Genomic DNA, 141,445 nt, shown 5'->3' with positions numbered 1-141,445 from the left:
TGGCTATGAATTATGATTGGCCTCTTTTTCAGCTTGACATAAAAAATACATTCTTATATGGTGATCTTCATGAAAAAGTATACATAAAGCAACCTCCAGGATATGTTGCTCAGGGGGAGGACAGTGTTCGTGTTTGCAGGCTTCATAATGCGATTTATGGACTCAAACAATCTCCACGGGCTTGGTTTGAGAAATTTAGCAAGACTGTGGAGTCTTTTGGTTTTGTACAGTGTTATTCTGATCACTCTATGTTTGTTAGACGGCAGGGTGATTCTATTGTCATTATGGCAGTTTATGTTGATGATATTGTCCTTTCAGGCAATGATGTTGATGCAATCCATACAGTTAAGGCACAGTTACAAAAATCTTTCCAAACCAAAGATTTAGGTGATCTACAATATTTCTTGGGGATTGAAGTGATCCGCAGTAAAAAAGGAGTAAGTTTGTCACAAAGAAAGTGTGTGTTAGATCTTTTGACTGAGAGTGGCATGCTTGCTTCTAAACCTAGTGACATTCCCATGGATCCTCAGTTGAAGTTAGGACGTGATGATGGTGACTTGTTAGATGATGTCCATCGTTACAGGAGTCTTCTTGGGAAACTTATTTATCTTACTGTTACTCATCCTGATATTTCTTATTCTGTTGGTGTGTTGAGTCAGTTTATGCAGTCTCTTAGGAAGGCTCATTGGGATGCCGCGATGAGAGTGCTTCGGTACCTCAAGAGTGCGCCCGGAAAAGGGCTCATCTATCGACCAAATCGGAGTATGGACTTGGTTGCCTTTTCTGATGCAGATTGGGCTAGATCCGTCATTGATAGCCGGTCAACCACAGGTTATATTACTTTTCTTGGTGGAAATCTTGTTACTTGGAAGAGTAAGAAACAGTCCACCATTGCTCGATCTAGTGCTAAAGCTGAGTATAGGGCTATGGGCCACACCACTACTGAATTGATATGGCTTCGTTCATTGTTAGAGGAAATAGGATTTCCAGTTTCTGCCCCTATGAAAATGTTTTGTGATAATCAGGCAGCCACTTACATTGCTAGTAATCCAGTGTTCCATGAGAGAACGAAGCATATAGAGGTAGATTGTCATTTTGTGCGTGATGCAATGAAGAAGAAGCTTATGGCAACTCCTTTTGTGAGCTCTACTGACCAACTAGCTGATTTGTTCACCAAAGCTCTGTTCAGACTAAGTTTTTAGTCTATCTGTTGCAAGCTGGGCATTGGAGATTTGTATGCTCCAGCTTGAGGGAAAGTGTTAAAGTATACGTAAATTTGGAGTTTACCGTTCACGTTACTGTTCACGTGAACAGTAAAAAAGAAAATATAATCAAAACAACAGCAAAATACTGTTCACGTGAGCAGTAAAAACACCTGTGGGAATCTTGCTACATAAGTTTTGGGAGTTTTTTAGAAAGCATAGTTTCTATTTTGGTGGTAGTTTCTATTTTCAGAACTTTCTATTTTAGGAGTTAGGAAGTTACTAAAGCTGTAATATTTTTGTTTTCTTCTTCTAGAGGACAATTACTTGTCTCTCAAGTTGTAATAGATTCATTAGAAGCTATAAATAAAAGTGCTATGTGATTCTAGACTCTTTAGCTAAGAATCACAGGTCTTTTTTACTAGTTCTTCATCTCTCTTCTCTTCTTCTTCTTCTCTCTTTTCTTTGGCTTGTTTTCTAACAGAAGTCATTGCTTTCAGGAGGCGTCCAAACCAGCATCTAGGAGACTGTTTTAACCCATAAATTGACCTCTTCAACCGACAAACTTTCCCTGCAGTATTGTCATCAGAGAAACCATGTGGGATTTCCATATAGACTTCTTTTGTTAACTCCCTATGTAAGAAGGCATTCTTTACGTCTAATTGGTGCAAGTTCCAGTCTTTGTTCACAGCTACAAACAACAAAACTCTGAGTCTTTAGTTTCACAACAGGGGCAAAGGTCTCTTAATAATCAATCCCATAGGTCTGGGTAAACCCCTTCGCAACTAGTCTAGCTTTCAACTTGTTGACTGATCCATCCATATTTTGTTTAACCACAAATACCCATTTGCAACCCACTGGTTTTTTTCCTAGAGGAAGTGTAGCCAGCTCCCAAGTGTCATTTTTCTTCATTGCCTGCATTTCCTCTACCATAGATGCCTTCCATCTCTTATCAGCATAGGCTTCCTGCGAACTTTTAGGAACAGATACAGATGACAGAGAGGATATAAAAGCACGGTAGGAGTTAGACAAAGAGTTATAAGAAACATATTTAGCTATGGGATGTTGAGTACAAGATGTGACCCCTTTTCTAACAGCAATAGGAAGATCAGAAGAAGATACCATAAGGGGAACGGTAGAATCTGATTCTGGAGTAGGAGACTGAAGTGGTAACGTATCACCTTTCTCCACCTGCTTTAACCGGTTGTAATTCTTCCTCTGATAAGTCTGCACCTCCTTATTCTGGTCAATCTGGTTTTGATAGACCCCAACAGTGTGTCTCACAGGAGTGGTCTCCCCCTGGCTAGGTTCTTCACATGGTTCAAAAAACGAAGGGGGAGGATTAGAGTCCTCGGTTATAATGGCCGAAGTCTCCCCTTGGTCAGGAAACTCTTCTAGCACTCTTAAGTTGTGTTGGTGTGTGATAGGAAGATCTAGAGTCGGAAAGAACACCTCTCCTCTAGGACTCTCCCCCTAAAGAGGTGTATAGTAAGGGCAAGACTCATTAAAAATTACATCCATGGATACAATGGTTTTCCTGGAAGGAGGATGATAACATTTGTACCCTTTCTGAGTAGTAGAATACCCCAAAAATATGCAGCATAGACCGCGGGGAGCCAGCTTACTCTGGTGGGCTGTGATTCTGGCATAACACACGCATCCAAAAACTTTTGGAGGAATAAGAAAAGAAAAAGCTCCCTGGAGAATCTCATTAGGACATTTAAAACCAAGTATCCTACTGGGCATCCTATTCATAAGGTAAGCAGCAGTGAGTAGGAAGCAAATCGCAAGAAGCAGTGGGAAGCAGTGGCGGTAGCAGCGGCTATGGTGGTTTTTCTTCTCTTCTTCTTTCCCTTTTTTTTCCTTCTCTAGTCTTCAAGGTGGAACTGAAACGATAGTGCAGCGGTGCGATGGGTTTGAAAAGGAAAAAATTTCTGCCAAACGATGGTTGCAGAATTATGGTTTGAAGAATTGATTTCTGCGATGGTTGCAGAATTAGGTTGTAGAAGAACAAGAAAAAACTGCAAAGGGTTTTAGAGAAAAAAGATAATCTGTTGTGGGTTTATGGGTTTGAAGAAAGAAAAAAATTGAAGAACATCCTAATCGAACTTAGGCTCTGATGCCATGTTGAAAGAAACGATTGTAGTAGAATGGCTTATGGATCAATGATCTCAAGCCCTCTATTTATAATTAAGTGGAAAGTACACTATTACAAGGAATAGAATTCTACATGAATACAAACTCTAATTTAACTCCTATCCAACAGATTCATTCTCAACTTTGGAGATTATAGAAGAGGTGTTTGCACGGATGCAATAACTTCTTCATAATCCTAGTACAGAGATTAGATCATGGCAAGAGTAAATTCAATAGCAAGTTAAGAGATTACTAACCTTGATTGATGAACAAGAGATGAAAACTTAAGTACTTGCAAGTAGGTCTTCCACAACACCAAGAGAGGCTTTGAGAGGGGTTCTCCACATTCTCTAGGGGTTTTAGAAACATAGAGGCTAAGAAACTTGAAGTTCTATTATATAGAGCACCAAAAGACCTAAACAGAGGATCTTCACAGATTTTGTCCCTGTTGGTCGATTGGTTGGTCAACTGGCCCAGTCGACCTAGCATGACAACAAAGCCAAAACAGGGACTTCCAAGGCCCAAACCTCTTCCAAATCCAATGGGCTTCTCCCAACTCAACATATGACTTACCTAGCATAAAGGAATGCCTTCAAATTATGTCCAACTAGGCTTTAGGTCCATCAACTAGACTCTTCTTCATTAAGGTGCAGTTTCATTTCTAAATCTGATAAAGCTTCCAAGTATGGAACACCATCATCAACTTCCATGGGTTCTGGGTCAAACACCATGTCTTCCATTGAGATGGCCAATAGTTGACTTCTTCCTTCACTTCGGGTCTTCGGACCTACAAACAACAGGGTTCCCGGGTCAAGGTTAGGGCTGGATTTCACACCAAGGAACAGGCTCTTGGTTCTACTTTTAGGTCTTCTACTTAAAGACCTTGTATTCCTTCTTTTTCTTTAATATAATTATTTATTCATCAAAAAAAAAAAAAAAACTCAAACTAGAATAGAGTGAATTGGGATTTAGAATAGATGAATAGGCCATTATAGTAGCATAAGACCTTCCTCACAATCACAATAACGGGTAAAATCAGAAAAGAGAATGGATCTAGAGAGAATGAGAGGAATTGCTAACCTTGAAGAAGAAGATTCGACGGAGGAACTCTTACAGATGCTTACGTCGAGGAGCAGTGGGCACATGTTGGCTGATGGCTCCAGTCTTCTCGGAAGAAGCGCGAGTGACCTCCTCCCCAGCTTGTTGGTTTAGGTCAATTTGAGTTTTCATCTTTGACTCTTGAGGCACCTTCGCTACTAGCCTGGGAAAAATGCTTGGATCGTCTGGAGGACCTGTTCACTTCCCCATGGTCTTGTCACGTTCATCGCAAGCAGCTGCTTGTGCTGCCAAATAAGATTAGGACATAGCCTGATTATCAATCATTACAGGACCTGCAAAAGAACACAACAGTTATAAATGGTTCTCATAAATTAGAAATAAGGAACAAGTTTGAAGGCATGGGGGCTCACCATCCATGATTCCCCATATCATCAAAGGGACAACGAAATTCATCTCTCTGCCATGAACAAGAACCCCCTCGCACATGACAAACTTCCGGTAGATAACCTCTTCCTCAACAGATAGAGTGGGCTTGAAATTTATCTTCCTTAACCTACTCTTGGTATAAGTGGGTCGATCAGCCATTGCACAGTCCTAAAGAGGAAGACATGCTACATATCTATCCTCTTCGAACACCATGATTTTAATTGTGGCGGTTCCTCTCCTACTAAAGCTATACCAGCCTTCATGTTGTGACAGTAGCCAATGAACCCAATAAGACTTCTCCAACCATTTGAAACAAACATTCCTAAATCAAGGTTAAAGTGATACAGAACTTGCGTCACAACCGGGTGGAATGGCACTTGCATTCCTCCCAGCATGGAATCAAAATAAAGAGGGAACTCTTTTCCCTAAACAAAACACCTTCTCAAATGGCCCAGGGATCCTAAGTTGAAAGTCAGAGTGAATTCGGAAAGCAGTCCTCATCAATTGAAGATGCTGAGGCTGAAGAAGACTTGGGAAAAACTGTAGGCCAGACCTATAAGTATAGTTGGAGTGCCTCTTGTCATATGGGGTTTGAAAATCTTCTAAGAAGGACGTACCCAACTTAACGATGCCCTCTGAGGAAATGTCTTCACGCACATGGTCACCTTGCTCACTACCAAAGGCAGAGGCAGGTTCAGAGGATTGGGATGGGAAGTTGCCCTCGAAAGCTCCCCTGATCCCTACATCCTTTAAGGGCTCTTTGGGAACATTGAGTTTCCCTTGGGTGTCATATTTCCTAATCAGCTTCCTACCAATGATCTTAAAAAATCACGAACTTACAAAAGGGTAAAAGAGTTGTAGAGAACTACGGAGAAGTTTGTTGGCAAATAGAAGAGGTTCAGAAATCACAGTCGCAGGAAAAAGAAGAAAAACGGAGGAAGGTGAAGATGGGGGATTTATAGCCAGATAATTTTCAAATGGATGATCCAGATCATTTTGGATCAATGGTTATTAAAGATGTAACGTTTCCCCTTCCTAATAATGTTAGGTTGTTGGGAGAACGTGGCAACGTGGGGTGCGCCTTAAGTTACGCACATGTCGCCTCATTTACTGACATAACTGTCAAAGCATTAACTTAATATATTCAAAAAGTAATTTTGACGATTCAAGTTCTCATCTACAAAGGTTGGATCAAAGGAGCGCCCGAGAAGTTACTTTTTGAATTGGATTCTTGCATTCCAAATCCAAAAACTAGGGGGCTTATGTTAGATCAATTTTGGTATAGACCACCGAACCGGTGTGATATTGGGACATCTAGGTAATTACATTATGGAGCCCACTTTTCGAGGAAAAGATTCGTCTTTGGGACATCCTTAGGGGATTGCCACGTGGAAGTTGTGACATACCGAAATAGATGTTCAATGGATGTTTGAGATGTTACTTCTCGGCAAAAGTGGTGACTTGATGGGAAACAACCTATCTATATCTTTATAATGTCAGAGCATTAAATTCGACATTTAATGTTTTGTTCTTATGCATTAAATGCACGGTGCTTATAAGGAGAACGCCATATCATTCTAATCTTCTTGGGCATTGTTTCCTTACAATTTGTCTGGAGTTCAAGAGGGAATACATCACATTTAATACCCACGTAAGTCAGGATTATTGACAAGTCTGGGAGGAGGTGTATTAAGCCTTTATCTTCTCTAGCAAGATTGGGAACTTGGCTTCCCCAATAAGGTTGATGCCACATCCAATCCTAGCACTTTGTCCCAATTGAAGAGATCCAGTGGTCAATGTTTGTCTCCTCCAGAAAGAACATGAAATTTATCTATAAGAGCAAAAACTAGAAAAAGAAGAAGAAAAGGTTTGTGAGTCTGACGAAAACTCTCCTGCAACAATCCAAGAGAACAACAACTCTTTAGGCATTAACTCGTCTCTACGAGTATTTGTGTTGTCTAAAGATCTGACTTTATGATTAGAGGTGGCTTCCTATCCACTGAGGCGACCCACTTTCATTGCTTTTCTTGTCTGCGGGTGTCATCTTTAAACCAAGCCAGGGGCTAACAGATTTTGTAGCAACATACATAGTTTGAGATGAAGATGAATCAATGATGAGAATGAGTTTGGGATGTATGAAATAATTATCCTAAAAGCAGATAAATGATATAACTGGTTTTAATTGCTCTAGCTCGAATAGTCATATTTGCTCAAAAAGAAACCTTAGGCGAGATCTGGGGTACCAATGAGCTCCTTGCCACTACATCACCAAGTCATTCTCCAGTCTTAGAGACCTGGTTTTCGGTGAAATCAGTCAATCAGTCCCCTGACCCTGTATTTAACATCCCACCAGAGTCTTACTCTTCTGTCGCCATGTGCCTATCCCTCCTTGCACCCTTTGTTGGAATTATTCCAAGCAAGCTACCTTTTCTTGCCCTTTCAACTCACCCTTTGGAGGAAAACTTTAAAATTTATCTGGTCCTTCTGTAGGAGAGTGTTAGTTTTTTATCGGGAGCGGCTATGGTTGACTAGGAATTTTTCAAGCAATTCTACTGTGATTCAATGAGCTAATTTGTGGGTTATGGCAAGTTGATGTAGAGATCGTGTTAAGTTCTAATGGTGAGTAGCAGGGTAGGATGAAGTTGAAAATGTAGGAAGTTAAGGTTTATGATGGGAATCGAAGTAGGCTTTCGATCTAGTTCTCACTACGGTGAGAGTGAAATTTGATCCAATTATGAATGCTTTCCAACGGCTGGTTAGGCCTAGGCAGGTCTCTCTTTTTTAACTACATTTCTTTAGACAAGAGCAAACAGACTTGGGAATTCATGGAGTTATAATTTATAAAATTAAGTGTTTGGTTGTGGAAGAAATGAATTTATCCTAAAAATTTATTGATCGACGATTGTGAATGTACAATTGTATAGCTTAATTTGAATCTCCGGATCCCAGAAACTGATTCACCTTTCAATAAACGGAATTTTCTTTATGATTTTTCAACCACGGGTATAACCGACACGCCGAGATTGAATCTCAGATCATGAACCAAAGAGCTTAGGAGGTTGTTCGGAACTCACAAAATTGTTGTCTAAAGATATTAAATTTAGAAGCAGCAATAGCTTAATTATCGGCAAGTGTATTTGCTGATGTATTTACATAATAAAACCCACGAAATTTGAAGAAAGAACTGAAAATCAAATTTTCTTTATGATTTTCCTAGCTACCGAGTAAAGCAGGAGTTGGGGAGGTTGTTCAGACCTGCAGTTGCTTGAAGACAATCAGAGAAGACAGCTACGTTTTCAAGTCCAAAGAAGAGGCCAATTGAATACCTTCTTGGATTGCCTCAAGCAAGGAAGAAATTTCGGTCGAAATTTCCCAGGTTTCGGTCGAAAAACTAGACACTTTTTATCTGACTCTTGAAAAGTCAATTTTGACCCTCAAATTCACTCAAATTGATTTGGATTCTTGCATACTACCTATTTCAAGCATAATAAACACTATAGAACTACTAGTTTACTAAAAAAAACTACTGAAAATGTAACATCCAACTATCCAAGTATATAGTACATCAGAGAAGAAGCGAGAATGTTATTACTTAATACTTAATTACTTACAAGTCTATTCTATTCAAGCCTCAAGGTCTCCCTCTTCCATCTGCACCCCATACAAATGACAATACAACTCCTATGATGTTCGCCCCATATAGTTTTGGACGTAGTCAACAACTGCATCTCTGTACGTGGCCTCATCCACATGCATAAGATTTCCTGACGATGGCAAGTTGTGAATCTCCAAAGAAGGAACTGGTGGTGGTGGGCCTTGTGGCTATGGAATAGTGTGGAAGATTTGCTCAACAAATGAAAGAGCACCCTGGCTCTCAGGAGTCAGGAGAAGGATAAGGTCCATATTGATAAGGTCTCAGTGGCTGACTCCGATAGGTGACAGTGGGAGGGACACCATAAGCTTCATAGGTTGCTCCATAACCATAAGGCTCCACTAATGGCTGATTGGCCTGACCCTGAATCTGATAGCCAGGAGGGACACCATATGGTCCATAACCATAAGTCGACTTGGTAGAACCAATACTCTCCACAGCAGTATCATATGAGGACTCTGCAGGCCTATGCCATCCGGATCCCTTGGAGGTGGAGGAGTCTCTAGCATCATCAATGCTCATCGATCTCATAGATCCCACCAAGCTCTTGGCATCGGCTGGAAGATAGAATCAATACTCTCCACAGCAGTATAATTAGTTTTTTTTAATATTTAAATATTTTTTTAATTATTTAAATATATATATTAAATACAGTAAAAAAACATAATTAAAAAAATTAATTCAACACCATCACAGCAATATGGTGTCTCAATTCTCACATACATTAATTTGAAGCTTATACATGTACTATACATATACATTTTTAGCAATATACATAATTTAGTAAATAATTTTTAATAACAAAAAAATAAAAAAATAGTAGGAAGAATCAAAAAATAATTTTGACACTACAAATTCATAAATCAACACTCTAAAGTAAACATACATAAATTTGGAAGCAATCTAAGATGATTTAAGGCACAAATGAAATTAAAAAAAAAAATGAGGAAGTTGGTTACTCACCTTGCAAGATTTGAGAAAATGCACAAATGGAGGAGCAAATCAAGTGTTTGAAGGAAATGGAGTTGTAGAAATTAGGTGTAAAAGGGGATGAAATTAAGAGAAATCACAAAAAAATTCAAAAAGAGGTCGAAATGCAAAGGGCAATATCGCTCGAAATGACGAAATGTGCTCGGTAGGTCAAAACTATGTCGATTTTGGGTATTTTATAAGCTACTCAGGTGTCATTTCAGTCGATACGAAACGATATCTGACATTTCGTGTGCCTGTACATGCATTTCGTTTCAATTTCAGATTTTGCAGACATTTCGAGCGATATTTTGACCATATCGCTCGAATTTTTTTCCATGGCCTCAAGCTCCTTCGGCTCAGCAGAGATGGAGGAATCTGTGGAGCACTTGGCTGCAAAAGAACTTTCAGCAGGGTCCCAAATAATATAGCTCTTAAGAACCCCCTTTTTGTAGCACACACCCATACAGCATCTGCATAAAGCTTGTAAGTTTTCTCTCTCTCTCTCTCTCTCTCTCTCTCTCTCTCTCTCTTTTCTTTTTCCTTTTCTTTTTTTTTTTTTTTTTTTTTTTTTGGGGGGGGGGTGGGTAGGGGGCAGGGGGGAACTGGCTCAGCAAGAGGTGGAGATGTGTGGCTGGATTTCTGGCCTTCCAAATTTGCCTTAATATGATGCTAAGAATGGTGTTGAGTTCTTCCTTAGTAGCTGCTGCTTTATACTTAAAAGAGGGTATGAAGAGAAGCCATTCTTGAATATTACTCCCTTGTAAGTCATCCACATCTAACCTCAGAGGAGAAACCTTCTAATACATCCTTGAATGAGTGGGTTAAACAGATATTTCCTGTGTGAAGCATAACGCATTGAGGAGAGGGTAATTTGTCTTGAAAATAAAACTTTTTTCGGCATTAAAGTTTCATGCCCACATTTCAAAAGGAAGCACTAGAGTTTTCGTTCTTTCTTAAAGTAGATGAGGATGGGGAGCCAGCTGTGTTAGTTTAGTTCTGCAATGCTGTGTCGTAAGCCGATCTTTGCTGTGAACTTCCTTGATTGGGGGAGCCCATAACTAAGTATCCTCTGTCTCAGTAGACAATATAGGCAGGCTGAATATTGCCTCTGTATCTTCCTTATTATAGGACTGTCTGATGATGTCTAATTTCCACCTGTTAAAATGCCAGTCAATAAGATCACATACTATCTGTAGGGTATCCAGCAAGGTGGGATGATTAGAGAAACCAGTTGGAAGAGAAAGGGTGCACGGCTCCCATGAGGTCGAAGTACTTTGACAGTTTCCCACTCATTTCCTCTTGCCATTTTTTGATTAGTTCTCGACCACGTAAAATACTTCTCTATCTGCTTGAGGTTGTTTTGTTGTGCATCTAGTAAATCACAATCTTTAAACGAAGTAGCTGCATTTATTGAGGTCTGCAATGGTGTGGCAAGTCTTGGGTGTGTGGGGTTGATGATCAGAGATAGAGGGGAAGCTAAGTTTTGAATGTTTAGAGGTTCTTGAGCTGGGAAGTAGACGTTTGTTTATGCGTACTATGATATGTCAAAAAAGCAAAACTGCCACCCAAAATGGAGGCCTTAAAGCAGTGACACTCCACTTTGTGTTTAAAAAGCACAGAGACCCCAAAATTGGATTTTTATTGGATATATTTTTTCAATTTGTCACTAAAAACATTTCAGACACTGTTTATTATAGGAATATTTTTTTAAATAAACAGTTATTTAACTGTTTTCAGTCATAAATTTGACAAATATATCCAATGAAAATCCAATTTGGGGTCTTTGTTCTTTTTAAACATAAAGTGGGGTGTTAGTGCTTTAAGGCCTCCATTTTGGGGTGCCAGTGCAATTTGCTCTATGTCAAAAAGGTATCTTGAGTCCAGCTACTACCGTTGCTCTATGTGCCAGTGACATGTTTGTTTTTGATTACTCACCCTGTTTTTTTAGTGCTGCAGTTCAAGATGATACTGATGTTTGAGGAGATGTGCGGGGAATATGGAAGAGAGTTCTAACCATTATTTGCAGATGCATGTATTTTAGTTATGAAAATAATGACCCAGGTGATTCCACCCTGATAAGAAGGTTGATGGAACAAATAAATTCTGAATGAGTACTATATACTTGATGCTGTGTGAGTTTTATTTTGTAGTGTGCTGAACAATCATCTCATGGCGATTTCTGTTTCTCTACTTGCAATGATGTGGTGGCTTCTGGCTTCATGTTTCCATGAAATAAGCCAAATGAAATTGCTCAGAGGTTGTACTAGATATTATGAAAGCCCAGATCTGGATCGGCCAAATTATGAATCACATATTATACAAATTGCCAGACTACTCAAACGGGTGTGCATCAGAAGAAAACCTTAGACAATAATCATGGCTTCATCAAGTGAATTTCAGTTGGTTACTTATGGCAAGTCAATCTGTCTTTCTATCCCTGGGTTTCTTTTTATCATGTTGAAACGCATGCTAAAGCACGCATGGGTGGACACAATGATACCCTCTGGTCCTGTTAGTCTTGTGAACAACCCACTCTAAGGAGCTAGCTGTTGGTGATGTTAGTTGTATTGTCTGTAATGAACAAAAGCATCAAGAAAAAACAGAGAGGGAAGGTGAGAGTTGGCATTGGCTTTCAGGTTGTGTCATCCATTGGGCCAAAGGGACCACTAAATATCACTTATATGTGGAAAATGCAAATAATTTCATTAGAGAAGGTATAGTAGAGTAACTAATGTAAATAATTAACCTTTTCTTGGTTAATTACCATTTGCAGTAGAGGGAAAACTAAATTTTCAATATACTGAGCAATCTCATCTGAAGGAATAAAAGGTCCTTAAGTTATATATCATCAACTCCACAGATCCATATTGTTTGAGATCATGCAAAATATTTAAGAATTTCCCATAAAGACACTTGGCTTGCCATCCATGCTAGGTGAAGGATAGTGAAGACATCCATAGCTGAAGAGCAATTTGAGTCTCATTGCTACTATTGCGCAATCATGGGCACCATATAAGGGATTATGTTAATCTATTAATATATCATATAGAAGTTGTTTTTCATCAAAATATTTGATATCCATATCAACAGATTATTTTTCATTTATTGATTGATAAAAACTTTGTATTTATAATTTTGTTAAAATTTGGGTAGAAAACATATCAAAACCAACGTTACTTAAATGTACTTGGAAGTCAAAGTCTTCATTTTACTTAATCTTTTTCTGGTAAGCCTCCTTTACTCAATAATAATGATGAATGAGTCAGGCATTTATAGTTATTATAAATGAATATTTGACACTGGCATTTTCCACAATTGGAATGTTGACTGAAATAGTTGCTTCAAGTTTCACCAAATTTCAACCAGAAAAAAAAATGGATTTTGAGATGATGAAAAACTCATCCAACAGGAGATAGGTTTTCTTTACCATTGCATTCAATAAGATACAACAACTTATAGAGTAAATAATATTTTCATCTATCATGAATTTACATTTATAGAAAAAATAAATATTTCCAAATTTTTATATATGATGAAAAGGTATAAGAGAATCAATCATAGTATGACAAACAAAAATCAAGAGGGAACCAAAATTCCATGAAGATGTTAGGTGGAGGTGGGTCCAAATGAAAATTTGGTCCACCACTGTGAAATCGAAGAAGAGTTAAATTACATAAAGTAAAGTGTAGTTACACCAAAATTGTAAGCAATCAATGAAAGATCAAATGCCTTGTGAGTTGTGACTCATTAAATGGAAAATCACATCCCTATTGTGAGTTCCGAGTTTTTATAATGGGCCCACGTCTGATGGGTTTTAGCTATCTAATATCGGGTCAAGATCCGGATCCAGATTTGTGTTATCCAACACGTGGCAGTGATTCAAAATAAAGTGTCCTGGGTGAGTCAGGATTAGGGGTGCAAGTTTGACCTAAAGACCCTAACCCGCCCTAAGCCTAGCCCTGAACCCGAATAGGGCTTGGGCTCAAGATTTTGGCTTTGAGGGCGAGTTAGGACCAAAATATTCTAGCTCTGACTAGGGCCAAGGGTGAGTCTGAAATTACTCTTTGACCCGCTAGGCATGTCCCGACCCGTCCCTGATTTTAAACCATAACCCTAGCTCTGGTTTTGGCCATATTTTTGTCCCTAACACTTGATCTCAATAAATTAGGAACAAAAACAAGGATAGGGCCAATCAAGGTCAGGGTTAGGGCTAGGGACAAGTCTAGAGACAAGGCTTAGTAAATGGTCAATCAAGGCCAGGGCTAATCAAAACTAGGGATAGGGCCAATCAAAGCCAAGGACACAACCAATAGATTAGAATATATAGGGATGGGCTTGGGATTGCAAAAGTCCGACCTAGCCTAGTCTGGATCACCTCCCTGGGTGAACAATGTGCTTCACCTGATGCTTTTGAACCACACATAGTTGTGGACCGATCTATATCTATAGATATGGGGGGGGGGGGGGAATAGAAGTTTAAAACTTAGTAGGGGTCTCGTGGGCATATTGTGTTCCTTGATGGGAAGTTGATCCAAACTCCTAGATCACCTCCTCGCCAAGGGAAAGAATGTGATTCCCCTAACTCTTTTGAACCACACATAGTGGTGGACCCATAAATATCTATAGATATTGGAAAAAAAATTAAAAACTTAATGAATCTCATGTGGGTCCTACTCCTTACTATGTGGTATTGTGGTTCAAGTGCTTCAAGGGAGCACATTGTGCTCCCCTAATGAAGAGTTGATCTGGACTCCATATCTAATGTATCAGATGGGAGCATCGGATTTCAAAGATCCTTTAGTGTGGATTTTATGATTTTATGAGACTGAAATCAACCATACTGGCTAGACCTGATACCAATGGAAAATCAAATGGACTTATTGAACAAAGAAAAAGTTCCAATGAGTTGTAAGGCCAAATTCCCTTAAAGTTACCATGTACAAAATTTCATTTACTTTATAAGTATCTAGTGTATGTTTTGAAACATATTAAAACCCTAACCAACTTCTAGTAATAGAGGAGAACTTTTTTCAAAGCAATACATACAGGTTAAAGATTATGAATAAAGGGATGAAATTTTGAAATTTTGTTCTTCATATTTTTTTTTCGAGGTTGTATGGTTTTCTCCGGTCTTGTAATGTGAGTTTGGATTTCCTCATAAAAATGGTTATGGAAAGAATATCAAATTATCTTGTGCATGTTTCTAGTACAATGGAAGTAGTCTCCTTTTAAAAAAAAAAAAAAAAACAGCAGTTTCTTCCTATATAGAGATAGCAAGACTTAGATGGTCTCAAATTTAAACCTCATGCCACCACACCATCCCAGGCATATGAGTGACAAATAAAATATCAATCAGAATTAGATCTGCGTTTTTTTTTGGAGGGGAAGGTCAAAGATAGGATTTTTTTTTTTTTTTTTTTTTTTTGGGAAAAAGAGGATCTGCATGTCTCACCATTAACTAATTGAAAACTGTCACAATATATTATTTTTATACAGAGTCCAAGACCAGAGCCTCACTGTCACTGGTAAACTACCACAAAGAACCACATTAATTCCTCAAAACTCAATTAATCCCATAATTTAATTGTTCTTCTTCGAAATCTGTAACTGCAGATTTCATATTTTCACCTTCTCTTTCTGTTCAGATTGACAGAATGTAACTGAAACAGGATAATACCGTACGAGATTTACTCAACAAAGCAAAAAAAAACAAAAGAAAAAAAATAACAGAAAAGACGGAAGAAATGGTCCTCTTTTCTTGAACTGTGCTTGAGTGTAACGTGGCAATGCTAACGCTACCATTAAAGCGGGATTAAGAAATTTTAGAATCAAAACTTTCTTTTTTGTTTGGTTTCTTTATCTTTGTCTTCGTTTAGTAATGCAGAGTCGTGGAAGTGGGTAGCGATGGTAGGGTCAGTTTGATCGTCACGAGAAAAATCTCATCTTCCCGCCTTGGCGCTCTTGTTGAATCTGAAACAGTAGAAAGTGAGAGGGAGAGAAAAGAGAGGGAAAGTGAAGAACACTGGTAGAGTGTGAAAATGGAAATGTAGAAGAGCTCGGGGCTCTTCATATTTTCTCTGTTTTTCTCACTCTCTTTTTGAAACATGGATACGCCGGAGAGAAACATGATCGGCACTCCAATTTCTAAATTTGAGGTAAGTTCGTCTTCCCTTTTTGTACCCATTTCTCTCTCTATTTTGTTGGAGAAAAAGGAAGCATTTTTCTTTCTGGGTTTCGCTTCAAGTTCTTCTGTTTTTGTAGTTACTTCATTTTTTGAAGTTTTTTCCTGGATGGTTTTGGGTCAATTTGGTGTTTACATGTCGTTTCGTAAAACGACGACTATCAATGGCAGATTGGCAGTTTGATCTATCTGTGGGCTGCATCTTGTGGAGTTTGACTTCATTTTTTTGGATCTGTCTGTGTTTTCTTAAAGTTCATCACTTTCTCTTATCTGGAGGTTCTAAGTGGGATTAGGGTTTGGCGTTCGTTGCTTGAAATGCTCCCCGATTCCACAACCCATTACATTTCTCAGTGTTTTGTTTCTTTGAATTCGCTACATTTGAAGATTTTTTGTGTCCTGTGCTTTCCACTATGTTAGGTTTGTGTGTTTTTTCTCACTTTCTCCTTCGCCATTTTCTCCCTTAAACTTCGGGAAATACAGATCTGGTGGTAGTTCTTGGCAAATTTCCCCTTTTTTCTTTTGGGTATTAGAGAAGTTGGTGTGTTTTTGGTTCGATGATGGTCTTATTTCTGTTAAGGTCTGTTGGTTATGCCATAAGATTGTTTATGTTCACTTGCAGGACTCTCCGGTGTTTAATTATATCAACAGCCTTTCCCCTATAAAGCCGGTTAAGTCTGTGCCCATTGCTCAAACATTCAATTCACTCACTTTTGCATCCCTGCCATCTGTGTTTACTTCTCCACATGCCATTTCACACAAGGAATCTCGATTTTTAAGAAGGTAACTCTGGCGGTCTTCATTTTTATGTAACCTAATTATGTGTATTCAGTGTTCCCTAACTTCTAGCTTTTGCTTTCAGGCATCATGTATCAGATCTGTCAAAGCCTGATTTTTCTGGGAATGGAAATGAAGGCAGTACTAGCGTGGGGGGTTTGGATGCTGTTCAAATCCCTGATTGCTCTGCTCCACAGGAAAGTTTTGACCCAGAGAGTTCTATTAAAGAGGTTACTGAGTCAGCAAATCTTGCTATTGAGTTGCCAAGGAAAATGAAGTATGATTGTGGCAGTCCTGACTGTATCCCAATGCCTTCTGATGAAATTAAAGGGGACCCTTTACCAGAAATTACTCCAACACCGGCATCACTTGTTCGTTTTGTTCAAGAGGTCTCAGAAGAAAGGCGGCATTCATGTGAAACTAAACTAGAATTACATGAGATTCGTCAGGATGACCATACTAGAGATGAAGGGAATGAATGTGATTGGGAAAATTTGATTTCTGATGCTGCTGATCTCTTAATGCTTGACTCTTCTGTTGACACAGCAGCACCAAAGAAGCAGAGTCTGGAATTAGTGCATCATGAAACTGGTTCTTTTGCTTCTCTTGTGTCAAGTCTCCCTGAATTTAGTACTGAAGACATGCAGAAAACAGAGACTGCAGGTGTCATCAGGTCTTGTGAAAACCATGAAGTGAAGGATCCTGAATCTCATCAAGAGGAAGTTAGAAAGCAGAAGGAAATGGATAAGTCACTGCAGGTTTCATCCAGTACTTTTTCAAGTGAGCAAGAGATTTGTGGTCCAAGTCAGGGCATAGATGAGAAAGTTGAAAAATGCATTTCAGTTGGTGGCAAGGTAAATGTTGATTTTTTTTTTTTTTTATTTTCCTCCTTCCCAACATCTTACATACATGCCTCTAAATTCACAATTTACTTTTACTTCTGATGATTGTCATTTCAAGTTTCAGCTAAGTTATGAAGTTAAATATTTCAGTGTTGTTAATCTGTTTTGAATTAGCTAGCATGTGGGTGGATTGTTCAGGCTTATTTGATTATCCATTTCTATGAGTGTATGAATTGGAAGAACGAAACAATAATCTGGGAATTAAGATCTGTTGCTTTTGCAATGATTGCTGGATGCATGTTCTGTGTATTCTAGTTTCATTCGTTTTTGGGTGTGAAGTTTCATGCTGATATTTCATTACTTCCGTGGCTTCTCTTCTAGTAATAACTTCCTACATGGTTTCCTTGGGCTTCATTGAGCCTATGGAGTTTCTGTCTTCTGAAGTCTAAAATACATCATATACAGAATCAATCAGTACATTTAAGGCAATCTAAATTTTTTTTTATTAAAAAGGGTACAGTAAGTCATGAAACAGGTATAGTCTATGATAAGTCTGGAAGAGGTGGTCTGTATGCTACCTGATGTTTCCTGTACTGTGCACACACAACCCCACACTCAGAAAAAAAGAAAGTCATCTGTAAATCAGAGCTGATAGCAATGATATATTACTTGATTAAATCTTTTCTGTTTAGGCTGACCTACAGCATCAACGTGGGATGAGAAGGCGCTGTCTGGTTTTCGAGATGGCAGGAACACAAAAAAAGAACTTGGTTGATGATTCTAAAAGCAGCTCTTCCGTCTCTTCTCTTTCTGATGTAAACGATTCTGATGATAAACAATTGGTTCATTTTAAACCTGGAAATATTTCTCCACCGTGCATGCTTACGGGTATTGGGTTGCACTTGAATGCCCTTGCAACTACCTCGAAGGATTGTAGAGTTGTCAAGCATGAAACTTTGTCCTCTGGGAGGCAACTAATAAGCATGAGAAGTTCCATTACTTCTTTCCACTGTGTCACTTCTAGTCAGATAACTGTCACTACTTCCTTGGCTATGAATCCTGAGGAAAAAGAAATAGGTCCAGCTGACAATGGAAATTTGGTTTTGGAAGAGTCCTCCCAGGCATCTGGATTTGGAGCTAGCGAAGAATTCAACCTGAGTAGCCCCAAAAAGAAGAGGTATTGGTAGAAGTGCTGTTTCATAATGCCTTTTTACTATTGCATTCAATTCTGTTTTGTTTTATAACATTTGAAGTCTGATATCATACAGGCGCAAGTTGGAAAATGTTGGAGAAAGTGAGGCTTGCAAGCGTTGCAATTGTAAGAAGTCAAAATGCTTGAAGCTGTAAGATTCAAACGATTCAGAGAATTGCTTACTAAATCATGTTTGTCTAATTATCAGTGTAGTGTATAAATGAGTTCTGCTAGTAATGAGATCATGTGAACATTTCCATTTTGAAGTTAGATGCTGTCGTCACATTCTGGCTTTCCACTGTTGTTCCATAGAATTTAGTTCCCCCATCCCTTTCCCAGGTTGTGCTTATGGTTAAATTTGGAAAATCATCTGTGCAGTTACTGTGAATGCTTTGCTGCCGGTGTATATTGTGTGGAGCCTTGTTCCTGTCAAGAATGCTTTAACAAGCCTATCCATGAAGATACTGTTCTAGCAACTCGCAAACAGATTGAGTCCCGAAATCCACTTGCATTTGCACCCAAAGTGATCAGAAGCTCGGAGCCTGTTGTTGAAGTTGGGGTTAGAAAATAAATCTAAACCTTTTTACTTTTGTTTCTAAAAAAAATTCCGGATAAGAAAAGTTGAATTGACCTATGACCATTGAGGAATTGTTTTTACCTTTGCAGGATGATTCTAATAAAACCCCAGCTTCTGCCAGGCATAAAAGAGGATGCAACTGCAAGAAATCAAGTTGCCTAAAGAAATATTGTGAATGCTTCCAGGTTGTGTGCCATCAACTGAATCTGTTTGATTTCACTTTTGTACATCCTCTGATTCAGATTTTGTTCATTTGTATTTCAGGGAGGTGTTGGATGTTCAATCAATTGTAGATGTGAAGGATGCAAGAATACCTTTGGCAGAAAGGATGGTGGGTGTTCTTTGGTGCATCACACTTAACTTCAAACATAAAATAGGGAATTCCAGAAGCCACCCTCTACCCTACACCATTAAGCTCGTAGATTATACCATTCCAATGTTTCTCCTATTGTGCATCGCATGTGGTTTTTTCTTTAGTTTATTCATTCCTTCTGTTTTGTATTTCCCTTCTTTGAAATGCAGGATCTGCTCTAGTAGGAACAGAAGAAGCTGAACCAGAAGAGGAAGAAACAGAAACCTGTGAAAAGAATGGGGCAGATGGAAGTGCACAGAATAATGAAGTCCAGAAGGAGGAAGACCAGTATTCTGATTGTGTTCTGCCCATTACCCCATATGTTCAGATTTGCAGGTTTGGTATTTTCATCATTGTTGGTTGTATTGTTTTGGTTTTGTTATTGCTAAATGCTGAATTCTATCTTGTATTTCCAGATCATCATTTCCACCTCCTCGTTCTTCTAGTGGGAAACCACCCCGAACTTTGCTTGGCACATCTCAGCTACATTCCAGCCAGAGACTTGGAAAACCAATTTTCGCACAGCCGCTATCCAAGTTCGATGGCCGTTTCGAAACCAGTCATGACACTCCTGAAATCCTAAGAGGCGATTGTTCACCCATCAGTGGCATCAAGATTACCTCTCCTAATCGTAAAAGGGTATCTCCTCCTCACAATGAGTTTGGGATATCTCCCGGTCGGCGGAGTGGGCGTAAGCTGATACTTCAATCCATTCCTTCATTCCCATCTCTCACTCCTCACCATGAAAACAACTGAGTTTTCCATCAAGGTTCAGATGAAATGTGACATCTTATTCATGGAGAATGGTATTTGTTTTAGTATTACTTGTAGTTTGCTTTGTGTTATGTGTATAATAACTTCATACATTTCCAGTATGCATTGTAATATCCAGCTTCCTGTGTAAAAGTATCAGTTATTATCCAAGTAACAGATATCAGCAAGTTTTCCACCCAAAGAAAATACATATTAGCAAAGCCAGAGACTAGTTTGCTCTGTTGTTATATTTTCAAGTCTCTTCATTCTCTGACCGATGGGCCTGGGCTTTTCGACCCATGGGCTTGTTTGTAGGTTTAAGCCACCGAAGGAGCCTCGGTCCAACAGAACCCAGCATTAGACCTAATTGGGCTTGGTTAGGTTCAACAAACAAACCCAGTGCTCATGTCGGTATTGATATCGATACAAATCGGACCGATATGGGGTGCTAAAGAGAGTCCTTCGCGTAAAGCCGAAATTGCTTTGAATAGGTAAATCAATCATTTGTCCTTGAATTGAGAAATGGACAAATGCTAGACAGTGAAAGCACGAGAAATGGGAATGAGCATGGAGGTCTTAAGCGTGAGGGTCCAGTTATGGACCCAGTTCTAGTTGGGCCAGTTACGGCCCATATCCAGCTCAGTCTGACTCTTACTTTTCAAGATTTGGAATTGGCTTCTGAGAAGCCTGAGCCCACCAAGGCAATGGTCATATGGGCCCAAGCCCCTCTGGTCATTTCTTTAATCATAGAAATGATTTCTAGTAGGTATCAATTATCATCACCCACCTGAAGCTACTACTGATTATCAACCACAAGAATCCCCTTTGTTCCTCGGTTTCTGGCATTGGGTAGTTGTGTGCTATTTGGTCTGGTCATGAGATTATACCAACTTATGTGGACTAGACTAGGCATCTGGTGGGGCTACGTTGATGGGGCCAATACTTGTGCTGGTAGTTCACAGGATTAATACTTGCACTGGTCGAACTTGAAAGTCCAAACACTGTGTAGCAGGGGCCGCAAGGTCGTCACTATTGCATCTTCTTTTTTGTTTACCCCCAAATAAAAAATCAACCATAAGAAATTATTGTCGTTATCTTATTAGTATTATTGGTGTTGATCTTTCCACTACACCTGTGTAAAACCGAAACTGCACGCCTTACTCATTGAAATGTCTTAAATACCCTCATTGAACTAGTTTTCTTCCTCTACCCCTAATATATTATTGGGGAAGAAGAAAAATATTTCTAGTGGATATAGCTTGTACACGATGTACAATATAGAAAATTAATACCCAAAATCAAAACTATACCGTATCATTTTTGTATCTACACTTACAAATCAAAGAGTCATGAAAGGATATGCAAGAGTATTTGACTACTGAATTTTTCATCTTGCAAAGGGTTATAATGGTCATTTTCAGGGTGTTTCTACTAGGAGCAAATTTCAGGATTATCATCATTTCTTAGGGTAAGATAGTCATTTTCCTCCTTCTATGTTTTGATCATGCTATTACACTTTCGACAGACAACTCTGTTTCTTTTTGCTCACTTATTTTCTAAAAGGCTGAAATGGACTTGAGATCTTGCAAACTTTATAGCTTCAACTGTAAAACAAAGCAAGCAAGCACAGCTTTGTGAAAGTAAACCTGAAACAGATGACCCACCAAGAAGAACATAACTATTAGGTTTCTCAGAACCTGTCTCTTATTTGCTGCATTTTATTTGTCCATTAATAGACTAATCTACACTTGGTTGTGAATCTCTATCAAAGCAAATTCATGAAAATTTCTTAATCTAGACAATGAACAGCATGAGAATATCCATTCCTAAAATCCATTTGGAGAAATTTTCTGCAAATCATAACAACAAAAGGGATGATGAGATGGTAGAGGAAGAGATTTCACATGCTTTCTTCTGAAGAAAGTCTAAATATGAGTTCTTTTCAGAATACTTAAAAGTGGTAGGTCAGTGGGGACTGGAGAATCTCCTTCCACATTGCTTACTGTTAAACCCAACAAAATAAGTGTAGAAAAAGGACTAAATTTTGGAATTTTATGGTCATGAGATTTGGATCTGATCTTCTACAGGGTCCATATGATTCTTTTTTCTCCAAGGGCCCATTTCTTGGTAGAAAAATAAAAATGAGGGTAAGAATTTAAGAGATTTAGTATTGGTGGAGGGTTGGAATTAATTGGGTCATGGCCCTATAGTAATAGTAGTGTCTTTTGATGCTTTTATGAGGTAGATGGGCATGCACTGTTAATAGTTTACAGGTTACCTACTTTGGTCGGTTATTAAGTATATATTTTGAATCTTCTTGGCATCAGGGGCAAAGTCTTTATACATTTTGATACATCGTCTTACTATATATATTTAAATTAATATAGAGCAAATTGTATCGGCACCTCAAAATAGAGGCCTTAAAACACTGACACCCCAAATTAAATTTTCATCAGACATATTAGTTAGACCTGTAAATGGATAGCCGAAATCCGCCTCCGAATTTGCATTCGTATTCGTTTAAGGGTATCTGTATCCGAAAATTTTCTTACCGAAAAATATCTGTATCCGTCCGTTAAGCAATTGGATTCGGATCGGATAATTGCTTATCGGATCGGATAATATCCGGATAGAGTAAAGTATTTAACATTTTTTCTTTAAAAATAGATGATAATCGGATTTGGATACCGGTAATCGGATTCGGATAGTGGTATTCGGTAATCGGAAATTAGAAATTTATAATAAAAAAATGTAAAAAAGTGACAATTATCACTCAATAATCGGATATTTTATCGGATCGGATTATTATCGAATATCCAATAAAGTTTCGGATTCTGATTCGGATGCCATCTCTAAATTTTTGCCGGATTCGGATTCGGATTCGGATATGGTGTATTCGAGCCGAATCCGGTCCGTTTACAGGCCTAATATTAGTCTAATTTGTCAATGAAAACCATTTAATCACTGTTTATTTTCTTTCAATTCTAAAAATATCCCTATCAAAATATGGAGAAGAAAAAAATCCCAGTAATCTAACGGTTTTCAATTACAAATTGGACTAATGTATTTTCAGTGAAAATCCAACTTTTGAGGTGTTTGTATTTTTCAAATACAAAATGAGGTGTCAGTGTTTTAAGGCCTTAAGACTTCCAATTTGGGGTGCCAATGCAATTTACTCATTAATATATAAAGGTTAGTTGAAGTTATAATTTAGGTGTGCATAAGCTAGTATAGAAGAACCTCAAACCTAAAAAATTAAATAAAAAAAAATTTTAACACCCTCTATAATTTTGAGCATTAAGAAAATATGCAAGTGTTCTACTAAAATCATAGTTTTGAAAATGGTATTGAATAATGGGGACCAACCAGTACTGCATTAATTTTTTTTTAAAATTTCCTTTGCTTGACATTTATGGTCTAGGTGGTATTGATTCACTGTGATTAATAATACGTATGGTAGAAGTGGTTATATTGATACAATAATGACTCAAATAAATGACTACAAAGCATCAAATATTGATACCTAAAACCATGGCCATCCATTAGAGAGAGCTTTCATTTCATGTGTACTCTCTCATCTTTCGATGATTCCAATACAAAATGAAATCATATTAGAGCAATTATAATGGCATCTAATGAGGATGAAGTTCTTCATTTCACGAAGGGTAATGGTGGTTATTTTTCCTGTTGTTGCAAAATCCTGCTTGGCTTGGTCGAACTCACTAACCTGCAAAAACAAACTTGACTGTGTTGGTCAAGTTTCGTCTCCAACAAACTTTCAATCATGAACCTCCAAGTATTTATATGTTTAAGGTTTAATATTCTTCATTCTCTCAAGTACTAGAGTCTGGATGGAACTCTTGTGATTGATACTAATCTCTATTAGTATCTTCTTTAGGTTATAATTTTTGAAATTCTATAATGATGGTAACTGATACAGGAAGTTTGCACCCAATTGGGGCTAAGTTAGCCTCTCAGTCGGGATATTACCCAGACACATCCAATCGAAGGCTCCACTCACGCTAGACCTATAGGGTAACATCACCTTGAATGGAAGGTCAATTATGAAGATGATCAGACGGGATAACGGACGAGGAAACTTGGCCGGGGCAGATTAGGCGGCCATCGTCAAGGAAGCCTGCCTGCATTCAGAAAAGTAACCCAAACACTATTTAAACAAGGATTCACCCATCCGGTAAGCAACCAACTTATTCTGAGAAAACTCCTGTGTAGCTTTAGCACGGGATCTTAACCTGATCATTGTCTGACATAGCCATCAGAGGTGGTTGCCCGGCATCCTAGCCTAGCCCGCGTCTAACCTTTCTTGCAGGACTCATTGTCTCTAACTACAGGAAGACACACGGGAGCTTGTGCGGCTTAGTCGGAATTACGATCAGAACTGAGACACTTCAGTAACTCTAGCATAGATATCTCTCCATCTATTAGGATAGACATCTTATCTTTATATTGGAGGAATTGTAGGATCGCTCCTCCCTTATCCTTTATTGGAGTAGTTGATCAATACAATCATCTTCGAGTTGACCTTGGTCGAACCGTGAGATCGACCCATGGTAGATCCTCAAGGTTGAACCTCGGTCACAAGTGCTATGAACCGTTTCTTCATAACCTTTCCCATTTTTTGGGAAGAGAATTATGTTTGGAAACCTGGTTTTGCAGACAAATAATGAAGGAAATCATAAAAAATGACAACTTCACCCTTATAAAAGGTAGAAATTATCAAACCAAAGGCTTACAAATACATTTCTATTGGTACTTCCAATATTGACAAAAGATCCCTTCTCTTTTTTCTTATAGTAAGGTTTGAAAACAACCAAATAAGAGAGACAGATGAAGATGTCCAAAGATTTATTTGATTGCTTGCCTTTTACTAGACCAAGTGACCCCATTAGAATTTGAAGAGACTCCTCAAATGTAATGTGAACCATACAATCAAAAGCCACCCACCCTTCTTTGCCCAAGCAACCCAATTCCCTTTGAAAAAAAAAAAACACATGAAATTTTTATAATCTCATCAATTATAAATTGGAGGAACAGGGTGAGAGGAGTCTATCTCTACCAACCTTCCTTACCCAAGAAACCCCTGTTAGCTAACAAGTCAAGATTTTGATGTAAACTAACCATACCCAAAAAAAAGTATTAATGGTGGGTCATTGTATTTAGGCTTCAAACCTTAGATTTAATTCGAAAATAGATCAACTTTAGAATATTTGAGTGAGCTTGAAAACAACGTTTTGGTAAAACAAGGAGTAAGCTTTTTCAAGTCCAATCATAGTCTTGAATGCTCATAGTTAAGCGTATTTTCCCTATAACTCTGATTTAGAGCCTGAGATTCTTGTTCTTGACCTTAAACCCTGATGGGCTAAGCTTGTTTCTGTCCTGCTCTGATTGCCCATGATCAGGTTAGGATGAGACAAGTTGGTTCTGTCCCTAACTCTAATTAGCCCTATTCCTATCCTAAATTGACCTTGTTCCTATTTTTAATTAGCCCTATCCCTAACATTGCTCCCACTTCATGATCCTTGCAGGTCTGATCGTTCGCAACGTATGGGTTTCTGTCACCACTTTATATAGAGAATCCTTATCTTTATTGTCATCTAGTAATTCATCAATCATGTACATCTCACTATATAGAGAGAATCCTTTATCTTTATTGTCATCTGACATGGAAGCTTTGGTGATATCGAAGAGGAAAAGAGATTAATCATAGTCCATGCTCATCAAATTTTTTTCTTAATTTATAGTTGATAGTCTTTTCAATTTCTTTTTCTTAATTTATAATAGAGAGTTTTACAGGCAATTAGTCTAGACTCCTAATTAAACAAATCAATAATGATGATTATTGGATACTTTGAGTCATTTGGATTCCTTTTCCAACATGGGAGTGAAGGAGAATTCAATTCATTTATTATTTATCAAATTTGAATTTATCATAAATTATCATAATCCCATGCATTAATCTTACTTAATGGATATGACAATAATAAATTAAACTAAATAAAATATAACATTAAAGTATTGTTGGGTTGGGGGTTTTGGTAAAAAATATTGAAAAATATTGAAATTAAAATGGTGACTTGAGAGTTTTAATAGAATTAAAGTGAACTTTTTTTTTGTCACTTAGAAGCTAGTGGTCCAACCAATTCCATCAGCAGATTTGACATGACTATCTACACAATCCAAGACTTGTTTCTCATGTGATGGAAAAGGTAGTGCCAGCTTGATAAGCATTATTTTGATAAGTTGATTCACCATACCCAATGGTCGGCAAAGATGAATTATCATAATCTTATAATTTGATCATATGCATCAAATTGCCAACTCTTGGCTCTTATATATGTTGATTAATTCTTTTTAGTATTAGTTTTAAGGGTTGGATCAGTTGGTAAAGATCAACGTCTCATAAAGTGTAGTAAATAGTTTCAATCTCTCACATTATGAAGAATGTGATATGAGAGAGTTCTTACTACACTAACAATTGTTTTTTTGATGTAATTGTTTCACGCCAAACATTTTTATCGTAGGAAATAAAATATTATGCAGCAATAGTGAAAATTTCTTTCTCTTACACGCATGGATCATGTGAATTGCTTTATTAATGAACCTTTTGTTATATTTTGATTGGTATGAGTTCAGACGTTTTTTCTAATGGCTTGTTTGGCTATTTGAGTTTGGAGATTTCAAAAATCTAGAGATTTCAAATTTATAAATTTCAAATATGGAGTCATGGTTCATAAAATTAACTGTTTGGTTAGCCTAGATCTTTGAAATAAAATCTATAGATTTATCCTTAAAAAACATTTATGGAGACATGATTCAAATGTTTAGCGTTTTTATTTTAAGGATGAAATCTCTAGATTTCACCTCATACCCATAAATCTGCAGATTCACGTTTTTAGTGTAAAAATGTGAATCTCTAGATTTCATGAATCTAGATATTCACGCAACCAAACAGGATATAAATCTCCCATTTGTGAATTCAGAGATTTGATTCATGAAACCAAACATGCCCTAAACTAGTTGCATTGATAAACCCTGGTCTTTCTAGGATACGTATGATAATATTCTTGGAGAACAATTATCATGTTCCTTTGTTTATGGAGAACAAAGAATGGTTGGTAAGGGTTTGCTAAGGTGGTTCATTCTTTTTTTTTCTTTTAAATCAAAGGGTTCATTATTGTATTCTTGAAAGATGAATTGATGAAAGAAATGATGTAAAGAATAGTTAATATGTTATGAGAGGAGAACATACACTTCATATGTGAGTTTCTCAAGACCACCCCTACTACTTCCTCAACCAACAAACCCCTTTGCCTTACTCTCCCACCCCTTGTTATTGTTCGAAAACTAGAATTTTCGTAACATAGAATAGTTTTTTTTGAAAAGTATCATAGGATAAATTGGAAATATATCAAATGAGTTTGTAAAACATTTATTTCTAAACAAAGAGTGATCTTTAATATGAAAATATGTAAAACCAGTTCTATGCAAAAAACAATCTTCAGAGATGAAAACATTCTCAAACGCATACATTCACAGATTTTTGTGTCAAAAATCAAAATTTGTTTTTTAGGAGTCGAGGTTCATCCGGAGTAGCTTACGCACACCTCGACTACATTCTCATGGGAGACGTATCGCATCGACGAAAGTCGATCCCATAGCCTTTGTGGGCTGGAAGCCTGAAACCCAAAAGTCACAATTCACCCCCAAAAAAAATTTAAAAGTCAAAAGAATTTATTTCAAGGTATGAACAGAAAGTGGAAGACTGGAAGCTGGGAACCAGAAAATACAAGAAAGATGAATTTTGGGAAATCCAACCAAGGCTACTTTGGAGATTTCCACTCTTGAATATTCTCATTTCTCAACCAGAAATCTATTTATTTATTTATTTTTTAGTTAAATAAGGACAGACCCATGTTCCTCATTGGGTCGAGGACAAAAGACAGCAAAAGCAGCAGAGAAATGATGAATACATGCACATGCTTATTATTAAATTCAATCCTGACTGTCTGATTGAAATATGTGCCTCTTTCTGATAAAAAATTCCAATCTGACGTCTGAGATCCATTTCCTACACATGCTATCTAAAATCATTGTGGTTTCTCGAGCCAAACGGAAACATGTAATTATAAGTTATAAGTTTATAACCGTAATCCGACCAGTAAATTAATCTTAATTTGGATTAATTATAGGTAATCATTTAATACAATAACAAAACCGTCTCTCTAAACAAACGGTCATATCCGTACTTGATTCTAATCCGACGGTCTACAGTTGAAGATCATATCCGGAAAAAAAAAAGTAAAAACTGAAAAAGCAACGCTCGACCAGAGCACGGATTGGACTTTATGGTGGGCCCAGTTTCAGTGTTCCGTCTTTCATACAAGGTGTGGGTCCCACAAGGACATTTGTAAAACTCGTGTCATTTTTGGGCGTTGAACTTGTACTGTCTTTCTTACGAAATTGGAATTATTAGAATTATTAATTAAAAAAGAAAAAAGAAAAATAGGAAATTTTACTTTATTTTAATGGTTATAAGATTTTCTTTGTAGTGTGTACTCTGTTCTTCGCTACTGTTTTTTTTTCTTCTCTGCTACTGTTCTTCTCATACAAGACTTCAACTGTCCCTTCACAAAGAATCCAGAGACCAAAGAGATTGGGAGAGCAAGAGAGACAGATTTCTTGTACAATGGGGTGAGAGGGAGAAAGCAGCTGTGAGACACAGCTGCGTGAAGTTACTCCGAGACCAATTATTGATTTCATGGTGAGATCTTCGTCTTTCTGTTCATACAGATTTGATTTCGATCCATCTGTGTGTAATAGGCCGTTTTTGTGTTAATTGTGTGGAAGTTGTTGTTCATTTTTTTTCTCTGATCTCAGTTTTTTGATACATTTGGCTTGGTTATTTTAATCGGGTGGTTTCAATGCTGTAGAGGTTACTCTGGTCTTAAGATTCGTTTGTTTTGTGGTTTTAGTGAGTTGAGGGAGCGTGAGTTGACTTTTATACTGGTTCGTGGTTTTAGTATGATGATTTGATTTCCATATTGTTTTGATTCTGGCAGTTTGCAATTTTTAAGGCTGTTGTATCTTTCATGATTCTGAATTCCAAGCTTTTCTTTTTTTGGATCTGGTTGTTGATCAGGTGGTTTGGACGAGGCTGAAATAGAGGACGGAGTTAATGTGGTGATTTCAGGAGTTGTTTCTCGGTTGATCAGGTCGTTTGCATGCTATGTAAGAAGTTGCAGTCTATGTAGCAGGGATTTACATTAAAGGCTTATTTTATTTTGTTCTTGGTTCTGATACTGATATTTTTTAGTTCGAACGTCTGAAGAAAGCTTTCACGATTGAAGGAACTTCTTCCGTTGTTATATTTATAAATCACTGTGTTATATAGTCATGATACTCATGATTACATACAAACTCTGGATAACGGTGTAATCGAAAATATAGTAGTCCAGATCTGGTTTGTTTGGTATAGTTTGGATTTTGAAAGGTTGTTACAGCATTCGAACTTTGAAAAATCCGGAGATAACCTTATCCTTAGCAGAACTTACGTACTAACTCTTCTTTTCTTTTTGTTCTTTTTACTTGTTAGCAGGCACATGTACAGAGGGATTAAAGCTTCAAATTTCTCGTCGCTGTCATTTCTAGTGTTTTGAGTCCAATTAGGTTTGATTCTGGCTTGGATCTCTTACTTCGTTTCTTTTAACTGGTTCAAAGATCGGCCGAAACAGATTGGGTTGGTTGTCTTTGTTGCAGTCATGGCAACCTTGTTACAGTCTGAGTCGAGACGCTTGTACTCCTGGTGGTGGGATAGTCATATAAGCCCAAAGAATTCCAAATGGCTTCAGGAGAATCTTACAGGTATTGGTACCCCTTCGCGTTTGGATGATGGGTGTGTGTGTGTGTTTGACGTGCTGTCTGTTTTCCAAAATCCCTTCTGTGTAGTTTTCTTAAGAGCAAAGCATCAGTTAGTGATTTGTTATAGGAAGCATTATAAGTATTATTTCCATTTGGAGCATAGTTTGTAGAGTTTGATGAAACACATGCATTGGGTTGGCTCTCAAATGATAAAATGGAACCTGAGGACTGAAATGAAATTTAATTTGGAATCTCCTGGTGTTGCATCCTTAGAATATTCTGAACTGCAGTTTAGCTGTTGCCCTGTAAGAGAATGACTAAAAAAATCTTACAGGCCATGTGCATAAATTTTTCTTGTCAGTTAAGCCCTCTCTTTTTTGGTACTTAAGACCATCTATGGAGGGAAACAACTCCAAATGTGGTAAAATGTGATCCTTCAAGATGCTTTGACTTTCATGGGAGCCTTATCACTTACCCAACCAACCTCCCAAAAACGGTTCTGACTATATTGTACCATAAGTTTGTGCTGATTCAATTCATTTACCATGTTGCGATAACCCTCTTTTACCTTTGACTTTTATATCAATGGGAAGTAGTGCTGCTTAATTATATAGCGAATCTACATTAATAAGAGCCAAGTGAAGGCCTTGTTCAATCTATGAAATTTTATGTGTCAAATCTGTCAAACTATAGGGAAGACTTTATGTAGCTCCAAAGGGTGAAGCCCTAAAAGGCTGTAGTTTGGTTTGATAGGAAACTTATGGCTGGATGTTACCTTAGCTGGCATGAAATTGTGTGGCAATATATGCAGTGCTGACCAGAATGAGTGGATGGAGTTGTGTCGAGGTGGACTGAGCTTGATATTTTTCTCTACTGATGAGAGATTCAAGCCAGATATATATATATATATATATATATATATATATATATATATATATATATATATATATATATATTGGAAAATAAACTATCATCGCTGCAAAACCCAAAGGTGAAAGAGAGAATATACAAGAGCAAAAGGGGGGGAGGGGGTTTGGGGGGGACGCCCAGCATTCAAGCCAAACATTGCCATTTTCATAAGTGACAATGTCATTTTCTTTTCTTGACATCCTATTATGTACTTGTCTTCTACATCAGTTCTTGATAAAGGACTTACGCATTAAAGAAAGTATGCTTCTCCTTGAGATGCGTGCAGCTCAAAATCGGTTTAGCTGTGATTCTTAGCCAATTGAATATGCAAGATGGGAATGTCCTTTATTTTATTTTATTTATTATTATCTTTTTTTTTTCTTTCTTTTTTTCTTCTTTTTTTGTGAGGAAATTTAGTTTGTGACATGAATTGATCCTTCCTGAAGAGCATGTGAGTCCTACAGGTTAGAATTGATTTTGGAGAAGGACAGCTGGAATTCTGGAAAGAGGTAAAAATGGAAAAAGGAAGGGGGGGGGGGTTGTTCCGTTGTTGTGAGTGGTGATGTGTTAAGCTTCCAAATCCCAGCTTAACAGTGGTTATACATCACACTCTTCACTCAGCAATCACCACACATATACACACCAAAAGAGAGCAATAGCAGAGATAAAGCAGAGGAAATAGCTTCATTAACATTCCATTAGGATAGATCAGTGGCTAAACAATAGTTCAGCAACAAGGTTTCATTAATTCAGCCACCTAGCTCTTCTCCTACAAGCTACCCGAGAGCATCAGCTTTCCCCCTGCAAGACTACCTTGCAAATTCCCTTAAAATGACCAGTATACCCCCCTCTTCCTCTCTTCCTTCAATATAATGGTTTTTCCCCATAACATACTCTCCCAGCTCTCCAATACTAGTGGGCCAGCTATCCTACATTCTCTGCCTCAACTCTGGTCTTCCTCTTTCGTATGGGTGTGGCTGTCCCCCAATCAACAAGTGCTAAACGTCCCTTTGGCTGCTGGCTGGATGCCCATGTAACAAGTGATCTCCTGCTTCCCCTCTTATACTTACAGGTATACACCTGCAATACTAGGGGCCTATCATGATGCAAAACCACTCCTTGTTGCCTCCAAAGGGGCAGGACATCTGCTATTTCAACTTTGTCTTCATCTAAAGAACCAGATTTTGGAGGAAAAGAAAGGGGGGGGGGGGACAGAAGTAAGATAACACACACATTTACCCATTACTGCCTTCTCCAACATCACCACCTAGAGGAGTTACCTTTTGAAACACTTCTGCGAGCGCAAAAGTAGAACAGACCACTAAAAAGAAGGCCTAAAAAGGGAAATATGAATGGAGTTGAGGAGAAGAAAATGGTTGGAGCAAACAAGAGGGTTTACTGCTGGTTGTGTTTTGGACTAAGAGTTGACCTGTCATTTTTTCAGTTACATGTAACATTGCAATATTGTGGCTAGATCTTCAATGTACGAATGAGTATTAGCACCAGAAGATGGAATATTTATGTCTTTTTATTTGTTGTCATCCTTCTTATGTGAAGACATCTGAGATTTGGTTTCTTCTTCTAGATCCATATTCAGTGCCACAATTGATTGTGATTCTTTTGTTTTTTAGATCCATCTTTTCTTCTAATACAATTGTTTGGCCACTAATTAAAGATGTAATGTTTCCCTGGACAGATATGGATGCCAAGGTCAAAGCAATGATCAAGCTCATTGAAGAAGATGCAGATTCATTTGCAAGGAGAGCAGAGATGTACTACAGGAAGCGTCCAGAGCTTATGAAATTGGTTGAGGAGTTCTATCGAGCATATCGTGCTCTGGCAGAAAGATATGACCATGCAACTGGGGCACTTCGTCAAGCCCATCGTACTATGGCTGAGGCATTTCCTGACCAAGTCGCCTTTGCAATGGCTGATGACACACCCACTGGCTCTTCCACCACCGAGGGTGAGCCTCACACTCCTGAAATGTCACACCCTATACGAGCACTGTATGAACCTGATGACTTGCATAAGGATGCTTTGGGGCTTTCCTCATCACCAATGCATACAATGAAGAAGAATGGAGGCCATTCTGAAGAATCTGACGCTGAAATAAGCAAAAGGGGGTTGAAACAGCTCAATGATATGTTTGGGTCGGTTGAAGTGTTGCTGAATCATGCAAAGTTTGCAGAAGGTAGGGTGAGAAAAGGTTTGAATTTCCAGGAGGCAGATGGGCAAGAACAAAGGTTGAATGATGGGATGTCTCATTTATCAACTGAGAATCAGAATCTCAAGAAGCAAATCACATCGGAATCTGAGCGAGCAAGCAAAGCTGAGTCAGAGGTTCAAACGCTTAAAGAAGCTCTCGCCAAATTGGAAGTTGAAAAGGAGGCAGGTCTTCATCAGTATCAGCAAAGCTTGGGAAAGATATCCAATTTAGAGACTGAATTATTAAGTGCCCAAGAAAATGCCAGGGGCCTCCATGTACAAGCAAGCAAAGCAGAAACAGAAGTTCAAGTATTGAAAGAAAAGCTTTCTAAGATGGAATCTGAAAAGGAAGCTGAGCTTCTTCAATACCATCAGTGTTTGCAGAGGATATCTAGCTTGGAGGCCAAAATTGCAAATGCAGAAGAGGGAGCCATACATCTTCATGAACGAGCAGGTAAAGCTGAAACTGAAGCTGAAAGTTTAAAGGAAGCCCTTTCCAGATTGGAAAATGAGAAAGAAGCTGCTCTTCTTCAATATAAGGAGTGTTTAGAGATGATATCTAATTTGGAGATCAAAATCTCATGTGCCAAGGGGGAAGCCAAAGAGCTTAATGAACGAGCTGAAAGGGCTGAAACTGAAGTCCAGGCCTTAAAGCAAGCCCTTGCTAAATTAGAGGAAGAGAATGAAGCAGCTGCTCTTCAGTATAAGCAGTGCTTGGATAGAATATCTAGCCTGGAGAGGGAAGCATTACGCGCACAAGAGGAGGCCACTAGACTTAATGCTGAGATAGAAACAGGGGTTGCAAAATTACACAGTTCTGAAGAACATCGTCTTCTATTGGAGTGCATAAATCAAAATTTGCGGTCAGAGCTGGAAGCTTTGGTAAGGAAAGTGGGAATGCAAACTCAGGAACTTAGAGAGAAGCACGAAGAGTTACAGAGACTTCACACTCGCATACAAGAAGAGAATTTGCACTTCCTGCAGGCAGAAGTTGGGCTAAAAACAATGCAGAGTTTGCACTGCCAGTCTGAGGAAGAGAAGAGAACTCTCGAAGTGGAGCTCCAAAAGGCCATTCAAGTGTTGAAGGATGTGGAACTTCAGAAGCAGGGTTTGGAGAACCAAGTCCAACAAATCAAGGAGGACAACATGATCCTGAAGGAGCAGAACTTATCTTCAGCCAGATCAATGGGGAGTCTGCAAGACGAGATCTTCGGCTTGAAGGAGACAAAAGGAAAGCTCGAAGCAGAAGTTGAACTCCGCTTGGATCAGAGAAATGCTCTTCAACAAGAAATTTACTGTCTGAAAGAGGAAATTAATGACTTGAGTAGGCGACTGATGGCTATGATGGAGCAAATTGAGTCAGTGGGTTTGAACCCTGAGTGCCTTGGTTCAGCGGTGAAGAACTTGCAGGATGAGAACCTCAAGCTGAAAGAAATCTGTGTGAATGACAGAGATGAAAAAAAGGTTCTTGTGGAGAAGTTGGAAAACATTGATAAAATTCTGGAGAAAAATGCTCTCTTGGAAAATTCCCTCTCTGATGCAACTGCTGAATTGGAAGGATTGAGAGAAAAGGTGAAACTTCTAGATGGATCTTGCCAGTCTCTTTGTGAAGAAAAATCTGCTCTTGTTACTGAGAAGGCTAGCCTGGTGTCCCAGTTAGAGATTATGACTGACAAGGTGCTGAAGCTCTTAGAGAAGAACACAGTACTCGAGAACTCCCTTTCTGATGTGGTTGCTGAACTTGAAGGGTCAAAGACAAAAGCTGAGAACTTAGGAGAATCCTGCCAGTCTCTCAAAAGTGAGAAGGCTGCCCTTCTTTCTGAAAAAGAATCTATGGTCTCTCAGCTACAAATTATTCAGCAAAGACTTGAGGAGTTAGAGAGCAAATGTACACGATTAGAAGATAAGTACTTGGGCCTGGAGAAGGAGAGAGAAAACACACTTTGCCAGGTTACAGAGTTACGTGTCTCCTTGGACCTAGAAAAACAAGAACGTGAAAATTTTGCAGAGTCAAGTGAAGCCAGGCTAGCAGTTCTCGAAAAGCATATCCATGTTTTGCAAGAACAAAGTCATTGGAGGAAGCAAGAATTTGAGGAAGAACTTGACAGGTCCATAAATGCTCAAGTTGAGATCTTCATCCTGCAGAGATTCATTCAAGATATGGAAGAAAAGAATTTCTCTCTGTTGATTGAGTGTCAGAAACACTTTGAGGCATCTAATTTGTCAGAGATGTTGATTTCTGAGCTGGAACAAGAGAATCACCAACTCCATGTAGATTCCAAATTCGTGTCTGACAAAATTGCATATTTGAGAACAGGAATCAGTGAGATCTTGAATTCCCTTGAAGTTGATCAGGATTACTGGAGTCATGCTACGATTACAGATGATCAAGCACAGCTGAAGAATATTTTGAGGAAAATTGAAGATAGAGAATGTTCTTTCTTGAATGCTCAGGATGAGAAGCAACAGCTGTCACTTCAGAACTTGGTGCTGGTTACTCTGCTAGAACAAATGAGACTACAGACAGAAAATCTTGAGCATGAACGGAACAGCCTAGATGAGGAGTATAAAGTTCGAATGGAGGAGCTATTGATGCTGCAAAATGAGAAAGATGAACTTCTGAAAATGAATGTGCAGCTGCAATCAGAAATAAGGATGAGAGAGCAGAGTGAGGAGGTCCTAAAAGCTGAAATGGAGAAGCTACAGGGCAAATTCTCAGATTTGCAGAAAGCTCACCTCTTATCACAGAATGAAAATTCAAAATTGCTTGAAGAAAAGGGTGTTTTGAGCAACGAATTGTCCAACATGAAGCAGGAGAGAGACATGCTGGAAGAGGAAAATGGTGTTCTTCTTGGTGAAGCATTTGCTTTGGAAAATCTCTCCTTGATTTTTGAGAGCTACAATAGTGAGAAAGATGTGAAAATGGAAGGATTTATTCAAGATATGGATTGTATGTGCGAAGTTAACAGTGGCCTCCAGAAGGAGTTCAGAGTCATGGAGGAAAACTTGGTAACGGTAGAGACGGAAAAGCTGCATCTCAAGGAGTCTGTTGGTGAATTGGAGAGTGAGATAGATCGCTTAAGGAATGTAAATGACCAGCTGAATCATCAATTTACTGCAGGAAAGGATCTGCTTTCTCAGAAGGAAGTGGAGCTTTTAGATGCAGAACTGAAGCTCAAAATTGCACAAAGTGAAAACAACACATTATGCAGAGATGCTGAGGATCTGAGGAAAGAACTGAATGAGTCTGAGGTGACAAGATGGGAGTTAGAGAAGCATATCCTTGAATTGTCAGAGGATAAAAACCGTCTGACAGTGGAGATTGGTCACCTTAATGAAGCAAACTGGAAGTTTGAATCTGAACTGCATAAATTACGTGAAGAAACAATAGAACTTAGAAGTGCAGAGGAGAAATTGAGTTATGAATTGCAAGGGAGCAGAGATGAAGTCATAATCCTTGAGGCTGATGCTGAAAAATTCTATGGGGGCCTGCAGACAGCCAGTGTTTGTGAAGCTGTACTTGAGCAGAAGGTTTGCGAGCTTATTGCAGAAGTGAAGAGCCTTAAAGGTGAAAGTGCTTCAAAAACTGTAGAGATTGAACAGCTGAATGGAAAACTGTGTGCTTTGGAAGGTGAACATGGAGGACTCAAAGCTGAAGTGGCTGCATATCTGCCTGTCATAGTTTCTTTAAGGGATAGTATCTCATCTCTTGAAAGCCATTCTCTTGTTCAGACAAAGGCGGAACCACTGGTATGCTACTTTCTCTGCTAGTAGGATAGTCTTGCTCACTATTCAGAAACTCCTCCTTTGGCTCACGCTATAATGAAGTTTCAAATTGGGGTTTTATATATCTTTTAAGCTTTAATAGTAAAAATTGAACGCTTCCTTTGACTGATTGATCTTATTACAGCCAACTGATGTTCAGCTTTATCTCATTGTTTCTGATTTGGCTAAATTGAATTTCAATCTGGACCCACCCTACTTTTCAATCTGGACAGGTTATTTTTGTTTAGACTTGGGTTAACCAAGTTAGACAATCAATTATACATGTCAGTCAAAAAAATTTCACTTCCAATCGTGGCCAACTAGGTTTCGTAGCAGTTGGCTTTAGGTTCCAGATGATCAGGAAGTCAGTAAGCCAATTAACGTAATGGTTCCATAGAAATTTTTTTCATCATGTCATATCATCAGGGTAATGATACAGTAACCTGGATGATACAACTGATGCTAGTTCATTTTATGAGAAACAAACAGGATAATTTTTCCTGGAAGCAGAAAAACTAATTGAACTCCATGAAACCCTCAGAAGGATTTATCTACAAAGAATGGGAAAGCCCTTACAAGTTGTATCCCGGAGACAAATTCCGAGGCATAATTTGTTTGTATTTGATCAAGATTTCCCAATTGAATGACTAAAAGATCCATGGATGATACAAAAGTTTATTTCTTAATTATAACTAGATTTTCCATTTTTGCGTTTGTGGAGATGAGATTGATGCCAGACAGCTAGTACACAATGAATTTTGTTTACTAGAGCTATCAACATTCAATTAATCTGAGAACTGGGGAACCATTCTTCCTTTGATTTCTTCATTTTTCTGTTTTCCTCATCCACATTACCTTAAGTATTCAATATAACTGTCAAATTAATGGCATGATATCAGTGTTCTTTGTTCATGGTTTTAGTGTGTTTCTGTTTTCCTCTTTCTAAGATAATTAGTTTGGTTATTATTTTTTAAAGTTTATTGGTCAGGTCAGACTGTTTGGGATATATTTAGTCCTTTCGATTCTTTGAATGGCTTAAAATATATATTTGTGTCTTCATTGTCATGATTTTAACAGCATCATATAACTTCATGTGCATGTTTCCAGGATGTGGAATTGGAAAATCAACATCGTGAAAAGAGCCATGGACTGATGTCTGGAGATCACAGTGCTACGTTGCCAAACGGTGCTTCTGAATTGCAGGAATTGTTGAATAGGGTTAAAGCCATTGAGAAAACACTGATGGAGAAGGAGAGGCTTGCTGTGCTGGAAAGCTTAGACAAAGCCAAACGACTGGCTGCAATGAAAGAGATTAAAGAGTCAAAATCTAGGAGCAGCTCTCTCAGAGAACAAGAATTTCAAGCAAGCAGTAATATCATTTTGCAATTAGAAGGCAAAGAACTAGGGGATGAGTCAAGCTTTGATCATCTGCCGAAGACAGAAGCTGAAATATCAAAAGTTAGAAATGGACTTTTGATGAAAGATATTCCGCTTGATCAGGTTTCTGAACAGTCATTCCATGATCATGGAGCTGGACAATATGGTCTCAACAAGAAAAGAAATGTTAGTACAGATGAGATGCTTGAGATATGGGAAACTGTTGAACAGGAATACAGCCTAGATCTCAAAGCCAACAAGGGACAGAAGCTGCCATGTGCACCTCCCAAGGGGGAGTCTGAAGCAGAAGAGCAGATGAGTGACTATCCATCTTCAGAGTCGCAATTTGAGAAGGAGTTGAGTGTTGACAAACTAGAAGTATCTAGGAGGGTTAAAGAGCCACAGCAGCAGGGAAACAATAAAAAAATCCTGACAAGACTTGCTTCCGATGCTCAGAAGTTGACAAACCTTCAGATAACACTGGAAGAATTGAAAAAGAAGGTGGAATTGTCAGGGAAGAGCAAAAATTCCAAGGATATTGAGTATAGTAGTGCAAAAGGTCAGTTACAGGAATTAGAAGAGGCCATCGTGGAGTTGTCCGATGTTAATAGCAAATTGATGAAGAGTGCTGAGGAGAATCTCTTATCCTCTAATGAAAAGTCTGTGTTGGAAGTGGAAGAGACTGGGAATGTCCGAAGGAAGAGAATCTCAGATCAAGCACGACGAGTGTCTGAAAAGATTGGACGGCTGCAAGTTTTGCTACAGAAAATCCAGTTTGATTTGTTAAAGCTTGATGAACATAGAAGCAAAGGAAAAACAAAAGTCACAGACAGAAGATTGAAAATTCTGTTGAAGGACTATTTGTATGACAGCAGCAAAAGCACCAGCACCAGCAGCCCCCGGCGAAAGAAGACTCCGTTCTGTGCATGTGTCAGACCTCCAACTAAGAACTAATAAGGATAGAGTGGTAAAACATCCTTAGGCAACCTTATTTATGATAAATTTCTGTGAACAAGACTTTCATTCCAGTAGATGGCATTTACATGTAGAGATCTTCCCCTTCCCTTTTTTCAGGATTTAGCTTGTAGCTGGGTCTTCTCTAGTTTATAGAACTGTACATGTGAGACCTGATAATCAAAAGAAGCTGCTCTTAGAGCTTGTTTCCCTGAAGGTTTGTGCGATCTTTTGCCCAATGCGTTTTGACTTTCTGGCAAATCCATCTGTGCACTGTTTATGTAGTTAACTGGGTGTCCTCTTGGTAATGGAGGATAAAGGTGCCAGGACTTCTACACACTCGAAACTGTAAGGAGAGGGAAGCTCATAACCACTTTATAACCAGTTTTATTTGAAGATATGCTCAAACAGATGATGTTCTAGTTGTCTACCACAGAGAGTAGTGAACTTATTTTATTTCAAGTTTCTCTACAAGTTAGAGTCAGAAGCAAAAGCAGATTTGTACAACCATGGAATCAGTTCAATAATACTGCAAGAAGTTCCTCATCTCAGATTATCTATAGTCGGAATGATTTCTTCAAACATAACCCAACAGCCACAAGAGTGAAATCACAAATGTCAATATGTATAACTGGTTCTGGTGTATATACTCCATTGGACCTCCTCCAGCAAATGAACACACCAGGATTTCTTCCTCTAATAGGTGGCATTAAAAGGATATCAGACTTAGTTTTAGTTGAAGCATCTGATCATAAATCTCATCTAGCATAGCTTCTGTGTGCTTCACAAACATGGGAACAAATAAGTCATTAGTCTCCTTATAATCATCATCCACATCAATGATAGTACTATTTTTGGGTGAAGTAGATAGGAGTGGCCTAGTTCTTCTGCTTGTGGAAGACATTCAGTACTTGGCCAATAGTTTTTTGGGTTTTTCTTTGAAATATGTTCCTAGAGGATCCAACGTAGTTGTGGGTCATCTCTCTTAGACGGTTATCTCGGTTTCGGGCACGAGATATTGGCCGACTTCCTCTAAGTGGTTGTTTGAGCTTTGCTCGGCTCCTCTCAAAAAACAGATACGAGTGACCTAGTTTCATGTTATAGATTGTTCAAAATGTATCAAACATTATCAAAAACATTTTTTTTTTTTGTCATTTTATTAAATTAAGAATGAAAAAAATAACACAAGAAAAAGGGGGAAAATTAAAAAACATCAACAAAAAATTATATTTGCAGAGCATAATTCTTTTCTTGTATCTCACACCCTGATATCATTCTTGACAGGACAACATTTTCTCTATAAAATAAAAAAGTATTTATTTATAAAACAATAGGTAACAAATACTATACTATGACGAGTCCGGATCATCTCCCCCGACAGCTGTTGACCATGAATTATAAGGGGGCCCACAAGGTTAGGGTGATGGAGTTTATTTTTTTAATAAATTTTTCTTTTTTTACTTGTGGGCCCTACATAATTTGTGGTTGTAATGCTGTCAAGGGAGCACAGAGTGCTTTCCATCAGGGAAAAATAATCCACACTCTATTATGATAGCCCAAGAACTTGGGAAAAAATCATTTTTTATGCACAACACTGCACATATATGCCAAATACCTGATTGAGAAAGCAAAAAAACTACAAGGCTATTTTAGACTTTTTAAATTTAAAATTCAAGCTTTAAATCTCTGTCTGTTATTTGGTATAAAAAGTACATTGCTGTGCACAGTAAAAGAGATTTTTTTTCCCCCGAGAACCTAGACTTTGGTTGGTACAAGGGTGAAACCATTGTTGATCCCAGGAGCCAACCCTCTTTTTCTCGTGGGACTCCATTGACGTAGAATTTGCTTATAGCATAGTGATAGAAGTCTCCTTTATAAAGATAGTAAGTTCATAGAAGCCATGGCTTGTAAGCACCAGTCACCCTGACTAGTTTTGATGATGCTATAAAAAACTAAAAATAAAAAGCCCCAAGTCACTATAGGCTTAATTTTTTTTTCTTGGTAAATCAATCACTACGGACTTAATAGTTACTACATCTACATAGGCATTGCAAAACTTGGCATTTCGACCATTGAGAGGGGTGTGGTGGTCATTGGCACAGAGGTACTCCTTCTGTATGAGGTCATTTTCGTCTTCTTGAATTGTGAATGATAAATTATAAATCATAAATCATAAATAAAACACAACATCTCATAAATAAACAAAACGTAACATAATTTCCCGGTTTGGTTCCGGTTCTTACTTATCAGTGGAAGGCCGTGTTGCCGTGGAGAAGCGATACCTCTCTGCGTTTCTCCGTTACGAATTTCAACCCTATTGAAGATCTGGTTTAACTATTGAAGTCATTTTCATCTCGTTTCGTTTAATCCTTGATTTAACAGAACCCCACAGTCCTTCCCGTGTCTCTCTCAACCAATAGATCCAGAGAGCTGGGAGAGCTAGGAAGCGTGGGTAGTGGGTGACTGAGCCAGCGAGCGAAGATATCAATTCCTTCGTCTTTTGCATTGGCTTCTTCAGACGAATCTTGTTGACTTCAGTGGTGCTGTTACTGTGAATTTTGCGAAGATGGTGGGGGCGGCGGAGGAGAAACAATTGAACAGGCTTGAAAACCAGGTTGACAATGGTGGAGGAGGTGCTTGGGAGTACCTTTCTCTCGTTCGAAAGCTTAAGGTTCGTCGTTCGGAAAAGGTTTTGAAGCACGGTTTGTCTGTTTTGAATGATCCAAAGAAGCGATCCAAGCTCGGCGGAGAAGGTGAGTTTTGTTCAATTTCATAGTCCTTAACTTCAGGTTTGATCTTGTCTACAATAATAGTACCTTACCGTTACGTTTCTAAATCTTTGAAATCTGTAATTGGCCATCAAATTAAACATGAATAATGAAAGGGTTGAAAATTTTGGATCTCTATCACTAATGGTCGTGCCGATATGGTTATTAACCGAAAATTTGCAAATTGCATTAGTTCTTCCCCCTTGTGAATACTTGAATCTAGGGAATTTCATTTTTCTACATGTCCTGCTACTCAACAGCGATTCCACGTTCCTTGTTATCTGGACTTATTGTACACCACAGCAAACATCAGTGAATCACTGGAGAGGACAGGATATATCCTTAATCAGCCGTGGGAGATTAATACTGTATCTTAGCTATTTTCTACTTTCGGGGTTATAGGTGAAGGATTCTCATCCTTCCTACCAAAGAGGAAATTGGTTTTATATTTAACCTGGTATGGCAGATTGTAAAGAGAAAGCTTGTGGAGAGGTTATTTCTTTATTTTTAGATGAGAGATGCTTGAACTAAATAGTTGAGAGTCTTATGAAGTTCAATAATCCAACTTATGCGTATGAGCAAAAGAATTAACAGATAAAATGACCGACGATAATACTGTATGCTTCTACGTTGTGAGTTATTGCAATTAACACCTATAAGCCTCCCCAGTGGTTAAGGTCCATTTTATGGTATATAAAACACATTTTGGTCCTAATTTATAAATCTAGTATACTGGAATAATGCCTTCTAATTTGTTTGCAACAATAGGACTAAAAAACTCTTATGATTTGGTAAACAGGCCACTGGTCATCATCCAAGATTTCAGTGCTCTCTCAATCTCACCATACCATTACCCACCCAAGCTCCTTTCTTTATTTTTCTTTTTTTCTTTTGGGGTGTTTCAATGTTGTATTCTTGTAGCATAGAGATGGCATAAGGTTTCTGTTTTCCGGAATTTACTTTTCTTATCAAGTTCTCAAATTCTTGTCAGTTGGGTTTGTTAATCTAAATAGTTCTCTTGTTTCTCTTGAATTGTAGAATTGTTATGTAAATGAATGTATAGTTAAGTGAGTGCAAGTGGTGATAGTGCATAAACAATTATTTTCTCCAAATTTGATGTGTACATGATTTCACACTAATTTCACGTCTTCTCTTATAACCCACATTTGTTTTCCTTAATAAATGTAGAGTGGACTCTTTATGAGCAGGTGGCTGTTGCTGCCATGGATTGCCAATGCCTCAATGTTGCAGAGGTAAATATCTATGTAGTTTTTATTTTCCTTATATGGATCAATCTCTCCAGTTGGATATCATATCTGAATTTGGTTTCAAATGCTTAATGAATGGTGGAATTTTCATCCCAATGGTTTCGAAGCACTCACACACTCTCTCTCTCTCTCTCTTACACAGTTGACATTCGGCGTGCATTGGTTTTATTATATGAATTTTGGTTTATGAGGCTACCTAGTCTCACTGGTTATAAGCTGCTGATTTATATGATTCTCCTTTTGTGACATGCTTTTTCACATTCAGTCAGATTTATTTGGTCGTTAGGTTACAGAGGAGTCATTTGGTACATTCAGTATTTGAGATATCTCCTGGTGGAGTAGCTTTTCGTATGAGTTGAGATATCTCCTGATGGAGTAGTCACTACTTACTAGCAAATTTTATGGAATGAGTTGTGATTGAGTTGCAGTAGTGTGCAGCCGATGTTATTGTTATCTTTCTTTGTCTCATGTCTCCTTTCCATCGTGCACTTCTTATGTTTTCTTTTCTTTATTTATCGATATATTTTTACTGGATCATGGTGTTCTGGGTGGTAGTTTACAGCCCAAAAAATCAGTTGATCCACTTCATCCTGTTTTCTCTCTTTTTAAGGGCTGAGGTGGGAGTGCCACTTGCCTAGGCTAGCCCATGGTTGCTGGCTGCAGAAGCACTTCCAGTTGAGAGTTCTTTACCTCAACTCCAATCATGATCACTTTCTTATTGGAGTTCCTTTGGCTTGGATTCAATAAAGTTGGATATTATGAGGCTATTCACAATTTTTCTTTGTTAGGGAGCTGTGGCTAGGACTGTTAGGTGGCTGGATCAGTTGCAAGGAATCTGGTTTACTGTCTTTAGTTCTTTCACTGCAAGGAATAAGGCAGCCTTGTTTCTACTCAGAGAACTGAGCATATTTTGAACTTTTCTTGAGCTGATTATAATTAAGAACGAGCACCCATTTAAAGTGTTCTAATTCCTACCTTTCTTCAAAATTCGAGTTTAAGTTTTTTCTTCAACACTGTAGGAATTGATGCATTGGATTGAATCCATTTAAATGCCCAGACTGAGAATCAGGTCCAAATATGTACTGGGTCAAGTGGGATATTTAGGCATTGAGTTCAGTTGATATTGTAATATTTTATTTTAATTGGGTGGATAAATTGCATAGGAATTAACTATTAGCGTCCTCATTTGTCCCCCCCCCAGTTAGAGTAGTTTTCCATATTGAGTTAGGTTTCTTAGTTTATACGTGACATAAGCACTTGTGATGGAGTAGCGATTGGAATGGAATGAATAGTAACTGAATTGCAGTGGGTGTGCAAGTGTGGTCTTTTGGACGACGATATCTTCCCTCTCTCTGTCTATTATCTCTACTGAAGTGCTACCTCTTCTTTTGCTTCCTTCCTCATAGTTCTTTTCTTTATTTATTGATATTATTCTTTGCCAGTTTGTGTTGTCTGGGCATTAGTTTGCAGCCCAAAAGAATCAAATTGATTTTCTTCATGCCATTTCTTTCTTACTGAGGATTTGAATGGGAGTTTCTCTAACCTAAGCAATGCTAAACCTAGGTTGCTGGTTGCAGAACCCCTTCCAGTTGAGAATTCCTCAATTGAACTCCAATCATGATCTACGACCACCGTTACTCCCAATTTCTGAATTTATTGTTCAATTATCAATTGCTTTTTGTAGTTCGTTCATCTTGGATTCAAGACGTTGGAGATGACAAACTTGCTTACAAATTTTTCTGAGATTTGAAGCCTCCAACAGGTGCTGGATCAATTCCAAGGAATCTGATTTACCGCCGAACGTTTCTCTGTAATGAAGAAGAAGACCGTGACTCTTTTTTAATTTGACACTATTTTTGTCCTCTTCCGAATGTATCTTTCCTTTATCTCAAACTCTGTTTCTATCCTTATTTCTTTTTAATTCCAGAATTCTCCATATTTACAAGTCCACCTCCACCTACATACAGTACATAACTAGTTCCTTTCTGTTGTTAATTTGAATTTCATTTAATTGCAAAGTGCAGCCTATTTTCATCTGAGCTGTGTAGTATCCAGGTGGGCCCATAATGAACCCCAACAGGATTTGGACCCAGGATTGTACTTCTCCTTTGTATTGTTGAGGCCCGAGGGGCGTAATATTGCCTCAGTGTAGGCTATGAATTAAACTGAAAGAAGATGCTGTGTTCCTTGACTTCAAGTGTACAAGAATTACCAATTAGTAGTTAACTGTTGTTAGATCTTGTATTGATTTCTTTGAAATTAATATAAAAGAGTGCAGGTGGATGAAACTCTGTCATTCACCAGTTACTGGGTAAAAATCTGTCATGTACCAGTTACCACCACACCTATGTTGATCCTCTGTAACAAGGTATAGTTGATCCTGTATGATAAGGACATGCCAATAGGAACTCCTATATGCATAGCAGTATTATGTGAGCCTCTCTCTCTCTCACGGATGACAGTTCTTTATATCCTGTTGCAGTTTAATTTTGGGTGAAGTCAGGTTAAAGTTAAATTAGTGCTGGTTCAAGTGAAACCAACCTGAGCTAGGTTTACCTCGTTGCCATTCCTTATGGTATCTCTTAAAAAGTAATAAACAAAGAATGATCTTTTATTGGTTATAGGAATGTCGTACAACCAACTATGATGTATGGTACAGAAACTTCATATAGATAAACTCAGTATAGCAGAAATGTGGATGTTAAGATGAATGAGTGGCAAAACTAAGAATGATAAGGTAAGGAATGATCAAATTAAAGTTGGTCTGGGAGTGGCTCCGAAAAATGGTAAGCTATGAGAAAGTTGATCGAGCTGGCGTGGCCATGTTTAACGGAGGCCCTTAAATGTCCCTATATGGAGAAGTAATTTAATTTAGATTGAAGGAATTAGAAGAACTATGCATAGACCTAAAATAACCTTTAGAGAAGTGGTGAGGAAGGGTATGGCTTTGGCCTTGTATCTAGTATGACTTCAAATAAAGCCAATTGGAAGGCAAACATCCATGTAACTGTTCCCATTTAGCTGGGACAAGGCTTGTAGTTGTTGTTGTTGATCTTTGTTAGTTATATTAATCATATAATGTTAGTCTGGCCTTAGTTTATTTAACCGTTGTATGGGAAACCTTTTACTTACCTTTTGATTTCCATGTTAATTTAATCTCACATAGTCATTCTTCAAGCTGTACTTATTCAACCATTGTATCAACTATCAAGTTTGGGTTGATTAGGTATTACCTTTATGACTAGCTTTATCAACATTTATATTGTTTTAATGTTTGAAGTGACAATCATTTTTGATAAACAGTGTCATCCAATAGATTGGTTTTGTTGGAAAGTACTGCCTGATTTAATTCGGCTGTGATGTAAATTGAAATCTCTTGGCATTCCAAGTTGCAATGTGTTTATTGTTCTGTTAATGTGGGATGGGTATCCCTTCCCTTTGTGTAAGGCTGTGTGCTTTTGATTGTGGAATCACAAAGGGGATAATATGGCTTAGTGCAAAACATACTGCTACCCTAAAATTCTGCTATCTGGCCACAGTTTGGAATGTTCTCTTTGTAGTTAGAGAGTTATGATGGATCCTTCCCTGGACCCTGATGTTAGGGGAGCCAGAACCATGCCACTGGGATGAATGTTAGATTTGTTACAGAGCACCATGTCAAGAATTGCTTCCCCAGCTGCACTTCAACCTCCTGAGTTCTTTTAAGTTTCTAGTCTACCTCATGAAAATGAGGATACTCTCTATGTTGGAGGTTTTTTTCTTTTTCTTTCCCTGTTAAACTCTTAATGTAGTCAGTAAATGGTGCCTCAGCTAGGCTGTGGTCAAGAATGTCACTGCATCATAACCTCAAAGTTTTTGATAGAGCTAAACCACCTCACGGAAGCAAGTATCACATCAATATTGTAATTTTTGCACTGAAACTAGTCCTCTTTCTGCTCACAGCTTATTTCTTAGTCCTGGAGCTGTTTTTTATTCAGCTGTTATGTTGATTCTCAACACTTTGGATAATCTTTTGCAGGATTGTGTAAAGGTTCTTCAGAAGAAATTTCCCAACAGTACAAGAGTTGGTGGGTTTACCAAATCTGTGTTTTGCGTGTGTGTGTGGGTATGCGTGTGTTATTTTGGCCCTAGTAAATGGGGGCATGACAGGAGTTGGTACGAGTGTGAATCTTTGTGTTGATGTATGGTTCTTGCTTTTCTGTAAACACAGGTAGGTTAGAAGGGATGTTGCTGGAAGCAAAAGAATCATGGTCAGATGCTGAGCAAGTTTACTCAAGCCTTCTAGAGGACAACCCACTTGATCAAGTAAATCATTAGCAGGATGTTCCTGAAATGATATATGTTTAGTAGTGTTGAATGTTATTGGTATCTCTTTTTTTTTTCCTCTCTGGAAAATGTGACGAGTAGAAACCTGAACTTTTTTTAAAAACTATTTTTTAGGTGATCCACAAGAGGAGAATTGCCATGGCAAAGGGACAGGGAAATATTTCTGTTGCCATTGAGTGGCTTAATAAATATCTTGAAATGTAAGTTCTTTGAATTTGTCTCGCCATATTCATACGAGATCAATCTACTTCAAACAATGCTAGAATGTACAAATGTGGCTGATATCTTGCTGTTTTTTTTTTGTTAGATTTATGGCAGACCATGATGCCTGGAGAGAACTTGCTGAAATATATGTTTCTCTACAGATGTAAGACATGTAAATCCTATGTCATCATAGAACACATAGCCCGTAACAATCATACTAAATTGTCTGCACCCACTGGTTACAAATGTTGTTGACCACAAAAATTGTGGATTTTGAACCTTAGATTGCTATTGCTGACAAGCTTGAAGGATGGCTTGTGGCAATTGCAACTGTGGTCCACTTTTAAAGTGGTGATGGTCACAACCAAATGAAACCTCTTGGTCCTCTCTTAGTGTGGTTTTTGAATCTTAGTCTTTTTTGTTCAAATGGAACTTTTTTAGTTTCTCATACTTATGTGTACTGAACAATATGAAACAATAGCACATCATTATTTTCTTTTCTTAATCAGGTATAAGCAAGCAGCTTTCTGTTATGAGGAGTTAATATTATGTCAATCAACTGTTCCCTTGTATCACTTGGCCTATGCTGATGTAAGTATTTTTATTTTCAATCATACAAATGACTTTTTATGGTGAGGGCTAATCATGGCATTGCTCTTTTTCTAGTCTCAAATATGAAAGTGTATTGGTAAGTTTGAAAAGATGGAACTCAACTTAGCTCTCTTCGGTGCGTTTTATATTTGTAATTGTGATTTATTATGAGAATCATTTAGGATGATAAAATTATAGAATATCAATAATGCTCACAGGTTACCATTTTTATGACGTTTTATATAATGAGAAAAAGGTTTGGTATGCTTATGATATAACCCTGAAATTTTTGTGGAAATCTATAGCTAATTTGAACAAAGATTCAAGACCATCCTCATCTCCAACCCCTACTCCCACTACTTTTGGACCATTTACGAACACGCATCATGGATTAGAATGATGAATAGCTTAAGTCACTACCTTGACAACCTTGTGACGGGTCATGTGAATGGGTTAATAGTTATACACATCACAATTTGAATAGGAAAACCATCACTTGGTTTGTAGATTGTATCATTGTAAATTGATTGCATGATGGATGCCTTGAATGGTATAGGTCTTACATGTCTGCAAAACCTGAAATGGGTTGGACATGTTTTACTGGAGCAACACCTGATAGTAACACACACCTACACATGGTAGCCAAGTGGAGAGCGCCCTAATATTTCTTAATTTTGTATAACCCCGGAACTTTGGTATTAATAATGTCATAGAAAGTTATATGAAAGATAAAAACAAACACAAGTTTATCAAAGAAGTCTCTAACAAAACTATACCAAACAGTTTATTGGAAGTTAAAAAAAAATGTACAATATGGTTCCCATTGTTGCTTCTGTACCGTGCACCAGATCTATTTTCATCATCTATCTTGATAGCTATCTCCAATCTTATCTGCTAATTTGTCTTCAATATGCTCCCCGTTGTTGCTTCTGTGCCATGCACCACATCTGCAAAATTCTCGATCCCATCATCGTCACTGTCTCAATTGATCTCTTCACATTAATCATTTAATCTTTCTCCTTAGCTTTTTCAAAAATCCACTCTGATGCCGCTTGCTTTTTAGTGAAGTTGTGGATGGCTCCAGACACAATCACAATCAAGACTTGTGTCCTGAAATCATACGTAGGCATCACCTTCAAAATGGGGAAACATTTCTTCAGCATGCCTGATGGCTTTTCAATTATGATTTTTAAGGACGAGTTTATTAAGTTGAATAGTTCTCTATGCCTTGTGGATGTCTACACTTAGAATCATGTTGATGATATCAGATATTCCTGAAAGGCGCCATATGTATCTACCACAGTCAACAGTGTAGTATTTCCCTACAAAGATTAATATTAAAATTTTTCAGCAGTTTCACTTGCAATAATTAGAATATAATACTAAAAGCACACCTAGTGGCAAATGGAGGAACCTCAAGCAAGGAGTACAAATAGCATGTCGTGATCATAGTTGGTAATCAAGTTTTTCACTTGGACTTAGTCTTCATTTAGAGTTGGAGAAAATGAAACCTAGTCGGGAGTCTACGAAAACTCATCCAGTTTTAAGAAATGACCTGACTAAGTCTGATTTTTATTGTCTTAGTACTTATTTCTAGTAATAAAATATTGGAAAGAACATCAGTTGGGTGTCATTCTCTTGCCATCATATAGGGTATTTCTGTTAAAATTAATGATCCCTTAATAAGCACCATTTGATGAATTTTTTAAATTCTTTGGTCCATGTTTTCGACTTGCAAGTTGGAGAGCTGACATGAGATATGGCCTCTTCAAGGTCATCAAGTACTTCTGTAAATATAGTAAAGATATTGATGTTTGTTTGGGAAATAAAAATCTCTCAGATGGTAAAATACAATGAAATATTAGGAGGAAAAGAAAGAATGAAAACATAAGTAAAATGAAAACCAGAACAGATATATGTTGAAACGTTGAATCCAGATCAAAGCATCTGGACCTGTTAATGTGCAGAAGATGACAAAAAGTCAGGGGGGAACAACTCAAATTTTTTCCCCTAAAATAAATGAAAGTTAGTCCATGTCCATGCTTTTGCTTCAGGATTAGTAGGGCAAACTAGATATTGAAGTTTGTCCATGTTAATGCTCTCCATGGTGATATATATTATAAACAGCTATAAATTTTGCACATCTGCGTATATTGATACTCCCATACGAAGAATTGCATAAGCTCTTCCTGGTACTTCAGTGGTGCTGGTTAGGATAATTCAAACAAGGAGATCAACTTAAACTCAGAGTCAAACTTGAAGGCTTGATTGAGATTTCAGATTCTTCTCTCCCACTGTTTAGTTGGTATGTACATTTGAGACTGGTAGTCTTAATTATGCAAGTCCAGTAATCCTCTCCAATATACAGACAGTTTAAATGCTCATATTGATCCCTGGATGCAGAAGGACTGTGAGGAAGCCTTGATGGCTTCAAGTTCTCATAACAGATGTATCCTGTTCAAAATATTTTCAGTTATTAACATAGGACTGATCTTATATGGCCAAACTCTGGTGAAGTGGTCTGGCACTAGGGCAGAATATGCAAGTCAAGTTTGATTGACATCCGACAACCAGATTCAAGGTTATGAAGTTCTTCATTTGTTATTGGGAGACAAAAGTCCATTCAGAATTTCTGAAATTGCTAGCTAGGTTTATAGTGTTTGGAACAGAATGGGTGAACCAATTTAATGATCAAGCAATATTCTGAATCCTTGCAATCAAAACCAAAAAACTGAGATTTATAGAATTGTACTTTAAACGGGAAACCAGAAATAAATCTGTTGAATGGTTTTAAAGCAGAATGAAACTAGAATTTCCAGGGGCTTCAAACAAAATCAAAAGAAGTGATAGAGAGAGCTATATCTGATTTTGATTTATTTTAGTTTATTGTAACTGTGAATTAGTTTTATAACATATAATATAAATCTGCCAAACAAAAACAAACACAATTTCCTTTGGTCATTGACTGAATCTGGAGCCCAAAAGTAAACTCCAATACATGTAAGTTATGTGATTTTTGCACTTTCACAACACACATTCCGTTAGATATTTAAGATGAATGGAAAATGGTATAAGCTTCAGAGATGGCCGCTTTATGACTCCAACCTGTGCACACTTGTGAAAGTTGTATTACAGCAGAAGGCACAGAGCAGTGGAAACTGGTATGATGCAGTTAAATCAATATTTCCACAATCTTTTAGCTTAGGTAAAAGAGAAAAAGAGCACCCTAATGCAGGAGGTTCCTGCTACTACAGTGCTGGGAAAGGCAAACTTATGCATCCTAATGCGATAAAGCATACGGATATGTTTGATTAATACTTACTGCCCCATCTGCCCATGGCATTCAGATTAACTGAATTCCTAAAATTTTTTTTTTTTCCTTGGAAATGTCCTCTAGAGTGAATCTGTTCAGTGTATGTGCCATTTTCAGTTCCCTTTTCAAGTCTCTAGTCATCCAGAAAGGCATACGAGCATCTGCTTTGAGTTATATGTTTACTTGTTTTTCAAGAATGCAATTGGATTTAGCCCCCCCCCCCCCCTTTTTTTTTTGGTTTTAACTGTTATCTTTTTAATTTTTGATTGAAGGTACTATACACACTTGGTGGGCTAGAAAATCTACAGACAGCTAAGAAATACTATGCCTCCACCGTAGATTTGACTGGGGGTAAGAACACCAGGGCACTTTATGGCATATGCTTGGTAAGACAACTCTCTTTTACACTTCCTGCCTGTCTTCCTCTCCCTAGTGCCCAATTGAGATAGCTCTTACCTGAAAGCGAAAGCACATCAAGTAGCTGTTGCTATTATTTAAGGAAATAGGCTATATGCTGATGTTGGATTTGCTCAATCATTAACACTTTTTGCTTCGCTTGTCGTCAATTTTGTTATGATTCCCGTTCATCAATAAAAAAAGCAATGGCTAAAAGTTGTTGGTTCAATTATTCAGTGTAGTGTTGCAATAGCTCAGTTGACTAAAGGGAGGAACAAGGAAGACAAAGAGGGCTCAGAGCTGCAATCTCTGGCTGCAACGGCCTTGGCGAAACATTACAAGGAAAAGGCTCCTGGGAAGCTACCTCTGCTTACTGCCACTCTTATAAACTTAAAGCTTTAATGCTGATTCATAGATTGGGAAATGCAGCAACATCAAAAAGAATCATGTTCTAGTTTACTAATTGAAGTGAATTGCTAGAAAGTTTAGTGTTTTTTCAAGTTTTGGTTTTGATGCCCCCTTCCCTTTCCCTGTTTAATTTTGTTTTGATCTTTATTAGCCTTTCCCAATACTTAGATGTTGGTTTCTTTTTCACGCAAAACATAAAAATCTGCATTGGTAATATATGTATGTGAATTCTTTTTCCGAGACAGTTCTGAGTTTGTGTTTTGTTGGGTTTCTCTCTCTGTCTCTCTCTGTTGTCTATGTCTGACCTTTTGTTGTACGCTCATTGCATCCTAAATGCTGTAAAATGGTTTTTGATTTCTTTTGGGAAAAATATGGAAATGATCAGGGTTCGCCTTGTGTTGCACAATCTTCTCCTACATTTTTAATATTAATTGATAATGGTCGATACAAAGATTTCAAAATTTTATTTCCATTTTGAGAAAAAATACTGGCACCCAACCGTGGTAACACAGGCATATTTTAAAAAAGGGAAATTAAGGCAAAGTTTTGCATCAGTTGCAGAAAATTGCTTTGCCATGGTAACATTTCATATTGACCCTTAATGAACTTGAAACTACTCATATGCAAGGTTTAAAGTATCGGTATCGAGTGTCGTATCGGTCAGGTGATTTGAAGAGATGTATCGCTCTGGTTAATGTATTTTAGTGTAATTTAATAGAGAAACGTATCGAGATGTATCATATTGGTTAGTGTAATTACACTTTAAATTCTTTTACTCATATGCCCGTTCATGACAAATAAATTGTTTTTTTTTTTGGCAAATAAATAAATTGTTCTTTCACCTTCTTTTATAATGGCAAAGGTGAAATTCAGCATCTGATTTAATTTGCTAGTTAAAACAACTCATGGTTGCAACCATTTTTATGATCTTTATATGGGTAACATTCTTTTATTTAATTTTTTTTCGGGGGGGGGGTGGTTTAAGATTTTAGGTGTAACATTCTTGTTCTTGAAGTTATTTTTCTTGATTTTGGATGAATAAACTATCAATATCAAAAATCGTAAGGGGATGAGAGGATTTCATCAAAAAACATCAAAGCAAAAGGATTTCAAGTCTAGTCCAAGTACCTAAAGTTGTAGGTCTGTTTCGTAAGGTTGTTTCCACCAAAAGTGGTAGATGGTATCTCCAGAAACCAAGTTGCCAACGAGGTCACAAAAAGAATTAAAGAAGCTCAAAATCCACAACTAATCCTAGCTAAGCCCATATGATCGTCTAGTATGGGGCCCAAATGGAAGACATGGTTTTTTTTCTATAGGAAATTAGGAATTAGAATAATGAGCAAGTGAAGAAAATGTGATATGTGTATTTTGAACTCCTACAATAGAGGATGTAGGTGGAGTTGGCAAGGACGTAATAAGGAAAGATTGAGTAGGAAGATAATTGTTAAGGATTTTCTATGGAGTGAAAGAATAGTAGGGAATATAGCATTTGAACCAAATCAAGGAATATCAGGAGATAATTTGGCTAGTGATCCGATAGAGGTTCTAGGCAAAGTAAGTTGTGACGGTACCTGAAGAGGTTTGAAGTCATATAGTACAATCATAGGAGATGGGGTGGAGGGTGGACTGACGTTGTTCGTGATTTAAAGGAGGAAGGGAAAAATGGGGGGGGGGGGGAGGCCAAGAAACATTACAAAAGAAAGTTGAGAAGGGGGGTGGGGATTCATAAGTTATAGACTAAGCGAGAATCATCATTGATTGTAAAGAATACCCAAAGGATGACAAGGATCAAGTCAAAAGTGACGAAGGAACTATTAGAGATCAAGAATTCAAGGCCGTAATTACAGAGAAACTACGGGGTTAGGGTTTGAGGAAGAGAAGCTTCCTACCAACTTTATAGAGATTCCAGGGGAGAGAGACCATGCAAATGGATTTAGTTAACTGTTAACCAAGAGAGAGTCTTGTTTGTAGAATATTTTCAGATTAACTTCAACAAGCTCACAGACAAATTACCATGAAGAAGTGATTAAATATAAAATTCAGATGTTGTATATTGAATGCAAATTTAGTTAAAAATCACAACTATCTCTAGTACAAGATCACAGCCATCAGATCGAAATTTTATAAAGTGGGCCCCCCAACTATGGTTATCATAGACTGTCCGCTAGGGTGATTTCCTTTGATGGGCATTTTTGTACTTTTACGAATGGATCCTTATATATATATCGTTTAACGAGTTTTTGCGATATTAGGGTGAGAGAGAGAGATTAGGGTTTTTCTAGGCCAACGGAGTCGACTGCGCACTCTGCTTGCGAAGGGGCCCTTTCTGAATCTCATCTTCGTCGACAATGGCGGTTGGGTACGTAGCTCGTTCTCTCTTTCTATACATGCTTCTCTTCTGTGATGTTTGTTCAGGGTTACTGATTTTGTTTTTATGCGGATTCTACAGGAAGAACAAGAGAATATCGAAGGGAAAGAAAGGAAGCAAGAAGAAGGCGTGAGTTGATTTTGCTTGAAACCTTTTAGAACGATGAATTGAGATCCTATTGTGATGGTTTTACATGCTGATTCTCATAAGTTTGTGATTCGTGTATTTCAGGGTTGATCCCTTCTCTAAGAAAGACTGGTATGATATCAAGGCACCATCGATCTTCAGCACTAGGAATGTTGGGAAGACCCTTGTTTCAAGGACGCAGGGTACCAAGGTCATGATTTTCTCCTCCTTTGTATCTTTTTAGTGATTGAGTAATTTACCATGCACTTTTTATAAAGTAATTTGAGTTTGGGTACCAGAAGTTGAACATAGATATCCACCATCATGGAGCTTACGTTACTGAATTTATGTACACGTTCATCGAAAGTCTAGCTACTATAAATCTTTAGATCCTATAATTAGTTACAGATACGAGCTTGTAATGAAGGAAATTTATGCAACTTACGGATTCCTTTCCTCTCTTGGGTCTTGCTGGAGAAAGGTGATTGATTCAAACCGTAGAAAGTCAGATTTGAATTAATATCTTTTTATTCTATGTAAAACCTGTTAATATATTGGACTTGCTGATACTTGGCTCAGGGTGCAGTTTGCTGATTTATTTTGGATCTATGATAAAAAAAAATTATTTTAAATTTTTTGGGGGTAAAGGAAGGTTTTTTTGTTTTGTTTTGGGGGGTGGGGGGTGGGGGTGGGTTTGTATTAGTAGCACCCTGCAACAGCTGATACTTACCTCATTTTCTGGGGATTCAATCTGTAACAGCTGAAGAACTCTGTTGGTATTTGATACTGTGGGAGGAGAAACCCACCCACTGTCCAGCATTTTGCTGTCCATAATTTCAGACTTGGATTAATTAAAAGAAGTGTCAACTACTTATTACCCCCAATAAATCTGTCATTTTGTTGGTTATGTTTACATTTTCTTCTGATCGATATTTTATGAAGAAAATAGCCAAACTCCTACTTGTCCATATGAAAATGTTTAATGTAAGTGTTTTTTTTTGATCGATCATAGCATTAAATTGATTTTGCTGTCTCACAGATTGCATCTGAAGGACTAAAACACAGAGTTTTTGAGGTCTGCCTTGCTGATCTTCAAGCTGACGAGGATCAGTCCTACCGAAAGATCCGACTGAGAGCTGAGGATGTGCAGGGGAAAAATGTCCTCACTAATTTTTGGGTAATTACTGGACGCTTTAAAATTTTCAAACTAAGTGTTCACCACTTATCCAAGTAGTTTTCGGAAAGTAATACACAAAGGTACTAATTTAGTTGAGATTGTTTAGGGAATGGATTTCACCACAGACAAGTTGAGGTCTCTAGTCCGTAAGTGGCAGACTTTGATTGAGGCGCATGTAGATGTGAAGACTACGGACAACTACACTTTGAGAATGTTTTGCATTGGATTTACCAAGAGGCGTCCAAACCAGGTCAAAAGGACGTGTTATGCTCAAACAAGCCAAATCCGTCAGGTTAAATTGATCCTTACTATTATTTTTCTCATTTTTTTTGGGTGTTCTGTTACATGTGTTATTATGGATTTTGTATTTTACATGTATTTACTGCATTGTAGCCTCTTTCTTGTGCTTATGCAATGCAAAGCAAAGGGTTTTCAAAGTTGATGTGGGTCGAACAAAGTACAGGTTGCACATCTGTAATGGTGACTTAACTTTTGGCCTTTTTGTTTCAGATTCGTCGTAAGATGAGAGAAATCATGGTAAACCAGGCCACCTCATGTGACTTGAAGGAATTGGTACAGAAGTTTATCCCAGAGATGATTGGGAAGGAGATTGAGAAGGCCACTTCCAGCATTTACCCTCTGCAGAATGTCTTTATCCGGAAAGTCAAAGATTCTGAAGGCCCCAAAGTTTGATCTTGGCAAGTTGATGGAGGCAAGGCTCCCATCCTTTTGAACTTATATTTTGCAAAAAGTTTGGCGAGACAGTAATGTTATTTTAAAATTTTTTTTTTGGGTTGTTTTTGATGATGGAAATCCCAACTCTGCTCCTAAAGGGCCTAATAGACTTACTCAGGAACGCATAGGGTTTAGTGCTTTATGCAACTGGATCAATGAACTTAGGGAGATGATTAAGGGATCACTTGGTGTTTGGTATGATAATGTATTGCTTTGAAATTGTGCTCAGTTATTGATTCCATTTGGGCTTCTGGTTTCAGGTTCATGGGGATTACTCGGAAGATGTTGGTATGAAGATTGACAGGCCGGCTGAGGAACCAGTAGTAGAGGAAACCGAAGTAGTTGGAGCATAGATGAAGGTTCAGCATATTTTTGCCTTGGTTTATCATCTTTAGTGAAATTTTAGTGGGTGTAATGTAATACATTTTCTATTTAGATACTTATTCAGGTAAAAGAATTTTGGTTTGGCTTAATGTAGACGGTGAAGGTAGATTGACTTTGAGAAAGATGAACATGTTTTCTTCCCCCTTAATACATTATCAATCGTTACAATCATTTCACCCTATTATGATATTATCCTTTTCGAGGTGATGGTTTTTGTGTTTTTGTTGGTTCTGTAACCTGGTTTATTGTGTAATACTAATTTATAAGATCTATAAATATATTGGGAATTTTGCAAACTGGTCATTTTGATTTGTACATCCGTGGTGTTATTCCAATTGGGAAAGCGGTTTTCCCATGGAGGAAGGAACATTGACAATTCTAGCAGAATTAGAAAGCTGGAGGAGAGGGGAATTAATACTTTTGTTACTCCTTTGGTGCCTTAAGTATTTCGTTTTCACATAATCTTTCCATAAATTTGTAAGTTTCTATCAAAATTTTATTCCAATTGGGTCGTTGCAACAGAAAAACCAACTCAGACCTTTCTCATCTCTAGCTGTTAGCACCAGTGCAACTTTATAGAGAAAGGGAACCACCCCCCCACTGCAACCCTGTGGCGACATGGTGATCAACTTTACTAGTAATAGGATTTTTTTCAAGGATCCCCTTGGGCTATTGAAAAATTAAACCATGGAAGAGAGAAAATCCTTCACCGGAAAGAAGAATGACCCTTTTAACTTGAAATGGTTCATGTCTCTGTTTGAATGAAAGCAAAGAAAGCTAAAGCTACATTGTTCATGATGTTGTTGGAGTTTTAGAGCTGGAGGGAGTAAAGAACGTAAAGGAATCCTTTTAACTTGAAATGGTTCATGTCTCTGTTTGAATGAAAGCAAAGAAAGCTAAAGCTACATTGTTCATGATGTTGTTGGAGTTTTAGAGCTGGAGGGAGTAAAGAACGTAAAGGAATCGAAGCAGCCATAGCTAAGGATTTGGAGGTTTCATGTTTAATGGAGTAAATACTCTACTCTTTTGATTTTCATTGTTGGATTTTGTTGTGGTAGAATTTGTATCGAACTGGGTTCACCTTCGGTTCAGTCTTTGACCTCAGTCAGGTTCGAACATTTGGTCGGGGTTCGGACGGTCGGGTCATTATACCATGATGAGGAAGAAACTCTGTGGTTCCAAAGATGAGCACGACCCCGAGAAATTCAGGATACGTGATTGAGTTATATACGGTTACTGCTATTATGAGTGGACCCCGAGAAATTCAGGATACGTGATTGAGTTATATACGGTTACTGCTATTATGAGTGGAAGATCGTGTTAACATGGAAACTGCTTCCACCCTGAGAAAGGGGGCGAAACCCTATAATCGGACGGTCACCAATGAAGATCATAAACACATCTTACGATTGAGAATCAAAGGTAACACCTATATAAACATGTAGCCTACGCCCAAACGAGGTATCTGAATCGTTTCCTTTACAATTACATTCAATTTCTACTTTGCAACTAGCCAGAGTTTTGTGATCAGTTCCTTAACTGACTTAACCTTCAGAGGTGGCCTCCCGACCCCGAGGTCAGGCCACCTCTAACACTGTTTTGCAGGTTTATCCTCAAAGATCTAAGGGCTGAGCCGATTTTGGATGCATCAGATCTAATTGTGAAGTTGTAATGCAAATCTTACCGTAAAATAGATGTGAGGTTATTTTAGTTATAAAAATCACATTTTGTCTTTTATTTATCTTATTGGATACCTCAGGGGAGGCAGATGCAAAGCGTCCATTTATTTGGGCTAAAAAATGTCATGGACTAAACCTCAGGGGGTCCAGATGAAAATTACCCAGAGCTTTTTATATTTGAGGATGAGAATGATAATATTAATGCCGCTAAATGGGTCGAGCCCAAGACCTCCCCATGGGACGTTGAGCCGTCTGAGTTTTGATTCTATTTTACTTTACATGTTTAGTCACCATAAGAGGTGAGGATGACCGGACAAGAAGGAATATTTATTTTAGTATTCCAACTATTAAATATTCTTGCCGCTCAGAACCTGCAACTTGTAAGCTTTGTGATTGAGGGTTAGAAGAACTAGGGTTTCAATGGGTCGTCGAAGAAGAGAAGTGAGGAGTACTGTTGCAATGGTCATCGGAGAAGAGAAGTGAGAAGCACTGTTGATGTAAGTGAAATGGGAACCTGACTTCTCAGTGGAGAGGTCATGGGTTCAACTCCTACAGATAGCATCATAGCATATGTAATATCCCTATCCCTATATATAAAAAGCGCCTTTGTCCCCAAAAAAAAGGGATTTTGCTTGGGAGCAGTGCCTACGTGACACTGCTCCAAGCAGTGAACGGTCAGATATCAATCTTGAAACTTAGATTAGATATTTACCGTTGATTTATCAGTATGTGTAATAAAAATTATTTTAAGTGATTCTGACTCGGTTTAAGTGGCTTTAACTCGGACCGTAAGGTCGGTTCATTCTGAACCAAACGAATCATACGCTTGCCTAGGAGACCGCCGACAAGAGCACCCATTAATCAAATGGGTAAAGTTTTGATTGCCGACTTTGGGACACCATCGCTCCAGCGCTTTGCCGGAACACACCTCCCCCCCCGTCGCCCCGCGGTTTATTGGGTGGAAGCGCATCCGGACGGGATAAAGTTTGCCATTCAATATATTGCGAGAACAAACGCTGATATGTTGAAGTCTAGTCACTTTCTCCAACCGGGTTAGTTCGCCCACACCGCTCCCATTGAAAATTAACCTATGACCCTAGATGTCATCTTGAACATAACCATGTTCATCCGATGTTGTAATAGATTGTCCTGCGATCGGACTACAAAAAAATTATTAGTGTGAACCCGTGAGCTAATTGTAAGAAGATCCGAAGCCTAACATGTTTTCTCTTCGCTTCCCTCGGTGAAATGCTCAAACAAGAAGTGAAAGAAATCACAGAACTACAAACCTCCATGTTCGATTATCAGACGCACCTTGTTGTTCATCGTCAATTTAATCGAGACGATCGACATCCCGAGCAACCAATCCCGAGTCGAATTTATTAAATTGGGGGTATCGTGGGTGAAATTTCGCCAAGGAGGAAGGCCCCCATTTGCAGCGGTAACACCCTTGGCGATTAGGTTTCACCCGAAACCCTCTCTAATAGGCTCCCATTCTATAGAGGAACAAGTTTCGAGGCAAAGTTTGAAGAATTTGCGATCGTCATCCCAAGAAGGAAGGGAACGTTGGAGGCGGTGAGGTATTTGCCATAGCGGCTCTTGAGACGGATCCAGCTTGGATCTTCAGGAACTCCACCGCCACTTGCATTCGGAGATGCACCGTTGTTCTCGGCACACCGATTCCTTGTCTTCATCCGCAAGCAAGTATTCATGGTAGCTCCGAAGACGAACGGCCTTGGCGGTGAAACCGAAGATCGCTCGAGCTTAAGCCTCAAAAACATTAAAACTTAGAAGAGAATCGAGACCAAAAACAAAAGGTTTATGGGTTACTTAAATTGCCTATATTAAGTTATTGACCTTCTTAGATAAAGAAAACTTAGAACAGAAGTTGGATGCTATTAATTTAAAGTTTCATCAATCCGGCTTGTCAGCATAATTAAGAGCCATAATCTTTGGTGCGTGCTAGCAGGATTTCTTTGGTTAACGTGTTCTTCAAAGGGTGAGTTGCTCGCAAGACGCAACACATCGCGAAAGCTCGATAGTTTCACCGCCATTTAGGTTGGGTGATCCGGACGCTTAAGATATATTTGCTTGTATACCCGATAACGATGGGAAGGATGGCGAGGAGTTGCACGGTACCGCCGGAAAAGTTCCATTCACTCAGATATCCATAAATTATAAACAGCCAAGAGGACAAACCGAGGAGGCGGCGCAACCGCAGGGGAGGTGTGTTCCGGCAAAATAGGTCGATCGCGTCAGTGACGGCTCCTAGGCAAGCGAATGATTCGTTTGGTTCAGAATGAACCGACCTTACGGTCCGAGTTAAAGCCACTTAAACCGAGTCAGAATCACTTAAAATAATTTTTATTATACATGCTGATAATTAACGGTGAATATCTAATCTAAGTTTCAAGATTGATATCTGACCGTTCACTGCTTGGAGCAGTGCCACGTAGGCACTGCTCCCAAGCAAAATCCAAAAAAAAGTGAGATAGGATAATTACGTAATTTCTTTACTCAAGGATATTTCCGTATTTAACTAATTTAAATACAGTGCGTGCCACGTAATATTACTTTTTTTTTGCTTCTGGAATCTGGTAGCCCTATACACTGTACAGCATCGAAGTGGCCAGAAAAACAAAAGCCCCAGGGAGGTTTTGAAGATCAACTTACACTTCGGATCCTATCGTCGCCAGTCGTCCAGAATAATACAGACCTGCAAATTTCCTAGGTTCGAATCCATTACAGCGACGAAGTGATTAGAAAAACACATCATAACCCTAGAATACGGTGTGAAAGGGTAATGGCGGAAGCATTGAAAACCTCATCAGCAACAGGAGGAGCAGCGAAAGCTGAGGTTTCTCTGAAAGATCAGGGTAACGATTTCTTCAAAGCTGGAAACTATCTCAAAGCTGCTGCTCTTTATACACAGGCCATTAAGAAAGATCCCTCTAACCCTACCATTTACAGGTACTTCTTATTCTTTTCTCATTTTTACTTTCTACTGGATTTCGTTTTGGACCTTCAACTCAACCCTGAAACTTTGTTGAAAACTCATGCCAAAAAATGAAAATTTTACTTTGAATATTGGCTTGCTGCAGTTGGGAATGTACTAGGTATGTGTAAAGGTCCTTTTTTTCCCACTTTTTATTGACGATTATGAAGTGAAGCTGCAAAAAAAAAAAATCATTTGTTCTAAGTTTCATATGGAGTCCAGAAACTCAGAGTCTTATAGGAAAAGCATTGGAGGCTGAAGCTCTGGTAACCATGGCTGTGTGTATGATGACTCTTAGGCTTGACAGAGTGTATACGGAATGTTCTTACCCTTTTATCCAAAACTTAGAATTGAAGTTTCAACTTTCAGTATGTTTCGTTCGAACTTAGACAAGTCAATGCTTCTCAGGGAGTCAGGGTGACCCCCGAGTCAGTCTTTGGCATGAGTCTTTGGCATGAGCTTCCGTTAATGACGCTGCAAGTAATTGGTTTTAGGAACATTTTGCCAATTTGCTGGCAGAGCAAAACAGGCACGTAAGACCTGAGCATTTCGAGTATAATTACTTGGAAAGATGCAATTACTTTTTTGGTGGTGTTTATGGGTGAGTGCTAAGTTGTCCAATGGTACTCAAGTTTTGCAAGTTCTTGGTAAATTTGATGTTAAAGTTGAGGCACAACAAAGACTGCATTAAATTCCTGGCCACCTTTACAAGTTTTCAAGGAAAAGAATGCAAATAGTGTAATGCTTCTGAACCATTGTAATGATCATCCGTCCTGTTGTTGAGTGTGGGTGCTTTTATTTGTATACATTTTCTTTTCCTTCTCTGTTGGTGGGGGGATTGGGGTGTCGAGGTGGTTGAGGGTTAAAACCTCTAATGTAGGATAAAAAGGTAGAAAATCTGATACTAGGAACATGTTTATCATTGTTTTTATGTTTTGAAATAACAAAAGTGCATTACCTTGTTGACTTACTAACTCTTAACATATGCAGCTCAGACACAGACACAAACACACACACCTGTTCACCAAAAGAGCATGTTTGGGGGACATGTAACCTTGAACCTCTTTAGCAAAGGATGTTGAAGCACATCCATCTAAACTTCCTCTAACTTGCAGAGAGTAACTTTTTTTAGAACTTGGTGCCTAGATTCGCATATAAATAGGTCTTAGAACCCCTCTGACTAGTTCACAGACTTAAAGCATAAATTTGGTTTAAAAGGTGAGATACAAGTGAGTCTGTTTTCATTTTTAACTTGTCTTGGTCAAGCTGTATACACTGACCTGATTAATTTAATAGTTGCTTGCTTATTACTGCTTGTGGTGCTTTTATTTATCTTCCCCAGATCAACGAAGAGATGTGTGATAGAATGCAAATTGGAATCACTAAAAGACAAGAGGAAGGTTAATGTAGAAGCTTTGGGAAGAGATGAATCATGATAGTTTGTAATCCTATAGGCTTCATTTCATTGCAAGGGGAATTAGATGGAAGGGAAATAAAGTTTTATACTTAAAAAAGAAACTTCTATAACCACTACTGTAGATGACTATATGACTAACTCAAATCATTCTATATTTGGTTATTAAGTTTTACTTTACTTTGCATTCAGTTACCTTTTATGTTAAGAAGTACATGAAAAATCACATGTATAATGTATCATTACTAAATCTAGTATGAATTTTTAAGTTGTACAATCATATGGGATGATAATGATTTAAAAAAGTTTTGTTTAGGTTTTATAACTTTCACTTCCCTTGCAACCATACATAGTGATAATTCTGTGTTGGTTTATATTGCAAGAAAGATTCTTTTTATCTCTCTCTACTATATAAGAATGCAGTCTAGATAATCTGGAGAATGAAGAAAGGGGAATCCCAGTTGGGGGCCAAATTCAAATACAATTAGCTCTCTATCTCTCTTGATATTGTCTTTCCAATAAGCTGAAGATCCCCATCTTATGCTTTGATCTAACTTTTTATTATTGCTTCTACTGCTTGCAGCAATCGTGCTGCTGCATTTCTGCATCTAGTGAAGCTTAACAAAGCACTAGCGGATGCTGAGACAACAATCACATTGAATCCTCAGTGGGAAAAGGTATGCTTTGTTTATATATGATATCGAGTTCTTTATACTCCTCACTAAAAGAACTGCTGGTTTGCTTTTCTAGGGCTATTTTAGAAAAGGATGTGTTTTAGAGGCAATGGAGAGATATGAGGATGTACGTTCATCTGTCCCTTTCTACCTCTTCCTATTTATGTATGTGTGCGTGTGTGTATATATATATATACATATAATGTGTTGCCTATTTGTTGCTGATATCACCGTTCACACAATTCAGGCTATGGCTGCTTTCCAAGTCGCTTTGCAGCTCAATACACAGAATACAGAGGTGTCAAGAAAGATGAAGAAGCTTGCACAGTTGTCCAAAGACAAAAAGCGTATTCAAGAACTTGAGCAAATTCGAACTAACATTAACATGCTGAAATACTTGGATCCCTTGAAATCTGAACTGGTGGGTGTCAATCTTAAGAAAAAGACATATGGTTCTCCTGCCCCCCTAATATTAGGTTCATATTTAAATATTTCGAAGTCTTTTGTTATTAACTGTTGTCATATCTAGATAATTTCTTTGTTTCTTCTGCAACTTAGTAGCACTGAATTGGTTATCTGTTTTTGTGTTTGCAGTCTCAGAAATATGGATCAGAAGAATGTTGGAAGCATATTTTCTCTTTTACTGTTGATACCATGGAGACTGCTATAAAGTCGTGGCATGAAACAGCAAAGGTGGAAGCAAGAGTTAATTTCCTTCTTGACAAGGAAAAGACAGATACTGAAAAGCATGCTCCAATTGTCAATATTGACAAGGTTGTATAACTCCTATGTTTATTTTTTATCACCCTATCTTTTCTTTAGTAGCTGTCTAGCATGGTTGTCACAGTGGCTGGGTGACCCAAGGCACTGGAAGCATTCTGAATGCAAAGCAACAGCACAAGACACCTAGTTACCCACCTAGGCAATGTCTGGGCCAACTATGGTTTATAGAATAGTGTAGTTTTTGTAGCTTCATTTCATTTATGGAAACATTTTCTTTTGCCAGTAATTTTCATGGATTCGTAATTTAGCCAGCAGTTTTTTTCTTTCTTCTTCTTATTAAGCTTTGTATTGTATATGCTTATCTTTTCAACCATGTCAGGCATTTGAATCACCACATACGCACAGCAGTTGCTTTTCATTTCTGAGACAGTATGCTGAGGACTCTTTCTCCAGTGCAGCTTGCTTAGTGGCACCGAAAAGTATTATCTCTTACCCACAGGTACCTTTTGGGATCTCATATTTGGTGAAAGAAGCCTAGTTTGCTTTTGAGAAGCAGGTTCCCATACTGTAAAGATGATAATACTAGGTTGGGAAATTGACAAGATGGGCTTTATTTTTCATGTTAACAATTTAAGGCTATTTTTTTGCCTGCCTTGGATCCCAACTTTGGCTAGATAGTGGCACAACCTAACCTGGGTGTATTAGCCATGCCAGACAACCCCTCTTGGGGGGGGGGGGGGGAAAACTACCATGGGTATGCATTCTATTATGATTGTGATATACTTCACAGCTATCCAATCAATCATCATGTAATGTGCCACAAGCATATAATATTAGACCTCTGTGCTTAACATTGTCTTGTTATACTAGGCTTGTTTGCTTATTGATGAATTGATTTATTATTTTCTGTGTCACACACATGTAACTTTATAGTTTAAAATCTCAGTTTCAACTAGCCTGAAGCCAAAATATTTAGTAAAATATAGTAATTTTACACTTTAAATCTATGAAAGTAACTCAGACGGTAGCACAAAGGACAGCAGCAGTTCCAGATTTGGTTTGCACAGCTTCTGTGCTTTTGTCTGAAACTCTGGTGGTGAATCACTACCAGTACTAGCATAGGAAGACCTTCTTGGATGACATTCTTGGATGGTTGGACCTCATCCAAACTCGATGGATTGAAGTTCATTTTAGAAATGACCTGATGTAGAGGCTATGGCCTGGCTGGACAGACATGACCCCCCAGGGAAGCCCAATCCAAGAACCAGTCATAAACAAGTTTTTGGCTTGGCAAGTGCTGGTAGACTTCCTTGGTCTGGCTTCTGTTGTTGTGCCTGAAGATTTCCTTTAGATTCATTTGATACATTGAGGATCGCAGTTTGGAAAGAACGAATGGAGTTTTTGGGGGTTTGGATGCATGGCCAACCAATGGCTTTTCTTCTCTCAGTGGTTGTCTACCCCACAGCCTGGGGTGTTGGACTGCTGATATGTGAAGCTACAGGTTCACCTCTGGTTAGTATGGCAGGGCCTTTTGTCTTGAGAAAAGTTGATATTCCTGCAAAGATGGTGCAGGAATGAATCCATTTTCCTAGTAAGTTTTAGACAGCATCTCACAATTAATTCATGATTGTGAGCCCCTGAGCCATTATCTGATATTGGATGTAGGAATGTAATCACTGAGAGCAGCTTTTGCATACTAGATTGTTACCATCATGGCTGTTCTGCTCTCAAGGTGTAACCAGCAAGGATCCAATGTAGACACTGCTTGCACTAAACTGGCTGGAAAACATGAGTTTCATAAAATGTGTTTCCTGGAAGACTGTAACCAGCAAGGATCCAATGTAGACATTGGCTTTCACTCAACATAAAATGGCTAAAATGAAAGTTAGAGTTATATCTTTCTGCTTTCACATGGGTGATAAATGATTCAGGGTTTAATCAGTTGTTGTGAGCGGACTTTTACATGTCAACTCACCCGTCAAAGTGGGGTGCCCATGGAGCACTGATCAAGAGGAATTCGTTGAATTACTTCCGTTGGATTCATGTTCTTCACTTCTTTGGGGCTTGATGCATTGACTGTTCTTTAGAGTTATGTACTCCAAAATATTGGTTCTTCTAATAACTGTTCATGTTTTGTCTTTGCAGGTCTGGAAAGGCCAAGGGTCCAGGAAATGGAAGCTTGGGCAAAGTGATGGCTTCTTCGTTCAATTTGAGTCACCTGTCATCCGGAAACTCTGGTTTATTCCTAGCTCAACTGAAAAGGGGCAGACATTTTGCAGGTCTCTCTCTCTCTCTCTCTCTCTCTCTCTCTCTATATATATATATATATATATATATATATATATATATACACACACACACACACACACACACACATATGACTGACCACTATAGCTTCCTTGCAAAAGTGACCTTAATCAACTGTACTAATAGCCGTACTAAGACCTTCTCCATTTGTGCTCCGACAAGTAGCTTTAGTCTTATAAACTTTGGAACTGTCTTAAAGAGTAGCTATCCTTGCTTTGCCAATCCAGCTAGAGAAGAGCTCTTTCTTCCTTTACTAGGAATTGTTGTCCGAACCAGCAAACAGAGACAAGAATCAAACAAGCAGCAGCTAGCGCACCGAGCAAGAAAACCAAAACTCAACAGGGGCCAATCTGAATCTGACTTAGTCCATTGTTGTGGGATGTGGCACCAGGAGAGAATATGAATAATTACTCAGCAAGGTATATAGCCATTGGTCTACGATCACTAAGGCGCAATGGCTATATATTCCACCAACTTATTTGAGTAAGGGGCACCTTTATTAGGTTGGGCAATGCACTTGGTATAACACACTCAATAAGATATACTCACAAGAGACATATAACTTGATAAAAATAGATCTGTACTAAGGACAAAGAAACTTTACACACAACAACGGTGTTGCAACACCTTCTTCTAAATGGCTCTCTCTCTCTCTCTCTCTCTTCTTCCTCCACTCTTTCTCTCTCTTCTTCTTCAAAAAATACACACTATAAATGGGAGATTCATTCCTATTTAGAAGGAATGCAAACGAACAAATAAAATAAAATGACAATTTTTTCTTCTTTCTGCAGATTTCTTCAAGCTTCTACTCCTTTCTTCAAACTTCTACTTTCTTCTCTTTCAAACTTCTATTACTTTCTTCAAACTTCTTCTTTCTTCAAAGTTCTACCACCTTTTTCCAACTTTTTTTCTTCTTCAGAATTCTACAACTTTCACACAGGTAGATTGGTGTGCAATTTATTACGAGAATGTGTATTATAATATGGGGAATAAAGATTTATTCATACCAGGAGTAAAAAGTCTCGGATTGATGTGTTTGCAGATTGTGTTTTTATATGTTTAGGTGCATGTCATATTTGTAACTATGGCTTGTTCTTACCTGCTTTGTTTTTCTAGTTGACGAGTATAAATTTTTGCTTACCATTTCTATTGAAATCAAGTCTACAATTTTTCTCTCTCAGGGATCCAGAGGATTTGGATGTAAACGCCCATGAATTGCTTCCTCGTTTGTTCAAAGAGACATTTTCCAATTCCTAAAAGCCTGTTAGTTGATCGGATTCCATCAGAGAAACAGCAGGCAGACTTGGGATCGATATCGAAGCCCTCAATTTAAACAAGTGACAACACTGGGTGCACCATTTTTACCAACATCCACCCTGTGGTTCTTTCCTTGATATGCATTGCATGCAAGATAGCCTACCAGAGTTACAATGCATGGAGTTGGCCATTTTTGAACTTTATGCGACATTTTTTTGCAGCTGGAATTGAGTGATTGTGTTATCTACAGGGTTTGGTTTCTTCACCTCTTGACAATATCTTGTTTGAGAAGAGTTCAGATTTCCTTTCCTATGCTTTCCCCTTTGTGGGATGTGTTGTTTAGGTTATTGGTCTGTTTCAAGGTGGCTCATAGTAGATCCAATTTTCAAGTGGGCATGAAACAAGAATGTTGAGCTGGCATTTTTAGTTTCCTGGAATGCTATTTTATTATGTTGTTCAAATCTTATCTTTCCTGCTGTGTATCTAAAAGATGTTTTATTTCTAACATGATGTCTGAGCTGCTGGAGATGTAACTTGGGTGAATAGTGTATAACTCTTATGATTCATTTCATTAGGTATTTCTATAACATTTCTTTTCCAGAATCAAAATCTGTCATCAGTTTCTATGTTCTAAAGTTCCTCTACTAATTTTGACCTTCCCCATCAAACAATGTTCCGAAATTCTTATGGCTAACAGTGTATCGTGAACATGATATATGGTTCCATCTTCCACCTTAGTGCATGTATCCCTTTCCCCTGGCAATCTCTGTTAGATGGTCTGCTTGAAATTATGCCCTTGGCATTTGTTCTTCTTTCTGCACATATTCTGCAGAGCAGTTCTATTTTAGCAATGCATGGGGAATCCGTGACTGCAAGTTCGCTGTTGCAGTTCTAAATGATGCAGATGACAGATCTCGTCTTATAATGTTCCTGCTACAACCTGCTACTGAGTAAGCAATGACATTTCGTTTGATATGGGTCTGGTGTCATGGTTTCCCTTTGGTTTTCTTCCAGAATTTCTAGGCGTCACAAAATAAGACCTATCAAGTGGTGGTCGAGTTCTTTGCTGCAGGGAATATACCCTAGGAGATGAATGTAACCTTCTTATGTTCTATTCCCAAGGTTCTGAATCCAGAGTTGGCAAAACGATTTCTCTCCATTAGTTTGTGTGACATGGTAATCTAAGTTATATGCAAGATCATGTCTGTTTGACTCATGGGGTTTTCTGCCAGAATTTTCTTTTTCTTTTCTTTGGGGGGGGGGGGGACATATTGGTATCTGTTTTTATTTGGAAAATCCTTCTCAATCTGGGGTTTTGTAACAGGTGGGTGAAGTCAATAATGTAATGATTCTTTTCCATCTTATATACTTTTGAGCAAATTGTACTGGCACCTTAAAATGGAAGTCTTAAAGCACTAATACCCCACTTTATATTTGAAAAATACAGATATCATAAAATTGAATCATCATTGGATGTATTAGTTCAATTTGTCACTGAAAACTATTAAATCACTGTTTATTTTCTTTCAATTCTTAAAATATCTATAACAAAAAATGAAGGAAAAAAAAATTAGTGATTTAATAGTCGTTAGTGATAATTGGATTAATGTGTCCAATCAAAACACAATTTTGAGGTGTTTGTGTTTTTTAAATATAAAGTGAGGCGAATGTTTTAAGGCCTCTATTTTGGGGTGTTGGTGCAATTAACTCTATGTTCTTTAATGAGTAGGAGAATTTGCAAGTGAATCCCTTTCTCCCCATTATTTATATCTTTCCCCTCTATATTCTTCTTCTTCTCTTTGCTTTTTTCTGGAGTAAAGCTAAGGCCTTAAAACATGATAGATGAAGTCTAGAGGGGTGTTTGGAGTCTTATATGATTGGCGTATTCTTTTTGGTATCGTGTGTTTTATAGATAAAAGAGTTGAAAAAATAAACATGTGGGACACACTTATAATGGGGTGGAAAATAAGAATGGAAAGAAAATGATTTTGTGGAAAATGTACAAATGTGGGTTTCATTTCTGTTATATTTCTTACATAGTTTTATTTTATTTTGGGGTAACACCGGCCCGGCGCAACCAAACCACAAAAAGCAAAAGACAAATACACTTCTAGCAGACAGAAGGGCAACATAAACAAACGACCCCCCAACCGACCCAAACCAACACCCACAACGAACCCAGGGAGAGTAAAACCAACAGGAAAAAACCAGGAGCCAGCCAACACCCAAAACACCGGAGGAGCGGAGGAAGCGAGGAGCAGCCACGGGGAGGAGGAGCACGCAGTAACAAAAGAAAAAAGCAAGCAACAAGACGGAGGAAACCAGGCAGCACACAAAGGGGGAAGCAAGCACCCGAGAAGAGGAACCGGAACGAAAGGCGGGATAAACCAAGAACAAAGCGGAGAAAAATACGGAGGGACAGCGGTGGCGGAACCCAGAAGAACAAAGCAAAGCAAGCAACCCAAAGGCAAAACCCGCCAAACGGAAGTAGCGGAAACACAAAAGACAACCGACCCCCAACAAGGCAGATTCTCAGGAGAAAGACAAGCGAGAGAAACGAAAACAATCGGGCAAGATTAGAATTGGTGGAAACAAGGATTTGGGAACGGATAAGGAAGGAGGGCGATTTAAATAAAAGTCAACCCTTAAAAGAAAACTAAAAATTTAAATTAAAAAAATATAAGGGCAAGCAAGTGATAATGTAAATTGACTCTATCGACGGGGAGGTAGATGCAAAGCGTTTTTGGACTAAAAATGACATAGACCAAACCTTAGGGGGTCCAGATGAAAATTAAAGTCTTACATAGTTTTATTAAATCCATTTTAAAAGGGGATGTGATGGGAAAATTGACATGCTACGTCAACAAACAAGCTTTGTCCCCTTAAACAAACCATGCTTTGGATTTGATGAAAAATATTATTTTTTCTCACCTCACTTCATACTTTGCAAACATACATTGCCTTAAAGTTCAAGGTAAATCCTATAGGACCATCGTACAACTTAACTATGATATATGGTATGGAATATTGGGCTATTAAAAAGAATCATAAAGATAAACTTAATATAACAAGAATGAAGATGTTAAGATGAATGAATGACAAAAGTTGGATGGATAAGATAAAGAATAATCATACTAGAGCTGGTCTAGGAGTACTCTGATAAATAATAAATTTTTAGAAAGTCGTTTGAAGTAGCATAGCTACGTTCAATTGAGGTTTATAAATGCTCATATATGGAGAAGCAATATAATTTTAACCCAAATGAAAGGAATTAGAAGAATTAGGTCAGACCTGAGATAACCTTGAGAGAACTAGGGAGAAATGATATGTACTGCTTAGGAGTCTAGCCTCACTTTCAACTCTAATACTCTTACAAGGTTCAATAAAGACAAATTTCTTATAGTCAAGCCCTCACTTTCAACCCCAATGACTCTTATAAGATTCAAGCGATGGTTCTCTCGTATTCTCACGGTCCTGTATGGGGATGGACAATCGAAATACCTGGGGCTTCCTCCAAATTTGAGGTTTCGAAGTCTCAAATGTTTAGAGAGATTCATTCTAAAAGTTTTAAAAAGATAAGTGTGCAAACATCAATCACTTTACCTGGTTATCTTCTTCTTCTTCCTTTTTTTCATTAAACCCAGGCATATGTTTCCATCAGATCAAGAGCACCCATGAGAAATCTGTCTTCTGTATCCTTGGATGTCAAAGGACCATGCTATGCTGTCTTTTTTATCTCCATGTTGTATAGGAGAACAGAAAACATAAATTTGGTGCTAGCATATAAACCTTTTACTATTACACTCAAGCTGCTACATATTCTTCTAGTTACAGAAGGTCAGAACAGAAAAACTTTTCAAAGATTTATCTTTGGTTGGCCTGATTTTGTGATATGTGTCGCATGCATATCACCTCATCATTGGTTGGTATTGCTGATTATGCTTGCCAAACTAGACATAATAGGATCCAAATCTGAATTAACATTGACTCAAACATTATTCACATGCGCTGTTTCAATTGTCACAGAACCTGACTTGCAGCTATGAAGCATGAAGTTACAAGCTCCTACAGCTTCTCCCACTGTTAAATAGATCCACTCATGGCCCAAGTTTTGCAAGAACTTGGACTTGTCTAGCTTCTTCATCACTTCACTTCCAGGGTTGGCCAACACCATCTGTGATTACCCATCAACATCAAACCAAGTAAGTCAAATCATTTTCCCTACTTTTCCACCATGAAATCAAGTTCATAACAAATAGTTTGTAAGCTCGAATAGAGTCTTAACAGCATCAATACCTTAAGCCCTCTTCTGTCCATGTTCTTCTTAACTTCTTCAAGCATGCTAATCCCACTTGTGTCAATGCTAGCAACAGCTGTTCATAAAAATATTTAGGCACTCTATTAGGTTTTATGTATAGAACATCTGTTATATATACACAATTTTGTCTAGGATTTCGACTACTTACGGCCCATGTCTAGTATGACATACTGTAAACTGTTCTCTCCTGATGCTTTTAGCCTCTCTTCCTCCTCGTCTATCCATCTTGAGATCCTATTTTGTCAAAATCCACTAACAATCTCAGTGTTTGTTGCTCTTGAACAGTGACAGTATTGAAGTTTTATTTTTAGATTTTTATTGTATACCTCTCTCTTAAGTAGCTTGAGTTAGCAAAGTAGATGGGAGCTTCAATTTGAAGTATAAAAACTCCTGGAACACTGTTAGCAACTGGGTATTGATTGATGTTTCGGTATATCATTGAGTTTGGGATGTTTCCAAGTACTAATGTTCTTGGCCTTGCTATGAACAGAAGCACCCTAAGCATAGATATTGCAACCTGCAAGTAAGAAAATAAAGGTCATGAAACTGATAAAAGAGAGTACAAATGGTCTGGGCCTGATGGGCCTGAGCCCAAGTTCATTTCCTCTTTATAATGTTTCTGCCGTTGGAACCAGTTTCTTTGTTACCTTATAGAGCCTAAGCTAATATCCCTTTGTGTTTGAGTTATGGTGATAATCAATTTGATTGATGCGTACCGCTATAATTAAGCCAATTTCGACACTGCCGAAGACCACTCCGATGTATGCACTCATGCACACAACAAAGTCGAACTTGTCAACTTTCAAGAGATGGAGAGCAGCTTCGTAATCAATTAAACCGAGCATCGCTGCAATGATTATAGAAGCAAGCACCACAATGGGAGTGTAGTGAAACAATGGTGTTAGGAACAACAATGTTATCATCACTGCAGTTGCCATTACTATGTTTGAAACTGCAGTCTTGCACCCGGCATTGAAGTTCACCGCCGATCGCGAAAATGGACCTGAAATTGATGATATTTCCAACTCCATAATTAGCTATTCACTCTTGACTCTGAAATGAATGTAACTAAGTCACTAGCAGTTAGGGCATAATGGTAATTGTACAAGATAGGGGAGAAGGGCGGTTTGGTAATGTTGGTGTGGACACTAACCTGTGGTCAAGTAGCATGAAGTGAAAGAACCAGCTATGTTCATCATTCCAAAGGCAATCATCTCTTTGTTACCGTCGATATGATAGTTCTTAAACATGGAAAAACTCCTTCCCACGGCAATCCCTTCCTGTGTCAAACCGGCCATGCGTTATTAACTTTGGTATTCTGATGGTATCCAGTGCATTAGTGCTAGTATGATCGCACCTATTATGTATAGTAAAGAATTGATTGATTCTACCCAAAAAAAAATTGATTGACTTGGTTGAATGTAATGAAAGAAGATCCTGTTCATGAATATAAGGATTATAACCTAGGGGGTAAAAACTTACAGCTAGAGCGATTACACCAGTGATGATTCCAGTTTTAAGGGTTAGCATCAGATACTCTGACCCAAATTCCAAACTAGTCAAAGATGGTGGGTTCAAGCCTTTCTTCAAGTGTCCAATCTGTAATAATATAGCAATAATTTATTTGACTATTGATGAGAAAGGTAAGAAATGGAGGCAAAATGGTATTACAAGAAAGTAATAAAAGAAAAGAAGATATGAACGCCAAAAAGTGGGAAAGAGGTTGTAGTGGGTGGGGACTTGTGAGTGGGAATTAAAGAATGCTAAGCTCACCACTTGAACGCCATGTTTTTCAGCATGGGTCAGATAAACAAGGAGACTCCCAAGAATCACAGATGTCAATGGTGCCATGGCTGATATCCAGAAGAACTTTGGTCTTCTCTTACTCTGCAGATGTCCAGGCAAAGAGAAAACATATTATCAATATCACATCACATAGTCAGAGAAGTGATCAGTGTTCCAAAAGTTTCAAAATTAGTAGAATTGAGTTAAGAGTCAAGCCTTTTAATCTATTATATGTTAAACTTTGATTAGAGGCAACTTGCCAATTCTGATAAAGTAGGGGTTCCTTGAGGGAAACCCTAATAAATATAGTTGTTAAATTTGGATCAAGAAGACTCATGTCCATCTGATTTGATTTCTTGAGGAAAACCCATTCTGAAAAGTAAAATAATTATTGATGTTGTTGGAGCCTTTTGGGAAGCAAGTACCAACCATACAAGTGGGTGTAACAAGACAAATCATACTTGGAAAGACTTGGCTGTCTTTTGGTAATATTTTAGTGAACTTTGCGAATCATTGTTATTCTATTGCAACTTTTATTGTTTCATCAAAACTTGGCGAATCAAGAGAAGTAAATGATTGTCCTTGAATTTTACTTACTAAGTATCTGGTGAGGAGGAGAAAGAAGAGGAAGACACAACCCAGCAGAGCACTCTCCCATCTCCACTGCAACACAAAGTAAAGTTAGAAATGAATAGTTGCAGAAAATTAGCAGAAATGAAGAGAAACTTTTAAGAGCAAGGGAAGAAAGAGGACAAAAAGGAAATAGGGTTATTTTCATCACCTGATGTGTTTGGGTGAAGATGGAATGCATAACAGAGACAAGATCAGTGCCATGAGTGAAGTGCACCAAACCCAGAATTCCTTTCAGCTGTTGCAGACAAACAACTGTAGCTGCTCCAGCCATGAACCCCACTATGGCTGCATGTGAAAGAAAATCAACAATAAACCCAAGCCTGCAGAGAATCAAACACAATAATTAGAACAAAAATACAAAAGTTATTTCTTGAAAGGACAAAAAAAATGTCAAGATCGATCAATCATATTATAAACTCTTTGTTTTATTCATATTACACCTAAGTTAGCTATCTAGCTACGTACCTTAAGAATCCTAAAGCAGCTTGGAAAACTCCAGCAAAGAATGTAGCAGTAAAAGCAAGATGCAGATACAGCTTTGGTTGCTCCATTGCATTCACTTCTCTTCCCAACATTGAAGCTGTGAGCAGAGAAGCAACAGCCACAGTTCCTACCGCCAAATCTCTGGAACTACCCATCATGGCATACACCAAAGGAGGAACAAAGCTTGAATCTGCATTACCCATTTCAAAGTTTCTCATTAAAATTCAACCCATTACACTAGTAGAAATGGAATTTTAGCTAGTTCTCTTGTTAGAGAGGAAGAACTCACATAAGCCAAGTATGGGTGGGAGATTAGCTAGCTTAGCATAACTGATACCCTGAGGAATAGCAAGGCTAGCAATTGTGATTCCAGCAATAAGATCAGCTCTGAAGAACTGGAAAGTATAGCGAGGAGCCCATTCAAGCATGGGTAAGAAGTATTGTAAAGCTAGAATAAACTTTCTTGCTGATGGTTGGTTCTTGAACTGCCTAAGTGGGTCATCAGGGAAGAAGGTTTCCTTGAGAGAATTCTTGAGTGACTTGCAGAAGGGTTGTGAAGGTGGAACCTCTACGCGATGAGAGCAGCCGACCTGGTTCGTTGCTGGGTACATGTAGTCGATGCTACCCATTGCTGTTCTAGCTGATATCTGTGTGTTCAAACCAGAAAGGGAAGTGGAGGAGGAAGAGAGAGGAAGAGAGAGTAGAGAGAAGAAGGTTAGGGGAGGGCTTCTTTGTGTGGGGAAGAAGGAGAGAGCTTGGGTGGTTATAAAGAGAGAAAGGATGGTGTGTGGCGTTTGTGGGTAAGCTCTGAGCTTTGGGGACTCTTCAGTGCGTTGTGGGTCCCACATGTATCAGTAACATGTGGTAAATACACGTGGTAGAGTCATGGAATGTTTTGATGGAATTATTTTTTTTATAGTAGAAAACCCTTTTTTTTTTCCAAAAAAAAACCGTGTTTCACGGATCTGCGTAGCTCTACTGCCAGCGTGGCATCCACCAGCAGCTAGTGGATCCTTTATTAGATAGAAGAGCAAAAGGTAATAATCCCTGTTGTTGACCACATAAGCAATATTAAGTCAACTGTTATGAGAGTTGAGCTCTTGAATGCAAGTCAAATTGAGTTTGGAGGATTTTGTCTTCCAACATCTCTCCATTATATACATTTAGAAGTATGGTCCATCTCGAATCTAGATTTTCTTTATCTAAGTCTCTCGTTCTTTTGGTTTGTTCGACCACCAGATGGATGACATGTAGACGAGGAAGATGGCAACCGTTGGATACGAAGACTAAAACGAAATCAACCCGTTTTCAAAATGTGTGATTCTTCTCCATGCGACGGCTCTCATCATTCCCATCCTTGTGTTAACCATTTGATAGTTAGGCAGATTAAACAGATGAAAAGCTTAAATGGAGAGGATTTCAATTCGCCTATCCCTAATCCATCTTGTTAGTGCTCAAATAAGAGAAATACGATCCTCTACCAGCAATTCAAGCCTAGTCAAATTCTAGTGTGGGGATGTCATTGGATCTCCATAAATTCCATATGAAGTAGTGTCCCAAGTGGATAAATAATTCTTATTGACTTTCAAAATATTTCTTTGTTGGTGATTATTTTTGAAATTCGAAAGTCACGACTCTAAATAGATTGATTTGATTCTGTTTATGCATGAAAAGACGTCGAAAACATAAATTTCATCGTCGAACGATTCTTTTTCGGTGATTATTCTTCAAAAATTATTAGTCAAAAGTCTGAATTGATTCCACTGATACATCAAAAGATGTCAAAAAACCAAATTCAATTTCAAAACCATTCTTTGTTAATGATTATGCATCAAAATTTTAGAAGCCACAACTCTAGATTGGATTGCACAATTCATAAAATTTATACATAACAAGTAATTAATTAATATTTCATATTCTTATTACTTATAGTTCACCATGGAATATACCTATTTGTATTAGATATTCAGTTTCCTATGATTTTCATTTTTGATAAGACAGTATCATATGAATCTAATTTTTCAAAAGATAAAGGCACACATCAGTATCAATGCTGGTCACTCTTTCTATTTTATAAATTTTTCTAAGGCAAAGAACTGATTCTTTTGCCTGTGAATGATTTAGATGGCTACCTTCTTTATCAACTATTGGAGTTAAGTAAAGGATTGAAATTCATGAACCCATCTAGCTTGAAACTGATTCGAAATAAAGTGCTTGAGAGCTCTTCCCACTAACTTAAAGAGTATATCATGTTTGTATCTAATAGGGTTGCTTTGCCCAAAAATAAAAGTTCCAATAGGATTCTTGTTGGATCAGAATTAGAAAACAAATTCTATTTGTAAGGTTTCTAATGAAACCATATCTTATATCTTAAATTTATGTTTTATCTTTTAGAGTTGATGGGACAAATATATGCCTCTGGTCTTGTTGTGTCATTGAATAGTACATGTGAAATTAAAGATTCAACAATAATGTTGATTTAAAAAATTTAATTTTTTTTAAAATAATGTCCAAAGAATTAAAATGGTTTGAAAATTTGTAATTTAGGGTTAGTAACAGATATTCAAAGTCAATACAACCCTCAGAGTAAAATGTTGATAATTGTTAGGATTAAAGCGATCAATTACACACAATCGAATAGAAAATAAAGAAGAAAGAGCTATGGATTTTACCCTGGGTCATCTTAATGTGAAGCTACGTCCAACATTAGGTTTTTCACTATAATCAATGTTTTGTTACAAGAAAATATATATAGGCGCTTAGAAACCCTTAGCCACAGCTATCCATGGCCCCATGCCCAAACTGCAAAGAAATTTTGAGGCCCACAGAAACATGGACCCCCGTGTTTGTCTTTTTTTTTTGGCTAAGACCCCGTGTTTGTCGATAACACAATGAGAAGCATAAACCATACTCAACAATAATATCTAAATTCTGATGTATCACAATTTTTTTCTTTTGGTGGTTTCGGAACCTTTGAGGTCAAAGTGAAACATATTGCTAATAAGTAATAATAATTTACATTCGACCCCAGGCAGTAGTTGGGATTAAAAATCTATCACCATTAGACCTGAAGAATAATCTACATGTTGTTGAGAGCTTGAAGCATGACATATAGTAAGAGGGCATGGCAGTCAGATAACTTGAATCAAACTCATTTTTCCTACCGTTGAAAGGTATTTAACTTTCAATTATTGAAGTTTGTTGTTTACTCATTAAATAAGAGTATGACAATGGTTGGCTTTCAACTCTCGACTAATCAAAGGGATGTCCAAGTAGATATCAAAATAAAAAGATGGGGTGATACGAAAGTTGGTAAGAAAAGTCTTCTTTACATATAAACAACTGTACTAGAACTATAAGATGCTCGAGTTTTTATTAATATTAAGTTGTTGTCCTGAGTAAAAACAATATTATCGATGATTTCCTAAAAACTCTGCTACTTTTGTATGTGTAACTTGTACGCAAAGAATTAAATCATCAACAAAATTATTGTAATTAAAAAAAATTATCTGATTAATAATTAGATTTGTCTCAAGTGATTTTAAAATTGATGAGTAATTCAGAGGAAATGTTGATAATGTCTAAATTCCATATATATCATCCATAGATAGCAGTCAACATCTTTGAAGTCAAAGTCAAACATATTGCTAATAAATAACAGAAATTTAAAATTTTAGCCCTTACCTAACAAAACTGTTTTACTTATGTCTCTGACTACTAGTGGTCCCTGTTGAAGGCTTCTCCACCCCACACTTGCCCTAATAAACCTAATTAAGACTTAAAACCAATCACTAATTGGAAGTTAGATCAGTTTGTCCCTGATTCTCTCCAAAGTATTCTAGTTTAAGCAATGGCTTATCACTTATCATTTACATGCCTTAGTAGGTAAGCTTATAAGTTTGAATGATCTGAAGTTCTAATTGAGTTTAATAATGTACCTAACCGATATTTTGCTACTTTCCTTTGAGGAATAAGAACAATTTTCCAAGGTTTAAGCTTTATTTGACTTTAGGTTGAACACTTTTTTCATGTTAATCAAGCAACTTTGCATGGCTTGTGCAGTAGCACTGTAGTCATGAGTCATAATTCTAGGGGTCGAAACTTAGTTCTGGTACCATGTTAAATTTATCAAAAACATTCATATACAAAAACTCAAGAATTAAGATCTGGATCCTCTCCGCACAAGTGGGCTAATATCCCCCTACCCCCACCCTCATGAAGGGCCAAACAAACATGTCTTGTGATATATAGGCAAGTCAAGATGTGAGAGCGTAGGGAAAGATGGGAGCACCAAGAATTAATGTGGTTTGGCAATCAACTTGTTTCTTGGGTGAATTTTCACTATTTTCTATTATAATAATATGACCTCACCCTTTCTGTTAGTCTTCTTACATAATTTTGATTGAATGTTTTCTTTTATTAAAAGTCTTCTAGTATGGTTGAGACTTGAGAGACTACCAAATTACATCCATAACACCAGGGTGCGATGTTTCAGTGAAATTCACCGATATTTCAGGCAAAATATTGTCTAATTTTAGTAAAATTTTGATTCCCCATTTGAGGATTATTTTGAGCCTAAATTTGGTGTCTAGCCTAGTTTGATGCTAATAATAAACACATTGGAATTATTGGTTTTACCTAAATTAATGTTCAGATGAAAAAACTACAAAACTTTTAAATCTGCGTGAAATCTCGATTGATCATCGCAAACAATGTTATATTCTTCAATATGAGGCAAGATTTACAACTATCTATAAAAAATCAAAGAAAAATATGACAAGAATGCAATAAATAGGAAAGAAAAGCTCTTAAAAAGAAAGTAAAAAAAATTCATGAAAAATAAGTTAGAAATTTATTCAAAATTCAAAAAAAAATTTGATTTATTATCGCCATTTTTTTTTTTTGAAAAATTGGGCGATATTTCTGGAATCGCTGATTTTTTGCGAGATATTGCCGAAACATTATTTGTAAATTTCACTAGTTGCCGAAACGACCTAAACTCGGCAATATACTCTTTACCATGCATAAGCGTAACACATATTATGTAAATTTCCCAAACCACCCTCCATGACAGATTAGAGAATCAGCGCTGTTTAGAGTCTTGCTTAGAGACAAAATTGAAGCTTACATTGGCATGAGATTGAGACATTGAATCTGAGAAAAAAAAAATGGAGGTTGGGAACACATGGATCGAATGAGGGATGGACAATGAAGGAAGCTGGCTCCCCGCTACCCGTTGCTGTATTTAAAGTCAGTGGACCCGAATCAGGTCTGTTGCTAACCTGTTGGTCTGTCTTCTGCCTGTATTGATTACTCCAAGAACCAAGAGTGACTGCTGCTGCTGCAGTTGACTTAATTCAAGGAACTGAACTCTTGTTGAATACAATACTCATATCCTTCATCAAATAATTGATGTAAATCTCTGAGAATCGAAGAGATGGAGAAACGTGAACGACATGCCAATGACAAGATGGGTTTTTCAGCTTTTGTTTCTTTTTTTTTTTTTCTCTCTGCTCCAAGAGGTTTTTAAAGATAAGAGCCGTTTGTCCATTTTGAGAAGTTCTTTTTTTCCCTTTTTCCCTTGCCTGAAGAGGGAGGGCATGAGAAGTCTGTCTGCGTGCCCCCACTGAGTCTGCTGTGCTGACGCCTTCAATTGGTCAGCCCAGTTGAAATTCTTGTATGAAAGCTCGTGATCTGGAGTCGTGGACGGCAAACTACCACTGAAGGTTAACCTGTTCTCAAGGGGCAATTTCCTGAAGGCAAAGGTATCAATACTGTTAACTAACTGCTTGATTAAATGCCCCAGTTAAATCTTTTTACGTTCTGCTCTCTTGTTATGTCTGTAATTAAATGGCAGTTTTCCTCATGGTTAATATCTTTACGTATCAGGTAGTGGGGTATTAGAATTTTTTTTTCCCCTTTTTTTTGGGTTGGGGGTTGTTGGGTGGAGCTTGTGGGAGAGGGGATAGTTATTGGTCTGATATTGTATAATCTATTCGTTTGCTTAACCATCCAATTGTTTCAGAATCATAGTAAAGTAGTTGCTCGAAGTTGATTGACAAATCTCAATAGAAAATCCTTGAATACTCTAGAGGATTAGTCAGATTGGCCTTTTTTCATATGGTTGCGGAGGCAGGTAAATCAATATATGGATATGAGAGAGGGAGACGTCTGTCTCCATCTAAATACCCATTTCAGAGGTTTTGGATAGGAATGGACATCCACCAGAAAAAGGGTAGGAGTGGGACCTCTCTCTTCAGACTCCATATTCCCCTTTATCCGCCACAAGCTCTAATAATTTGGGCTTGGAAGTAATTTAAAGGTTTGCAGAAGGGGGCGCAACTAAGTAATGAACAGGAAATGAGAGTTCAATTGAGCTGAAGAGTTTCTTACATCATTTCATTTCTATTGAGTACTCACAGTGAAATTTCAATGGGGGAGAGAGAGACATGTAGTAATCATCAATTATGGTATAATGGCCGCATGGCCTGGTAGTGGAAAACATTTCAAATGTGCTCATCAATGGGAATTTCCTATTGACTTCATTTTCTTGCATCATATCACGTTGATGGCACGTGAGAAGGGAGAATCTTAATCAGTCTCTGACCACTGAGATTCATAGGGAGGCAAGGGTTTAGTATCCTGGGAGGAAGTCTTTTTCAACTCAAAGCTCGGGCATTTGGTTTGGACTTGTACCGAAGCAGGTTCTTATGTAGGATCTATGAACCTAAGTTGTGTTAATGGATGCAGTGAATGTGGCTGTATGTTCTTACAAAAGGTTTTTTCATTATAGTAGACTGAGAAACTACATCATCAAGAGGATGAAGCAGTAATTTGTCCTATTAGATTAATATTTTGCCTGAGAAGAAAGAAACATTGGTGTGAGGCCTGCTTTATAGTTGAGAAGTGGCTTAGAAGAAAACCACAATTCTGCATCTTAAAGATATTTTTCCTTAAAAGTTGATGAGAATGCATCTTAAAGATATGCGTTTACTACTTTGAATTGTGGCCATCAGTTATGGATTAAAGCTTCTCTATCCCAACACCCACCCTCTCACTTTTCTGTTCTTTTAAATGGATTAGGTTGATCATCCATCATGAACCTAGCAGAAGAAACCCAAATCAATTAGCAGGTCATAACTGAAATGTGGTTAACACGTAAGCTACATGGTGTGGAGGGTGAAACCCATTTGAAAATAAGAGATCTCATCATTTTTCTTTTTTCTTTTGCCCTAAAGTAATCAATATATATGACAGAATAGGTTGATTAAATGTTCATGTTCGTGAATGATGGAGCTAGAAAAAGATTATTTATGGATTTTTCTTTGACTCTTGGCATTGTTAACATCCCTAGATACAACCTCTACTTGTTACCACCTCCCTCCCTTCTAATCAGATTTAATCTCTGATATGGCTGCATATTCCATTGTAGTTAGTAAGTTCATGACTTGTGCTTTTTGGTGGGTCTGGAAACTTTGAGATTGGACTTTAGACTTCTTGAACCCTTGGTGGGTTTCTTTACCCGTTTTCTAATTTGTGTAAGGGCTGACTCCTCCCCCTACAAGAAATCTTTGTGGTCTCCTTTCTCTCTCACCCCCTCTCCTAGGCTTCGCCACTTGCATTATCCATTTTAGTTAACACGATGTGGTAGGGGTGTGAGAGAGAGAGGAAGTGGGGGGAGAGTCCTTGGCTTTTGGTGGGTCTGAAGTTTGGGAATTGAGGTTTAGACTTATTCTTCCCCCATTTTGTCCATTTGTGTCAATAAAGTGAATTATCAGAGAAGGCTCGACAATGGCTGCCATTCTATAATTCCATAATGGGTTTGTTAATTAACCTATTTGATGTCTGTAAGGACTTTTCACAAACGAAGGAAGGGCAAAGTCTTCCTCTTGTTTGAATATATCGAAGCATAAACAACAAGAAATAAAGAAATAAGGGGTTCCTTGACTGGAAGGCCTGCAGGTTACCTCTATGCTTGACAGAGATGAATGTTTCCATGGCCTTCGGTTTAGGTTCAGTGATTTTCAGTTAATAGTAATATTCTCGAGCTTATTTGTTATAGTAATACTTCTTGAGCTTTGTTAAAGATTGGATTTTCATGGTTGGTCTTTTGTCCAGTCTCTATATGTCAACTGTGATACTGATGTGCGTCTGGTTCAAAACTTGATTTTTCTTGGATTCATCTGTGGTGGGACCCTAGATAATCGATTCCTTCTCCAGTAGCCAAGGAATATTTAGCTTAATCACATCCACCTAAAAGTTACCTTGTAAAAGATCCCTAGTGATGTCGAGATTCTGGTTTTTTAACCCCCCCAGAAGAAAAGAAAAAAACCATATGGGTATTCAGTGTGTTCCTCCACCTTGGTGGCCCGCTTTCTTTTACTTTTATTTTTTAGTGCGTATAGGTCCTTAGGAAACTCCCATGATCCACAGCCTTAGAACTTCCACAGAGAGGTAGAGAGGTTTTCTTTTTTCCAACAGTTTTGTGCCTTCACCCCGCCACATCGTTGATCCTCGACAGCTTGAAGCATGTGCTTCAACTGCAGCCGATGAGAATAAGAACCCATCCTACTCGACTTGAACGGGTCTTTCTCCCTTAGTCCATCGTCTCTGCACAGAACTCTTCACTCATCATTGGCTAACACTTCTAACAAAAATAGGTGATATGTAGATTGTACTGAAAGTGTTCGATGAAATAACTAGGAGCAGTATTCTTTTGTGGTGTTTGGTGCTTTTTGTTTTTTGCTATGCAGACTACACAGGAAGTGTTCGACGAATGACTGAGAAGAAAGTTGTTTCTCAGCATTTGGTGCATTACATTTTGTCATAGGAAGTTGTATTTTGCAAATCTATGCTTGATATGAAATGTTGTGTTACAACAATATCAGTAAGGTTCTAGGTTTCAACCATCCCTACTCCGAAAGGCACTGTTTCTACTGGCATGTAAAACACTTTTGCCATATTCCATTTTGTGGTACTGGAGCATCACTTGAGTGGCCAACCCTATGCTTCATCCCCGCAAGTCAATAGCACAGCTAGGTATCAATAACTCACCAAAGTGGTGGTTGGATGCATATATAGACCCTACAGTCCTGGCCTTTCTGATTAGCTTTCCTACCCCTATTAAGCTTCTGTTGGAGAAATTTTTGAAGAACACTGCATGTACCTAATTAAATCATGATACATTATAATTCAGAAAAATAAAAGAGATTTGAGGAACAGTGCTTGTGAAATCAACTCTAACAAAGGAACATTGGGTGATTGGGTCAGTGGCAAAAGACCTGCAAGATACAAGCAAACTATCCCCTCTAACACTCCTTCCTTTTCCTTCCCTTCAACAAGGAATCCTAAGTGGACTAAGGTTATCTGCCCATTCACAAAAGTGAGGTAAGAGGAATCTTGGTAGCAATAATAATCAGGATTTGTTTCTTCCTATGGTGTCCACAGTTCCCTAACACAGGACCTTGTCGCCTCCATTTCTGTCCATTCATCACCTGTTAATTCAAATATGCAAGACCAGTAGTAGCTACAGGCACTTATAGTCATGGATTTTCATCTTTATTCATCATCCCACTTATGCATGATGCCCCACGGATCTTGATACAAACTGCTTTAAATGGAAAAAATCTATTGACTTTTCATGAATTATTTGGTTGACTTGCATCTGATTTGCACACAAAGCTTTGGTCGGCACTGTATATTAGTGATATACATATCTAACAGCATGAGAGTTTGATATTAGATAATGGCTTCTGGTGGTTCTTGAGAGCACCCAGAATGAACTCTTGGTGGTGATGTTAAAGTAGTTGGAATTAACTTTAATGTTTCAATGAACTTGAGCTTCATAATGGAGTAGCATTACATGTGATCTGCTAGGAACTTGTCCTCTTTACCCAGTTGTGGTGAGTACTGTTTTTCCATCAAAGCTAAGATTAAAGATGGTATATAGCTACTGCTAACTCTAGCAGGAGATGATATTTGATTATTCGACCCAGAAAGACCTGCAGCAGTGTGTTCTTGCATGTTACATTCATGAAGTTCCATTATAGTTTACAAACTCAAATTAAGGTGGTGGAGTGATGACCACGTAGTACTGATAATTTTGGTCACTCATTTCATACATATATAGATACCCAGAAGGATCTAATTGGACCATATCCCCACCATATGAGATTCCTGGAGTACAAAATTTCTCTTGGTCTGGGGCATGAGATAATGTTGTTCTAAGGTCCACCTTCAGTAGTTCTGGAGAAGTGGAGAGAGGTCATTCTAAAGGCAATTTCTCACTCCTTTTAGGCCCATGTAGGTTAGGCTGAGATGATGGTTTAGGCCTACTTTCTGGCATAGACAAGGGGGGGAGAGAGAGAGAGAGACTAAAATCAATGAGAGCTGTTGGAAAGGTAACCATTACCAGACCACCACCACCACCCCCACCATTTCTTCTGCACTCACTTTAGATGCTTTTACTTATGGTCCCATATCAGTCATGTATGGGTTGATCACATCTGTTATGAAAGTGAATTGATGAGAGTTGATATGATCTTCTTCTCGCCTTATAAACTGGTCTACAGAGTCGACTTGTGTTTAGCCTTTCAATCATTCATTTGAAGTCATAGTCATTCATGGGTCAGGTTCAACTGGCCTACACCAACTAAAGCATTACATTGCGGCCAGAGATATCCAGGACTTGCTTGTGACCTTAAAAATTGTGGGTCAGTTACAGGTGGTCCAACCATTCGAAATATTCTGAATTGATCTACTGAGCTAGCTTCAAATTCCACCACCGACCCTGCTTTTTCTCTATCCCGCATCACATTCTGATCAGGGTGACATTTCAGTGTTGTTGAATCTCATTATTAGATCGATCAGCACGTCTTGTATGTTTCTGGGTCGGTTTAATTTCACTTCTTTTGCCTTCCCAAGTCAAATCTGTAGAGCTTATCTGTATCTGTCCAACTAAAACTATAACCACATTTTCATGTCACAGAGCCATCCAACCAAGATTTAGAGCACTAAGGTCAGTTGGAACTGCAAGTTGCAGTCTGTAACACCAGAGGACAGTCGTAGTACTACCATTTATTCATGAGAAATGCTTCTCTTTGGTGCAGGACATGAAAATGAAGGGCCACTATTACTTACACATTCACTATTTTCCTTTATGAAATCATGAATTAACTTGGCCCTTTTCAAAAATAGAACCTGGGGAATTTGTGTGTTGGGCACTCTGTAAAAGTTTACCATACATGGTTCTTATAATGATGTGGAAAAAAATACAAATCGCAAATAAATGGTGGATTTCATCTCACGTATAATGATGTACATGAAGATTCACTGGACTTATGTCTTTTATGTGTTTTAGACTATACAAGAATGTAACCTACCTCATAATTCTTTCTTTTGTTGGAAAAAGAGTTTGAATGGTTCATGATCAAATTAAACACCATTCTGTCACTCCAGGATTTGCTTTTTCAGATCTTTTCCAGCTCAAGATTTCAAACATGCACTTCATTATTTTGACCTTACAGCCCTTAATTTTACAATGGAATCATTAGAGGCAGAAATAATTAAGGGAAGGAGAAGAGGTTCTTCATATAATGAGAGATGGTGTGGGGCTTGGAATGGATAATTGTGAATGTAAAGTAATTGAGAGTCTCTGCTCTCTAAGACCCAAGAATAGCAGCACTTGATAGAAAATTTTGAATTATCCTCCATTTGATGATTTTGGATTTCTTAAGTGATGTCTTTTTCATGAGAACAGGACTGCATATACTTAGGGCGCGTTTGGTAACCTTTTTGGCGCTCTTCTGTTCTTTAAGAAAAAAAGAACGGATTAAAGGCATTTGTTAAAATGGTTTTTTCTTTTGTTCTTTATGTACAGACCAGTCAAAAAAAGTAGTCTGAAGAATGCCTTTTGCAAAACATCAAAAATATATTTTGTCCAAAAAACATAAACAGAAATGATAAAGTTGGTTCCAATTGAAACCTTAGGACTGGTTTATCAACACTATCTTACTTTAATAGTATTCTGGAAATATTTTCAAAACGAAATTGTCAAACGCCCATTTCCAAGCAAAGAACGGTCTTTTAGCATAGAAATATTAAAAGATGATTTTACAAAGACTTGTCTCTCAAAATGGAAACGTTACCAAATGCATGCTTAAAAATCTTCTTCAGTCCACCATTATTACATGAGGTCATCAAGTCAGAGGCGAATTCATCTACAGCATCTATATCAGTTTTCAAAAGATTATAACCCAAGTGGATTGAAGAATCAAGCCCAACATTAAACAAACTGGGCAACCTTTGGACTTTAGGTATCGTTACCCATGTGACCTAAGCCCGAGTTTGGCCCACCCAGAAAATCATTTTGGGCTTCGATGCTATTCTCATCTTTTGGGTTGGGCTAAGATTCAACACAGGGCATCACTGCACTGCAATTGAGCCCACCCTGAACTAAGCCCAATTGCCATGTAAGTGTATTGTTTACTACACTAGAGAAGGGAAAAACCTCCTCAATATGTTGATCAAGCCCTTTTAGAGTTCGAGTGTGGATCATCTCCCCTGACTTTCTGCTCTCCGGACGGAGTTACAACCACAACTTATGTAGGGTCACAAGTAAAAAAGAATAAAATATTAAAAAAATAAATCAATCACCTTAACTTTGTGGGCCCCCCTGTAATTTGTTGTCAACAGCTGTCAGGAGAGCCCAAAGTGCTCCCTGTCGAGGGAGATGATCCGGACTCTATGTGTGTCCATTTTGCACCTAATGATTGGGTAGTATCACGTAAATATGCCAATCTGATGGTTGAAAAGTGTACTAGATAACAAGTCAATGAATTTTGGGCAACAATATCCAACCTGAGAAAGGGACAAAGCTGGAATTTTTGCTTTATGGATTCAAAACAAGCAAGAAAGTAATGGGAGGATGACTGCGTTCTAGGAGGTGAGAAATAAGGGCGTGTTTAGCAACGGGCCAAAGAACAATTTCTGGCGTTCTTTCATTCTGAGAATGTTGAAGAATGCCAAAAAACGTTTGGTAAAATGGGTTATTCTTTCATTTTCAGAAAACAAACGGTCCATTTTTCGTATCTAAAAAAACTTTTTGCAAAATAACTTAGTTCTGTTGTTCTAAAAAACAAAAATACACTAAAATTAACTCAAATAGAAACACTCAGCCCAAACTTCATTCACATGCAACTTCTAACTTCTTCGTGTCTTCACAAGATTTTTTTTTTTATTTTCAATCGTTTCAATTGTTCTCGGTTCAAATTTTACCAAATAGTCAAAATTATGTTCAAACAACCATTTTTTATAAAAATATTAGAGAACGATTCCTACAAAGAACCTAATTAAAAAAAAGGGTAAATATCACTTACCTCCCCTCTTAGCTGGACAAATAGCACTTATACCCCCTCTTAGTTGGATAATATCACTTACCTCCCCTCTTACCTAGTAAATATATCAAACACCTCCCTCTGTTAACTTTTTCGATTAAATTTAACTTTTACTATTAAATAGTTTTCTAAAACCCCAAACTATCATTGGCTAATTTTTTTTTTTTATATTTTAAACCCTAAATTACTGTAATCACCACAGTTAAATACTAAATTACCCTTAATTAAAATAATTCTTGAAAACCAAAACACCACAGTTAAAATTCAAATTATCTTTAATTATTGAAAGCCCAACATAACTCTTTTTTTTTAATTTTATCAAACAATTAAAAAGACACGTACTACTATCAAGTAAAATTAAAAATGCAATTAAAAAAAGGGTATGTTGATAAATTAAACACGTACTACTATTTTGGGTTTTTTTAATTGTTTGATAAAAAATAATAAAAAATGGTATGTTGGGCTTTTAATAATTAAGGATAATTTGTGTTTTAGCTATGGTGTTTTGGTTTTTAACAATTATTTTAATTGAAGGTAATTTAGTATTTTGACCTGTTAGGATGATTACGGTAATTTTGGGTTATATATATATATATTAGCTAAGGGTAGTTTGGAGTTTTATAAAAATATTTAACAATAAAGTTTAAATTTAACCGATAAAGTTAACAGAGGTGATGTGTTTGATATATTTGTTAGGTAAGAGGGGAGGTAAGTGATATTATCTAACTAAGAGGGAGCCGTAAGTGTTATTTGTCCAACTAAGAGGGGAGGTAAGTGTTATTTATATTTACTCTAAAAAAAAAACCATTATCAAACCGCGTTAACCAATTCACACGATTTTATTAATGGCGTTTGTTAGATATAAATGGGTAATTTTTATCTGGACCCCCGAGGTTTGCTTCATGTCATTTTTAGTCCAAATAAATGGACACTTTGCATCTACCTCCCCTGAGGTATCCAATAAGATCAATTATGGACAATTTGTGATTTTTATGATCAAAATACCTTCACATCTATTCTACCATAAGATTTACATCATGTCTTTACAATTAAATCCAACGGTGAAAATAACAAGAGTGTGATATTTGCAACTAATAAATTTATGAATTATTAAACTTTTGAATATAAAATCAAATAACTTGGGTTCACTTGTAAAAACTATTTTTTATTTTTACATTTTTAGGATTTAAAGTTTCTTAATTTACAAAATTGACCCCTTATTTACCCGACTCCCAAATCCCTCTTCATTCTGCCCAGATCCTCAGCCACTGCTTAGCACATCGAACAACAATGGTAAAATACATAATCTCTACCACTGTTTACTTAATGGGTTGCCTCTACCTTCGATTTGCTGAGGATTGGAGACACAAGAATAGAGGTTGCTTGTTTTTCTAAACTATGAAATGTTTTTGTTCACAGTTAGGGTTTTAATTTGTAATATATATAGATGTGAGGGTATTTTGGTTATAAAAATCACAAATTGTTCTTAATTGATCATATTGAATACCTTAGGGGAGACAGACGTAAAATGTCAATTTATTTAGAGTAAAAATGACATAGACCAAAACTAAAGGAGTCCAGATAAAAATTATCCGATTTAAATTCAATTTGACTTGTGTAACCATAAACAAAAGACAAAAAGTAATGAGGGACGTTGCACATCACGGATAAAAGAAAACGTAAAATCAGAAGGTTGAAATATGTCGGCGAGGGACCCACAATAGAACCGTCTAGATTGATGTGCCGTGAGCACGTGAACTGCACGTGCAACGTAATGAGGAATAAGGTCCCATGAGAATTGAGTGAACACGTGGAGGATTTTGTTAATTTAGTGTAGCTGCTGACGTGGTACTGCTTGTGATATCAAAATAACATTAGATGGTTGCTATTTAGTTTTATTTAAATCTTAGCCATTCAAAACACTATGTGTATATTTAATCCATTCAAGTAAAAATGAAAAAATTGAATTTTCTTTGTGTCAAATAAAACTACCTTAAAAGCGAAAGAATAAAAATTAATACAGACCAGGTGGCGATGATCTAACGCTGAACACCATAAACTACCGACGGTGCAGTGGTTGAGAACCTCACCTCTCAGTGGGAGATTGTGGGTTTCCATCCATAGTATCGCCGACACATGGCGAAAAATCGCTATGTCGCTAGGGGGAGACACGACACACCCCAGCGACACAATATCTTCCATAAGTCGGCGATATATCACTGACGATCGACTTTTCAAAGCATTGGGGACGAAGGGACCCTGTCACACGCCGGAATCTGCAGGTTGAGGCTCCAAGCCGGAGAGGATTCCGAGAGAGTGGGGGATGGATAAGTTGTTTCAGTGGAGCGCAATGGCAGTGGACTTGGAGGAGGTGCAGGCGGGGACTGGGCGGAGAAGCTGGTGGCAGACTCGATGGAGTTGCAGACTTGCAGGCGGGGACTGGGAGGAGGAGTTGGTGCTGCCGTGCTAGTGGAGGTGCGGGAGGAGGTTTGGGCGGCGGTGTTGGTGCTGGTGGAGGTGCAGGAGGAGGTCTGGGCGGCGGTGTTGTGCTGGTGGAGGTGGCTTCGGTGCTGCTAGGCCGGGTGCTGGATTTGCTTGTAGATTTTTGTGAATCCTCAAAGGAACCCAGTCGATTTCAACGAATTTCTTCATTCCTCCATGCTCCAACAGGTAACAACTACACCGTCTCACTCTCATCCTAATTCCTACCTACGGGAGCTCACCCTTCACCCCCACAATTCTGGCACTAAAGCATCTCTTCGAAGTTTGAACGAAGCCGGAAACACTCGAATGTCAAAACCCATTTCAAGGATTTTCTGATGTGGTCTTAGAAAAATCGCTCGACATTTCGGCGATTGTTGCCGTGTCGGTGGTGTCGCCAGCCACCGACACGGTGACTTCAGTTGACATATCGGACCATGATCCCATCTCCAATTTCCCTATATATAAAGTGCCTTTGTTATTTAAAAAAAAAAAAAAATTTTCCATTGATGGGAACGAGTAGTTTGGAGCCCACTGTTCTGCATGTCATCACGTGTGGGGATTATTAGTTGCCCTAATTACACCATCATAAGCATAAGCATCAGCCATCTGCATTGGATTCTAAGGGACCCTCTCGAAAGCTAAATATTAAATGGCCTTTTCTATAATAGGAGACAAACTCTTTGATTGAAGAGAGAGAGACTCAGAAACAGACTTAGAAAGAGAACACTTTTGGTTGGATTCATACTCCATGGCTGAAGGAATATAATTTCCGTTTTACAGTGAGCAAAACAGTGGAGAACCCAAGAAAAAAAAGGGAAAAAAGAAAAAAAAATCTTGATTTCCTTCTTTCAATTCACTTGAACATGTTTAATGGAATTCCAGAACAGTTCTACCAGTTCATTGATTCAAGAACACCTCTCTCTCTTCCTTTCTCTCTTCCCCTCCATGTCTCCCTCCTCCTTTCTCTTCTATTGATCCCCCTCCTTCCCATCCTCAACTTGTCTTCCAGCAATCTCATCATCCATTTCTGCACCCCCATCACCACCTCCACCAGCAATTGCACCGGCGGCAATCATCCACAGTTGAAGATAATGGTGAAGAAGAAGAAGAACAGCAAGAGGAAGAGAGGGAAGCAGTGGGTAGAACAAACACAGAGCTTCATGGCTTAAACTTGAAACCCACTTCCCAACTACCAGATCCTTGGACCCAAGAAGAGATACTTGCACTGTGGAGGATCAGATCTACCATTGAATCCGGCTTCACTGACTACCTCTGGGAACATGTTTCAAGGTACAGTGTAACTTTTATCACTTCATTTGAACTAAAACTCCTAGTGTTTACATAGGTGTAGCTTAGCTTGAGATTTGAAGACTTGATACCCTAACTTGTGAAGATTTCTATTTGGATTTTCTTTCTTTGTATTGTTGAAACTGGAAATCTCTCTAACTTCCTTAAGAGAAGACCCAATTCATGAGATCTCTAGAGATGACATATTATTCTTCCTTTTATGGGTCTTTTTTCTTTTTAATGAAATCAGGAAGCTCGCAGAGAACGGAATCAGGAAGAGTGCTGAGAAATGCAAGGAAAAGTATGATGAAGTCAGCAAATACTGTAACAACAGCGACGACAACATTAGCCATAGTAAGAATTGCAGGTCTTTTAATGAGCTTGAAGCTTTGTATGAAGGGGCAAACCCCAACAATACCTCAGCTAAAAAGGTTGTCTTGATGAGTGATAAAGAAGATGCAAAAGTGAAACTGGATTCTGAAGAGAACTCGGGAAATGAAACCTTAGAAAACCCGACTGAGGAAAAAGATTTTGTGACTCGAAGCTCTAGAACAAAGAAGAGGAAAAGACACCAGAAGTTTAAATTGCTCAAGAGATTCTGTGAAGAAATTGTGAATAAGATCATGGTCCAGCAACTGGAACTGCAAAACAAGCTTCTACAAGAGATGGAGAAGAAAGAAGAAGAGAGAATGGCCAGAGAAGAAGAATGGAGGAAGCAAGAGATGGCTCGGATGGAAAGGGAGACTCAGCTAAGAGCCCGTGAGAGAGCTATTGCATGTGATAGGGAGACCTCAATAATTGAATTCCTGAAGAATTTGGGCCCTTTTCCATCTGGGTTTCATACTTTCCTGAAAAATGAATCAAAGAATCCAAATCAAGAACTCAATCCTGAAGTGCCCACTTCTTCAACAAGAACCTTGGCTCCTCAAAACCCTAATTCTCTGCCAACCCAAAGTGTTAATCCTGCAGAAGTACCCAGTGCTTCGTGTACTCCTGATCTAACCCCACAAAACCCTAAATCTCTTGCTACCCAAGAAAACCCACTTCCTCATAACCCAAATTATACATCTAGTGATAAAGAAGATCATGGGAAAAGATGGCCAAGGAACGAAGTGTACTCTTTAATAAACCTAAGATGCAATCTCTGCAACAGTGTTGAAGACAAGGAAGGATCAAAGGTTCCTCTGTGGGAAAGAATTTCAAAAGGAATGTTGGAGTTGGGTTACAAGAGAAGTGCAAAGAGGTGCAAAGAGAAATGGGAAAACATAAACAAGTACTTCAGGAAAACCAAAGATGCAAACAAGAAAAGGTCACTTGACTCCAAAACATGTCCTTATTTCCATCAACTCAGTAGTTTGTACAACCAAGGTAAGCTTGTTCTATCCTCTGAAGGGCCTGAAAACCATTTGAGTTCCCCAGAAAATCGCTCAGAATCGCCCGTGATTCAGCGCAAATCACCTGAGAATGGTTTAGAGGAAACCGTTAGTGCTCAAGTACCCCCCTTAGAATTTGAATACTAATAATTAGGTTTCCTTCTTTATTGTCATGATCATTGTGGCCACAGGTTTGTTCTGGTTTCCTGTTACTATCTGAATAATGAATGTACTTATGTAGAGGATCTTAACTTGTTTCTGTTGTGGAGCAATAATTGTTATTGAAGAAAGTTAAGATTAATTAAGGTTTAGTATACAGTGATTAACGTTAATACGTGTTAAGAGGAGTAGAGATTCTAGAGAAGCACCGACAAATAGAAAATTGGAAAACAGGTTTGCAGAGAAAGGAAGTGGGGGTTGATGTTCATGATCAGTGTCGACAAGATGATGTCTGATTCTGATGGGGGAGGGGGTCCACTGTTCAACACATGACAAGGATTTCACACATTGGATTTGTAACCTATCATTTGGTGGTTATATGAAGCTTGAAAGAGCAAAGGCTCTGATGTAGTGGAGGTTTTCCTCATCCACATGTCTCTCCACCCTTCTATCCATACTCACGTGTGATAGTTGGACTCATTCTCACAAGTTTGGTTGTGTCAGACAGGGTAATGTAGATCCTACACTCATATGAGTAGAGATGGATGGATAGAGGGATGGGCTATAGCAGTCCAGATCACAACTGTTAGGTACCCTATTAGGGGGGTGTCAATGGGCCAATTGGGTCAGACTAGTCACCCAATCTTACTTTAGAGACCTAAACTCTAAACACTAACCCTATCCTACTATGATTCTTCTAAGCTCGACCCACCTTATTTACCTAGGGGTGTCAACAATGCAGTTTGGGGTAGTTTTGGGTTTTGGGTCTAATGTTGTTTCGGCCGTTTGGGTAACAACTTGGTGCAACGGTTATGAGTGCAAGAAAACAATTGAGCATCCTAAAAGCAAAGCAAAAGGCAAACAAAATGCATTGGTCAATTCCAGAAAATAGATCTTGAAAACTATACCCCAAAAAACCAAAGACCACACCCACCCACCAAGCAAAACAACACCAAACCCAAATCCGTGATGATTTGTCTGTAGTTATGGAAATGAAAAAACTACAATTCTCTAGATTGGAAAGTATCCTCAATTTAACCAAACTTAATACATTTAATTGGGCATTCATACTTAATCCTTATGACTATCCCTTACAAGTAGTAGAATGACTATTTGATATTTGAATTCATGTTTAACTTTTCTAATTGTCTATACCAAGATACCAACTACCTAATAGTAATCTAATGATTCAAAAACTATTTAATGTAAAACTACAAAACGGGTTGTAAAACAGGTTATAACAGGTTGCAGTTCGGGGTTGGGCTGGTGCGGGCTCTGCCACCCTCAACCCAAACACAACCCGTTAAAGTTCGATTCAAGCCAATTTGGGCTATAACGGGCTGGTGCAGTTCGGTTTTAACAGTTTAGACTACAAATTGACACCCCTAGATTTACCCTAATAGAATCAAACTAACCTTGATTTACCCTTCTTCGGCCTTGATTTTTAACTTTAAAAACAGAGCAATTTGCATGGTTAGTAGCAACAAGGAGATTTAAATTCTCAATCACTTAGTTATGAAGTGTTTGTATTTGTCAACTGAACTAATCCCTTGAAGTACTTAATGGAATACCTGGTATTTTTTAATTTTTTTAACCAAAGAATACTTGGTTAAATAATTAATTAAAATAAATTTGTAAAAATTTATAATTTAACTAGATCAACATAGGGTTGGGCTGGGTTGCCTGAGGGCTAAACTTGAATCCTACCCAAGCCGGTTACCAAAACTTACACTTCGGGTTAAAAAATCAAGCGGGTTTGGATCAAGCTCAGATGGGTTTGGACCAATTTGGGCCGACAATTTTTTTTTTTTTTTTTTTTTTTTTTTGCATGATTAGAGAAATAATTCATTACTAAAGAGAAAAAAAAAAAATTACAAGAGTACAAAGGATAAGGCCCAGACAAAGCTAGAGAGAGGTTTCAACTAACAAGCAACCTAAGAGGCATTAGCCTTGCTTGCATAGGTCGCACTCGATAAAAAGTCCGAACATTGCGTAGCGGGGGGGCGCTAAATCGCCGCTACTGCATCTCCTCTTTTCTTTACCCAAAAAAAAAAAAGAAAGAAAGAGGCATTAGCCTAACAACCACCTAAAAGCAACAATTAAAGCAAACTAGTTACACAAACATAAGTGGTCCAAAGCCAAATTAAAAGACATCGAGCCAAGCAACTATTTAAGGGCAACAATAATAGCAAACTAAGTACAGAGCACAAGTGTCCCATAGCCATACAACCAAACTAAAAAACAACCTAAACGCTATTAAAGGCAAAAATTTTGCAGTGATGGAAGGCAGAAACCTAAGACTTTTCTGAAGCTCATACAAGCAAATTTATAAGTAATTTCAAATAAAAGCAAAAGAAAAGAAAAGCATTTACCACCAAAAGGGAAGAAAAGCAAGGTACCCTAACTAAGTAACTAATGAGGTTGTTGAGAATTAAGGTAACAGATCAAGCTAAACATTGTTTTCAAATGTGATCATTAGTCATTACCAAGAAAAAAAGTCTTTGTGTGGCAACAACTTCATTAGTGCCTAGAATGTCAAATCAATTTAGCTAGCTATTAGACTTCTCACTTTATGTTCAAAAACTAATTATGTAGCAAAAACTCATTCTTCTATTTCTCCATCTTTGGAAGTCAATTTTACCATTTGGCATTCTTTTTTTCTCTTTAGCCCAAAAACTATTTTGCATTCATTGCCACCAATTCTTGCTTGATTTTGGATCCTTATCACTGTCATTGCCACCAATTCCTGCTTGATTTTAGATCCTCTATTCAATCATATTCACATGAAGATCACCCTTTATATGACACCAACAACTTAACAACTCTTTACTTTGAATGCTTGTCTCCTTTGTAACTCACTTATTTATTTTCATAGGTGAAAATGATGTGTTTGGTGTAGTAATTGGTTAGGAAGGACACGGAATAGATAAGTCATGTGTCGAACTGTAACCTTTAATTCAAATCAATAATGTTCGTATAAATAAAAAGCTTTGAATTTTTCACCAAAAATCAATAGTGTATCCTTCTATCATCCATGTAAATGCATGCAATCTTGTGTAAGTTTATCCATTCGTATTGATAATCTAATCATTAATCATGATGAATTCTTACAAACATTGACCCCTTGCCAACATCAAATCTTTTTGCTTCTATTTTTTTGAGGAGAAGTAACATCAAATCAAAACCATGAATAGAGATGAATGAGTCGTTTGTCTTGTGATTGTTGAAGACCTAAGAAAGAATACCAAATGCTTCATCTTTACATATATAATCAATCAACACGCTCCTTAGTTTCCAAAACATGCAATACCTTGTCTTTACTTTACACTTGAAATAATAAGTTTCTTCTTAATTATTCAACTGAAAATAATAAAAATATGTGTAAATATCACTTACCTCCCCTCTTACCTAACAAATATATTAAACACCTCTCTTCCGTTAATTTTTTCGGTTAAATTTAATTTTTACCGTTAAATATTTTTCTAAAACCCAAACTACCCTAGGTTAACAATATTTTTTTAGTTTAAATCCTAAATTATCATAGTCACCCTAGCACTTGAAAATACTAAATTACACTCAATTAAAATAATTGTTAAAAACTAAAACACCATAGTTAAAATTCAAATTATCTTTAATTATTAAAAGCCCAACATATCCTTTTGATAATTCAGTATTGAAATTGCATTTTGATATCAAGTAGTTCATGTTTTAATAGTTGTTTCATAAAAAAAAAAAAAAAGGTGTTGGGGTTTTAATAGTTAAAGATAATTTGAGTTTTAAGTATAGTATTTTGGTTTTTAATAATTATTTTAATTGAAGATAATTTAGTATTATAGCTGTTAGGGTGATTAAGGTAATTTAGGGTTTAAATTAAAAAAAAAGGTTTTCAGCCAAAGGTATTTTGGGGTTTAAAAAAATTTAACGGTAAAAGTTAAATTTAACCGATAAAGTTAATAAAGGGAGGTGATTGATATATTTGATAGGTAAGAGGGGAGGTAAGTGATATTATCCAAGTAATAGAGGGTGTAAATACTATTTGTCCAGTTAAGAAGGGTGGTAAGTGATATTTACCCTCAAAATATATATATGCATACTGTGGTTAAGTAAATTTTTTATTTTATTTTATTTTAGGTGTTAAGGTATTATTTTTTTCCCCGAAAAAAATTACATTTCAAATGAGAATGTAATTTTTTTTTTATATATAATAAATACAAGTAAATTAAAAACCTAGGTAATGTCAACTCTTGACTCTGTCTTGAATGAGAGTACCAGTAGTCGAAAACAAACTTATCCATGCCTTTGCCTCACACGTCACAAGCCTGAGAGGAAGAGACAGTTATGCATTTGTATTGAATGAGCATATGGAGAGACCGTGTACGTTTGCAATGTAGTCATTGATATGTAAGCAAAGTGTGAGTCTATTAACAATGCTTGTGATGTTTTCAAAAAAGAATGGCCCTAGAATTTATATTCAAATCCAATGTTATGTGATTTGACTAATGTGATTGGTTTACTGGACCGGATTTGGTTGAACTTTGATTAATTCATTACTACTCTCTTTTTAGTACACTATGGTTTTTAACCATTTTACCCTCTACTCCAAATGTGATTCATTACTATAGTATGCTCAATCTCGATACTAATTCAGAAAAAAATCATCTGCTCTGCACAGCCACGCATTTTTGTACCAAATGATTGGTTGAGATTAAAAGTTTAATTTTAAATTTTAAAAATCCTCAATAGTCTTGTATTTACTTTGTTTTTTCAGCTAATTATTTTGTACATGTGCACTGCTGTGCACAGCAAAGACTTGTGTACGGAAAAAGGAAAAAGAGGGATGGGGTTTCTTTCGCTTTTGGCATAGTGGGCCCCTAGTGGGAGGCTCGCACGACGGGCTGTTAGCTCAGTGGTTGAGCGCGCCCCTGATAATTGCGTCGTTGTGCCTGGGCTGTGAGGGCTCTCAGCCACATGAGTAGTTCAATGTGCTCATCAGCGCCTGATCCGGAGATGTGGATCATCCAAGGCACATTAGCATGGCGTACTCCTCCTGTTCGAACCGGAGTTTGAAACCAAACTTCTCCTCAGGAAGATAGATGGGCGATTCAGGTGAGATCCAATGATGTTTTCCTATGGTGTGTAAGCCTACAGCATATTTACATCTTACCCATCAAGAAATTCAGTAATACCTAATAAGTACATCAACATGGCTTTTTCTTTTGCAGCTACATTCATAGTCCATAATGACACACCATATAACTGAACAGCATTTTACCAAATGACCCTCACGGTTTTCACGCTGCTCTGGACCCATATCCGATATCCGACAACCCACAATTAAATAGGAGAGATTTTTGAGTAGGAAAACCCAGGTCGACCCGACCCGGTAGATTATAGATTGTTGTGGCGGGGTATTTACGGTCTTTTGAAATGCAAACAAAAGAGCATGGCTGAAAAGGCTCGTGATGTGGTAGTTGGGGGTCGAGATAGTGGGGCCCACTGTTTCTCTTTCTTTTCTGTCGCTCTACGATAAATCCTTGCAACAGAGAGACACGAAATCGAGGAAAGCTGTGCTTCTGTTTCACTGTCACTCTTACTTCTTTCTTTTTTTTTCAACTCGTCTGTGAGCTTCACTTTTTTACGAAATAGAATCCTTGGAAATGAATAAAGAAAAATTCAAATTTGAGCGAAAGGGAACATCAATCTCAATTTCAGAATAAAAAAATCAACTAAATTTGACCTTCCAAGGCTCCTGGCTCCAAGTTCCAATCTCCAAAGCACTAGTTTACAAGCTAAGGTTTGAACTTAACTTGAACTTGAAATTGAAATCTCTCGTTCTTCTTTGCTTCGATTTCGTCGTTTCTTTGAGAATGTAGAGTTTCGATTATTCTTTCATTCGCTGTTTCTAACACGGAGCTGGAGATCTCATTACTCTTGCCTTTTGTTTTTCTTGTTTCTGACTTTCAAGTTTGAAGAAATCATCATTTCCTCTCACTATTTTCGATTTTCTTGAGAGGTTTGGACCAACATTTACTAGTTTTTACTACTGTAGTTCAACTTAGTGTGTTGAGCTCTGTATTTGTGACTTTCATGGCATTTCGCATTAGTTCTTGTAATTTCCCGCATTTTTTTTATCTTTTCTTTCATCCAAACTTATGTGGTCCTTAAAATTTGTTGTTTCGATTTCGTCGTTTCTTTGAGAATGTAGAGTTTCGTTTATTCTTTCATTCGCTGTTTCTGACACGGAGCTGGAGATCTCATTACTCTTGCCTGTTGTTTTTCTTGTTTCTGATTTTCAAGTTTGAAGAAATCATCATTTCCTCTCACTATTTTCGATTTTCTTGAGAGGTTTGGACCAACATTTACTATCTAAGGTAGTTTTTACTTCTTCAGTTCAACTTAGTGTGTTTGAACTCTGTATTTTGTCACTCTCATGGCATTTCGCATTAGTTCTCGTAATTTCCCGCATTTTTGTTCGATCTTTTCTTTCATCCAAACTTATTTGGTCCTTAAAAGTTGTTTTTCTTATTTCTTTCAGATGACTAACTAGTGCTTGAGTAGAAGTTTCCGATTTCTGCATGTTTTTGTCTGCGACATTCTTGTATTTTACTCTGAAACTTGGAATGAACGTTTTATCCTTAAATGTCCTTCCGAAGTTCTTTGTTATCTTCCCTTGAGGTTTTCTTTTGATCGTATTCCTGTAGGGAGTATTCTAGGTTTTCTTTGCTCGTGTATGTGCCAGTACTCCAAGCATTCATTACTTCGAAACAATAGATGCGTCCTTAGGTTTCTAAGATTCCCCCGGCCCCCCACTATTTCCTGGGTGGTGCAGAACGAGTGGTTATCATTTAGCAGACAAACTTGTCATAGGCTGATAATTTTTTCTTGGCTTTTGGTTGTTAGGGACGAGCAGGATACCTGCCTGAAGGGTTTGGTGTTGCATTTACGGCTATTGGACTCAATTTGCCGTTCCCTTGCTAAGGGGAGCCGTTCTTCGGGTTCCAGTATTTTGCAGTTGCGTCTGTCCGGTTGGCTTCGCAGACATCTCTATGATGGGAGAACGTAATTATTTTTTCTGCATAATGTAGTGCTAGTTTCGGATTTTTCTTTTTATTTGAGCATTTCCCAGGTTCATTGGGCTTTTGCATTGGTACTTGATTATGGTGTAACTTGTGTCTCCATTTGTGTTTGATATGTTCTTTGCCATTCAAACATGTTATGCTAGGTTTTTAAATCTTTGAAGATGTCATAGAAGTCATTGATCAAGATGGAACAGTATGAAGTACTAGAGCAGATTGGGAAAGGGGCTTTTGGTTCTGCTCTTCTTGTGAGGCATAAAGTTGAAAAGAAAAAGTGAGTATGCAATGCAACATGTCATTTTGCCCTCCTTTTCCTAGAATTATGAACTCTAACTAGTAAACTGTAGGTAGGTAGTTTAATAATTTTACTGTATTGTATTTCTGAATGATTTGTTGTTTGGCTTTTTTCTTTCTCTAGATATGTCCTCAAGAAGATTCGGCTTGCCCGCCAGACTGACAGGTCTCGTAGATCTGCTCATCAGGAGGTTGGTTTACTCAACTTAGATCCTCTGTCTGTGCTCATATGTTTTTTCCTTTTGAGCACAGCTAATCAAAAAGAATTTCTGTGACATCCATATTTGATTTTGAGTAGTATTTCAAAGGGTTATAGCGAATGAAATTTGGTTATGGAAAGAGCTCTTGCTGTTGTGTATTGCCACTTCATGTTAGAAACAAAGTAAATCACAGGTTCTAAGTGTTGGAAGATGCAAAATACCAAAATGCCTCCCCCTATTTGCTAATTATTCAACAGAAAAGGCTAGGGGTGCCTTGAAATTCACAAAGGCAACTCCTCCAACAATGCTATGCTTGAATCTATCATCGCTTATTGGTGAAATTCTGATGATAGGACTGTCTTTAAACTGAACTCTGAATTTGCTAGAGTGATTAGAGTTTCACAGTACCTATTGAACTTATAGTTTAGCCTCTATAAAACCAATCATTGCGATCAAGCCAAGTGGTGTGATCCAAAAGGGGATTTTCACAACTTGTACATTGTCACACATGAGGACAATCCATGTGAGATGGGTCCATGTAACCTTCAGGTGATAGAAACTTTCATTATGTTTTAGTCCGTCCCTTTACAAACATCTCATAATGGACATTTCGATATGCAGGTAGGGAAACATACGTAGTGAAAGCACTTAATCATTTAACTGCCAATGTGGAGAGTTTAACAGATAATGGATGTAAAACCATTTTGAAATGTAGCTATATATTTATAATATTTTTTTTATAAATAATCACAAAATTTCTACACATCAGAAATCCCATCCAAGCTTAGTCAGATAAGTTTCTCAAGATCTTCTCCTTTCCTGGAAGTGGATATCTTGTTGAGCATCTCCTCCATCTGTAATGGAACACTGTATGCTGAGTGAATTGAAGTTGATCATGAATTGATTAAACCAAGATTCTTAAATCTCAGTTTCATTACAATTACCTTCATGAGATGTTCTCGAATAGTCTGGTTAAATTTGCACACATATGGACACTCACAATTGTGCCTAGGAATCATCATTCCTAGTTATGCATAGTGTAATGACCAGATAAATGGGATCTCCTAGTGCTCCCCTCCAGTTGTGGACATTTTAGGTCATAAATCCAAAGAACTGCTTGGGCTCGATAATAAATCACCCTAATTACTAAGTAAAACAATTATTTGAAACAATTATTCATCCAAAAATTTTAAAATTCATTCAGAAAAAAGATTATTTAAAACAATCAGTTTTGTTTGGACACAGTTCCAACTTTTACACCATGCAATGGACCAACTTAACTAGTAAAGGAAAGCTCAGAAAGCCACAAAGGACAAAGAATAAAAATGCTAGAAGGCAAACTTGAGTGAGTAATCATCTCTGAAATTTTCCAGTGACAGCATGTAGTATCTCCTTCTTGTTATGACTTGGATTTCACTTTCTTGCGTGCGATACTAGATAATTATATGATAATTTGGATGTCTGAAGAATGTGATGCTTGTCTCGTGCATCTAGCAAATTGTCTGGGCTTACAGATTGTGACTGGTTTTCTGGTCATGCAGATGGAGCTTATTGCCCAAGTACAAAGCCCTTTTGTTGTTGAATACAAGGATTCTTGGGTGGAGAAGGTAGCGTATTCTTCTGTTAAATCGTATTTTAGCACACTGAACTAGAATTTCCTATGCTAGTGACTGTTACCAAATATCTGTTTTGTTATGATCTTTGAAGTTTGAAACGGAGTATTTGATCTCTCTTGCTCAGTCTTCAATATCTTTCTTCCTCATGTTACCTTCAAAACATTCAGATAACTTTATGTGAAATCTTTGTTGCACGTATTATCCAACCCAAATAAAACATAAATATCTCCTCCCCCCCCCCCCCCCCAAAAAAAAAAAAATCCAAAAAGGGGAAAAAATCCATACAACACTGCAAATAAAAATTTAGTAGATGTGTTTTTTGTAGCTATGAAACTTATGATGAATGAGGGCTAATATTGTTTGGGACAATGTTGATCAACTGTTACAGGGTTGTTACGTCTGTATTGTTATAGGTTACTGTGAAGGAGGAGACATGTGAGTAACTTTTTTGCAGTCATTTGTTTCTGACCTGTGGATCCTCCAACACAAAAATATATCTTTGTCTTTTTCTTCTTTATCCTTAAGTTACTACATGTCTTACAGGGCAGAAGCTATAAAGAAAGCCAATGGTGTTCATTTCCCTGAAAAGGTAAACTTTACCAATAAAGTGTAATCTGTTCTTTTGTTTTGTGTCACATTCTTGCCTTGATTCAACTATTATTATATAAACTTCCGGTTTATATTTAAGTATTTCATTCTATATAGAAACTTTGCAAGTGGTTGGTTCAGCTCTTGATGGCACTTGATTACTTGCACACAAATCATATTCTTCATCGTGATGTGAAGGTCAGTGCTGTCCTTCGTATAGGATGATGGTTTCTGTCGGGTTTTCTTTATGTGGTTCTCTTAAGCTGTTGTACTGATACTGTTGAAAAATCTCTTCAGTGCTCAAATATATTCTTAACAAAAGCTCAAGACATACGTCTAGGTATATTACTCCTGTAATCTTTCACTAATTATTCCTGGATCACCTACATGCTTGCTGAACCACCATCTCTGGCTACAGGTGATTTTGGACTGGCTAAAATTTTGACTTCAGATGACCTTGCATCCTCTGTGAGTAACATGAATGAATTGGTATCTCTCCCAGATTTTACAACTTAGTCAACTTTAATTCTGGGGATTGTCTGATGCAGGTTGTGGGGACTCCCAGTTACATGTGTCCAGAGCTTCTTGCTGATATACCTTATGGTTCTAAGTCAGACATTTGGTCCTTAGGTAAGTTGTGATTCTTTAACTCACTGTTTAGATGGATGACACTATATTCATAATATTCTATGTATTCAGGATGCTGCATGTATGAAATGACTGCTCACAAGCCTGCATTCAAAGCCTTTGTAAGTTGCAGTGACCTTATGTTTTCTTCCACTGACTAGTGAGTTTCTGTGTATCATGTATTGTTGAATGTATAATTTTATTGGATCCCCTTTTTTTTTTTGGGGTGAATTAATAACATATTAAGACGAAAAAAGGATACAAAGAAAAGAAAAAAAAAAAGAGGGGGGGGGAGATCAGTCAAGAAGATGACCAAAATGTAGAGGAGAGCCCCCATGATCTAACAATTAAGCCTAGTCCTTGGGGGGTTAGCCATTGGGGGATGGGGGAGAGTCGAGAGCCTAGAAGTAACATCAAAACAGATGGCCTTCCAAATCAAGTCTAAGGGGCGAGATTTGGAGGTCCAAATCCTGAGGTTGCGCTCCCACCACAAGTGGTGAATGGTAGCTCCAAAAACTAGCTTATCACAGATAGAGGAACTTGAAAAGGTTGTCAAGATCCAATTCCATCATTAGCAAACCCACAAGGATGCCTTGACCAAGGCCAAATAAAGGAGATGGCTAAGGACCAAAGCGAGCGGGAAAAAGGGCAAAAGGAAAAAAGGTGATCTAAGTTCTCTGAATCTTTCCCACGGAAAATGCAGGGAGGGTCAACCAAGATGTGCTGACTAATTAGAAAGGTTCAGGTGGGGAGAGCTAAATTGAGGGCTCTCCAAAGGGTAAGCAAGTGGCGAGGGATGTGACCTTTGAACCAGACTAGAGGGCCCAGGGGACGCGAGGGGATGGGGGATTAGATGAGGTTCCAAGCAGAAGAGGTAGTGAAGGCTTTGGTGGGAGAAGGAAGCCAAATGGTGAGGTCAGAGGTAGAGGGCTAGAGGGGAAGAAGGGAATCCCAGACATGCATTAGATAGGGTGGGGGGAGGGGGACTAGGAACCATGGGAGATGAAAGAAGAGAGGAGGGCAGCTCGAGGAATGCGGGTATCATTGACTGAGCAGGGGCCGAGAAGAGAGTACAGAATGCCCATCGAATTAATTGAATTATTTATTTTATCACATGGTATATTGATGCCTCCTCTCTACTATTAGTTAACTAACACCTTTTTCTCTGCCATTATTTTTTTACATGTCATTAAAGTACCCTTTTTGGAAAATAAAGATTTTAACGATAGAACTTCAGTGCATTGGGGGGGGGGGGAGATTTGTTTGGGATATATTCTAAAATTTCTTTGCTTAATGCAATTAATTCTTGTGTTTTTTATCAGGATATGCAAGCACTCATAAACAAAATAAACAAGTCAATAGTGGCTCCCCTTCCAACCATGTACTCTGCTGCATTGTGAGTACTCGTCCTTGCTTAACATTTGTCACACTGCTGTTGTTGAATATACCAGCTATAGTGCTATACTGTGTAAATTAATATATCAAGCTATTCTTGCACTTCAAGTCATGTTTTTGTGGTTTTCACCAGTCGTCAATGCTTACAAAACTTTTGGGGGGAGAATGTTTCCTGAGATTGCTCTATGACCATAGAAGATGTTATTTGATTTGGGATGAAGTGTAAAATTTCTGTTTATGATATTTAAGAATTTAGCTTTAGCAGTTGGTTTTTTTTGGGTAAGAATTTAGCTTTAACAGTTATTGCCATAACAAAGTGTTGCTTTGATTACTAAGGACTACTTATATCGTTTCCATGTCAGGCGGGGTCTCATTAAAAGCATGCTGCGGAAGAATCCAGAACTCAGGCCAAGTGTATGTATTGCAACTTTCAATTAGAATTAACAGTCATGAATAAATAATATCTAGGTTACAAAGCGCCTATGTCATTGTAAAGATGTGTATTTATGGAGGTTTTTCAACCTCATTCTGTAGTTTTTCAAATGAAGCAGATGCCAGCCTCATCAGGTTGTATTCTTCTTGGAATATTTCTCAAGTCTTTCACTTGCACTCACTAATCTTCAAGTTATACCAAACACTTGGGAGTCACTAATCTTCAAGTTATACCAAACTAGTTATGTGCATCCACTGGATTAGCATCAGTAGGTTTCTTGGGCCAGGATAGCTGAGAAGGTGAATCCTGGCCACCTGCCCAAGTGTCTTCGTTCAGGTTCCCTGCTTTTGGGCAGAAAACTGATGGGTCTAGTATGTATAAACATGACTCATGGCTCAGATTTTAGGTTCCCATTCTCTTACATTCCAGTTTCTGTAGTTGTTTGTTTCAACTTTCAGATCTTCATTGTCTCAGGCTGCTGAGCTTCTCAGGCATCCGCAACTTAGGCCTTATGTTGTGAAGATCCATGAAAAATCAAGTAGTCCTAGATGTGATACTCTACCTGTCCACTGGACTGAAGCCAATTATGTGAAGAAAACTAGATTTTTGGAACCAGTGGATGATCATCTTGTCAAGGATAGGGAGAAGAGAAATTCATTCAGCAATACAAGGATCTTGAACCCAATAGCTCATGGTGCTGAGAGAGATTCTCTTTGTTCTACTGGAGGAATAGAGGATCTCCCAAGTTATGTGAGTCAAAAGCTAGGAAAATTATCAGTTGGAAGCACCCGTGAAGAGATTGCTGTTGACAAGCCCAAAGCTTCAAAGATATCAAATGTGGTGAAGACCCCAAGATTGACTCCTGCTAAAGCTTCTGCAACACCAAGAAGACGGGCAGAGACACCCAAAACAATTCAAATACGTCCCAGTCGTGAATCGGTGAGCTCATCTTGAAGTGACTATAAAAACCATGTCACTTAGCTTTTTGAAGTTCGATTTTGCATGGAGTTACTTGCTTTGCACATTGTTTTTCTATATTGACATACTTGAACTTGCGGGATGGATAGAGACACCGTTATCCTGGCACATGGTAAGCTTGTGGGTGGCATTAATGGGGGCACAAGACAGGGCATTGTACAAGGAGGGGCAGGAGGTTCATTTCAAACAAGGGAGGAGAAAGACACAGCAGGCATAGTCTGCAGTACACGGGTGGTATACCCATTGTTTGGAGAATATAAAACAATGGGAAACAATACCAGCGTGTGGATTCCTGCACATCCCTCTTACATCCCACTTGTGGCCCACACACTCTGTCCTCATTAAACGCCCCCTACTGAATGACTGATCACCCATCCCCTCATTGGTGGTGAACTGAACCTATGGTCGTAACAGTGATTCCTCTTCCGTAAATCAAACCAAAATTTCTATTTATTTAGAAGTCCCAGAATACCTCTATGCCTATTTATATTAGATACTAGACATGGAAACTTTAGTATATACTTACAATGAAATCATCTACTAGTGCTTCAATTATCCATCAAAGTTTTGGGTTATATTTTGGTAATAGGTCCAATATTTATTCATCTTTCCAATTTCTTTTTGAGTCATCTTTATTTCTTAGTCCAATCTTGATTGTTTCTCATTCTTTCTACATGCAGCTTCCTGCGTCAAGCACTCCAGCAAGTAAACCTAATAGGCCAGCAAGGAGAGCCTCATTGCCATTGCCTGCTACAACTTCACCTCTCAAATCTTCACATGGATTCAATGCTACTGTCCTTGGGCAAATGAAGTCTCCAGATATATCTGTAAATGCTCCACGGATTGACAAGATTGCTGAGTTTCCCTTGGCATCCTCCGAGGATCCTTTCTTCTCCAACCGCAGAACATCGTCAGTATCTGCACAAGGTAGCATGTCACCATATTGTGGCGACTCTTCCATTACCAAGGATAAATGTACCATCCAAGTTCATGACAGAGCCTTTGCAAGGCGAAGCTTCAGTGATGCATGGAATGGGATTCGGTGGAATACATATGAATTAGGTGGGGAAGATGGAAGTGATAGCTCTGACAGGAACCCCACTGCTGGTGCATCGAGCCGAACATCATCTGAGTTTCGGCAGCGTCGGTTTGATACCTCTTCATACCAGCAACGTGCTGAGGCATTGGAAGGCCTGCTTGAATTCAGTGCAAGGTTATTGCAGCAAGAGAGGTTTGATGAGCTTGGAGTTTTACTGAAGCCATTTGGACCTGGGAAGGTTTCTCCTAGGGAGACTGCAATCTGGTTAACCAAGAGCTTTAAGGAAACCACTGTAAGACAGGAAGATTAAGAAATTTCTGATGTTGAATGGAAAATGAATTGATCTGTGTGCTTCAAATTTGGAATCAGGTCGGCAAGCAGATTGATTCCATATTCCTGTCATCTCAATCTTGAGTTATTGGCCCAAAATGTAATTGTAAATGATCAGTATAATGAAGGAATTGATACAGGTTGGATGGATCGAAAACCAGCGAGGGGCAAGATCAGGGTTTGGATTTTTCTGGCGCAGATGAAGGAACTCAGGGTTGGGCTACTGTTTGTGATAGGCCTGGCTCACTCAACCCGGTTCTGCGCTGGTTCTCATGTGACTAAATGAGTAAACGAGAAATCTATTATTCAAAAATTGAGAAAACCGATAGCATTCTTGAATAAATTGAAATTAACTCAAAGAGCTTTGCATCGTATGCTACTAAAAAATATCTTCTCTTCCGATCAAATTTTAATCTGAAAAAACTTTTGACAAATAGTTCTCATCATCTAAGGGTTGCACATAGGCAAGGCAAGTAAATGATTGATAGTTGAATCGATGAACCGCTCAGTTGATAGCTGAATTGATGAACCGCTCAGCTTCTGCTACCGCCAACAATTAATCTCATTAGCGAAGTTTAAAGTCAAGTTAGCATCACTCTAGTATGGTTTGATATGTCTTGTGGTATATATTATAGTCCTTACTTTTAATATAAATATACCAATTTCTAAAAAAGAAAAGAGAGAGACCCTCTTGACAGCATTACTCGAACCTGCCAGACCGCAGATGGCGTAGACGGTGCGAAGCTAATCGGGCCCTTAATGGAAACCACCACCAGATCCTTCAATGAGAGACCAATTTATGGTTTGGGGACCCAATCCAACAACATTAGCGACCAATTATGGTTTGGGAACCCGAGAAGAGAACCGATTTAGGGTTTGGAGACTCAAACCTAACCAACACTGGCTCTTTAACAAATCAGCAGCAACTAGTAAACCAGATTTACTAAAGATAGGGTTTGATAATCAAAATGAAAGTTAAAAAAAGCACAGCTCACACATGATTAGTCTTCAAATCTGTAGATAGGAGAGACCAAATGAGGTTGATGAATAAGAAAAAGCCTTTAAGACTGTTGATAAAAATGGTTCCCACCCATTTGGGTTTCGAAGTTTTGAAGCTCTTCTTAATCGCTTTCCACTGGTATCGATTTCAAGATTTTGAAATCGAAGAGCAACGAGTTTTATTGAAATTTTCCTGTTAACTGTGGTTTTTCCCTTTTCTTTCATGTCTTTTAACACCTTTTGTAGAAACAAACGTTGATGATGAGCTCAGTTCCTCACAACATGGATTTAATTCTCTTTATAGCAGAGGAGTAGAAATGGTGGATAAGGGGTTCTGAGAGGGTTAAGGAAACTAACGTTCACTAGACAACATGGAATATTGGTCACTTAAGTGGGGAAGTGGTTTGCCGCCTAAAAAAATTCAATTATTTACCTTCCTTTACGCAGTGGGTTTAACGAACCCGATACGATAAGTGGCTCACCGTGCCGAACTGCGGAGAATTAGGGTTTATTGAAGCGAAACCGATCAGAGAAAAATATAGATTAACTTGTTTATTAAGCTTAAATTATCTAAATAAATTGAAACGCCTCAATTATCGATGTGAAAATGAAACCCGCCTAAAATCCATTGTTTTCAATAATTTGAGCTTTTCTTTTGGTGAAAGAAGAATCACAAAATCCTGATTTTCGCCTTCCAGTTCTGAATGCCAATGGAAGCTGTTGCAGAAATTCTTGAGCCATTCAATCTCCATTTCTCAGATCTCAAGTTATTATTGTCTTCCTCTTCTTCTTCGCAGTTGTCGTCGTCGTCGGCTGATGTTGAAAGGCTTGATTCTATCTCGAGAACTATAATGGAAACCCTAGGGCCCAACGGTCCTGGTCTTCTGGCAATAACTGGAGTTCCTAAATCTTCTCAGCTCCGTCAATCTCTCCTTCCACTCGCAAGAAAGCTTGCACTACTCAGTAACGATGATCGTCGCCGGATTCTCAAGGTAACTCTCCCCTATTTCAATTGTCCATATGCTGCTCTGAATTTTCGTCGGAATAAGAACTGATTTTCCTCTTAGATTAACATTTCTTGTTAATTTTGAAGAAAATGAAGACGTAGCTCACGTCTCACGTTACTTTTTAGCATTTGCATTTTGTCTTTATGTATTTGGGTTTAGTTATTCATTAAATTTACCAGTTAGATTTGTAGTTCCTCTATAGGTCATCATAAATGATGCTTCATTCGCAACTATAAGAGTCTCTGAAACCTCAACTCTGTCAATTAACAATTTTTTATAACGTCAAATATGAAGTATGGCTCCTGAATCCAACTACTAATCTAGAGAAGTGATGGCTTTAACATTCCTAAAGATGGTCTTAGATTTGCAGTTCCTCTTTGGGTCACTGTGGTTGATGTTCCATGTACTCTTTGAACCTTAATTTGTCAGTTAGCAATTTCTTACAAGGAAAAAAAAACATGATGACTCTTGAGTAAAACCGGTAAATTTGGAGAAGTGATTGCTTTAACATCAGGTATTCACCATGTCTACAAATTGTCCAGGTTCAGTTTTGTCAACCATCACGTTTAACTACTCTCTTCTGTGTATGTTCATCTCTCTTTTTGGGTGGCCTACAGTCAACAACAAACCATTTCCATTTCCTGTAGTTGTGGCACTTGCCTTTGATTTTTTTGTCTCTCTCATGGGTACTTTTGTACGTTTTGATCTAACCAGTTTCTGTACTACTTTTTTTGTTTACTCATGAAATTCCAGGACCATGGGTTGGGAAGCGATGTTCCTCTGAAGAATTTGGACAGAAGTGTCTCATCTTTTGCATTACAACTGAAATATTCACAAGATCCAAGTCTAGAACTTGGTTCCAGTGCATTAAACCATGGGAATGGAGGCAGCTGCATCACAGAAGAAAAGAAGGCTTCGTTGGATGATGAATTCAAGAATCTAGGAAGCAGATTTAAGGAGCTTGGATTATGCATGATGGAAGTTGGGATATGCTTAGCAAAGGTATGTGATAGGGCCCTTGGTGGTCAAGATTTAGAGCATAGTATAGTTGAGTCATGCGCTGCAAAAGGGCGTCTTATTCACTATCATTCCATTCTAGATAATCTTATTCTTAACGAAGATAGTAGAACAAAAGGATCTAAAAAGAAGCCCACTAAGTATCAGTTGCAAGGAGCAAGAATAACAGATTACTGCCTTGGAGAAGCACAAAACCCAACAGATGGACAGAGCTCTGAAGGAAATGAAAGATCTTGCAGAACTTCTGTTTCCAATTTGTGGCAACAGTGGCATTATGACTATGGGATTTTTACTGTTTTGACTTCGCCAATGTTTATGTCTCAATCCTATTCACCTGTAGCTGAGGAAGTGTGTCCTTCCCCTGATGGGCACACATACTTGCAAATATTTGAGCCCAACAAGAATAAAATTCTTATGGTAAAGTCACCTCCTGAAAGTTTCATCGTTCAGGTTGGTGAATCAGCTGATATCATATCAAAAGGGAAGCTTCGTTCAACCCTTCACTCTGTTTGCAGGCCAATAAATCAAGATAATTTAAGCAGGGAAACTTTTGTTGTTTTTTTGCAACCAGCATGGAACAAAACTTTCTCGATCTCTGGGTACCCTGCTGAAAACTTGGAATCAACTGGGCATTGTTCTGCTTTTTGCGGTGAGGAAGTCCAAGTTGCAGAGAAGGAAACCCAGAAACTATATCAACAGATTCATAAAGTAATTCCAACTCTGTCTAAACGTTTGAAGGATGGGATGACATTTGCAGAATTCGCACGAGAAACTACCAAACAGTACTATGGTGGCAAAGGTCTGCAGTCCAATACATAGAAAGGTACTTTGACTAAAAAGAAAATAAAAAATGAAAGGTATATGATTGCATACTTACACATTGAAATCTCTCAACTGAAATTTCGGATTCTACTGGCTGAAATTTTGCTTGACCATCATGCGCATTTGATTGAACATCATGCGCATTTGATGCACATGACCGAAGCAAGTTTTTGCTTCACAAATACTTGCTAGTCTCAAGTTCAATTTTCCTCGCCATATTTTTGTCAACTCTGTTTCTCTATTTGCAATGGACCAGAGATTCTTGTCATTCTGCTGGTGAGAGTTGAGAGTTGAGACGTCGATCTCCATTCCTCCAGCTGGAGTTAGAGAACAAAGAGAACCATACTTTGGAGTGAAAATAGATGAAAACCGTCAGAATCTGCTCTCTTGGTGCTGCCATCAGAAAAGACAGGAATTCACTGAAGGTTAGACTTTTGCTGAAATTTAGCTGCAGCCCATGTTTCATCTTTTCAGGAAGGTAATTGACCACCTTCTTAATCATAGTCATTGTTGATATTCTGAATTAGAGTTTAACAGAGACCTCATGCAGCGTGAGATCTGCAGTAACTGGTATTTGTCAGCACCGTACTGGTAGAGCCACACTCGCTATCCTGGAGTGACACACTGGATATATCAAGCTTGATTGAAGATGGATATCGGTAGGATCCTATATGTGAAGATGAACGCTGCATCCGCATTCGAGGACTACTGTTTCCTTCCATTGTTGATCTGTATGATTCAGATCGTTGCTTTGGTGCGCTATGTGAACGCGCTTTGGCCCTTGACGATTTTGTGTTGCCCATATAACGTGGATTGAATTGGTAATCAGTTGATATGGATGCAGCTCCATCATTCCGAGGAAAAACAACAAGAGGAGTTCTTGTTGGGTCTAGCATCGACACGTCTGAGTAGTACTGTTGACTACCCTGTGCATTACTGAAGGGATCATCTTCAAAATGCTCGCTGCTGGCTCTTGAGCTCATCCCTGTCCATCCCGATGAAACAGGTGTTACATGGAGATGATCCTGATTCAAGTTTGCACAGTTTCTTGGATAATATTCAGAGTATCTTGGATCCATTCGTTCTTGTGGGTGAGTCGAGTAGCTGTGCCTGCTCTTTGAACTTTCCCTTGGTTCGCCAAGATCTACTTCCACCATCTTAATATTTTCGTCCCGGTCTGTACCCGTCTCCTACAAGAATAAATAGCCAAAGAGATTTTTCAAGAGAGAGATTTGATATTTTCAGGTGGGTGGGTTTTGTTGCAGAGGTAGATTATGAATTTTCTGGATATTGTAGCAGAAACACACTTACACCACATGCTTGTTGTGTAAACCGGATCTCCTTTGAAGACTTTCTGTGAATCGATTGTCTCTGGTTGATGGGTTGTGCTTCCCTGGCCCCTCGGAGCCGTTGGGCTTGAGCTCTTTTCTGGACAGTAGCCAGTGCCTCCATACACTGGAGGATTGCAGTGGCCCGTCTCCTCATCAGTTGACCCCTCACCAGTGCCTGCAACTTGACTATTCCTTTCAATGCACATAATGCTCTCCTTGCCTGTTAATAACACAGAACCTATCACTTCCTTCATATTCATTTCATCCACAATTTTTTTTTCTGAAATTTTGTCTCTTATTTATCAAATTATAACACAGAGGAAAATGATTTTGTATACCAGGTGACAACGGAATGCAGCTTGAATCTTGATTGCAGCGACCTCTTCAACTCTAGGCGGGGCAACAGCAGCATTGGTTTGGTGGATCACTGTTACAGCAGTAGCCATGTTATGATTCTGCTCATTCCCGGATTCCATCTGTGCACCACCGATATGCACAGTCGATCCATTGGTGGAAACTGTGGCCGCAGAGTTCAAATCCTTGGTGGCCGACGATCTCCTGAAACTCCACCTTCGTTTCTCCTTGAGATTAGCTGGTGGAATTATGATGGGTGTCGCTGGATTCTCAGTTGGAATTGAGGTGGGCTGACTGATATCGTTCTCCCCCTTCTCCTTTTCTTTGCTTTTCTTCCCGCTTGTGAAGAAGCTTCTGATCCATTTGCTAGCCATAGCCATCCCCATCCCCATCCCCATCTCTGTCAATCTCTAAGAAGGCATTGCAGCACAGAGACCAACTGAGAGAAAAAGCAAGGTCTGATCAGTAGATCTCCATTCCATCGGGTGAGTTGTCTTTCCAAGTCTGATCCTTTTTGACACTTTTCTCACTGTTTTTGACTGGTTGCTCCTGTCCACTATAGAGCTTGATTCAAGGTTCCCCCCCTTGTCGTGGACTTGTGTGCTTACATGTGTCCACTTCTGCTTTTAAGTGAAGGAACGTGGAGAGAATTGTAGTTGCAGTAAGACTCTTACCTTATTCCATTTCTGGAGTCGTAATTGGCTAGGGAGTTAGTGAACTTGTCTATAAGTCCGTGGTGGTGTCGGTTGGTGGATTTGGACTTTGGAGTGCTTCAGAATGACCCATGTGAATATGGGTTCTCTCTTAACATAAGACTCCCTCCCTCGTGTGATTGACTCGTGTCAATGTGTCATGGGGGTAGTTTGGGGTATTACATAAGAGACCATTAATCCTTATGGCTCATGCCATGTTAGATGAACATCTTTCTTTACTGGCTTACAGGGTTCATCTGGAGACCACACTCTGTTATGTGCCTAAAATGAGGTCAAAGAGTGGTGATATGTTACGCGTTTAATGAGATCTAATTTGGTTTATGGGTGTTCCATTGGGTTAACCTAGTATGGAATAGGTTAAAGATTTTGATTCTACTTATTTCATCAATTTCTGAACTTTTAACACACTTAGTCAAGTTCTTATTAAAAAACTATAGGTTTGATGGTGAAAATTGAAAAGATAGAATCATAACAGTTGATTTGTTCTGGGTATGTACACGAACGAAATGATTAGATGGGCCATAGGAAACCAACATAGGCTGGATTGTTTTTACATGGTTGCCCCATTACTAGTGATAGTTGCTGTTCTCCATTTAGGAATGTAAAGGGGTTGGTCCAATCTGTCTGCATCTGAATTCATCTAATTTTTTGAGTCATTAATGATTTGTGGGTTAATGAGCCTTCAATGGTTAGTGTTAGAATGAATGTCAATAAATCACAAATTAAAACAGCTGGTGTAGTTTCACTTTCATCTACAAAATTTGGGTCACAATATATTCAGTAGTGCTGGACTCAAACCTAATGGGCTCAAGTTATTAGGATGATAATTGTGGAGATGTGGATCCAGCCCAATAGAAAAGGGCTCAAATAGGTTAGATTCTAGTGACACAGATTGCTGTGACACCAGCTAGCAAAAGAGAATTACTATATGCTTCAGATGCTTTGGAGAAGCATAAGCTAGATATGATTCCTGATCTGGCTGACAAAGCCACCACTCTTGTTATATTTTTATATATAAAAGCATAAACTAGATATGATTCCTGATCTGGCTGATACAACAAGAGTGGTGGCTTTGTGATCCAGATCAGGAATCATATCTAGTTTATGCTTCTCCAGACCATTTGAAGCCAATAAGAGTATATTAATTTGGATTTCTTTTTTGTTATCCATTCATGTCATGTAGTAGAGGTATACAGAGCTGTATGGTTTCATTATTATGGCTGGAATCTCAATCCAGAAAGGTAACCATTTATTTTTGAACTGCTAAGTCTGGATGTAATGTGGGATGTGTTCAATGGCTAATGAATTTGCTTATGAATTAATAAAGGGAAAAAAAACACCATAAGGTCATGTGTTCTTGTGATGATGTGTTTCAGCATTTAAAACACTGTTAGGTGTAACATGACAGAACACACCTTTCATTTTCATGAGACAAAGCAGAGACATTAGAAGATTTATATATATATATATATATATATATTTATATATATATATATATATATATATATATATATATTTCATTAATGAGATATTAAGCTAGCTCTGTTATTTGACATGCATAACTATATGGATTTAATAGTGTACTATATATTTATTTAATTATCTATCAAAATAAATTAATCAACTTCAATTTAAAAATTTAATTACATTTGAGGAATGATTAGGAATAGTGGATTTTCATTAATGAGATATCAAGTTCTTTTGTTTATTTATAAGATATTTATCTTTATACATGATATGTTATAAATACAAAATATGGAAACATGGAAACAATAAGCATTTTGCGTGCTACTCAAATAAAATTAAGCGATGTGTAAGAATGAATATGTCAAAAATCATTTTTGATGGGTTAGCGTTAGACCAATCATTTTTTATATATGTTCTATTAAAAAAAAAATAATGGAGATTCAAACTTAAGATTTTTTCGGTGTTAATTGTTTATATATAAAAAATTGTCAACATTGTACCGAAAGTACATCTATTGATTTACGTATCTACTCATTAAATTAAAATAAAACTACTCTTTTAGTAAGTTTATTTATTTTTCATGAAGAACTAAACTTATATATAAAGTCATCCAATTTATTAGAATGAGATGTAAACCTCTTGTAGATTTGGGGACTGCCATGATTTGTGCTGTTAAACAACAATAATATGGCAAGTGAACATGGAAACACAATGTCGTTTGGGATTTCAGTGTTTTAGAAATTTGCTGACATCATATGTGAGCACCACCATTACCATTAAGGGAGGAAGCATATCTCTATCAAACCTCCTGATTATTGCTTTCTTGGTCCCACAAAAATTATTAAAATTGTTTTAAGATTTTCAGTCATTCGAGAAACTTCTCCTTCTAGAGAGAATGTAAATTTCATTGAACTTTTTTTTGTTGCCAATCCCGGTTTCTAAGGCTTTGCCCTGACTAATCCGGTGTTCGACCTTGGTCGCACACCTGGCTATGGTGGGTGAGTCTCCCAGCAGAGATTTTTTGCATACACAAGATTTCTTTTAAATGTATAATTTATATATTTGGTATTTGTTATTGCTATAATATGTTTCTTTAGCTGTTATTAATGGACCAATATTGGACATAAAGTTTGAAATAATGGGTGCGTATACTTTAATGAAATTATTTATATTTTGATATTATTTTTTGAGATTGTAATCTGGTGTCTTTGTTCTTGCTGAAGAAAAGAAAAAATTCTACCCAATATTAACTTAAAAATGAAATTATACTCTTTCACATTTTGTGGTTCCATGAAAAGATGACACGTCATAAAACAACCTTCTCTTTGTATTCATATTCCAAATCTTTGTATTCATATTCCAAAAGAAGATTGATATGGTAAAGTTTCTCATTCCCTTTATCTTTATGGTGACTTTGCTTTTAATTATTAAATAATAAAATTTTCTTTCTCTTATGGTGAGAATAGAAAGATTCATGAATATGATTCAGCCCACTTAAGTGGAACTTATGAATAGTGAAAAAATATTTTATGCATTTATTGATAAAAGTAAGAGTAATGATGCAATCATACAGGCATTACATGAATATATTTAAACAATATTAAGTTTTGAAATTTTAACTTTTAAGTATTTAATTGTTTAAAGTATTATATTTTGAGTATTTAGTTTCGAATACCTAAAATATTGTTTCTCCCTTGTAGCTAATATCTATATGTGAAACTAGAGTTTTTAGTTGATGAATTCTCCTATAAGACCTATTACGACGTCATTAGATCGATGACCCTGCATTAGAACATAAGTTAGGTATATTTTGAATATTTAAACAATTTGGGGGCATAGAATGCCTAAATAGTAGAGTTAGTGCTAACGAGAAATTTTGATGGAACATAAATGATAAATCCCTATTTCTGATGCTATTAATATAGTTTCTCCCATTTTCGAAAGGAGCAATAAAAAATATTAAATCACAAGATACCCAAAAAAAATAATTCTATTGGGTTTCCTAATCCCATTTGAAAGTCATGTTGTAATTTTAAATTTAAGGCACATACATCAATTCTTTTGGTATTTGATTGAGTCATTGAGTCTTTTGGTACCTCAAATTCAGAATGTTCTTTTTGAGCTGCCTCAATAATTTCTTTTGGGGTAGTTTGTTTTCTCCCAAAAATCCCGGTTATTTCTTGCAATCCAAGGTGCCAAACAATGAAGGAACATAGGTTGAGTATCGATAAACGCAGTTGCGGATGCTCTGCAGGGCGTCCGGTGGCCTCCGCCGAGGAGTTATGCCCCGTTGCCTAGGTGTTGGGTTTCATTTTCTTTCAGTTAATGGAAATTTCTTACCAACAAAAAAAAAAAGATTGAGTCATTGTTGACAAATTCAACCTAAGACTTAAACCCAGAGGAAGACAATGATGTTAAGGCTCTCATATTTTAGCATTTATTCCTAAATGGTTTTTCAGGCAGGAATTGACATTAATGACTATTGACTAACTTATCGATCATGTGGGTCTGTGCTTGTATAATCTCTTAATGGTTCAGGTTCTTCTTAAATATTTTGCTAGAGGAAAGTATATCTGATCAGTTTTGACTTGTGTTGCGTCTATGTCTCTCTCTGTTTCATGTTTAATTCTAGTTGGTTCTGATTTTCTATGAATAGAGATGGGGGAGTGTAGGACGACTCGGTTGATTGAAAAGTCACCTCCAAATGTCAAGTCAAATTTTGAGAATAATACCACTTTGTCTTAGGACTTTTAAACTATTCAAATAGAGTGACTTAAGGGCCTGTTTGGTTACTTGAGTTTGGATATTTCAAATCTATAAATTTTAAATCTATGGAGTCATGCGTCATAAATGAACTGTTTGATTAGCCTGAATCTTTGGAATAAAATCTATAGATTTATCCTTAAAAAAATTTATGGAGTCATGGTTCAAATATTTAACGCTTTTATAGTAAGGGTGAAATTATCTCTAGATTTCACCTCGTACCCATAAATCTACAGATTCACGTTTTTAGTGTAAAAAGGTGAATCTATAGATTTCATGAATCAGGGATTCACACAACCAAATGGGTATAAGTTTCTTATCTGTAAATTCAGAGATTTCAAATCTTTGGATTCATATAACCAAACAAGCCCTAAAGAAAGGTATGAGAGTAAAATGAGCATTACTATAAACGATAGTAGTTGGGGCTATTTATACTTTGAACTTGTTGCTTGGTGTCCATGGGATCAATATGGGCGATCTCGCGCTTTGCAAGAGGTTGACACATTAGCTAGGCACAGTGGCCATTCTAATGAGTTTCGTATCTGACATTGAAAAAGCTGAGCAGTTCATGTGATTTGTCTCTACTTGATCACTCGACAATTCAGCAGGAAGCATGCACCAAGCTGATACGCTCCGGATCAACTTACAAAGCATTCAATTTGAAGATACCAAGATTGTTGAATAAGAGAAAAGGGAGATAGTCACAGAGTCCACATCCTTACAATTTTCACCCCCTGCAATTTTCTATAATTCCTATCTATGACTATGACACATGACAATTTGATTAGAGCCCCATTAGTAGCTGAATCTAATAATTTCTTAAAATCAATTATTTTATCTCTCCCTTTTCTTAAGGCTTAATTTTTAAAATTTATTAGATTCAGTTCTTAATTGGGTTCTAATCATGACCGTGGATAATTAACTGTCATGTATCACAATTATAGATAAGAATCATAGGAAATTGTAGGGGATGAAAATTGTAGAGAATGTGAATAGGTGGTTGAAAAACTAAATGGGTGGTTGAGATTCAAAAAATCGATGTCAGCTGTAGGCAGCTCAGTGCTAAATACGGACAAAAGAGACTAGAGAAATGACATTTATTCTATCGTCCTTTCCAAGAAGGATCTGTTGTCTTCAATAAACATTTTCCAGGAAGATTCTTTGAAATCTCACTTTTGAATCCACCAGTCAAAATTCAGCTGCCTTTCTAATTGGGTTCTTTTCTTCAATAATGATTAATTTTCTGGGTTGCTTTCTTCATTAAAAAAATAAATAAAATTCTGGGTTTGATGTGGGTGGGGAAGTGGGTAATTGGGCGAGTTCCCACTCAGGGATTATATAAGGGGATGGAAGAATGATAATTTCTTTCTTCCATATATCATTTTTCGCATTTCTGGAAGTGATTTTTGGTATCCATCCGTTTCTTGTGACAATCAATCTTTGTATTTTATCGTCCTCGTTGTGTTTGGTTAAATTCCGCAGAGAGTTTTAGGGGTTCCTGCGAGAGCAAGCAAGAAGAGGAGAAAGAAGTCGGTAGAGAGGAAAGGAAAGGAAGGAGCCTTTTTTTTGTTTAGTGCTAAAAAATGGCAGGGATGCTACCAGGGGTGGAACTGGCTCGAAGAAGAAGAGTGCATCATTATTCTTCAAATCAACTTGATTTCGATCGTCACTGCAGATCTGATTCTCTCTTTCGGGAGAGACTTCCACCATCTGTCGTTGAGAATACAATTTCAACAATGGATTCCTCCACTCTCATGGCTCGCATGAGGCTCGAAGCAAAGCTTGGTGGCTTGCGTTCCAGGTTTGTTCTCCTCCTCCCCTTTTCTCAATTGTATCAGTTTTCATCTTTCGTTTCTTGCCTTCTGGGATGTGGGCTTAACCTAAAACTTCAAAAATTGTTGTGAATCTCTGTTCTACCCTGTTATAGAAAAGAAAAACAACTTGGGTTTTTTCCTTTCATAGAACAGAATTTGATCCCAAGACCAGGGAGAGACATTGGTTGCAGCCATGTTTTTTCCAATCAAAACTGGTCTGATCCAATTCTGGCAGAGACAAGTGTGTCTCTTTGATTCAGAAAATAACAACCCACAAGTTAAAAATTCGATTTTTATTACAAAAATCCATGCCTTCTTTTTCTTTTTCTGAGCATTTGCATGGTTGTAACTCTGCTAATTCTCAAAAAACAGAAGGGATAAGATACCTCAGCCACAACCTCAACCTCCACCTGTTCAAGCCAGAAGCTCCTCTCATGTTCATCGTCCGAGTAAAATCCACACAGGTGAAAAAGTGACCAGAGAAAAAGAGATCTCCAGGAGTACTCTAACTCCACAGCTAAGCCGAAGGAATTCACAGAGAGAGGTTTGTTCTGTTTGCTTGGATGATCTGCTGCAAGGCCAGAGGGAGGTCACCAACCTACCTTGTTCTCACAGATACCATTCAGATTGTCTTCTTCCATGGCTCGCTTCCCATTCACATTGCCCATATTGCAGAGCACTTGTTCACTTGTAACAAATGATCATCTTTGTCATTGCCCAAAAGAAAGAGGAAAAAAAATGGGTATAATCATCTATGGAAATGGGAGGGATAAAAATTTCATGGGTTTGGTGCTATTCTGTTCTTCTGGTTCTTTTTGTCAAGGTGGGTTCTGTGACTTATAATGTAAAAGCAATTCTGATCGATTTTAGAGTTTAGAAGAAGATTTGACTCATAATACCAGGTGTGTTCATGGCTGCCTATAAAGTAGTTTAACCCTCACCTGAAATTTCACCAAAACAGTGGACTAAAATAAAAAATTTATAAGGGGGGAATTTTTCATAGCCATAGTGATTTCTTCCCACATATGTGGTTTCTTTTTATTATTATTATTTTCTTGTTTTGGTCATGTAGGCCTCGTGTGGTCATTTCTTATATGGATGACTATTGGTGTGACATGTAAATTTCTCATGTATCGATATTGCAGAGAGATTGTCTCACATTAAATAACTATCAAGTTTGAGATCCAGCTTTATTAATATGGTTGTTAGTTTTACGAAGGTTGCAAGAAACTTCACTAGATGTTTTTCTATTTATGTTAAAGGGCGTAAATAAATAGATAGCATTTCATCAAAGAGTTGGCCCGTGGGAAATGTTTGATTCTTCTTGATAGTTTATTTAAATTATATACATAAAAGAACTATCCTAGAGGATGTAATTGAGGTGTGCATAAGCTGATCTAGATGACTCTCAAATCGACTTAAAAAACAAAGAATAAAAGAAAAAGATTACCCAAAAATATAAAATAGAAGAGAAAGAATAAATGAAGCACATTACCTCCTACCTTTCTTTCTTTCTTCTTTTCCTTTTTATTTATTTATTAATTTTTTTATGGAGTACTAGCAGGTTCCCTTTTTTCACCATTAAAAAATCTCACAAACAACCAAGGTTTTTAACATGTTCTCTTGCCTTTCTTTTGAGATTTTCCAACAGGTCTATCAAAATAATCTGGCAATAAAAAAAATTAAGATCATAACTTCGTAATAATAAACTAAAAACCTTAGTCCTTGAAATTCAATAATTTATAACGAAAGATCATATCAAATGCACCTGGTTTTCAAATTTAATAGAATTTGATGAGATCGATTATAGAAGGAGTTCTCTTCAACATGCCCTAAGATATCGAACTCTAGGTAACGAAGAGGTTTGGCAATGTTTCCATTATGTTTCCCTGTTTTTGGGTAAGGAATATTTTTTTCTTGTTTCTATACATTTTCATTGTCTTTCACTGTTTTCTAAGTGTTGAAATCATGTATGGCTACATTTTTGGGGGGGGGAGGTAGAAAGAGAAAATCCGTTTCTTTAACCAAAAAAAAAATTGAAACAGAGAAAAAACATAAGTTCAGTTTTTAGGGTTTCAAAAACAGCAGGTAATGTTTTGTTCTATTGTCCTTTTGAAGTTGTCTTAGTCTTATGGAGCAATGACATAATAATAAGGTTTGAACTGGAGAATTTTGAAGTTCCAGAAGAGTCAAATCCAATGCCAAAGTAGATCAAGTTAGCAAATGAATGAAAATCTGAATGAAAGAGTGTGGTGGCCACGAGTCTTCCTATTTAAAAATGAAAATCATGAAAAAGAACCCAAACTGGCAAGAATCTCATCTTGTTTAAAATTATGCATGCATATGCTGATTTCATCAGTTTAGTTAGAGTTCTATTTAAATCCATTTGCTCATCATCTTAATTTTGTTTGTGCTTCTAGAAGTAGTGCTTGACATGTTGATCTAAGTATTTATATTTTTTTCATTTTTATTTAGATATGGGTCCCACATTAATTGTGTGGGAAGAGGCATCGGAGTTTCCCACAGAGAGGTGATCTGGACTCCTTATTTTACTGGTTAATTCAATAATATGAAAACAAACCCACTAGATTTAAACTCAAGACTTTCACATCCGTGAGGGATGAATTACGTCTTAAGGACAAGCGACATAGTAACGTGCCTTGAAGTTTTAGTTTTCACACTGTTATCTTGTGCTCCTGATTTTAACAAGTTTTTCAACAGTAAATAAGTCTTAATGTAGCAGAAGTCAAGATCATACTCCTTTTCTATAAAGTAATAAATTAGCTTGACCCAAGACATAATATTGTGGTCACAGAAATGGAGGCTGATCAATTTTCAACTTGTTCTTCTTCTTCACCATTTAAACGCACCCATAAGATGGACAAGCATAACTGTAGACCACTTCAATCAGAAACTTTGATTACTTACAATAGAAACTAAAAAGTTTCAGTTGTTATGGAGCAACGACAACTCTGGAATTTAGGAGTTCTATAAGTGTTTAAAATCATGGACGCATATACTTATTTCATTAGTTTAGTTAGAATTCTATTCAGGTCTTTTTGCTCATCATCTTAATTCCTTTGTGCTTCCAGAAGGTAGTGCTCTCATTGGATACCATATTATTTTATTGATATTCTCTCCATGAGATTATGAGCTCAGATGCCAGTGATTAAAACAAAAATGTCTTCTCTTCTCATTCCATCTTCTGCAAATCCAAATACTGATGAACAATTTGCTATTACAATCATCTTGCAGGCTAGCTATCACTTGTGATTGGTCTTCATTAATTAAACTTGAGAAGGGTATCTCCATTGATTATACTTCAAAGAGATCCATGTACAGAGGACATATCGGCCCTGACATAAAATAAAAGGTCAAGACTTCAGTTGGGTAACATTACCTCAAGAAAAAAACCCAGAAGCTTTTCTTCCTTGATTTGGATCTTATCTCTCACTTGTGAGTTGGCTGCAGTGTTAATAGTAACTGAAGAACACTCTCTCTAGGAGGGTGATCAAGGATGTGTCCTGTTCAAGACACTGCCGAAGAATGTTGCAGGTGACGAGCTTTTCCTAGAGTGAGCTTCTGTGCAAAATGAAAGATGGAGTTAGATCTGGAATAATTGAAGCCACATTCCACCCTTCACACAATTTTTAACTGTTCTACAGAATCCCTTGCGATTGTTTCCTCCTTGCCTTGTTCCTTGCTCCTGAGAATCTGTGATGGGTTCCTCTCACTGCTGCTAGTGCTGTTACTGTAACTCGCCTTCCCCCCACCCCCCTTTTCCCCCTCGTCATTCTTTGTGTGCACATTTTCTTCTTCTGAAACTCTGATCATTTCAGCAGCTATTGACTTGACATGAGCTGGTCATTCCTTATCTAATCCATGATCTTCTCAGCTGGATGAGCAAGTGGATATTGTACTTCAATTTACTTTTGTAGGCACAAGCAAATCCTGAAAATGCCTCCAGCAGTTAAGTCATTTGGCTACAAGACCCATCACAACTTCGTTCACAACAAAGATGATCATCTTAAGGCTAACCATCTTTCTGTAGAAATTTCACTAGAAGGGAAAAAAAAGGAAAACACAAATCATATTTATAATCTCAGGAGATTGATATCAGGGAAGACCATGAAGCATATTGTGACGGTATAAGCATTAATGAGCTTCAGGTACTTAATGTGTTATAACTAACAAGAAAAAAGAGAGCAGCTTTCGGGCTTGACCAGCATATATTGCACAAACTCATTTCTCCAGTAAGTGGTTTTTTGAATTGGTTTGCTAATGCTTTTCTTGGTGCCTCTAGATACCATGAACTATGACCATACAGAAGGCCCAGCTCCTCCATCAGTGGCAAAAGCACTATGAACTGGAGCCACTAATCAGTTACTCAGCCTCTGTTTCAAATAACTAAAATCATAGTCATCACCTTGACATGATTTTGAAAGCCATCTTACTTGATGTTCAATCCAGGATCCACTCAATCCCTGCAAACTTTATTTGTTACGGACCAAGGACCACACTACTCAGTTTCTGGTAAATGGAGGGTCTGAGGGTTGCAGCAATCATCCACCTGTGTTGGTGTAAGAGTATTTAAGAAAAAAATTTCCTTCTTACAGTATTTATGTTATGCAAATTCTCCACCATCCTTCAACTCCATTGGGTCATTGGAGTTTTAGTTCAGCATCTTATAGAATGAACAAGGAAACGAAGAAACCAAGGCAAATTAGAAAGCATAAATTGGACACTTGGCTCAGTGATGTAGACATCGTCTACAATCATTTAGGATGGTATTCCACTGTAGAAGCTTGAACAATGGAATTACAAAGGTACCTATTTCTCAGCCGAACTCTCTTTTGCATATCTGCGTTCACCTTCTCTCAAAAGCTCCAACTCCTCTCTTTCATCTCTTTCATTTAAAAGGTTAAGAGAAAGGCCCCAGAGAATTTCAGCCCTGGATCTTAATAAGAATGAATGGCATAGTTAAAAGAATCTTTTGCTCTACAGGAATTCTGATTCTTATGAACCGAAAGATCTAGATTCAATAATCATTGAACAACAATCAAAGCCAGTGTGTTACCGTCACCTTTATCTGAGTCCAACTTGCAAAATGCACTAAACCTGCAAGACTTGGAACAATTCAAAAACAGAAACCAAACCTTTTTCTCTCCGAAATAATTTAATTCAAAAGAAGAAAAATAAACAAACAAGCCATTTCAAATCAACCAATAATTTCAAGCTGTTTGACGAGGAAGTTGACCCCGCTTCACTGAATGAACAGAAAACCATAAAATCACAGCCTGGATACCTAAAATCAAGTAGGTATTTTTTATAATTTTTACAAGTAAAAATCGATTAGTTCTCCTATATGCTTGTTAGCATACTCATTAACTAAAAATGTGAAATTTGAAAGCAACTTTCAGAATTAAGGGTACAGAATTTGTCAATTAAGTATTTAAAGGGTCATCATCAACAATAGAACAAGTCAGAATTTAGGTATTTCTCTTGCTTCAACTTTACTGTTTTGTTGTTTACCCAAAAAAAGAACCTTTACTGTTTTGTTTAGAAGATTGATATGCAGAATAGCATATATAGAACAAATCAAAGAGTGAATCATAAACATTTATTCTGATTATTGTGAAAAGGAAGTCAAACATATAACTCTCCTGTCCCTGTAGCATAAACCTATATAATTAAAGCAACATTTAAAATAAAAGATGAAACTCAATTATAGTTTCTTCCTTTAAATTCATCAACTGGTTCATTCAATGGTGACAACATTCCATATGATAGTCTTATTTCTTATTAAGATCATTACATATCCAATATGGGCAGGGGGAAAAAAAGAACTTCTAGTTTAGTGGATTAGTATCGCAATAATTTAGTAGGTAAATACTTCTTAATGTAGCAGAACACAAGATCATACTCCTATTTTAGAACAGCAATGTGCAAAATAATGAGGTGAAACTTTCTATATAAAAAAAAAGGTAACAAATTGTTAGCAGTCAATTTCTCTTGAAAGAAGTGGGTAAAGGACTAACCTGTTGGTGATGCTGCAGCACATTGGCATTTGGCACATATAGGAAAATTGCTGAAAATAAGTTAAAACCAGTTATGGAAAGGGAACAAACCACACCCCACCCCAACCCCCCCCCCCCCCCCCAACAAAAAAAAAGCTGCAAGTCCTGCTTGACATTAGCACAATTCAATAATCAATATTTGTGTGTGATAGAAACAGTTTAGGAACAAGAGAAATGGGATTGTTACACAAGCTTAAAGTAATAAATTAGCTTGAGCCACAACATGTTATTTCCCATCTTTAAACTCCAAGCCTCTGCTTCTCTTGCTGAAAGAAAACCAGACATTAGGAGCTTCTAATATTTCCATCTTTTTGCATACCTCCAGGTTTTTTGGATTTTTCCAAAGAATATTGGTACACGAACTTCAAAGGTTATGGACACCTCCAATTGTGATCTTCATAAAGATATGAAATCATGAAAGCTTTAGAAGAAAATGCCCATAGGACTTCCATAGGCATTAAGCCCTACAAATCTGCTGAAAAATGATAGAACAAAACTCTCCTGAAAATGCTGATATCCAAACCTAGAAAAGCTGTTCAATGGCATCTTTTTTGCAAAGACATGAACTACTTAGAATTCCATAGCACTGAATGGACTGCGGGACTATTTTAAAAGTTAAGATAAATGGGTAAATAAGTGAAGTAGTAACCATTAAACTGAAAGGTTCAAAGCTTTCTTAGGTTTTTTCAAGTCCAACCCTCTGGGCTGACCTCTTCTTTTCATGGAAATTGAAATCTACAAACAAGTGTATGTACTTTTCAGTTCAAAATATTCAAAGCTCCTGTTCTCCCAAGTTTATACCAGTTAGGGTCCACTTGGCTTGTAATTTTTTCAGTCAGTCAGGATCTTTTGCATCTCAGCACATCCTTATGTAATCACTGCAGAATATATGTTGTATGATTTGCTACAATAAAGTTCCGGTATGGATTTCAAAAAGTCAGAAAAAATTTAGTTATGTATTTCACTCTTTCTAATCCTAGCACAATGCATTTAGGACAGAAAATCAAGCAAATGGTCAATGAAGAAGCCAGAAGTGCATTCTGTTGACCAGATAGAATGCAATGTTTGAATTCAGATCTATAATGATTACAAAGTACTAAGAGATGGAATTATCAATCTTGCATTGCAATATAAAGAGGAAATATATTGGTTCCAGTGAAGAACGCATCCTTCATTTTTCACTTCTTAAAAATCCTCTCGCTCTGCTTTTGTTTCATGAGATTCAAAAGTCTAGGAAGATTTCATCCAACAAGGATTACCGAAATTCGGAAGGAGAACTTATGCCATTTAACTGTAGATCAGGCAATTTGAGCCAAGAAAAAGTGAAAGATGAGCAGCTAGGAAAATGACAGTTTCAAACAGAAGGAGCTTTATCAGCTATTCCTGTAGTTTCTCCTAAAAACCCCATGCGCCAATGGCAATTATGCATCAGAAACAAACACTTTTTCATCTAAAATATCCACAATTTCTCAATTTCCAGTGTTTCGAATTTTATTGACCAATAATGAGATTCAGCAGACCCAGTGAATCTGAGGATATAAAATACAAACTTTCTAGTTGAACATCCAAATGATCCAGTTAAGTTTTACAAACCCAAAATTGTCCCAAAAGAAAGGAATTGAAGGATACCAAGGGAAATGAGAAACAACAACAGTTTTCTGATTTCTCACCCAACAATTCAAAGATCACTTGATCTTTACGCTCACTCCATCCGTCCCGGCAATAATAACTGCAGAGGCCATGTCAAGAAACAATCCATGCTCCACCACTCCTTCGAATCCCGACATCTCTTTCGCTGCAGCTGTTGCTTCCTTGATTGGAGTCTTGAAGTACAAATCAACAATATAGTTAGAATTATCAGTAACATAGGGTTTCCCATCTGCATTCACTCTGAGTTTAGCCTCACAGCCTTCTTCCTTGAACAATTCCTGTAACTTTATCAAGTTATACTTCCAGCAGAACTGAACGACTTCAACCGGCATGGCAAGGCCACTACCACCTAACCCATCGACCAATTTAGTCTCATCGGCCACAACAACGAACTTGTCTGAAGCAGCTTCCACCATCTTCTCTCTGAGAAGAGCACCACCACGTCCCTTCACCAAATTGAGATCTGGGTCAACCTCATCGGCACCATCGATGGCTACATCGATGTGAGGGTAATCATCGAGCATCGAAATAGGAATACCCAATGAAGCTGCTTGTTCGGCAGTTCGTTTCGATGTGGGTACACCCACAATGTTTGTGAGTTTGCCTGAATTGTAGAGTTCTCCGATTTTGGCAACGACAAAGTAGGCAGTGGAGCCTGTGCCGAGTCCAAGGACCATGCCGCTGCTAACGTGTTCTACGGCTTTATCAGCTGCGATCTTCTTGAGATCGTCTTGGGATAGAGGAGAAGGGGATGGAGATGACAAGGCTCTGATGGACATGGGAGCATGAGGAGGATTTCGTAAGGTAAGAGATGAGGGGCTTCGCAGGGTAAGACGAGTTGCATTGTTTTGAAGAACAGAGGAAGAAGATTTGATGGAAGAAGGGGAAACAAGTGCTAAGCTTGCCATTGCAAGAGATTTCACGATGGATCAATACAACGAGAGAAAGGAGAGAAATGGGCAGAAGGGTTTCTTCTCCACTGTCTCTGAATTCTATTGGTTTTAGCTGTTCTTGTTTTGTTGACTTTTATAAGAGCGATGCAGAGTTCAGAGATGACAGTGATGGCGAAACATTAAGAACAGAGAATCTGAGATTGAGATGGGAGAAAACCCACCAAAGAGAATTGATTCTGGCACTCAAAATTGAGAGAGTGGCATGATGTATGCGGATTGGGGCACTGTTCGTTTGTTCTCATGTTGTTTTCGGTCCTGAAAACTTATGTTCCTCCGAAAATGACATGCAGCGTTGAAACTTCATAGTCAAACCAGGGTGGGTGGGGATAACCAGTCAGGAAAGTGGGTTTGGTGGACTCGGATTCTTTTTTTCATCCAACGGCTGGGAGCATTTTAAGTGTGTATTCTGAGCTTTCAGCCACAAGATACAGCATACAAGGAAAAAAATCCTCTGCTGTGCATAGCCGTGCACATAAATGCCACACAATAGGCTTAAATTTAACACATGATTTTAAATTTAAAAAGTCCAAAATAAGCTTGTAAGTTTATGGTTTTTTCAGTCTATTGTTTGGTATGTGCACTGTTGTTCAGGGGGACACTCGGCGAGATCTTTCAGCAGCAAATTCCCCATACGAAGGGGCCTATCCAAAAGATACCCGAAGGCCGGGATCGAGGTATCATTAGCCGAAGAAGACCTGGCCAATCCACGTGGCCTGCTTGACGAACGTCAGCGCGGAGACATCGTAAATTGGTCCGCGGGCCATTTACTAATAAGTGGCGCAGGGTGGGAGGATGTTTTCTCCGCATCCGAGGCCCTCTAATCTTTAGTTTAATTTTTTTTTGGGTATTTCGAGTTTTTAATTAATCCAAAGAAAATTGATGGGTTGGCCTTGTCCAATGGATACTTTATACCTAGTGTTATAGGCTTTTATATTATTCATTAGAGAATGATTTTTTTTTTGGGGGTAAAATCAGACAATGGCAATAACTAATTATAATTAGAGCATTCGGTTGATGATTGGTAAAACTGAAAACCTAAAGCATATGCTTCTTTATTTTTGCTGTTTCATGAGGGAGGATATGCTAAGCATATGTCTCTTTATCCATTCCTTTCAAATGAGTGATTTTAATATGTAATTTATCTGCCAAGTGCCGTTTACCCCACAACAGATTTTTTTTTTTTTTTGGTCAAGATTAAAGATTATATTAGACTTTTTAGTATAATGTTCAAGATGAAAATGAAGAGTAGATAAAGAAGGCTGGCGAGGACTACCACCAAACTCAACACAGCTGGAACAACTTAGACCCAAATCTTGGGCAAGATAATCAACCCTTTCATTACAAGATCTTCTGATAAACCGAAACTCCAGAATGTGCGGAACTACGCCTAAGAAATGCTTTGGAATGAATGTCATCTGAATCCAAAAGTGATTCAAATTCTTCAATGATGAAGCAATGAAGTGGATTTCAGGCAGAGAAACCTAAGATTGAGCAGTGGGTGGAAGATTAGGCGACTTTAGACTGGAGAAAGTCATTAAGGGAAAGACTGTCAAACTAAGTTTAAACATGTTACTAAACATCTGGCTTCTGATTTTACTGGGTGAAAGTAATTCAGCCTTCATTTACATTCGTGCACTAAAAATTGAAACCAACTGGCCTTCATGCAATCATTGACAAAACAAAAGGCACACATAAGTCGCATATATATAGATACATATCTTATGCATAGTAATTTAAGCTGGATTTCTTCTTCGCCTGCACCTGAATGATGCCTTCATTGAAGTCTTCATGTATCACCTGGAAATAAACACGCCTTCAGTAAAATGAAATTTCTCTGTGGCTGGTCGAAAGACTAGCAAATGGTCATCTTGAGACAAACTACAAGAATATGATAAACAAATTCTATGCAACCAAAGGGAAATGACCACACCACAAATAACATTGTTGAATTGATAAATCATCCGATTCCGAGCATGAGTTGGGATATGTAGATCTACTTTGATATTCAGCCAAGGTGGCAAGTAGATGGCCAGCCGTCTTCCCTAGCAGTGTCAAGTAGTTCAACACAGGCTCCATTTTACAATATCTACACTAATTTCTTTTTAACTTCTTCCCTTCTATTCAATACAACCCCTCCCCGCAAAAAAATGAAAAACCAAGAAAAAGAAGGGGGGGGGGGGGGGAACCTTATATTATACCATCTTCACTTGTGTCCTAGCATCCACTTAATCATTACATCGATCATTCAAAGCCTTCCACACAGAAGAGAGTACTATGATTCGTTGCATCAATCATCATCAGGGTATCAGTCATGGAAGCCTCACAATTAACAATAGTGGAGTATCTGGACAACTTTAAGTTCAAGTCAATAACTAAGGTACGAACAGGCAACTACACCTAATATGGAGGGGTTTCTCTTCTAGGGGTACCATTTACTGATCATTATCAGGGTTTCTGTCACGGAGAAGCCTCTCAATAACACAATGGCTCAGTTTGCTGACAACTTCCAGTTCAGGTCAACAATTAAGGTACTAATAGGTAGCCATACCAAAAATAAAGGGGTTGTGAACAAAGTAAAATACAATGTTATATTCAACAAACCAGTAAAGACAGCTCCAACTATCTTTTTTCTTACGGCCCAGATTTTGAAAAGAATACAAACCTCAGTTGCATCCCGGCGAAGAGCTAGCATGCCTGCCTCCACACAAACAGCTTTTAGCTGTGCCCCATTAAAATCGTCTGTTGAGCGAGCCAACTCTTCAAAATTTACATCAGGGTGGACATTCATCTTTCTTGAATGGATCTGCAGTTCCAACAGGAACAAAATACGTAAGGTGGATGAAATTTAGCAATGGTGAAGTTTATAATCAGTCTGTTTGAGCTCTCACCTGCAAGATACGAGCTCTGGCTTCTTCAGTAGGATGGGGAAACTCAATTTTACGATCCAAGCGACCAGAACGCATGAGAGCGGGATCCAGGATATCAGCTCGATTTGTTGCAGCTATTACCTATACTTCACCAAAGTTCCAATTCAGTATTAAAGTCATGACTATTCAAAATGAACATGGGAAAAATTGAGTTAGGCAGATGGAGACCAGCAATTTCGTCTCAAATCATTTGTCATTTACAGACAGTAAATTGTGTTGCAAAAATAAATCAACAAGAACATATATTAGGAAGTTCGCAGTGTCTACAAAGTATAAGATCCCGACACACAAGAAATCTCATAAACTAGAACCCACAATTATTAATGAACTCCTGCACATAATTCAAATTGCACAAACTGGATTGAGTGACAGTAGAAATCAAATGCAAAAAACAATTAGTGAATAACCATGAACAAGAAGTGCAGAAAGTTATAACCTTTATCCGGTCATCACTGCTAAAACCATCAAGCTGATTAAGTAATTCCAACATTGTTCGTTGGACTTCTCTATCCCCACTCACTTCACTGCAGCAACGTATACAATAAATGTAAGTGTTACAAAAATAAAGGAACTTCCACTTTCCATCATGCTAATGCAAGCTTATCAGAACAGGATTACAATTTAAAATGAGAAAAAAGAACGTTGCCTGGCCATGTGCTGCATGCACAGTCAAGCACAGCCTCACCCAGACGTAGCCCCATGCACCCCCCCCCCGCCTCTTTTAATTTGGAAATGATCACCCAACCCCATTACCAAATGAAAATCCCCCAGGCGATAAACCTGGTGTCCCATGATTGGCTCTGCACTAGAGCAAAGGCTACACGACCACACTTACCTTCCCCTTAAAATATGCAAAATATGACCCATCATACCTATCAAACCGCTTTGTACCAATTGCATCGATTTCATCTATAAAGATGATACAAGGAGACTTTTCTTTGGCAAGCTGAAAAGCATCACGTACAAGTTTTGCTCCATCCCCAATGAACATCTGTTGAATTGAAGTTGATTGTCAAGTGTACAGGGGATTCATTACTTGTCAAAAGAGGCATCAAGCTTTAGGGCATGAAACTTTCCCATCGAATTTATCATTTACAAAGAAGCAAAATTCTATCAGTTATTATAGCTTTCCCATAAAGTTTACACAAGAATTTCTTACAGGATTGAACATACACGAACAGAGAGAATTTCCACAATAAAACACATGAAACATCAACAACAATAATAAGCCTTGTACCAACTAAATGGGGTTGGCTACATGGATTCTTGCCTTCCAATCAGTTATGTTCAAGGTCATGCTAGATACTAGGCCTAAGCTATGCATATCCTTTCTCACCACTTCTCTTAAGGTTATCTTAGGTCTACCCCTAGCTCTTCTAGTTCATTCAATCTGGATTATATCACTTCTCCATACAGGGGCATTTATAGGTCTCCGTTGAACATGGTCGTGCCACCTCAAACACTTTCTCGAAGCTTATCACTTAGGGAGCAACTCCCAAACCAACTCTAATATGATCATTCCTTATCTTATTCATCCTAGTTTTGCCACTCATCCATCTTAGCATCTTCATTTCTACCACACTGAGTTTATTTATATGATTCTTTTTAACAACCCAACACTCTGCACCGTACATCATAGCTGGTCAAACAACGGTCCTATAAAATTTTCCTTTAAGCTTTAATGGAATACGCTGATCACACAAGACCCCGGATGCACCTCTTCACTTCATCCACCCTATTTTAATTCTTTGGGAAACATCATCCTCTAAATCAACACTTTTACTTATGATTGAACCTAGGTACCTAAAACATTCACTTTGAGGAATTTCCTCATCATCAAGTATCACCACTTCATCGTCTACCCAATCATGACTAAAGTTACAAACTAGATATTATGTCTTCGTTCTACTTACTTTAAAGCCTTTTGATTCCAAAGCTACTCTCCACGATTCTAATTTGGTATTAATCCCCACTCGAGTCTCATCAATCAACACAATATCATCAGCAAAAAGCATCCACCAAGGGACCTCATCTTGAATGTCTTTGGTTAATTCATCCATTACAAGTGCAAAAAAGATATGGGCTTAAAGTTGATCCTTGATGTAGCCCAACTATAATTGGGAATTCATTACTTTGTCCCCCCACTGTTCTTATACTTGTCACCGAACCATCATACATATCCTTAACTATATTTACATATTTACTTGCAACACTTCTTTTCTGTAGCATTTGCCAAATTAACACTTTAGGGACTCTATCATAAGCTTTTTCTAAGTCAATAAATACCATATGAATGTCTTTCCTACATTCTCTATACCTTTCCATAAGTCTCCTAATTAGGTAAATAGCCTCCGTTGTAGATCTTCCCAGCATAAACCCAAATTGGTTCTCCGTAATTGTAGTTAAATGTCTCAAACGGGTTTCAATTATCCTCTCCCATAATTTCATAGTATGGTTATCAACTTCATGCCCCTATAATTATTACAGCTTTGAATATCTCCTTTATTTTTAAAATTGGAACCACGACGCCTCTCCTCCATTCATCTAGCATTTTCCTTGTGCTCATAATCTTATTAAACAACTTAGTCAACCAAACTAGTCTATAGGTTCCTAAGCTCTTCCATACTTCTATTGGGATTTCATCAGGACCTTGTGTCTTGCGGAGTTTCATCCTCCTTAGTGCTTCTTTTACTTCGGACATCGAAATTTTACGTATATAAGTTTGAAAATTGGTGCCTTGGTGAAAGGTGTGATTTACCAAATCATAAGTGCTTGAAGTATGCTCATTTAGTAGACTCAAAAAATAGATTTCCTATCTTTTCTTAATGTCCTTATCACATACTAATACTTTACCATCTCCATTTTTAATACATCTAACACGATCAAGATCTCTACTCTTCCTATCCCTCATATTAGCTATCTTATATATAGATTTTCCCCCTTCCGTCGTGCCCAACTTAATGTATAACTCTTCATACTTCTTTTCCCTTGCTTTTCCTGAGTTCTTTGCCATGTCTTAAAACTAGCTTTCTTATTCCTAATGGCAGCTTGAACCTCACTATCCCACCACCAAGTCTCTCTATAAAAATGGAGCTTTCCTTTTGATTCACATAGGACATCTTTAGCCATTTTCTTGATACACATAGTCATCTCATTCCACATCGCATTAGTATCCCCCTTAAAATCCCACTTTCCTTATTTGACTACTTCATTAACGAAGGATTTCAAGCACCCTCCTTTCAAGTTCCACCATTTTATCCTGGGATAGTTAACCTTGGACCTTTTATGAGTTTTTGGGGTTAAGCACATATCCAAGACCACAAGTCTATGTTGTGCAGTTAAGCTTTCCCCGGTATCACCTTGCAATCCTTGCACAACAATCTATCAGTCCTTCTAATTAGGAAAAAATCTATTTGGCTCATTTCTCTTTTTGAAGTAATTATTTATAATAGATAGATCAAAAGCAATAGCAAAATCTAAATTTGAAATCCCTTCCTTATTCCTCTCTCCAAAACCATATCATCCATGTACACTCTCATAGCATCTTTGATCTTTTCCAATATGTCCATTTAGATCACACCTCCTATGATAATCTTTTCTCCTTGACGAATTCCTTGCATTAATCCATCCATATTTTCTCAAAATTCTAGATTTAGACTTTCATCCAATCCTACTTGAGGTGCATGTGCACAAATTATATTTATGAATTCTTTCTCCATTATAAGTTTGATAGCAATAATCCTATCACCCACTCTTTTAACATCCACCACATCTTTTTTTAAATCTTTATCCACTATTATACCTACTCCATTTTTATTTGTTTTATCCCTAGTATACCAAAGTTTAAAGTCATCCAACTCTTTAGTGAGAGCTGCCCCAAGCCCTCCTTTCCTGCCCCTACCACCTCTGTCTGCTGTTGAAGACCTTACTCATGATGAAGATGAAAATTTTGCACCAGTTGAAGAAGCCCTCTCAGTTGTTCTAGTCACTTCGGAAGCACTAGGTCAAGAAACCCATTGAATCACCTGCGGTCCTTGCTGAGTCTAGCAGAACAAGAAATTGTGAGGTTTCTAGGTATTGCTCAGTCGAGCTTGGCTTCTTGGCCTTGTATTTTGGTCCATTATTGCCTAATACTTTGTATCTTCATTCTCTATGTGTCCTTCTAGGTTTGTCGAAAGGCTTGGTGCCGCATATTGAGCTCTCTTGGTTCTCTTTGTATTTCCCTCCCGTCTTTCGTTTGGTAATGAATTTTTTATTCATCCAAAAAGAAAGTGTATTTTAGGGCATGAAAATTGAGATGAATAAAGAAAGTCTTTGCCATATTATACATGAGGTGGACATTATCAGACATGTGAGATCCTCATTAGTTGGTGGATGTACTTACCATAGATTAAGAGTCCTCATTACTTCTTATAAAGTAAGGCAAAATAATCTATGCTCACTGAATACTGCCCCCTAGGAACAAATCATGCACAAAGTGATACTACCGATGACAAACAAAAGAAGAAAAATCCAAAGATACTCATCAGACCAATGCATTGATACAATGGAACATGCCAATATCAATGCAATCCATCATGCATATGTGAAGGTATTAAAAAAAGGCATACCCCTTACACAAGGCTCCCACACCCCAGGGGGTTGGATTTGGGGAGGGTCATAATGCATATGTCAAACTAGGTGACAATAAATCAAGTGAGGGCCATGCATCAAAGTAGAATATCACTGATTCAGCTTTGCATGTGGAAGTAGCACATGTATTGGTGTGTGAACCACGTTAAATCATTGCATTATTTTTTATATGTTTTCATTGCTGTTCATTATTTTATTGGTGTCCATTCTAACAGTCCCTATATAATAAAGCCAATCCCTTTAATTCCATAATGCATAATCACTTCTGAGCTTGTCCAATAGGCAAATTCAACCCTAAATGCATTCACTTCACCCAGAAGGGGGGGACAAAAACTTCAACCTAATTGCCATCTTATATTAGGAGCGCTGGCTGGATCAGTGCTGCTATTGATGCCAATAACAAAGTGCAATATTCACAACAGCAATATCAGAAGCAAGAAATTTGGGACAAACATTTGAAAATAAGCACATATCAATAGCACAAGTTGACAAGAAAAAGGCCAGAAAGCAGAGAGCTTAAAAGATACTGCTCTATTTCTATGGATTTTTCTGATGGTGAACGCTAACCTGTACAAGTTGTGGACCAGCTAGCTTCAGGAAGGTAGCATTTGTCTGTGCTGCACAAGCACGGGCCATTAATGTTTTCCCAGTTCCAGGGGGTCCATACAAAAGCACTCCTTTGGGTGGACGAACTCCTAGCTTTTGAAACCGCTCTTTGTGAGTCATAGGCAACACAATGGCCTCAACAAGTTCTTGAATCTGTCACAGAAAATTGTAAAGCATCAAACATTTAGTGGGTAGGGAAAACAATCTTTGGAAAGATTGTCTCAACCAATAAATACCTGCTTCTCCAGCCCCCCAATGTCATTATAATCTTCAGTTGGTTTTTCATCAACTTCCATAGCCTTCACCCGTGAATCATACTCAGATGGAAGTGTATCCAAAACCAAGTAGCTGTCCTTGTTCACTCCAACCAAATCACCAGGTTTCAATTTGTCAGGATCCACAAGCCCAACAACGGGCAGAAAGATTGTCTACAGTAATATAAGAAGTGAAGCCACAAGTGTTAAGGCATGAAACTACACAAAAACAAATAGAGATTATTTTCTTTTCGATAAACAACTAGAACAGTACAGAATAAGTCTAACGAATGAACATATGCTCAAACAGATTATCAAATTAGAAACAAAAAATAGTCCCCGAAAGCCACAATCAGCAACTCCTGCTGTATAGATAATATTGACATCAAATCATAGTTGTAATTTGTCAGGGCACCCAAGGCAATGCCAAGTTATACACATCTTTGCCCCATTCCAGATAATATTTTCATATCCACAGACATGTTTTCCATATTAAAGGTATATTAACTTTATCATGCAGGTATGGGCACTTGGTTGCCTTGGGCAGTTCAGAATTTGCCTTGTCACCAGGTATAGGCAGCACCTTGACAACTACGCATTCCATAAAATCTACCAAAACTTCAGAAGTCAAACCAACGAGACCATGATAATTTAAAAAGAATAACCCCGTAACCCCTTAGAAATTGAAAACAATTAGATCCCACTAGAATAAATATGTAAGATATGAATGAACCATAATTGTTAACTTACCTGCCGTGTTGATGTCTTTAGTACAACGCACTTCCCCTTTCTTTGAGAGTCAAGATCAACATTAGCACCATCTTCTTCAGCCTCATCTTCTGGGTTCATTTCCAAAATCTACAAGCATAAATTGTCATCATAATGTTGTCAGCGTAAATATCTCACAAAAAGCGTATGTTGCTTCAAATGAAGTTAACAAATCCAAGTTAAGGATAAGATAAAAGAAATTAAGTGAAAAAATAAAATTGAAAAGCAATCCCATGCTCGATTGAATAAGGTTTATACCTAGAACCAGCAAAAAGGAATTCATGAAAAATTAACATTATAGGTGGTTTGTGTCTTTCCTCTATAAATTTGGCAATGGGCAATCAAGAAATTTGTTCTTTCAACAGTAAGGCATAGCACACAAAGGATCCAACAAGGGATATGGCTGGATTCAGTTCACTCTGAAGAAGTAATAGTACAGTTAAAACTAACTATCCAAGTAAAGTAATAACTACAAAAATTATATATTTTCTAAATACAAATGCAGAATAAGAATAATAACTTGGAAATAAATTATGTTCTGCATCTTAACTTCAACGTGGAAGCATTTCGGGTATAAAAAAAAAGAACTGCTAAGGCCCGATATAATATGCTAATCAAAACTTTCTCCAAAAAAATCAATACGTAACAAAAATGAGCACAAAAGACTCACCCACCCGTGTTTGTCTAATTATCTCATTGAAGACCCCAGTTTCTTTAAACCTTAATGGTACTCCTCTGATAAGACAATTTGTATTCCCATTACAGCATAAAATAATTCTAACTGCAACCAAGAAGAGTACTTGAATGTTTCTCGTGTTCAGGCTCAGTCCTAAAAATTAACAGAACTATTAGTGGAGAACTCCGTCAAAATCTACCATTTCATTTTCAATTAAAACCTACAAACATGCTTACATAAATACATGAAACCTTTAACACCAACAGCAAATACTTCAACTAGCATCCCCTTCAATTTTTTTAGGAAATATACTTCAATTAGCATCACCTTTATTTTTTATGAAATTGATGAAAAATGCAAAGTTCACACAATTTCCTGTGCTTCCATTCGCATCAACTTCATGTTTTGCTAAATATTCACAGAAAAGGGAAATTGTGTTCGGAATAGCAGGACCAGTTTTCATGCATAACCACTGAGTGACAACGAAGCTAACAAGTAGGCAGCAGGTTCAGACACAGCTAGTCTCCAACACTATAAACCAAATCAGCAATTAAGCATATTAGACTTTAGGTACAAGTAATAGCAAACATAAGACAGGCTACAAAGAAATAAGTGACTGCAATTAAAAGAAGACGAAAAAACGATTCAGATAGTCGCGATAAATAATTAAATGCACGCAATTGCAGGGTAGACAAACCCTAAATCTGTTTCTCATGACCTAAAAAGTACAATCAAATTGTTATAGCAATTAAAAGGAAAACAAAGATCACCTCAACTATGTTGCCGACCAAGTAAGGCAACTGTTTGTTAAGCTTGATCTTCTCCTGGTTCTCCTTTATCTTATCTTTGAAAGAATCCAATTCTAGATTTGTTCTCTGCACCTCTTCCTGCACGAAGATGAAGACAAGATGCACAAAACCCGTCAAAGTTTTCACTTGCAAACCGTGTAAGCAATAAGATCAATAGATCGAGAAAATTATCAATGTATCTGGAATCATTGCCTTAAGAATCCGAATTTCGTTATCAAGAAGTCTAGAAGCCCTAACGATATCGTCCGTAGACATTGAAGCAAGCTGGTCATCTTCAAAGCTGCTGTCTTCAACCATTGCTGTAGCCATTATCGAGTGAGCGAGGAAAGTTGAAATTGGCAGTAGCAGAAATGAGGCACGATAATAAGTTTTCTGATGGAGATGACCGAGTTAACGAACGATGCAGACGTCTTTCTTGCGGAGAAAGAGAAGAAATTTGACCGAAACTATTTTGATTCGGATGATTTTTACAATATAAATTTCAAACTTGAAAAAAAATTATTTTGCAAAATATTTTTGACGCAATTATTGTTGCATTTGTTTTTCGAATTAAAAGATGGGTGAGTTTCGGCAAATGTATGTACCATTTTTACATTTTTCTGTTATGCTATTATGAGAGGACTCACTTTTGACCCTCTTAAGACATAATCGGAGAGATGAGATGATCAAAAAACCCTAACAATTGTAATTAGGGGTGCAAGTTTGGTTTGACTGCCCTAATAAGGCTTTGAGCTCAAGATTTTGACCTTGAAAGCGGGTTAAGGTCAAAATATTCTGTCCCTGACTAAAGCCAAGGGTAGGCCTGAGATTATTATTTGGCCTGCCAGGCTTATACCGGCCCATCCTTGATTTTTTGCTCTGACCATAACCTTGATTTTGGCCCTGATTCTAGCCCAAATCCCAATTCTAATTTTGTTTCTGATGCTTGATCTCAATGAATTAGGAACAGAGACAAGGATATGGCCAATCAAGGTGAGGGACAGGGCCAATC

The 141,445-nt window shown here is 37.8% G+C and overlaps 11 protein-coding genes and 1 pseudogene across 16 annotated transcripts; 8 read left to right on the top strand and 4 right to left on the bottom strand.

Annotated features, from left to right (window-relative positions):
* The first annotated feature begins 15,323 nt into the window (after positions 1 to 15,323).
* On the top strand, positions 15,324 to 20,368 carry LOC149003399 (protein tesmin/TSO1-like CXC 2). The gene is made up of 10 exons (XM_089138081.1): positions 15,324 to 15,602; positions 16,248 to 16,408; positions 16,488 to 17,256; positions 17,937 to 18,421; positions 18,513 to 18,587; positions 18,815 to 18,995; positions 19,103 to 19,198; positions 19,278 to 19,344; positions 19,536 to 19,701; positions 19,782 to 20,368. Exons 1-10 carry the CDS (start codon positions 15,552 to 15,554, stop codon positions 20,119 to 20,121), a joined length of 2,391 nt encoding a protein of 796 aa, XP_088994207.1. The 5' UTR covers positions 15,324 to 15,551; the 3' UTR covers positions 20,122 to 20,368.
* An 8,332-nt stretch (positions 20,369 to 28,700) lies between these two features.
* Positions 28,701 to 39,213, top strand: LOC149003398 (protein NETWORKED 1D-like). Of its 3 annotated transcripts, none has more exons than XM_089136259.1 (6): positions 28,701 to 28,900; positions 29,279 to 29,351; positions 29,735 to 29,805; positions 29,896 to 30,000; positions 32,603 to 36,864; positions 37,987 to 39,213. In XM_089136259.1, exons 4-6 carry the CDS (start codon positions 29,898 to 29,900, stop codon positions 39,208 to 39,210), a joined length of 5,589 nt encoding a protein of 1,862 aa, XP_088992385.1. In that variant the 5' UTR covers positions 28,701 to 28,900; positions 29,279 to 29,351; positions 29,735 to 29,805; positions 29,896 to 29,897; the 3' UTR covers positions 39,211 to 39,213. The 3 variants fall into 3 exon arrangements, with proteins under 3 accessions (XP_088992385.1, XP_088992383.1, XP_088992384.1); XM_089136257.1 differs by having other exon boundaries at positions 29,279 to 29,367; XM_089136258.1 differs by having other exon boundaries at positions 29,279 to 29,367; positions 29,732 to 29,805.
* Positions 39,214 to 41,491: 2,278 nt separating this feature from the next.
* LOC149003397 (Protein prenylyltransferase superfamily protein) lies at positions 41,492 to 52,985 on the top strand. Its single transcript, XM_089136797.1, has 9 exons — positions 41,492 to 41,963; positions 43,167 to 43,231; positions 47,265 to 47,313; positions 47,457 to 47,551; positions 47,687 to 47,772; positions 47,880 to 47,939; positions 48,286 to 48,367; positions 51,953 to 52,066; positions 52,314 to 52,985. The coding sequence occupies exons 1-9, from the start codon at positions 41,777 to 41,779 to the stop codon at positions 52,476 to 52,478; spliced, it is 903 nt and encodes a 300-aa protein (XP_088992923.1). The 5' UTR covers positions 41,492 to 41,776; the 3' UTR covers positions 52,479 to 52,985.
* A 1,762-nt stretch (positions 52,986 to 54,747) lies between these two features.
* On the top strand, positions 54,748 to 57,445 carry LOC149003396 (small ribosomal subunit protein eS1-like). Its single transcript, XM_089138103.1, is given in 8 exon segments — positions 54,748 to 54,843; positions 54,934 to 54,981; positions 55,084 to 55,189; positions 56,018 to 56,155; positions 56,262 to 56,447; positions 56,666 to 56,821; positions 56,823 to 56,867; positions 57,151 to 57,445. Coding segments are annotated over 8 exon segments (783 nt in total). The 5' UTR covers positions 54,748 to 54,832; the 3' UTR covers positions 57,244 to 57,445.
* A 4,104-nt stretch (positions 57,446 to 61,549) lies between these two features.
* TPR3 (Tetratricopeptide repeat (TPR)-like superfamily protein) lies at positions 61,550 to 69,041 on the top strand. Its single transcript, XM_089137852.1, has 8 exons — positions 61,550 to 61,923; positions 63,946 to 64,039; positions 64,113 to 64,163; positions 64,284 to 64,457; positions 64,631 to 64,810; positions 65,139 to 65,258; positions 66,905 to 67,038; positions 68,248 to 69,041. Exons 1-8 carry the CDS (start codon positions 61,757 to 61,759, stop codon positions 68,321 to 68,323), a joined length of 996 nt encoding a protein of 331 aa, XP_088993978.1. The 5' UTR covers positions 61,550 to 61,756; the 3' UTR covers positions 68,324 to 69,041.
* Positions 69,042 to 72,092: 3,051 nt separating this feature from the next.
* Positions 72,093 to 76,261, bottom strand: LOC149003394 (sulfate transporter 3.1-like). The gene is made up of 12 exons (XM_089137834.1): positions 75,832 to 76,261; positions 75,525 to 75,732; positions 75,208 to 75,379; positions 75,024 to 75,089; positions 74,415 to 74,528; positions 74,124 to 74,240; positions 73,795 to 73,921; positions 73,358 to 73,644; positions 72,968 to 73,158; positions 72,790 to 72,875; positions 72,620 to 72,696; positions 72,093 to 72,497 (listed from the first exon to the last, which is right to left on the bottom strand). Exons 1-12 carry the CDS (start codon positions 76,169 to 76,171, stop codon positions 72,312 to 72,314), a joined length of 1,971 nt encoding a protein of 656 aa, XP_088993960.1. The 5' UTR covers positions 76,172 to 76,261; the 3' UTR covers positions 72,093 to 72,311.
* A 15,856-nt stretch (positions 76,262 to 92,117) lies between these two features.
* Positions 92,118 to 94,754, top strand: LOC149003393 (trihelix transcription factor GTL2-like). Its single transcript, XM_089138546.1, is given in 3 exon segments — positions 92,118 to 92,371; positions 92,374 to 92,710; positions 92,958 to 94,754. Coding segments are annotated over 3 exon segments (1,695 nt in total). The 5' UTR covers positions 92,118 to 92,283; the 3' UTR covers positions 94,228 to 94,754.
* Positions 94,755 to 99,795: 5,041 nt separating this feature from the next.
* NEK4 (NIMA-related kinase 4) lies at positions 99,796 to 109,411 on the top strand. Of its 3 annotated transcripts, none has more exons than XM_089137124.1 (16): positions 99,796 to 100,033; positions 101,140 to 101,298; positions 101,462 to 101,589; positions 101,734 to 101,800; positions 103,351 to 103,416; positions 103,814 to 103,860; positions 103,969 to 104,014; positions 104,131 to 104,211; positions 104,311 to 104,353; positions 104,432 to 104,481; positions 104,562 to 104,643; positions 104,713 to 104,762; positions 105,963 to 106,036; positions 106,398 to 106,449; positions 106,943 to 107,407; positions 108,127 to 109,411. In XM_089137124.1, the coding sequence occupies exons 3-16, from the start codon at positions 101,504 to 101,506 to the stop codon at positions 108,793 to 108,795; spliced, it is 1,878 nt and encodes a 625-aa protein (XP_088993250.1). In that variant the 5' UTR covers positions 99,796 to 100,033; positions 101,140 to 101,298; positions 101,462 to 101,503; the 3' UTR covers positions 108,796 to 109,411. The 3 variants fall into 3 exon arrangements, with proteins under 3 accessions (XP_088993250.1, XP_088993252.1, XP_088993251.1); XM_089137126.1 differs by lacking the exon at positions 99,796 to 100,033 and adding an exon at positions 100,040 to 100,584; XM_089137125.1 differs by lacking the exon at positions 99,796 to 100,033 and adding an exon at positions 100,040 to 100,610.
* A 1,022-nt stretch (positions 109,412 to 110,433) lies between these two features.
* Positions 110,434 to 113,001, top strand: LOC149003391 (2-oxoglutarate (2OG) and Fe(II)-dependent oxygenase superfamily protein). The gene is made up of 3 exons (XM_089137656.1): positions 110,434 to 110,806; positions 111,575 to 112,661; positions 112,917 to 113,001. Exons 1-2 carry the CDS (start codon positions 110,519 to 110,521, stop codon positions 112,655 to 112,657), a joined length of 1,371 nt encoding a protein of 456 aa, XP_088993782.1. The 5' UTR covers positions 110,434 to 110,518; the 3' UTR covers positions 112,658 to 112,661; positions 112,917 to 113,001.
* On the bottom strand, positions 112,968 to 114,743 carry LOC149003390 (protein IQ-DOMAIN 19-like). Of its 2 annotated transcripts, none has more exons than XR_016170292.1 (4): positions 114,330 to 114,743; positions 113,972 to 114,211; positions 113,151 to 113,850; positions 112,968 to 113,053 (listed from the first exon to the last, which is right to left on the bottom strand). XR_016170292.1 is itself a non-coding variant. In XM_089137657.1 (4 exons), the coding sequence occupies exons 1-3, from the start codon at positions 114,741 to 114,743 to the stop codon at positions 113,203 to 113,205; spliced, it is 1,302 nt and encodes a 433-aa protein (XP_088993783.1). In that variant the 3' UTR covers positions 112,984 to 113,053; position 113,202. The 2 variants fall into 2 exon arrangements, 1 of the variants encoding a protein (XP_088993783.1); XM_089137657.1 differs by having other exon boundaries at positions 112,984 to 113,053; positions 113,202 to 113,850.
* A 13,092-nt stretch (positions 114,744 to 127,835) lies between these two features.
* LOC149003389 (putative ribose-5-phosphate isomerase 3, chloroplastic pseudogene) lies at positions 127,836 to 130,051 on the bottom strand (annotated as a pseudogene).
* Positions 130,052 to 131,041: 990 nt separating this feature from the next.
* Positions 131,042 to 140,924, bottom strand: LOC149003388 (26S proteasome regulatory subunit 6A homolog). The gene is made up of 10 exons (XM_089136788.1): positions 140,647 to 140,924; positions 140,416 to 140,532; positions 138,952 to 139,059; positions 138,184 to 138,375; positions 137,909 to 138,100; positions 133,582 to 133,700; positions 133,146 to 133,233; positions 132,671 to 132,790; positions 132,445 to 132,585; positions 131,042 to 131,579 (listed from the first exon to the last, which is right to left on the bottom strand). Exons 1-10 carry the CDS (start codon positions 140,761 to 140,763, stop codon positions 131,502 to 131,504), a joined length of 1,272 nt encoding a protein of 423 aa, XP_088992914.1. The 5' UTR covers positions 140,764 to 140,924; the 3' UTR covers positions 131,042 to 131,501.
* Between the last annotated feature and the right edge of the window lie 521 nt (positions 140,925 to 141,445).

The sequence above is a fragment of the Hakea prostrata genome, chromosome 10 (assembly GCF_041222555.1).
Source record: "Hakea prostrata isolate BN-2017 chromosome 10, UWA_Hpros_2, whole genome shotgun sequence".
Lineage (NCBI taxonomy): Eukaryota > Viridiplantae > Streptophyta > Magnoliopsida > Proteales > Proteaceae > Hakea > Hakea prostrata.
This window is presented reverse-complemented; position numbering and strand designations above follow the sequence as displayed.

Excerpts from the sequence above, each read along its gene's own strand:
- LOC149003399 (XM_089138081.1), top strand. The coding sequence starts at position 15,552 with ATGGATACGCCGGAGAGAAACATGATCGGCACTCCAATTTCTAAATTT. Across the intron at positions 15,603-16,247 it reads CTCCAATTTCTAAATTTGAG|GACTCTCCGGTGTTTAATTA; the intron begins GTAAGTTCGTCT and ends GTTCACTTGCAG. Across the intron at positions 19,702-19,781 it reads CCATATGTTCAGATTTGCAG|ATCATCATTTCCACCTCCTC; the intron begins GTTTGGTATTTT and ends TTGTATTTCCAG.
- LOC149003398 (XM_089136259.1), top strand. The coding sequence starts at position 29,898 with ATGGCAACCTTGTTACAGTCTGAGTCGAGACGCTTGTACTCCTGGTGG. Across the intron at positions 30,001-32,602 it reads GCTTCAGGAGAATCTTACAG|ATATGGATGCCAAGGTCAAA; the intron begins GTATTGGTACCC and ends TTCCCTGGACAG. Across the intron at positions 36,865-37,986 it reads AGACAAAGGCGGAACCACTG|GATGTGGAATTGGAAAATCA; the intron begins GTATGCTACTTT and ends GCATGTTTCCAG.
- LOC149003397 (XM_089136797.1), top strand. The coding sequence starts at position 41,777 with ATGGTGGGGGCGGCGGAGGAGAAACAATTGAACAGGCTTGAAAACCAG. Across the intron at positions 47,773-47,879 it reads CTTAATAAATATCTTGAAAT|ATTTATGGCAGACCATGATG; the intron begins GTAAGTTCTTTG and ends TTTTTTTGTTAG. Across the intron at positions 48,368-51,952 it reads ATCACTTGGCCTATGCTGAT|GTACTATACACACTTGGTGG; the intron begins GTAAGTATTTTT and ends TTTTGATTGAAG.
- TPR3 (XM_089137852.1), top strand. The coding sequence starts at position 61,757 with ATGGCGGAAGCATTGAAAACCTCATCAGCAACAGGAGGAGCAGCGAAA. Across the intron at positions 64,164-64,283 it reads CAATGGAGAGATATGAGGAT|GCTATGGCTGCTTTCCAAGT; the intron begins GTACGTTCATCT and ends CACACAATTCAG. Across the intron at positions 65,259-66,904 it reads GTATTATCTCTTACCCACAG|GTCTGGAAAGGCCAAGGGTC; the intron begins GTACCTTTTGGG and ends TTGTCTTTGCAG.
- LOC149003394 (XM_089137834.1), bottom strand. The coding sequence starts at position 76,171 with ATGGGTAGCATCGACTACATGTACCCAGCAACGAACCAGGTCGGCTGC. Across the intron at positions 73,645-73,794 it reads TTCATGCTACTTGACCACAG|GTCCATTTTCGCGATCGGCG; the intron begins GTTAGTGTCCAC and ends CATCAATTTCAG. Across the intron at positions 72,498-72,619 it reads TGGACAGAAGAGGGCTTAAG|ATGGTGTTGGCCAACCCTGG; the intron begins GTATTGATGCTG and ends GGGTAATCACAG.
- NEK4 (XM_089137124.1), top strand. The coding sequence starts at position 101,504 with ATGGAACAGTATGAAGTACTAGAGCAGATTGGGAAAGGGGCTTTTGGT. Across the intron at positions 104,015-104,130 it reads GTGTTCATTTCCCTGAAAAG|AAACTTTGCAAGTGGTTGGT; the intron begins GTAAACTTTACC and ends CATTCTATATAG. Across the intron at positions 104,644-104,712 it reads GTCAGACATTTGGTCCTTAG|GATGCTGCATGTATGAAATG; the intron begins GTAAGTTGTGAT and ends CTATGTATTCAG.
- LOC149003391 (XM_089137656.1), top strand. The coding sequence starts at position 110,519 with ATGCCAATGGAAGCTGTTGCAGAAATTCTTGAGCCATTCAATCTCCAT. Across the intron at positions 110,807-111,574 it reads ATCGTCGCCGGATTCTCAAG|GACCATGGGTTGGGAAGCGA; the intron begins GTAACTCTCCCC and ends ATGAAATTCCAG.
- LOC149003390 (XM_089137657.1), bottom strand. The coding sequence starts at position 114,743 with ATGGGGATGGGGATGGGGATGGCTATGGCTAGCAAATGGATCAGAAGC. Across the intron at positions 114,212-114,329 it reads CTGCATTCCGTTGTCACCTG|GCAAGGAGAGCATTATGTGC; the intron begins GTATACAAAATC and ends TGTTATTAACAG. Across the intron at positions 113,851-113,971 it reads TTACACAACAAGCATGTGGT|GAGACGGGTACAGACCGGGA; the intron begins GTAAGTGTGTTT and ends TTATTCTTGTAG.
- LOC149003388 (XM_089136788.1), bottom strand. The coding sequence starts at position 140,763 with ATGGCTACAGCAATGGTTGAAGACAGCAGCTTTGAAGATGACCAGCTT. Across the intron at positions 140,533-140,646 it reads ACGAAATTCGGATTCTTAAG|GAAGAGGTGCAGAGAACAAA; the intron begins GCAATGATTCCA and ends ATCTTCGTGCAG. Across the intron at positions 132,586-132,670 it reads CCAGAGCTCGTATCTTGCAG|ATCCATTCAAGAAAGATGAA; the intron begins GTGAGAGCTCAA and ends TTGGAACTGCAG.